The 144,179-nt window shown below is 37.5% G+C and overlaps 1 long non-coding RNA gene across 1 annotated transcript; it reads right to left on the bottom strand.

The window, feature by feature from the left end:
• Positions 1–34,334: 34,334 nt before the first annotated feature.
• LOC134809432 (uncharacterized) lies at positions 34,335–95,656 on the bottom strand. Its single transcript, XR_010155146.1, has 4 exons — positions 95,056–95,656; positions 65,434–65,561; positions 36,330–36,666; positions 34,335–35,727 (listed from the first exon to the last, which is right to left on the bottom strand). It is a non-coding gene; the product is annotated as an uncharacterized LOC134809432 (long non-coding RNA).
• Positions 95,657–144,179: the final 48,523 nt, after the last annotated feature.

Genomic DNA, 144,179 nt, shown 5'->3' with positions numbered 1-144,179 from the left:
AGCTTAAGGACAAATATTAATCTTTAAGGTGATATTTTTATTGTGGTAAAAGACACATAATATAAGATCTATCTTCTGAACAAATTTCTGGGTTTACAGTACAATATTGGTAACTAAAGCACATTGTTGTCTGGTACAGCGCTAGATTTTTTGTTTGTTTGTTTGTTTTTTGAGACGGACTCTCACTCTGTCACCCAGGCTGGAGTGCAGTGGCACAATATTGGCTCACTGCAACCTTCGCCTCCCAGGTTCAAGCAAGTCTCCTGTCTCGGCCTCCTGTCCCGGCCTGTAGCTGGGATTACAGGCACGTGCCACCACACCTGGCTAATTTTTGTATTTTTAGTAGAGACTGGGTTTCACCATATTGGTCAGGCTGGTCTTGAACTCCTGACTTCTGGTGATCCACCTGCCTTGGCCTCCCAAAGTGCTGGGATTATAGGCATGAGCCACTGTGCCCGGCCCTCTAGAACCTTTATATCTTGCATGCCTGAAATTCTATATTCGTTGAACACCTGTTTCTCTCCTCCCCCAGCAACCACCATTCTACTTCCTATTTCAACACTTCCAAACTCACTTTCCTTAATTTTTAATTAGCTTTCAATATTGATCATAGGGCTTGTATATTCCAAAGTACAACCTAAAGCTTTTTGAGTACTGTTTTAGCTTTTAATTGCAAGTGGTTCTCTGTATGAATCATTACTGTATTAATTATTTTTTTAAAAAGTGAAATGGCAGTGACAGAAAATATGACAAACATCCACATATTTTGTGAGAGATATCAGCTTTATCAAATCTTAATGTTTCTCCATATTTGGCTCAGATTCTAAAATTTATTTTTATAAAATAAATTTATTTATCTTTATGATTTATCTTTTATTTTATCTTAATAAAATAAAAGATCTAACTCTTGAAAACCTCAGTTCTCCTTGCTAATCCAATTCTCCTCTCTCCTTCCCTAGAGGTAAATACTATTCTGAATTTAATATTTATGAGTCACATGTGTGTTTCAAAGTTTTAACCAGGGCCAGGTGTATGAGCGTGTAACCCTGTTGCACTGAACCTGTGTTGATAATAGCCCCATGTTTATTTTAATGCTCAGCTGTCACTGTTTTGAAGTGTTAATAATTTTTGAACAAGGCAAGTGGTCTTTGTTTTGAGAGATTCAAAAACTCTTTTGATGGTGGGATACAACACATTGACATTTGGTAGATGAAAGGCAGAACTCTTTGTTTCTTACGGCTGCAAATGAGAGAAGGATGTCAAACAGGACCACACAGAGTTGCCTCCAGGGACAGGATAACAGCAAGCTGGGGCTGTATAAGGCAGCTTATCTAAGACAAGTAGGGTGGCGTAGCTAGGTCTCCTGGGGTCCTTGTGGATTGGCTAATTTGAATAATTTCCTCTGCTCTAGGGCTGTCTCTAGTTGTCTGTTGCTGGACCCCAGAGTGTTGGACCCCTATGTGGGACACACTTGGGGGGTATGCATGGTGGCCCTGGAGAGTGATAAGGGTAGTGGTTGGCGTGGGGGCTTAGCAAACTGCCAGTGAAGGGAAACTGAGATTTTCACCCATTACTTCAAAACTGGTTCAAGACAGTACTTGTCAAATAGTATATTAGAGCTCAGGCTTTCATTTTTTAATTAAGCCCTGCAAATTAGGTAGCCCATCCCAATTTTAACTATATATTTATCTATAAACATTGCATAGTACAGTTTTGCATGCTTTTAAACTTTGATGAACATTTAGGTTGTTTCAATTTTTGTGGAATTTTTTTCTATTATAAACAACGCTGCAATAAATTTTTTAAAGATGTCTTCTTGCCCACGTGTTTCTCTAGGGAATACAGCTATGAGGGTCATTGCTTGGCACAGAGTATGTACATATTTACAATCTGATGTCCTTGTAATCCCTACATTTATTTTAATCTTAGTTCTGAGGTTAAATATATTGAATGCACACTATCAGTGATTTTGCTATGTTTTCTCCAGTTCTCTCTCAGTTGGTTAGAATTTGTTGCCTAGACATTTCCTCCAAAGGGCTCATGAGAAAAATATTCCCTGATTTATATTTTCATCACTGTTTTTCTGTAGCCTCTATTCAGAAAGATAGCTTGGCTGGCTATAAAATTCTTGCTGACACGTTTCCCCTTGAGGATCTTGTAGGTACTGCTTTACTGTCTTTTGGCTTTGAAGGATGCTGTGGAAGAATCAGTTTGAGTCTGGTTCTTTTCCTTATAGGTGTCCTGATTGATTTGCCTGCCAAACCAGGTGATTTCTTTTTAATCCTTAAAGTTCAAAAATTTTACTACAATTTGTGTCAGTGCTGACTGTTCTAGGTCAGTTGTCACAGACACATGCTATGCCACTTCAACATGAAAATTCAACTTTTATTTCAAGAAAATGTACATGAATTATAATTTCAAAAATTTGTTCTGACCTACTGTTCTTTTAAGACAACAATTATATTTATGGTGGATCTCATTAGCCTGTTTTAAAAAAATCTTTCAATTTCTCCATCTTCATTTTCAAACTTTTCCTTATTTGTCTTGTTTTGATTGCTTTTCTAATATCTATAATCTATGGTAATCACAATTTTCTCCCACAATATTTATTCTCTCTGGTTTTCATTTAATTTTGTCTTTATTTATATAATGATTTTTTCTTTCAATTTTCTTCTGAGTTCTTGCAATACTTAATTAACCTCTTTTTCTCACCATTTCCTCTACTTACAATCTGTTATTTGAGATTCTGTGGCCTTAACTTGTTAAAGAGAAATAAATTTTTAAAAGTTCATGACAAAATACTTTTCTTGGTCTAGTTATTTGACCATTTTTTTTCTTGGTCTAGCTATTTGCAGGAGCTTCCTTGAGGGAGATTGTTTGTCCTGGTGTGTTTTGAGATATTTTGATCACAGAATATTTTACTCTTCTCCTTGAGTCTTCTTTGCCTTTGTCCGCCATGGAGCTTTTGTCTTTCTCTCTCTCCTCCCAGTCTTTCTCACATCTCTCAGCTCTTGCAAAGGATATAGGTTTTATTTCAGGGCAAACTCTTCCTCCAGAAAGGACTTTTTTGGGCATTTTTCTGGAATCTCCTGCCATTAGGTTGCTCTATTGACTGTTCTTGGGCTACTTCCTGATCCACTTCTAGATTTTTTTCTTTCATGTTTTGCCTGCATAGTCTTTGGATCACCTGTTCAAAGAGAATAGAAAGATAAGTTAGCATTTCCTCTGGAACGATCGGCAATGTTTATTTTTCATTGTTCTTTATTTTAAAGTTTCTTTCAATTTTCAACTTGTTATTGGTAGTGATATGTACATTTTTGGGGTTGTCAGACTTGGCAAAATTTCTATCAAGTAGTTTCTTTCATATTGGAAGTAAAATTTAAAATAATTTTTTAACAGATCACCTCCTGATTCCTTCCATGTCAATACTCGTCTTCCCTTCAGTACCTATGTACATCTGGTGCTGGATATCATAGGCCCTGTCATATTGTGATGCAGTGGTTGGCCCTGCAGTTTGATGTTCTGACACTGGCTGAGTCAGCATAGGGGCCACTAGAATTCTCCGAAGCCATTCTCCCACTGGAACATTAACTGTGCTATCTCTATATTGACTGTGAATCACATGAATAGATCCCACTTAATCCAAATCAAATACATCCCCAATTCAACTCTTCTTTGGATTCCAGAATTGCCTAGAGCCACTGCCATACCACCTACATTAGGAGAAATATAATGGGGAAAGTCAGAGTAGGAATATAGCATTAAAATATTTTATTTCGAAAATTTTAAAAACACCTGATTAGCTGAGCACATTGTGAGTACCCAGATGAGGGAAGGGAAGGGAATTTTCTTGTTGGTGTGGTTGATAGCATCAGGAGCAAATTTTGAAGCATAAACTGATGTACCCTACTGTGGGGGCTTGAGGGTGTTGGGTGCATGGGAGAGAGGAGTGGTGCTGAAGTTTCTTGGCATGTGAAGAACTCCCAGCCAGAGTATTTAATGCAAGGGACAGTTTTATCTCTACTTGGACTACTTCTTTCATTGGAAATTAAGTTAATAGTGGTGGTGGTGGTGGAGGTTTGAGACGTGATAGAAATGGGTAGTCATGGCTGTAAATGCAGTCAAACTGCACCTAGTCCAGTAGTCCTATGTTGTTGTTTGTTTTGTTTTGTTTTGTTTGAGACAGGGTCTCACTCTGTTGCCTGGATTGGAGTGCAGCATTGCGATCACAGCTCAATGCAGCCTCGACCTCCCAGGCTCAAATGATCCTCCCACCTCAGCCTCCTGAATAGCTGGGACTATAGGCACATTCCACCATGCTTGGCTAATTTTTGAAATTTTCTGTACAGATGGAGTCTTGCTATCTTGCCCAGACTGGTCTCGAATTCCAGGACTCAAGCAATCTTCCCACATCAGCCATGCAAAGTGTTGGAATTACAGGCATGAGCCACTGCGCCTGGCCAGTCCTGTGTCTTTTAATTCAACCAAATTTTAAGCAGGGCCTAGAGGGTAGATATCTCATCTCATATAATTTTATACTGGACATAGTTTCTTGCAGATATAGTAAGCACTGAATAATTATTTGTGGCTTTTACATTGGACTATATTTTTGAGATTTTATAAAGAGAATAAACATAGATAACTAATAAATCCACAAACATCCTCAAAAGTTTAACACATCAATTGCCTAATATCTTAATTCACCAGTGAGAAGCATTTATCACTTATTATTTAATATTTATTTGATATAATTCATTTTAATATGCAGCAATATGATATAAAATATTGAAGCAACTTCTTTTTCCCTTCCCAATATGTATAACATCTGATGAAAATCACAGGTTTTCTTATGGTTAAAAGCAACCTTGATTTACATATACTAATTTTGGGGGTTTATAACCAGCATGCAGAACAGCAGCACCCTTGGAAAAACTAATACCACCCAGGATAAAAGTAATCTGTGTATTAAAGAAACATCCAACATATATTTTTATCATGATATGATTTGATCTAGGAATATTCACCAGTCATTGCCACATGCTTTTCTGGTAGTTACTCAAGAATTCCCATGGACATTGAATATTTTGGTATAGATTTATGAAAAGAGCTCAAAGTACTGACATAAAAAAGGCATCATATAAGTCTTGGCCTTAAAAGTCAATCATGAAGTGTTTGTTTGACTATTACATGTCCAGTGTTGGGTAGAGGCTAAGAAAAGAGAGGTGTGTTCATGCTCTGAAGGAGTTTGTAGTCCAGCTCAGTGCTTGTTAAGTGGTGGTGAAATCAAGTTAGTGCGCTACTACCAGGTTAAAAATAGCAGAATAGAAAATATCAGAGTGCATTTAAGGTAACAGTCTGCAACATTTTATCTATCTATCTATCTATCTATCTATCTATCTATCTATGTATCTATCTATCTATCAATCATCTATTTATCTATCTAGTATTGTGTGTGTGTGTGTGTGTGCATGTATACATATATAAGTATATATATTTTGTAACTATGTAAAATATTTTTCTTGCTGAGCTTGCTGTCAAAGAGTTTCAAAACCATTGACTGCTACGTGGAAAAACAACACAAATACACCAGGAACAGTTAGTCACTCAGAGTCCTGTCTTAGTTTGCTAGGGCTACTGTAACAAAGTACCATAAACTGACTGGCCCAAACAACAGAAATTTATTGTCTCATGGTTCCAGAGGCCTGAAGTTCAAGATCCAGGTGTGGGCAGGGTTGACTCCTCCTGAGGGCTGTGAGGGAGAGTCTGTTCCATGCCTCTTGCCTAGCCTCTCTCTGGTGGTTTGGTGGCAATCTGTAGTGTCCCTTGGCTCGATCTCTGCCATCATCTTCACACAACATTCTCTCTGTGTATGTCTATCTCTGTATCCAAATTCCTCCTTTTTGTGTATGTCTGTCTCTGTATCCAAATTTCCCCTTTTTGTGTATGTCTGTCTCTGTATCCAAATTCCCCCTTTTAATCAATCATATTGATTTAGGGCCTACCTTAATTACCTCATTCTGACTTGATTACCTCTATGAAGATCCTATTTTCAAATAAGGTCACATTTTTGAGGCATCGGGTGTCAGGGTTTCAACATCTCTTTATTAAGGGGACACAACTTAACTTGTAACAATCATAATGGCCACCATATAAAAATATGTGCACACTAGTCTTTGTACTAAGTGCCTTACCAGTCTTTATAACCACTCTGAGAAGTAAATTTATTATGTTAATTTTACAGAATAATAAAAGTTCTGAGAGGTTCACTGTTACAATTTGGGTCTGTTTTACTTCAAAGCCTGTGTTCTTCCCACTCTGCTTGTTTATTCCTGGGAGGCGAGAGCTGGCAGGGATCTCAGAGGCCATCTGGTACAATCCCCTCTTTTCATATGTAGTGGGCCAAAGTATAAAAATAATACTGTTTCTAAAAATCTGGTGTGTTTTCTACATTTCAGTGAAGCCACGAAGTTAATCAGGGAAGCAATAGTAGTGTGTGTGTGTGTGTGTGAGTGTGAGTGTGAATCCAGGCTATCCTTTTATAAGCTTCAGATAAATGACAATTTAGTCTAATGAGCTAAGATGTATTTTTTTTCCAAAGGTAAATATGAAATATATATTTATTGTTACACTTTTATTATTGTACAAATCTTTTCACTGCCTGATTAGTAATCTCATGGTAGATTCTTTGCATGAAGTATAACTAGAATCAGAGGAATTTTGCCAGAGTATAAATGAAAAAGATTATTTGAATCATGAATACCTACTTCTCATTACCAGTAATGAAGGGAAATGAGTGAAGACTTGGGATCTGATAGCAAACCAATGTGATTGTTGGAAGGAGCTGGGTTTTAAAGTCACACTTAGCCTTGCTGTGTTTTACTAGTTTGAACTTGGGGAAAAATACTTAACTTCTTTGCATTTTTTTCTTTGACTTAAAAATGTGAGATTATCACAATATAATCTACTTCAGAGAGATGATGGTTAGATTAAATAAATTAGCATATATAAAAATGAGTAACATGGCACTCAGAACATGGTAGACTTTTACTTAATCTATGCATTCCCTTATCAGTTTGGTCTTGTTTTTGACTTGATTTTACAATATTTGGTTATTACCACTCATTCATTAATTCAACAAATGTTTTCTGAGCCCCTACTTTTGGATATCCCATGGGGACAGAGACAGGCAAGGTCTCTCTCTTTTTTTTTCTTGAGATGGAGTCTCCTATGTTACCCAGGCTGGTCTTGAATTCCCAGGCTCAAGTGATCCTCCCACCTCAGCCCCCTATCTGTTCTCTTATGACGTACATTCATAAAAATGTATGTATGTTCATGACAGACAATAAATAGCTGAATAAATAAACAATAAAAACCTATCAGATAGTGATGAGGGATTTGCAACACATTAAAACAAAGGCGACATGTGGCTGGGTGCAGTGGCTCACACCTGTAATCCCAGCACTTTGGGAGGCTGATGGGGGTGGATTGCTTGAGTCCAGGAGTTTGAGACTAGCCTGGGCAACATAGTGAAACCCTGTCAGTACAAAAAATACTAAAATTAACTGATTTGGTGGCATGCACCTGTAGTCTCAGCTACTCAGGAGGCTGAGGTGGGAGGATTGTTTGAGCCTGGGAGGTTGAGGCTGCAGTGGGTCATGATTGCACCACTGCACACCAGCCTGGGCAACAGAGTGAGACCCCAAAAAAGCGTCTCAAAAAAAGGTGGTGGGGGGAGAATGAGAAAAGTTTCTAGTATCTTTATTAGTTTGGGTGGTCAGGAAAGTCACTGTTGAGGATCTGAGTGTCAAGAAGAGCTGTGTGTGGACCAGGGGTATGAGCAATCTAGACTTGGGGAAGAGATCACACAGAGGCATGGAGGTAGAAATGATATGTTATGATTAGTGTGAAGAGCAGAGAACTGGGAGCTGAGCGACAGAAAAAAAGCCAACATGGGAGAGGCTGAAGGATCGTAGCAGAGAGTGATATGGAGGCTTGGACTAGGATGGTGGTGGTGAAGGTGGAAAGTAGCACACACATTCAGGATATATTTAAAGATTAAGTCAGGAAAAAGAAGAATAAAAGATAACTTCTAGTTTTTTTTTTTGTTTTTTTTGTTGTTGTTGTTGAGCAACCAGAAGAAAGCTGAGGTCATTTACAAACATGGGGAACTCCAAGGGAGAAGCAGATTTTTCAGTGGAAAAATCAAGCATCATTCAATATTTGAGATACTTATTTGACATCCAAGTAGAGCTTTAGATAGGAGACCCATATTTCATGGGAGAGGGCCTAGATGCAGATTTGGGAATTACCGACATAGAGATGGTTTAAAAAGTCATGGTGCTGGGTTAAGTGACTAGAGAAGTGGGTCCAGGGCAACCTCTTGTTTTCTATGGCCAGGTAGCCTTTTTTGATTCTCCACTTTCCTTCCCTTGCCCTGTTGTTACATTAGGACTCATAGCTAAAGAAGGCATTAACTTGCACAGAGGGCAAGTTCTGGGTGGTCCAGATGTCACCTATTTTCCTAAAACAATCTTCATTTCCTAAAAGAATTTCCATTATGCTTTGGATATATAAGAAATATTTATTGAGATATTCATTTAGTTAATCACTTTCTAGGTGAACACAACAGAATTTTTCACAGTAGAATTATCTTTCACAACAGAATAATAAAAATGAAATTTATCCTTTCATCTAGAGTTATGGTTAGTGCTCAGTTATCAATATTGATCTCACTGTAGAACCATATTTAATTGTCTGGGCACATATTTACCTTTGATTTGCATATGCCACTTCAAGGGATCCCAGCAGCAATGCTATATATGCCAATTTAAGACAAATTCGAGCCATAAAATCTAACCTGCTGTTACAATTTTTGTATTTATGATTTAGGCTCCATTTCACATGTTTTATGTCTAGTTTTATAGCAACACACTCATCACCAGCACCTCTGGGCAGAAGTACAAAGCAGCACTTACAAAAACAACAGATTGGCAAAAACCAGGCTCCACAGCTAACCCCTGTCACCCTTTCTCAGGCACAAGCTTGAGTCAATAAATGAATCTTCTTCTGTGAACCCTAAAGGCCTACATGCTTGGACTCTTAATGAACCAAGTCAAAAGGGAAATAAATGTTTGATTCAGGGACCCTGTAAGCCTGAACTTCTTTGTGTTCAAAGTTAGGATCCCTTAGAAACTTGTCCAATCTTAATCAATGTAAGTTGTATAAAAGGGAAATAAGACTTAACTTGCTATATAGTAGTAATAAAAATAATACTAAATGTAAGAATAACAGAGAATAAAATAGCACTTATCATGTATCAATGCTGTTCTGTTCTAAACACTTTACATATATTAATTCATTTAATCCCCATGATATTACTATGAAGTAGGTTATATTATTATCCCCACTTAATAGATGATGAAACTGAAGCACAGAGAAGTTCAGTGACTTGCAAGATTCTACAAGTTAGTTGTTGCAGGTTGGGTGCTCTGAGAAGTGGACTCTGGTTTGGACATTTGCATGTGGGAAGTATATGAGGGAGTGTTTCTAGGGTCAACACCGTGGGGGAAGAACAGGAAACAGGAATGGGCAGAGGGAGAAGTTGGGATGTGATGCAGTCTCAACAAAGGCTTCTGGAAGCTCCATGGAGAGTTCTGGGACAGGGATGGCCCTGCATTGTTTTTTCAGAATTGGGACACAAAGAATATAAAATATTATGGAAGTTATCCCTGAAGAGTCAGGCAGTTCTCTTCAGTAGAGGACAGTTCCTGGAGGGGGCTGACAGCTGACAGCAGTCTGCTGGCAACACTCCCAACAGCTGGGAGAATCAATCTTCTTTAGTTCTGAAGGGGTATCTTGGTGGCATGCCACAGAGTCTACTGTGTAAGTGGAGCTGGGATTCAAAGCTAGGATGTCTGGCTTCAGAGGAGTCAAAAGAAGACCTGAACAGCAAAGTGTTGGGAAGACAGGGGTGCAGCTGGGCTTCAGACATCTGGAACTAGGGACTTGCTGCTAGGTCCCTACCTCTGTGTCTCACTCCATACAGATTCATCTCTCACGGTGGGAAACATGAAATATCAGAACAACCAAAGACTCTTCTCAAGCTTTATATCATCTCAAGCCCAAGGGTCCTGGAGAAGAAATCCATTAGCTCAGCTTGCCAAGGCAGCCACTCCTGGGGCCAGTTGTTGAGGTCACTTTGTATTAAGATTGCAGCTCTGGATTTGATTATGCTGATGGTGGAGAGAGGCAGTTCCTAAAAGGGGGGTGCTGAGTAGTATTCTTAGAAAGTGCTAGAAGTCTTATATACATATGAAATAAATTATCCTACATCTGACCAGTTTGATATAGTCAGGATAAACATGATTAAGCATTGATCCCTAAGTTTAGCACCAGCTGAATTCCAGCCATCCCAGCTTCTCCATTTCTGTGTGATTTTTGATATCATCTTTGTGGATACTTGTGTATTTGGGAGATATCCCTGATGTGTTTCAAACTAAAGTCCTTTAGGTCCCATTTAGTGTTTTGGTTTTCTTGGCTGCTGAGGTAACTTATCCCAGTGAAATCTGAGCATGTATCTCACTGACGCTTTTAAGTATTTTGAAAACATTTTCTATTTCCCACTCTCTTCTGCTTCTTGTCCCATAAACTCTGTGCCAGGGGCTAAGGCAGGGCTGATGGAAAAGCCTGACCTTTAACATAAACTAGAAAGTTAATTGTATTGAGCTGCTTTTATAGTTTTTAGTTTGTTTATGTTTTATTTTCATCTCTAGTTCAGCTCCCTGCCCAATGACACAGTGCATTTCAGCCTTACGGAGTCCCCACCCATCCACCCTTCTGACCAGCCTCCCTCACAGTAAGGCATAGCTTTTCTGCAGACATCTGAGTAATAATTTGGTTCATCAGAAAGCTTTCCCTTTCACTGTTTAGTGTTATCTTGATTTTTACAATAAAAGAAACTGAGTTTTAAAAGAAGTATGCAAATTACCCCCATCATGCAACTAGTAAGCCATAGAGCAAAGATTTAATCCTAAATATGTGTGAGTCCAAAGACTTACTTTTTACTATAAAAGTAAAATATTCTCAAAAGTTTTGAAAAATACTTACAGTGTTTCTCAACATCTACATTCTTTAAATATCAGCACATTTAAACAAGATTGAGAAAATCACCTATTTGTTCTGTCAACGGAAGCAAAGATAGTTACCATTTTGATTTATGTTTTCTATCTCTGTGCCTGACATGGATTTTCATTTGTTTCATGGAGTTACATCCTGGTGTTTCCCGTTTTTCCAGGTGAGGGAGGAATTAGGTGAGAATTGTTATCCTGCACAGAGCTGTCTGGACAGACTGGCATCCTGATGCTTTGTGGAACCCCTGAACATCTTCTCATGTCCAAATTTGAATTCTGGAATTCTTGTGAGGGTTTTCTTAAGACAACTGCAGAAACCTGACACCCTGGAAGACATTCTCTAGGAGTTTATAGCAAATGTGTATCTCAAAGGTTCTTAAAGGTTTTGTGCGTCTGAATTACCTGTCAGGCTTTAAAAACATATAGGCTCCACTATCACCTAGAACCCACTGAATCAGACACCCCAGGGATCACACCAGGTCATCCATATTTTATAAAACTCTCTTGGTGGCTCAGAAAAGTAACTGTTGCCCTTTAGAATTATTGGTATATTTTAACAAGTTTCTTCACACAAGGGTTACTTGGCAAGCCATTGGCAATTTGAGGTTGGCTAATTGTGGCTGCAGGGCTGCCATTGGCAAGGCATGGGTGAGAAGTTTTCACCGATGCAGATACTGCTTCTCTCATCATCTTGCTCTTCCCTGATCTCTGTGGAGCTTTCATATTTTAAAAAGACTTCAGATGTTTCCTCCGATAAAAAGTCCCCTTCTGTGGAAGGAACTGTTCTGTAGAACTTAGACATCGAGAGAAACATCCAAAGACAAAATGTAAATAGCTGCTGTATTTTGAGAAACCAGCAATTATTTTTCTGGTCTTTCATAATGTATACGGGCATCAACAGCTTGATCCTGGTGCTATGGCAGAATTGATAGCAAGAAAAGGTAGCAAAAGAAAATATACCAGGTTATAGTACATAACTGAACTTCAGGTTGTGTCTCTGCATTTACTCTTAAAATGTGTTTTTAATCTTCTTAAGAGAACCTGATGCATAAAAATACTGCATTTGAAAACCACCGAGGCAGACATTTGTGCCTTCCGAGGTGTAGGAGGAGTCAGACATTGCAGAACGTTGCCACACATGTTAGAATTTGGGCTGAATTACAGAACACTGGGAAGACATTGAAGGGATTTAAGTAATGAAATGACAGGAAAGATCACTTTGGCTACTCTGGAGAAAATATGTTGGGGAAATAACTGAGCTGAAGGAGGAGGAGAGCTAGGAGATAATGCAGCGGCTTGGGCTAGCATAGAGGCAGTAGCGATGGCAACAAATGTACTGATTAGAGAAATGCTTTGTAAATAAGATCTCCAAGACTTATGATTTATTGGTTGTTGGGACTGAAGACAAGAGTTTAGGATGACGTGTGGGTTTGTGGATTGGATAGCTAAAATGTCATTCTCTAGTTTTGGAAACCCAGTAGAAGGAAGAGATTTGAGATGGGAGAAGATGACCATACAGTTTGGGACAAGTTGAGTTCGAGAAATCTGTGGGCTACGCAGGTGGAGAATGCAAGTAGGCAGTGGATACATGGTCTGACACACTGGAGAGAAGTTTAGGGTAAAGACAGAGATTTAGGAACTATCAGTCCTGGCAAGAGTGGATTTTGCCTGATGGAGATTATGCAGAAGGAGAAGAGAAAAGGGTCTATGGCAGAGACCTAACAATTAACATTTAAGTGAAGGCAGAAGAGAGCTTTCTAGGGCAATGTCATCAGAAATATTCAGAAAATCAAGGAACTCTTTCGTTGAGTGAAGAGAACAGAAATTTTAAGACTGAACGAATAGGTAATGGTGTCATTTGGGGAAAAGTTTCTGTTCCTGGGGGATGGAGTCAGGGAGGCAGAACTCAGACTGTGTTGTGGGTTGAGGAGTGACTGAGAAGAAGAGGAGGAGGAGGGATTGGAGGAGGAGAAGGAGGAGAAAGTGGAGGAGGAGCAGGAAGGTAATAAAAGGAGACTTGGATGGGCCTCTTTGGATCTGTTTATCTTTTTTTTTTTTTTTTTTTTTGAGACAGAGTTTTGCTCCTGTTGCCCAGGCTGGAGTACAGTGGTGTGATCTCAGCTCACTGCAACCTTTGCCTCCTAGGTTCAAGTGATTCTTCTGCCTCAGCCTCCCAAGTAGGTGGGATTACAGGCACCCACCACCATGCCCAGCTAATTTTTTGTATTTGGTAGAGACGGGGTGAAAAGTGTGGAAGAAATGATTTTCTCAGTTTTCTAATAACTCTAACACTCTGTGATTTGATGTTTTGAAGTCACATACTTTCAGGTATAAAATTACAAGCTTGTTTCAGGCTGGTATGCATATTTAATAGAAGACAAATTTTGTTTTCCCAATCCAAGATTCATAATCTTATGTAAATTGGGTACTGTGAATTTTTGCGGTAAGGCTAAAGGTTTGGCAATTGACATACTGAATTTTCCATGTTGTTTCCCTGCACGCATCATATTAAATTTCAGTGTAATTCTCTTATATGACTTCCATGAAATCACAAATTTTCATGAGTGGAAAAATCACGTCAGATATGCCTTGAGTCTTCTTTGACATTCCTGGATGTGAACCCAGACCAGAGCTATGAAATCATCTGCGAGCACAGCCCCAGTAGGAACCTATGGTTTGGAGCATTAAGCCATTCGAGTTAACGTCTTCGAAGTGTTTCTTCAAGCTTTCAGTCTGTGGTTGCTTAACTAGTGAGCTCAATGCTTTCCCCAAATGACATTTTTCCTCCTAACTTTAAATTATTAATTACTTTTTCTTCCTTCAGGTCTTCAGAAATTATCTCATTTAAAAAGGTATTTTGGTAGTATCCCATTTTATCTCTGTGCTTTTTTGTTTGCTAAATCCAAAGTAGAATACATATGAGAATGGAATGGACATCTCAAGGCCTTTCTGTGTGGTCTATACCCTCTGGTTTCCTAGTTATTCTGAGAACTGATTGATATAAATTTGGGATGCATGGGCAGTGATTTTGGGGGAAGAATTAAATGTTAAAGTGTTATTCTCTTTGTGACTGGCCTTGTCCAGTGAGAGTGGAGAGAGCCAGCATATACATACGAGGGATTTCCTGGTGATAGAATAAATCTTAATTAAACAGCTAGTAGAATATTATACAGATTGTTGGGTTATAAGACTTAGTCATTGACCTCCGGCAATTATCTTAATTGAAGAAATGTCTAAAGCTTGTTAATATTAAACTCTGATATGCCCACCTTCACAAAACTCCTATAGCTTTCAACATTCTTTCCCTGGAAAGATCTAAGAACAGAGAAATAAAGGATGAGTTTTGTGATCACCACTTAATACAAGAGGCTCCCTGAGGTCCTTTATTAATTGAAAGGAAGGAGCAAGGAGTCAATTGGCTGGTGAACCTGCATGGTATTTAACTCAGCTCTTGGAATATAGGGCTGAATGCATCAGAGACAGGCTTCATTCTGGGAATTTCCATTCATTAGGAGCTGCTACAATGTTTTAATAAAACTGGGCATTTGATCTACTCAGATAGAACTATTTTCTCTTTCAACATCTGCAAAAGCGGGGTTGAACACAAGTGGGAAAATGTCAGGCTCACTACATCTACCTGGGAAGACAACTTTCCAGTTTGGGAGACCTTCAATTTGGGCCCATTAGGAATCACAAAATGGGCCAATGGGATAGTGGATTCAGGGATTGGGTGTGCATATCAAATTGAAATGTAAATTGAATTTGTTGAAATCTGGAAATAGGCTCCGAATTATGACTTTCCTGGAAAAAAAAATCTGGAAGTTATGCTGATTTATGCTCCCCAAAATGTGTGATAAGCATTTACCTAGAGTTTTACATTATGTAAACTGTTTATAGGCAACTTCTGTGAGAAAAAAATTTGGGGGACATCTTAGGCCCACCTTGGAGTCATCTAGATCTGAGTTATATTCAGCTCTTCAGGCCAGGTTGGTGTGGGACTCGTCAGCATGATGCAGAGACATATATGGTGGTGAGGGGCTATACCAGGAGGGTGAAGAATGGGTAATAGAGTCATTTGGGGAAAAGAGTTTCTGTATGTTGATTTATGTCAACTCCGGTCCCTCTCACTTTAGTGGTGGCATCGAAAACATTGTCTTTGAAGCAATGTGTTATTGTGATTTCTAATAAACACTTCAGTTCTTAAAGGTCACTGTAACTATCTAATTACTCTGGGAGGCATAGCCACTCAACTTTTACTAATAAGCAACAGTTTGTATGGGATTAGGATGGGGCCAGAGGTGTAGTTTAAGACTGAGAAAAGAACCATAAAGTTTAGGGCGAGATAGATTGGTATGGGTGGGGAGGGTTGGTACAGGAGCTGGAATGAAGTCACCAAAAATTAAAATAAGGGCATCGAAATAGGAAATGCAGCCTTTTTTTTTTCTTATGATTTTCTGTGGTGCTGACCTTGACAAATTTATCCAAACGGTAAAAGACAGACTGTCCTAAGAGGGTGATTTAAAGACTCTGCCAGGTAAGAAGTTTGCTGAGTGGGGTTGCCAGAGTGAAGGCTGCTTTCTGTTATTTGCACCGAATTAGTAAATCACTTCATAGCTTTGTGAAAATCTGGTTAAGCAGATTTAGTGAATTCAAATGGAGAAAAAGTGTTTTATTTTGTCCTGGAGGGGAATTTAGGTTCTCTCTGCCTGACCATACCATGTGCTTGCCAATAGTTACTCCCGTAAACATTCTGTGGCTGTGGCCAAGAAGAAACATACATTATAAACTAGTAAAGCTTTAAAAAATGTTATAGCCCATTGATAGTGTATTCATAATAGCAAAGAACAGAACCCATGCATATCATTGCTAAAGATAAAAAATTCCTATTTAATGTATCAGTGGCAATTTAATGAAGAATAAACTGTAAATAATGACAACGAGGATTCCTTGAAAAATTAATTTTCAGGTTAATTGAGCAAAATTGAACCTCCAACTAGAAAGTTTTGTAGTGCTTTACAAGTGTGGCCACATGGAGGAGCTGTTGAAGGCTGGTTCACCTTCCATAAGCAAGTTCCTAGAGATAATTGCACTTGGTCTTGAAACTGACAGCAGATTTAAGTCAGTCATGGCTAAAGCTAACTGACATTATACATAAAAGACAGTGTAGAACATTTTACCTACAAATAGATACTACAACTCATTTGTAAGATTCTAAACCATTGCTTAATATTATTTTTTGAGGTCTACCTATTCTAGGCAGATATTGATGTTTACTCCTAATTTCAGGAGTTTCTTTTTTTCTTCTTTCCCTGACTCACTTCCTTATCTTTTTCTTTTTTTATCATTTATATATCTGAGTCCTGTGCTAGGAATTTAGTGTAAATAAATATTTAAGGTTAAGAATCTAATCTAAATACAAGAGACAAGTTATTTGTAAAAGGTCAACATTATTAGCAGAACAAAATGAAGTTTATATTTAGTTGCAGGCCAAAAAATTGGAGGGTAATTGACAGGCATTTGTTTGAGTAGACAGTTTTTTTTAACCTAGAATAAATGGTGAATTTAAAAATAAAACGCAATTTGTTTTGTAAATCTGTATACATGTTTACTTGCAGATTTTCTATAGTGGAAAAGAGAAACATCTTTGGCATCAGCCAGATCTGGGCTTAGATCCTGGCTCCGCTGCTTACTAGCTGTGTGACCTTGGTTTAAATTAATTAACCTGCTTGAGTGTCCAATTCCCATCTCCCAACACTGCTTACCCCATATGTGGTTGTGAGGATTAAGTGAGCTATCATATACAAGAAACTTTGAGTATACTAATGATGTATATAAGGAACTTCATGGGTATTTGAGATAAAAATGAGATTTCTTCTTCTTAAACTTATTCTAGGCAGATGGCATCTCATAAAGAAGGATTATGGAAATTTAGGCTTGAAATGAATTTTGGGAGGCAGCATAATGCTGAGGTTAAGAGCAGTAGCTTTGGAGCAGGACCAACCTAGGCTTGAATCCCAGCTTTGTCATTTGCTAGCAGTGTGTCCTTGTGTATCTAACACTCTCCCTGAACCTCAGTAGTGACACCTGGAATTGGGGCTTCAGCACTGCTTTTGCTGGAGAGTGGTGTGTGTGAGGGGAGGTGGGGAGTTTGAGTCTCAAGCTGCTTCCAATCTGTCCCACCTTGTTTGTTTTGGTTGTGCTGAGCAAACTCAGCGCATCAATGGACATTGTTGTCACTGGATGATCAACAAGGGACCTGCTAGCCACCGCAGATGGAAATTGCACACTGAGCTGTTCTTGGCACAAACAACTCTCAGGGCGCACTTCCATGGCAGTGCATTGCTAAGTTAGGCCAGGCTCCCTGTGCTTCATCAGTGCTAAAAAGGAAGTGTCTATATAGGCAGAGGCTGGCACTCTTTTAAAGAAGATTCCCCTCTTCTTTCCATGACCCTGTCTGGCCTCATGACTCTCCTCCATAATAGTTGCCCCTCCATGTCTCTTCCCTCTTGGTAGATGAGCTTGGGCAACCCTTGTCTACTTAAATCTAGATCTTTTTCTTTTATTTCAATCACTTGTTCAGGGCATAAACCCCAGGCTTTGCTTAGTCAAGTATTAACACTGGATTCTCAAATTGTTCTTTTCTCAGGAAGCCTGCTTTATAAAAATAAAATGCTTTGGTCTTTGGACTGCTATTTTTGCTATGGTTTTAAAATTTGATTTAGCAACTAGAGACCAAAGCACTATTGGTTTCATTTTGCACTCCTGTTGAGCAATCCTAATTCTCTGAAGGAAAAGTGACGCCTCTGAGGGCGATGAGAGATGGGATAGAAGATAATAGGGGCAATAAGGAAAACTTCACATTTTGTTTTGCTGTATCTATTTTAATTTAGAACGCACTTTATTTTGATGTGGTTAGTTTGGCAGAGAATCCTAAGTATAATCTTGACTTAGGTTTTGTGCTTCAAGAGTGTTTGAATAGGAGCTACTGATTCCTAACTTTCTATCTGCCTTGTGAAGACAGACATGTTTTATTACCTTGATCTAGTCCAGTTATTTTATTATCTGTTGTTGCAACCATGGAATGAATGAAGTTGTTATAGAATTAAGATTAGCACTTTTTTTTGGACAACATTATTGCAAAAATCATGCTTTAAGGGTCAGGTTACCACTTGACATTACCTTGCTTCTAACATTCTCAGTCCATTAGCAAAATTTCTAGGGAAGAACAATGATCAGATGGCAAATATAAAACGTGTTCATGCTGTGCCTTCTACGGCGATTAGTACTATATGGTATAGTGGAGTCTTTCAATGAAATGAGGTATTCTAAATGAATTAAAATGAAACATACCATAGTCTAGTCCAGGGGTTGGTGAACTGTGGCCCGTGGGCCAAATTTGGCCCATGGCGTAAGCTTTTAAGCCCAAGAGCAAAGAATTTTGTCTTTTTAGAAAACATTTTTAAAAGGTTGTGAACAAAGCAAAACAAAACAAAGGAGAATGTGACAGAGACCTCATGGCCTGCAAAAGCCTAAAATATCTAGTAACTTGTCTTTCACTGGAAAAGTTTACTGAACCATGGTATAGAAAAAAATAAAACAAAGCAAGAAAACCTAGCATCCTACCTATTTTTATAAATGAGCTGTTTAAACAATGACACATATTTCTGGCCACAAATCAAGTTACTAACATTGTTTTCTCATGTACAAATTGGAGATGATAATAACAATGAAATGTTATGCATTACAGTGTTTGTTGCACAGTAGATACTGAATAGAAAAACCCTCTTTATTTTCAACTTTGTATCTCTGAGATTTTGCAGAGTGCCTGGCCCCTTGTAAGTGTTAAAGAAAAAATTGTAAAATGATTTTCCTGGGATGTAAACAGAAAAATAGTATCAGTAAGAAAGGAAGTCTTAATTTACAACCATTATGTCAAAAAGCCTTGAAATATGAAAGCTTTTAACTATTTTCATCCTCAACCAATGGGAGGATGGGCATGTGTTTGGCACTTAGACTTCAAATGGCTTCCTTTCAGAGTAGAGGAAAAACGAACTATAGCTCAGCAGGCCTGTGGCTGTTCTTTAATGGAATGGACCTCTTAGGGATGTATTAGGGAGCAATACTTTTATTCACTTACTTTAAAATTTTTAAATTTATATTAAACTTTATGTTATGGAAAATTTTGAACATATATACAAGTAGAGAGAATAGTGTAATGAACCTAGCATAAACACTTATCAACAGACACCCAGTCTTGTTTCATCTATATCGCCTCCCATTCCTCATGATCTCATCATATAGATTTTTTTTTTTTTTTTTTTTTTGAGACAGACTCTCTCTCTGTCACCCAGGCTGGAGTGCAGTGGTGCAATCTGGGCTCACTGCAGCCTCCGCCTCCTGGGTTAAAGTGATTCTCTTGCCTCAGCCTCCAAAGTAGCTGGGAATACAGGTAGCCACCATCATGATGGGCTATTTTTTTGTATTTTTATTAGAGATGGGGTTTCACCATGTTTGCCAGGCTAGTCTCGAACTCCTGACCTCAGGTGATCTGCCCATCTCGGCCTCCCAAAGTGCTGGGATTACAGGTGTTAGCCACCACACCTGGCCAATATAGATTATTTTGAAGCAAATTCTAGAGAATATATTACTTTATCTGTGTTTTTTCCAGCATGTATGGCTAAATATTTCAGTGTATATTTTCAAAGACCTCTTCAAAAACACAGTCATAATACTATTAGCATGCTGAAGAAATTGACAAGTCCTTAATATCAACAAATGTTGAGTGAATTCAAATTTCTTTTTTTTTCTGTTAAAACCAGGATCTAAACATGATCTACACGAAGCTTCTAGTTGACGTGTACTTAATTTTTTTAAATCTAAGTTTATCTTTATTTTAGTTTTATCCCTTGAAATTTATGTACTGCTGAATTCAATTTGTTAATATTTTGGTGAGACACATTTGTGTCTATGCTCTTGAGGAATATTGGTCTGCAGTTTTCTTTATTGATAATATTTTTGACTGGTATTTATAGGGTAATAAACTCATAAACTGAGTTGGCAAGTGTTTTCCCTCATTCATTTTTCTGGAAGGGTTTGTGTAGAATTAATAACATTTGTTCCTTATATGTTTGGTAGGATTCTTAGTGAAATCACCTGGGCTTGGTGTCTTTGTTGCAAGGTTCTAAACTACAAATTCAGTTTTTCAATATATATTGGATTATTCATGTTATCTTTCATTTTTAGTAAGCTTTCATAGCTGGTTTCTTTCAAGGAATTTGTCTATGCTATGTAAGTCATCAAGTTTATTGGCATAAAATATTCCCTTATTATCCTTTTAATGCCTCTGGGATCTATAATGATGTCTTCTTTTTTTATTCCCCGTTTCAATAATAAGTGTTATCTCTTTTTATTCTTTGTCAGTCTTGCTTTGGTTTATCAGTTTTATTAGTCTTTTCAAAAGACGAGCTTTTAGAACTAAATAATTATATTTATTATTTTTCTGTTTTGAATTTTATTGATTTATGCTAATTATTTTTCTTCTGCTTGGTTTGGGTTCAATTTGCTGTTCTTTTTCTAGTAAGGTAAAAATTCATATAATTGATTTGAGACTGTTTTTCTTTTCTAATATAAACATTCAATGCCACAATTTACCATGAAGCATTGTTTTAGCTGTGATATGATTTGGCTGTGTCCCCGCCCAAATCTTCTCTTGAATTGTAGTTCCCATAATTCCCACATGTTGTGGGTGGGACCCGGTGGGAGATAATTGAATCATGAGGGTGGTTTCCCCCACCCTGCTCTTGTGGTAGTGAATAAGTCTCACAAGATCTGATGGTTTTATAAGGGGAAACCCCTTTTGCTTGGTTCTGATTCTCTCTTGTCTGCTGCCATGTAAGATATGCCTTTCAGGTTCTGCCATGATTATGAGGCCTCCCCAGTCATGTGGAACTATGAGTCCATTAAACTTCTTTTTCTTTATAAATTACCCAGTCTCAGGTATGTTTTTGTCAGCAGCATGAGAACCAACTAATACAAGCTGCATCCCACAAATTTTAATATGTAGTTATCATTTTCAGTCAAGTCCAGATATGTTTCCATTTTCTTGTGACTTCCTGTCTTATCCATGGGTTATTTAGAAGTGTGTTGTTCAATTTCCAAATACTTGAGGATGTCCTGGTATTTTTGTTATTGATTTCTATGTAAAATTCTTAGAGTCAGGCAATATATATTGCTTGATTTCAATTTTTTTTTTAATTTTAATGTTTGTTTTATGGCCTGGAATGCAGTCTCTCTTGGTAAATGTTCCATGTGCACTTGGAAAACAACGCGTATTCTGCTTCTGTTGGTTGAAGTCTTCCAAAAATGTTAATCAGGTCAAGTTGTTTAATGATGTTGGTAATGTCTTCTATATCCATACTGATTTTATTTATACTATCAATTACTGAAAGAGGGGTGTATTAATTAGTTCATTCTCACACTACTATAAAGAACTGCATGAGACTGGGTAATTTATAAAGGAAAAAGGTGTAATTGACTCACAGTTCCACAGGCTTAACAGGAGGGATGACTAGAAAGCCTCAGGAAACTTGCAATCATGGCAGAAGGCAAAAAGGAAGCAAGCACGTCTGACATGACAGCAGGCAAGAAGGAGCAAGTAAAGTGGGAAGAGCCCCGTATAAAACTGTCAGATCTTCTGAGAACTCACTCACTATCATGAGAACAGCATGGGGGAAACTGCCCCCATGATCCAGTCACCTCCTGCCAAGTCCCTTCCTTAACACCTGGGGATTACAATTCAAGATGAGATTTGGGTGGGGACGCAGAGCCAAATCATATTAAGGGATGTTAAATATTTTATTATAATTGTGGATTTGTCAATTTCTCCTTTTAGTTCTATTAGTTGTTGCTTCACTTTCTGAAGTTTTATTTTTAGACATATATGCATTTAAGATTGTTATGTCTTCCTGGTGAATTCTATCTGTCACTGATAACATTTCTTGCTCTGACATGTACTTTGTCTGATATTAATGTAGCCATTCTAATTTTCTGATTAGTATTGGCATGGCACATAATTTTTCATCATTTTACCTTTAACTGATTATCAGTAGGCTTCTTTTAGACAGCTTATCGTTGGATCTTGCCCTTGTATCCAACCTGAAAATCTTTGTCTTTATTTGAAGTATTTAGACTATTACATGTTATGTAATAATTGACATGGTTGAGTTTAAATCTACTGCTTCTCAGTTGTGTTTGATTTAGTCCATCTATCTTTCCCTACTTTTTTGGCCTGCTTTTGGGTTAATTGAATTTTTTTTTAGGATTCTATTGGTTAATTAATTATGCCTCCTTTTCTAATATTTTTAGTGATTTGAATAATATTATGCCACTTCATGTGTAGTTTAAGAACCTTACAAAAGTATATTTTCCATCTCTTCCTCACATCCTTTGTGCTACTTTGTTACTTATTTAAAGAAACTGGATCATTTGTCCTGAAAAAACTCCTGTAGAGTTTTCTACAATCTGGATTTTCTTATTGCATGCCTATGACGATGTTTAACATTTATCTTGTCTTCTGTATTTTTTATTAATAATAGAACTGGAGACTTGGTCAGATTCAGCTATAATTTTTATGACAGATACTTGTATCAGGAGGCATATAAAGTCCAACTATTCCATTTTATTATGTTAACAGCCAATAATTATTATTGCCTGTCCATTATTTCATTAAGGGTATTAAAATGGTGAAGTTCTAATTCTATCATTTTCCCCATTTATTAGCCAGAATATTTCTATAAAGACACACTTTCCTTCATTTATTTGATTACTCTGAAGTGCAGTTTATACAGAAAAGCAACTTAAATGTTTGATTCTTTTCCTTTATTTACTAGTTTTCAACATGAGGTTTTTTTCTTAGCTTTCTCCAAAGGTGAGCAATAGGTTTTTATTTTTTATATCTATGAATTCAGACATTTTTAAGCATCTTTGATATTTGATCCATTTCTCTATGTATGCTCAAATTGTTTCAGCTGACTTCAAAATTTTTCTGATGTAAACCCAGTGATTTTAAAGATTTCTCACTTTATAAGCTCTGACTTCATGTTATACATCATGTCACAGATTTGGAATCAGACATTTCTCCAAGAAACCTTGGTTGTTTTTGGTGACTATGGAACTTAGAGAAACAAGCTGGTTGCCAGGAGTTTGAAGTAGAGTACAAAAATAATTATTGCCAATATGATTATTAAAAACAGAGATATTAGCTGTGGATTTTTCATAGATGTCCTTTATTAGACTGGGGACATTCTCTTCCATCTCTAGTTTCTTGACTGTTTTTGTCATGCAGTGGTATTAGATTTTTGCCAAACACTTTTCCTTCGTCTATTGAGATCATCATATATTTTTTACCTTTATTCTATTAACATTGTGCATTACTTTGATTAATTTTTGCTTGTTAAACTGACCTTGCATTCCAGGGATAAATCCTACTTGGTCATGGTATATAGTCTTTTCTATATGTTGCTGGCTTCAGTTTGCTAGTATTTTGTTGAACTTTCTGTATTTATATTCATAAGAGATATTATTCTATTATTTTCCTTTTTGGTAATGTCTTTGTCTGCACTTGGTACTGGAGTAATTCTGGCTTCATAGAATGAGCTGAACTGTATTCCTTCTTATTCTGTATTTTGGAAGAGTTTGTGAATGATTGGAGTTAATTCTTCTTCAAATGTTTAATAGAATTTAGTGGTGAACCATCTGGGCCTGGGCTTTTCTCTGTGGGAAATGTTTTGATTACTAAGTCAATTTCTTTATGTGTTATGGGTCTATCTATATATTTTGTATTTTCTTGAGTCAAGAAAATACAAATAGTAGTTTGTGTCTTCTAGGAGAGCATCCAATTCAACTAAATTATCTAATTTGTTGGCACACAGTTGTTCATAGTATTCTTTTATAACCCTTTGATTTGTACATTATACATAGTGACACCCTGTATTAACTTCTGATTTTAGTATTTTGAATATTCTCTTTTTTATTTTGGCTAGTCTAGCTAAAAGTTTGCCAATTATGTTTGTCTTATCAAGGTTTCAATATTGGTTTTGTTATTTTTTTCTATTGTCTTTTTTTCTCCATTTCATTTATTTCTGCCCTAATCCTTCTTATTTCCTTTTCTTTCTTTATTTTGGATCTAGTGTGCTTCTATTTTTTCAGTTTCTTAAGGTAGAAGGTTAGGTTATTGCTTTGAGGTCTCTTCTTTTAAACATAGGCATTTACAGCTTTACATTTTGCTCTGAGCAGTGCATTAGCTGCATCCTGTAAATTTTGGTATGTTGTATTTTAGTTTTCACTAATCTAAAATTATTTTCTGATTTTCCTTTTATTTATTCTATTATTTCTAATTTTAATTTTATTTGAACCATAGTTTATTTAGGAGTGTATTGTTTAATTGACACATATTTATGTGTTTCTTGAATTTATTTCTGTTTCTCATTTCTACATTCATTGTATTTTGGTCAGAGAACTTTGTATATTAGTCTGCCAGGGCTGCCATAACAAAACACCATAGACTTGGTGGCTTAACCAGCAGAAGTTTATTTTCCTGCAGTTCTGGAGGTCTGAGTTCAAGGTGTTGGCAGGCTTGGATTCTTCTGAGGCTTCTCTCCTTGGCCTTGTTCTCCTTGTGTCCCTCTGTATGTGTCTGTGTCATAATTTCTTCTTCTCATATGGACATAAGTCATACTGGATTACGGCCCACCCTGGTGAACTCCTTTGAATGTAATTACCTCTTTCAAGACCCTGTGTCCAAATACAGTCTCATTCTGAGATACTAGGGATTGGGACTTCAACATATGAATCTAAGAGGGGACATAAACATCCAGTCAAAACAAGAGCGTACATGCATTTTATTTCTACCTTTTTCTGAGATAAAATAGCATACTGTACATACTTTTTCCATCTTTGTTTTTAAATTTAACAATATATCTTGTTAGTCACTCTAAAATACTACTTAGAAGCATTCATCATTCATGCTTCTAGCTGGAGTCATCCTTTGAAATCTGAATGACAATTATTATGCTATCAACAAATCCACTGCTTATTATTACTGGATCATTTGTGATGTTCACAAAATAGTTGTGTCTTTAGGCTGTGTTAGGATGTTTCCTCAGAAGCAGATCCTGATAGGGAGATTAGATTCATGTATAAGTGATTCATTAATGACATGTTCTCCAAAGAAATCACTAATGATATTGGGGAAGCAGGGCAGGGAAGGAGAGAAGGCCAAGCTAGAGCGTGCAGTCTCAGGTAATGTCCCAGTGAGGATACCTTCAGCATGATCCCACAGGGAGATTCTTGAGAACATGTCTCCAAATGGCCCCACTTGAGACAAGGCAGCTGGGCTTGCATAGTCATTGGTAAGTTTCTCCTCCCTTGGTCTCCCAAGGGACATATAAATTCCCAGGCATCTGAAGCCCTAGACTGTGGCCCCAGCAGGTACCAGTAGCATAAAAGCAGGGTCTGGAAAATTGCTACAGGTAGCAAATGCATACACAAAAGGGAATGAGGCTTAAGGTTGGAGGTGCTACATAAAGAGACAATAATAAGATATATAATTGGGGATGGTGTCTGAGTTGCCTGGAAGGAACACTGATATTGCCCAATACAGTGGCAAAATTAAGACCATAGGTCATGTTAATTAGCCTATGTGGCTTACTGAACAATAAATTTGTCCCCCACTTTATATGTTAGAACAACTGATTTAAATATAAATGGTGGTCTATGCGGCTGTGAGATAAAAATCTAGGAAATAGAAAAATCACAAACACCCAGAAAAAGAAGGGTTTTCTGTTCAACAAACCCATTTATTAGCCTTTCCCTAAATATGTGATTAGCACACTAAAAGACATTAAAATTAAGCCTTAGAAGAAAATCTGAAATCTAAATTTACTAGAATGAGAGGAAAAAGTTTTCAATTTCCATCTTGCCTCTCATTTTGTTTTTAATACGACCAGAATCGAATAGATGATTGGTGAGGGCGTGGAAAATTAGACTGGATTCTCCAATGACTGAACTTAAAGCTGTGGCTGGACTTCGATAAAGAAAAGCAGGGCTCATTAGAACATAGTATGGATTTCCAGGTCTAAAATAATACCATCTGAAAGTGAACAGAAGTAATAAATATCTATCTCAACTTTTTTTTGCATGAAGAAGGGAGTCAGTGGACTAGTTCTTTAGGAAATTCTACTGGAGATGTACTCCACGAAGACTATTTTCCATTCTACAGTGCCATCAACTGAATTATCAAAAAATGGCTGAATTAGAAAGAGAACACATAAAAACTCAGACAGAGAAGGTTTATAACCAGAAGATTCTTTAATACTTTAATGATGTATTTGAGCCAAAGTGGATACAACTGGATACTGGAAATTGAGCTTATGCTTGTTTTCCTTAAGGAATTCATTTAATGAAATATTGAGTAAAATCTTATTAAGATTAAGGACGGTATGGGAATGGCTTCATCTGGCATACTCAGAGGAGAGATTATATTGTTGCTTTGATTGACTTCAGGAAGAGCCAAGAAATCTCCATCTTAGGTTTGCTTAGGAAGGGAATGATTATGGAAGATTGATGGCCTTTTTCTGAGACTGAATAAAAAAGCTAATTGGGATGGAATGAAGACCCATGACAGGCATCAGAATTAGTTAAGCAATCAGTATTATAGATGCATTACAAGAGAAACTCTGAGAGTTCTATTCTGTCTTCTCTACTTAGTCAACTGTTTTCTCATTCAATTCTTTTAAAGCATCTTCTGCGGGATAGGGAGATAATAATAAGTTAGACAGTCTAGTTACCCACCAGACCCACTAGACAATTGCTTTCCTTATTTATGAAGAATTCAGTTTGAAGAACTTTAGTTATTTGATTTTGCTACCTTCAGTTGCTCTCAGAAGGTATTTGTATATATGTTATGCAGTGTTTGCTTTCAAAATTTATTTTTCCGTCCATCAATTCTACAAATATATATCAAATACAGGTCATACGTTTGTATGCCGTAGTTATAAGATAGAAATTACAACTTTTTTCATGGAGCTCCTAGCCTAGAAGGGTTTGTAGAGAGAAGGGTCTATGGGGTCTATAGGGAGATATAGGTCTATATCAGGCAATTATGATCCTGCGATATAAGTGCCATGAGAGGAAACTCAGAGTCCCGGAGTGTGAGTATATAGGAAATGCCCCTCTTAGACTTGGATGGGAGCAGGAGTCAGGCTATTTCTCTGACAGCAGATGACTTCTAAGCTGGAAATAGAGGATTGTGTTGTTATATATAGATGCAAGATAAATGATCGATCATTACCTCTTGCCTTAGATGAAACTACCCCTTGTATTAAGTCGGAGGGCAACATTTTATATTGTCCCTTCACTTCTATGTTAGTCCCTAATTGTATGCACGAGAGCCTAGAAGTTATTCTGGGTAAGCAGCTTGTACTGACGCAAGAATAAAGAACTATGCTCCCATGCACTCTCTTTCTCTTCTCCTGCCCCCACAAATCAGCTCATTTAATGACGTAGTTTTATCTTCACCAAGTAGACTATAGGCCATTCTTCCTTATTGGGTATGAGAGTGATAAAAATATCTGACATTACAGAAAATACCCAAATATTACTTTTTGTTTCCACTTCTCTCCTTACTGAAATCTTAGACCAGACTTTCCATAAAATATTTCCATAAAAATTTCCATAGGATGTCTGCTTGACAGTTCTTTTAGTCTACTTGTCTGTGATACCTCCTATAAACCTCCTCGTGGGTGCTCATAAATGTGTAAAAACTTCTGTGTTCAGATCTGCTAAACTGCACTGATGTATTCTTGTTTATGTGAACGAGTGGTCCCAGTTGAGATCACCACTTATTCAGGCCCAATTAAAGCCTTTGGAAGCAGGCATACCTTAACACAAGATACCAAGACAGCTTTGGTTTGAGGGAATCAGAAAAACAAGCATAAACAAACTATTGGGAAAGTCACAACCATGCAAAATTTTACATTTACAAAAATCAACCCATGTGGCCTGGGGTGTCAAGTGGTCACTCAAAAGTGGCTTATTAATCAGCTGTTCTCTGAACTGGCAGGCCTTCTGGCAAATGGGCAACTTCCAGTTGTACTGTACTTTTTGGTTTCTTTTATTTACTGCTGCGTTCCAATGCTTGGAACAGTAGCTGCTGTAGGAGATGCTCGGTAAATATTGGCTGTATGTGAATAAAAGTTCTATAGCTTTGCAAAGAAATTGGTTCTATATTGTTAGATGTTTCTAGTTTGTTTTGCCTGTAATAATTTATTTATACATTGTACAGATGAATTTATAATGTCTGTCTCCTTGAAATCCCCCTGAGGGTAAATGCTAAGTCTTTTAATATTTAATAACTCACCTCAGAGTTTGGCCCAAAGTATACCAGAATGGGAAAACATATCAAAGACATGTCTTATTGATGGTGAACGGCAACAAATTGCATTTTTTGTATTATGACACAATTCTCATACATGCTAACTTCTAATCCTTGCAACTGCTCTTGACAAAGGCAGAGCGAGTGGTGGTGTTTCTAATGTGAGAAAACTGAGGTAGAACAGAGCAAATTGGCTTGCCACAGGTCTTATGGCCTGCAGGTGGAAGAAGTAGGAGAAGGACACAGATCTTGTGGCTCCTTCTCTAGTTCTTGTTCTCAAAGAACTAGAATCTTTTACCTCAAAGGCAGCCTTTAACCAAGGATGGATAGGTGGGGTGGGAAAATACTTCAGTCTCCTTACGCTCTGTTGGAGCACCTCTGAAGTATGACCCACATGATCTCTGAATGTCCCTGTGGCGTTGACTCCAAGTTACCCTCTGTGGAGCTTTGCTTGATATCGTGCCCTTTACTACCTTCCCTTTCCCCTGGCACCTCCCATGCCCTTCCCCAAACTACCCCAACTTCATCCAATTTAGATAGTAGCTCTGGTATTTTTTAGTATCTTTATTATATTGCTTATTTACATATAGTAAATACATGTTTGTGGCAGACTAGAAAAAATACGTATTTTACATCTAATATTGTTTAGAACCATTGAGTATTATACACAAACGTACTCACTAATGAGTTCAGTAAGTGTTCAATAATTCAGTAATTGGTGTTTTAAATGTTTGCATTCTGTAGAAATCTTTGGTGGACTGTGTATAGGTGTTCAAGGGTTTTAGTGATATTTGGGGCAATATGTCAGGGATTTTGGATGGGTTGGGAATACATTCTTTTCCTATTTAAAATAATGAAACAGAGTCTTTCACTATCTGAAACTTGACTCAGAGTTCAACACAGTTTTAGAAATGGATTAGATGTTGCAAAAATATCCCTGGGTTGCAATGGGCCTGAACTAATTAATCCATGGTAATCTAAAATTCTGTTCTGACATTAGTAGCTACCATATAAAACCATATGATTAAGCATGTCTAGTTTTCTTTTTTTCAAACAGACTCAATCACTAAACAACATATTTGGTTGGGGGAAGAATATGGGATATAAATCCTTGAAATAATATGGAGGTTGTGGATGCTGAAAATGGTTTATCCTCCCTGTGAAGCTCCCTTTAAGGTTAGGGCAGTGAGGGTAATTGATACAAACAAAGAAATATAACAAGCCAGAGTGATCCCACAGGGAAATTTCTCACCAGTCCTCTCAAGTTCCACTTTAGTCAGAACGGGGTTATCCCCTCATGCCCACATCTTAACACAGAGTATTTGCTGCCTGGAGAGCTTATGAGCATCTGGTGCCCTTGGGCCAAGTTGATCCCCAGTGGTACATGGGGGATGATAGGAGAGAAGTGTCCATGCTGAAGGCCAGGCTGGCCTTGGAAGACCCTCCATACCTCTTTTGGTCCTCTGCAACAGAAGCTCCCCTTCTTCTTCCCACTTCAAGGATGTTCTATTGATATGGTTTGGTTCTGTGTCCCCACCCAAAACTCATCTCAAATTGTGATCCTCATGTATTGAGGAAGGGACTTGGTGAGAGGTGATCGGATCATGGGGATGGACTTCCCCCTTGCTGTTCTCATGATAGTGAGTGAGTCTCACGAGATCTGAGGGTTTTAAAGTGCGGCACTTCCCCGCTTGTTCTCTCTCTCTCCTGCCAGCTTGTGAAGAGGTTCTTGCTTCTCCTTCACCTTCTGCCATGATTGTAAGTTTCCTGAAGCCTCTCCAGCCATGTGGAGCTGTGAGTAAATTAAACCTCGTTTCTCTATAAATTACCCAGTCTCAGATAGTTCCTTATAGCAGTGTGAAAACGGACTTATACACCTGTACTGCTCATACTCTTGTCCTCATCTTGCTCCTTTTCTCCAGCCTAGCCTTTCATCTCACTGGAGGGAAAAGCTGGTCCTAAAGCCAAGCCTTCGTTTTGCTCTTAGATGGGTCATTTCTTTTGAATTTTTGTTTCAGGCTCTTTGTGTGCTCAGGGAGAGAACATGGGCCTAGGCCACTTCTTTTCAATTCTGGTTGCACATTAGAATCACCTAAGCATTTTTTGACATCTGTGTTCCATCAGTAGGCCAATTAAACCAGAAGATCAGTGTGTGGGACCCAGAAATGAGCACTTTTTAGAGGCAACTTTCCAGATGTTACTGCTGTGCTGCCAAGGTTGGAAATCATTGCCCTAGAGAGAGGGGTTGGGGGACGAAGGGAAAGAACATCGAGATTAATACTCAGAGACCTGGCCTTGTTATTAGAAATTATAATTGTGAATAGAAGTTATTCTATTACTGGTTTTGTGAGAAATATACAAGGTTCAAACAAGAGTTGCTACTATGAGGATTGTTAGGATCAGATTTTAAACAGAATCTGAAATGTCTTCACCTTGAAGCTTAGGTTTTGATTAGGGACAATTCTAAGATATTAATTCCATTAAAGTCAGAATTAATGAGCATGCAACATTTGCAGATGTGACTCTTATATTAGAGATACTTGGGACATAAGGGTCTGATTATTTTCCAGGGATCTTGATCTTCATACTTATTGGCTGGAACCTCCATGCAAAAGCTTGGAAGAATTTCTCCCTTTGGTAGCTGGGTACTTGTTGGACACTTGGAAGCTTTGACATTTCAGTATTCTCTCTCCACCTCCCACAATAGTCAAAAAACAGTTGCTGAAAAGCAAGAGTACAGAGTTCTGTAGCACCCTGTAGTGTGCATCATCCAGCAAGGTATTACCAGTGTCTGCAGGCCTAACTCAGTCTGGATTAACTGTTCTTCCCAAGGGAGGCACTGTTTCAGCCCAGTGGGTTGACTCCAACTTTTCTCCATCTTTTAGCCCTTCCCTTGATCCTGACGCCTACCAGTGGCTTGCTTTAGGATCTGTTGATATCTTGGTATACCCTAGTATTTCTAGATTCATTTTTTGTCCTATAACTGTCCTGCGGAGCTTAGAAATTCATTTCGATTTGGTGTATCAGCAAAGTTTTCAAAATAAAGGATTATTTTTCTTGATGTACTTCTACTTGATTGCAGTCCAGGATCTTTAGGCCAGATTCAGAGTGCTGAGCCCCAAGAGAGTTACTTGCAAGTTATTCATTAACTCATTAATTCATTGGTTCATTCAAACAGCTAGTCAATTGTCAAATGCTTATTTAACAATTATATTGTGTTTTGTGCTGGGGACAGGCTCTGCCCTCAATGAACTCATAGACTCAAATAAGGTAATTAACTTATCCCAGACCATGTATACTTTCAATTTTCCTAATATTGTTTCGATTTTTTTCCCCAGGAGAGTACTTATTGTAGAATTAATTGTAAGATACCCCAATTTTCTCTTGATGTTGGAATTTTAAGCATTTGCCTAATGAAGTAGAATGTTTGGTGGACCTTAGTGCTTTTGTGGTTCTGGAATTTATAACCCAGAGACGGATGGCTTTGTCATTGTATTTAGGTTTAAGGTACTAACGGAAGACATCAACTGGGAGCATCTCATATTTATTTATATTGCATGTCAATGCTGTAGCTTAGGGATAGACAATTTCCTTAAATGGATTTTTTTAAAAAAGCAGCAGGCCAGGTGCAGTGGCTCATGCCTATAATCCCAGCACTTTGGGAGGCCAAGGCAGGTGGATCACCTGAGGTCAGGAGTTCAAGACCAGCCTGGCCAAAATGGTGAAACCCTGTCTTTACAAAAATACAAAAATTAGCTGGATATGATGGTGGGTAACTGTCATCCCAGCTACCCAGGAGGCTGAGGCAGGAGAATCTCTTGAGCCTGGGAGATGGAGGCTGCAGTTAGCTGAGATCTCACACTACTGCACTCCAGCCTGGGCGACAGAGTGACTCCATCTCAAAAAAAAAAAAAAAAAAAAAAAAGCAGCAGGTGAATGAAATCATGTATTGCCCAGCATTCATTTTCTCAGTTTATGTTTCTATATATTTATTTGTACTAAACTTCTTTTGTTTTAAGCTACTTATAAAGATGAGAACTTAAAAAAATTAACAGTTTATCTAGAATAAAAATTTAAATTGCAGAGTAGAAGGGACCATTTTCTCATTGTCTCCACAGTTAGCATTAAGTCTCTCCTTTGATGGTTTAAAGGAAAATCATTGCTGGGTAAAAATATAACCATAGATGCATAAGGCATGTGTGTTAGGTGTACTTTCTGGAAAATAGAAAACTTCGTAGGTTACAAAGGGACCATGAAAAAGATCAAGTGACGTGGGACTTGAGAAGTCTATCAATGTGTCCCTTTTATTGGGCTCTAGGGCCAGAGCCAGAGCATATCCTTATTGGAAGTCAGAGGTCCCCACTGCAAGTCTGGGTTAAGTTTCAGCAAGAAACAAGGATGTAAGGGAGGCTGGCCATAGTCTGGAAGAGGAGGAAGGGGAAATGTCTTGTCTTTTTCTCTTTTTTAAACAAGGATGAGAATCAGTTGGCTAATTCTGGGGTTCTGAAAGGCTTTGATGGAAGGGAATGGTCTGCCTCGGGTCTGGTGAGACAGATATGGAGTAGGGCAGGAAGCTAGTTTTCAGAACTTAGTTGGGGTCTGGGCCTGTCAAACAGAAGAGGCAACACTGAGAGGCAACACTGAGGTGTCAACAAGACATGATACAGTGCTAGTCCACCTATGTTAACATGACTTAGTTATTTGTTCCAGGAGACCTTTGTCTAGGAACGATAAGATATTGCACCAATAAATAACCTGTTTGCTTCGGAAAATTCCTGATCAATTTATCAGAACCAGCTGTGTGGTTATGAGGGCAAACAGCTCACTTATCAAACAACAATTTAGTTATCAAGATTTGCTTCCAGACTCTCACCTCTGTATCCACCAGTCCTAAACTATTAGGTCACAGACTTTGCCCAATCCCAGTTTCACACCTTGAGGGACAGGCTTTAAACCCCTTTAGACAAGACTCCAATCCCTGTCAATACTCTACTTCCGTTAAGATGATGTTCTCCCTTACTGTAGTGAGCTGGAATAAACTTAGCTTTGTTTTATTAATGAACTGTCTCTTGACATTTTGCGGAGTTCAACAGAAGCCTTTGCCTATGCTTGCTGTGGAGCAGGACAGGAAAGCCAGGGTCCCCTGAGATAAGGCCGGAGGGCTGGTCTTAGCAGCAGTAGGTGGCAGAGGACAGCCATGTCGTGTGGATTGCTGATATATAGCAGGTCATTGGCAGTGGCAGAGGACAGCCATGTCGTGTGGATTGCTGATATATAGCAGGTCATTGGCAGTGGCAGAGGACAGCCATGTCGTGTGGATTGCTGATATATAGCAGGTCATTGGCAGTAGAGGCTGAATGACAAAGACAGTAGAAGAGGGGAGAATTAGAATGGAGGGTTTGTTTCTGAACGCACAGGTTGTGTCCTGGGACAGTCTCAGAAACAGCTGAAGATCATCTGGGGAAGATGGTGTGAGTGGTAGCCAGCTTCTAGCAATCAGGAAAGAACTTTGGTATAATAGTTTGAGTATACAAAAGAAAATGTGACCTCATTTTGTAGTCATAGAGGAACATATTGGTTATATAAAATCATTGGGTTATGATTGGAGCATTTTCTTTCCTATATAAATTGTGGCTTACATTTCTTTCATTTAATGGGTTCTGTATATATATTTTGGAAATGCAAAATGAAATCCTTTCAGCATGGGGTCATTCAGACAGCACTAGAAATCAAAGTACACATACAATATTTGAGAAAAAGAAGATCTGTAAATTACATGAAGACATTTTTATTTGCTTAGTAGAAAATTAAGCCAAATATGCATAAAATGACTCTACCCTGCTTGCAATAAGCAGATTTTTTAAACACAGAAGCAGTAATAGGCAATATGGCAATAAAAGTCCCAAAGTATCTCTTTCTGCATACTTACCAGTAAGTATTAAAAACCAGAATCCAAACAAAACTTGAAACATTCACAGTAAAACAGTGTTTTAAATCAAGCGAATCACAATTTTTACATCAGCATTTAAGATGATTGGATCGTTTGCTGCCAAACTCCATGCCCTGTTGTCTTTGAAGGTTGAAGCTCAAATTCACAGAAGCCTAGAAATTTAGTTGAAAGCTTCAAGTCACCTTATTCCCAAGGCATGACCTTTTATGATTGATCTTGGACATAGATTGGATAAAGGACAAATTTTTATGATTTGGTAGCAAGTGTTTAATTCAAGATGATAGATGGCTTTCTTATTGCTGTTTGCTCTCTGGGTTAGTTTTGGGCTTTAGCAAGTTGCTAGATAAATAAATCAAATGCTCTGGGTTTCCAATCATTTTTCGTAATAAATGAGTTAGGCACAAACCACATCAAAAGTAAGATGACTTATCTCACATCAGGACTCTATAAATTACTGAGTATATTCTCCTCCCAACAGGTACAGTCTCCTGTTTGTATTTAGCCTTCCTGAACGTCTTCCCCTGCACCCAAACCCCCACCCCGCAGCAACCAGGCCTCTGTTTTATAGCACAATCTCTTTTTTTGTTTTGTACTAAACAACAACAACCTACGAGCTTTATTATTTTTCTTCCCACCAACTCTTTTTGATTAATCTTATTTCTTTCACTACACTGTATTTTAAAAAAACAATCTGGCTAGAGGAAGAAAAGAGAAATATACTTGAAGACTTTTTTCTGATCTGTGTCTTTCATCTGAACAGTTTTAAAGTAGGCTGTAAAAGTTCTCAGCAGGCCTGGTAGGGGAAACACTTCTGCTTGGTTTTCCCTTTTCAGCTGTGGCAACCTTTCTGTTGTTTTTCTTTTTGACGATACTCGTGCATTTTATTCTTGGCCATAGAAGACCTTGGTTTAATTAAAACTCATTTTGTTTCCGAAGCCTATCCAAGGGCTCTTCTTGGAATCCTAGGAGATGAGGATATCTGGGGACAAGGAGTTCGCCAGTGAAACTTAGGGTTTTGCTGTCTTCTTAATCAGCAGCCCCATGGCCATCACATGTCATAGGACACTATATTTTGGTGGCATGTACACATGATCCTGCCATGGGTATTGCTTTTGAGGAATATTTAGGATAGAAGGTGTTCATTTTGGAATAAAAACAAAAAAAATACTCTCGAGGCACAATGAAGGGTGGTTCTGGCAGAAGATGGGATGCTCTTACTGAGTATCAGAAAAAACAAAGAAAATGAATGTGAGGACTTGTTGAATTAAAAGGGGAGCGAGCTGCACACTGAGCAAGTGGGCCTCGCAAGATGGATTGAAATCTGTGGGATAGTAAGCTTGTGGGCTGAGGTTTATGAAATAGGTTCTTTTCAGCATCAGATCCTCCAAAAAGCAGAACATGAGACAAGAACTAGTGGAGGTTGTTAATTTTGGGAAGTGACCCCAGGGAATTGGAGCATAGGGCTTGGAAAAGTGAAACAGAAGGAAGTAGAGCCATACTAAGGGCATGTGATTAAACTGGTTACTGCGGGGGGCAATCCGAATTCAACTGTATTAGGACCTTGCAGGAATCTGATAGACTGTGTCTCATGACTGTTCACTGAGAAGTGGAAGACAGACTCATTTGCCCACCTGCCTACCCAATGCCTGGTCTGCACTGGCTAACAGTTTTCCCAGGCCAGGTTTTCTTAAAATGTGGTCTTAGACCAGCAGCATGGGAATCACCCGGGAACCTTTTGAAAATGCAGATTTTTGGGTGTTACCCCAGGCCTGCAAATCAAAGCCCTAAGGAGGGGGTGGGGGCAGCACTCTGCTTTCACCTCCGGGTGACTCTGCTGCACCTCTTGGATCTCCACCTTAGTCCATCCGATCATCTGCAGAGCTTGTGAAGCCACAGATTGCTGATCCTGCCTTGGAGTTTCTGATTCAGTAGGGCTGACCTAGGGCTGGAGATGTGCATTTCTCGCAAGTTCTAAAGTGATGCTGAGGCTGTTAGTTCAGGGGTCACACTTTAAGAACCACTTCCTTATGAAAGTTAACTCCTGTGTTTTCAAGTTTATTTTGGCAGCCTCTGGCAAGCATCTCTCATAGCAAAGCCGTGCCAGAAGGAGTGTTGTCGAAGATTCCTTGCCCACAGTTGGTTGCTGCAGAAATGACCTCAGAAAAAAAGGTGGGACATGAAAATATGAGTCAGGGCAGAAAAGATGTCTGGCATTTTTTTAATTAAAAATAATTTGTGGTATATTGTATTAGGGAGGAAAATGGCATTTGTCCTAGTTATCTATAGATTCTGGGGAAATTTGCAGGAGTAACTTGTGTTTTAAACACGATACTGCTTGCTTCTTGGCCTGTTTGATTGTGTTCCAAACGGTCTTTCTGGTGCTGTGTGAAGATTTGTGCATCACCTCTGTAGCTAGAGTAAGTGCTTGTATAACTTGTTATAAAATGGCAGGGGCTACCATAATATTCATGAGGTCACTCCCCATTCCTGGCTAATACTATGGATTCTGAGAAGGTCCCTAAGGTGAATTAGTCCAGAGCAGTATTACAGGCCCTGGTGCAGTTGACCTCTAACTTTAATTAATGGTCTTAAAGTTCTGAGAGCTAGTTCTAGTACCCCTTCTACCTGCTGCAAGTGGCTTCCCAACTTTATTGTGCAAAATACTTCATCTGGAATACTTGTCAAAGAAGCAAATTTTCAATGTGCCCTCTTCCCTGCAATTTTCATTTCGTAGGTTTGTGTTGGTATCCAGAAATCTACATTTTTAAACAAGGTTCCTAGGAAATGTTGGTTCAGGTACTCTAAGAATCACCTTTTGAGAAACACTATCTTAGAGCTCCTGGCACTTCAATTTAGACTGAGTTTGGGGTATAACATTATACTTTCTGGTGTTTATATCAGAATCCGGAAGAAACCTTGATTTTTTTTCTTTCCTATTTTTTTCATAAAATAATTCAGAAAACCAAAACAAAAATGAACTTTTTATCATTAATATATTTATAAGCCAATAAGAAAAAGATTAACACTTCCTTAGAAAAATGGACAAAGGATATGAGCAAGTAATTTATATAAGCAAAGTAATTCATAGAAAGGTAAATTTAGAGCCCATAAAATATGAAATTTGTTTAACTTCTCTAGAAATAAAGAATAAAATAGCATTGAAATATTGAAATGCCTTTTTGTTTTTTTTGAGATGAAATCTCACTCTGTTGCCCAGGCTGGAGTGCAGTGGCACAATCTTGGCTCACTGCAACCTCTGCCTCCCGGGTACAAGCGATTTCCGGCTAATTTTTGTATTTTTAGTAGAGATGGGGTTTCACCATGTTGGCCAGGCTGGACTTGAACTCCTGACCTCAACTGATCCGCCTGCCTCAGCCTCCAAAAGTGTGTGAGCCACTGCGCTTGGCCATGGAATGCCATTTTTAATCTTTCAAGTTTACAAAGCTAAATATTTGACTACCTTCTTAGTGCAAGGTGGTAGGAAAAAGGAATTCTATGAGTGTGAATTAGTGCAACCTTTCTTGAGAGCAATTCAGCACTGTATATCAGAAACCATTAAAATGTACACCCCATTCAACTAAGAAATTCTGTTTATAGGAGTGTCATAAGGAAAACTTCAGAAATTCATAAACAGATTTATTTGCATAAACAAGATTGCAGTGTTATGCATAATAGTGACAAACTGAAAATATTCTAAAGGTCCAACATCAAGAGGAGCTGGTTAATTGAATAATGGGATATTCGTATATAGTTTACTTTAGGAAATGTTTATGATCTATTATTAAAAAAAAGGTTACAATATACTTGTGAAGTATTTTATATATATATATATATATATATATATATATTTTTTTTTTTTTTGAGATAGAGTTTTGCTCTAGTTGCCCAGGCTGGAGTGCAATGGCATGATCTCGGCTCACCACAACCTCTGCCTCCCAGGTTCAAGCAATTCTCCTGCCTCAGCCTCCCGAGTAGCTGGGATTACAGGCATGCGCCACCATGTCCGGCTAATTTTGTATTTTTAGTAGAGACAGGGTTTCTCCATGTTGGTCAGGCTGGTCTTGAATTGCTAACCTCAGGTGATCTGTCTGCCTCAGCCTCCCAAAGTGCTAGGATTACAGGAGTGAGCCACTGTGCCCAGCCGAAGTATTATCTTAATTATGAAAATATCCCAAATTATGATAGTATGTGTCTCTGGGTAGAGAGGATTATGGGTGATTTAAATTTCCTTCATTGAGCCTTTTTTTTTTTTTTAAGACAGAGTCTCCCTCTGTCACCTACGCTGGAGTGCAGTGGCACGATCTTGGCTCACTGCAAGCTCTGCCTCCCAGGTTCACGCCATTCTCCTGCCTCAGCCTCCTGAGTAGCTGGGACTACAGGTGCCCGCCACCACACCTGGCCAATTTTTTTGTGTTTTTAGTAGAGACGGGGTTTCACCGTGTTAGCCAGGATGGTCTCGATCTCCTGACCTCATGATCTGCCCGCCTTGGCCTCCCAAAGTGCTGGAATTACAGGCGTGAGGTACCGCACCCAGCCCTTCATTGAGCTTTTATGTCTATTTTGTTTTTCCAAAGTCTCTTTCTAATAACTAAAGGTGAATGTAAAGTGGAAAAGTGATGCTTTTTCAGTCACACACTGTTTTCAGTAACTTTTTTCTATCCAAATTGCTTTTTTTCTCGTCTGTAAGTGTTCTTTTTTGGTGACCTCAACCTTTTTCAGCCTTAGATACCATCTCTACAGAGGTCACTCCTCAGATCATATCTGCAATACAGACCCCTCCTCTGATCTCTAGACCCGTACATCTGACTAATCGGCTTGATTTTCTACTCAAACAATTAATAAAAGCCCCACAACTAATATGTTCCTGCCTGAGTTGGAACTTCCTCCTTCCCTAGACCTCCCCATATCAGTAGATGGCATACACCTTCTTCCAGTTGCTCAACCTACAATTTTAGAGGGCCTATGAGTCCTGTATTTACTTTACCTACTACGTTGGTTCTGCCAGCAAGTTATATTGCCTTCAGCTTTAAAATATATCTAGAATTTCACTATTTTCACCAAATGCACTGTTATCACCCTGGAGTCAAGCGCTGTCTTCCCCTGGCTGGGTCACTTCCCTAGCCTCCTTATTGGTCTCCCTGCTGCTTCCTTTGCCCTTCATGACTCTGCTTTCAGCACAGCCACCAACAGATCCTATATGTTCAAATATAAGACATATCTCTGCTGGAATCTGTGCCTAATTTTAGCTGGGGTAAAAGCCAAGGTCCTTATGATGGCTTGGAAGGCCTGACATGAAATGGCCACTGCCCCTCACCCCAGTTGACCTCACTAACTATTGCTCTCTCCCTGGTTCATCCCAACCGGGTCACGCTGGCCTCTTTCCTGGTTCTTGACCAGCCAGGCATATTGCTCCTCAGGGCCTTTGCACTCACCGTTCCCCCTGCCTTCAAAGTGTTTGCTCCAGGTCCCTGGCCAGCCAGCCTCCCCTGGACTTAGCAGGTCCTCTCCTGCTGTTCCCCTCACTGTTTTACCTTTCTCAAGCGCTTATTTGTATTTTAGTTATTTTCTTCTATTTCCTCTCCCTTACTCCAGGATGCAAATTCCATGAGAACATGGATTTTTTTAATCTGTTTTATTTTCTCTTATATCCCCAGGGCCTGCAAGAGTGTCTGGGTAATTTCTTCTTCTTATCTGACAACTAGGTAACAATAATAATAATAACAATTTTAAAAAACCCTAAAAACTCCAAATTCCTCTCTCCCTGCCAAAAAATCACATCTTCTTTTTGGACAAAAATATTATCTGTGTTACAAAATATATTAGTTTTTATTATTAAAACACACCATAATCACAAGTGACATACTATATATTTATCACATGTAGCTTGTGAAATTTTCCATGGGGTGGTGTGGTTGCTGACATACATCTATCCAAAGCAGAGAAGCAACTGCTCATTCATTTTGCTTTTCACTAAGAATATACTCCTTAAAGGTGAGGAGTCATGATTTGATTCCTTTGACCTTTAGGTTTTAACAAGGGGTATCAGAGATTATTGTGGTAGAACAGTTAATGTTTAGAAAAGTAAAATCTTATTGATTCAGAACAGGAAAAACATCAGTCATTAACTAGATTTGGAAGTATCACTTAATATGTTTTTGGGAATTCAAATTTCAGGGTTATTTAGGACACTGATTCTGAAATGGTTTATCTGCAAAGCAGGCTGGCCTCTGCATTTCTTGCTTCATTATGGAAACTTCTCTTTGATATCGTAAGGAAATGATGTGTGCACTTTGATCTCCCTTCCCACGGTTGTTCATCCGGGGCTCCTTGAAGTGAGCATCCATGCCTGCAGATCTGTGATACCTGACCCAAAGGCCAGCGGGGCTGAATATGTGACTGACAGATTTGAGCACAAAATACAGCTATTGTTTTCATCAGTGGGGACAAGTTTGGACATTCTCTTTTGTATTTGTCTCCCTTGGTTTAGTTTTTGTCTCATGTGAAAGCATGAAGCAGTTTAAGTATTTTGAGTTCTCAATCTGAAAAACACTGATTGCTCCATTCACTAAAGGGGTGTGATGGTTAGTTTTAAGTGTTAATTGCCAATATTGTTAATATTTGGTCAAACATTATTCTGGATGTTTCTGTGATGGTGTTTTGGGATGAGATTGCCATTTAAATCAGTAGACTGAATAAAGGAGATTGCCCTTCCATATTTGGGTAGGTCTCATCCAATCAGTTGAAGGCCCAAGTAGAACAAAAAGGCTGACCATCCCTCAAGTGAGGGAGAATTCTTCCTGCCTGATGGCCTTTGAACTGAAACATCAGCTTTTTTTCCTGCTGACCTTAGACTCCAACTGAAACGTAAGTTCTTATTGGGTCTCGAGCCTGCCACCTTCTGACTGGAACTACACCACTGGTTCTTCTGGGCCTGCAGCTTGCCAGCTCACCCCATGGATCTTGGGACTTGTCAGACTCCATAATCACATAAGCTGATTTCTTAAAATAAAACTGTTTTTAATATATACATCCTATTGGCTCTGTTTATCTGGAGAACCCTGATACAAAGGGCAATCAGAATTTCTAGTATGCTTTAGGGTAGAAGTAAAATATTTCCTCTTGGGTAAAGTATCAGTGATGATGGTAACACTTGGCCCACAGACCCTTCTCCTTGGCTATTTCAGCAGACATTGTCTGTGCCTCACCTATACCTCCTTGGTACCACCAGGAGGCTTCCTCTGGCTGTAGGAGTGTTCTCGGCCTATGTAGGCAGGCTAGATAGAGCGCCAGAGTATTAACACGCTCAGGTGTAGCCTTCAACCTGCAGCAAATAGGAGCCAATTGATAAATACCCTGGTTCCCCTCAGGTGGAACAACCCCGAGGCATGTTCTCTACTGTTTCCCAGAGATTCCCAGCGAGATTGAGCCCTACTTTCCTAAAGTTGTAACTTGCTCATCAAAATTTGGTGAATTTCTTTTTTTTTTCCTTTTCCCATCTTGTTTCCTGGCTTTCCTTCTGGTTCTTCTTGGGGTAGCCATTGAAAAAACTATTTGCATTCAAATTCTTGCCTCAGGCCTGTTTGCTTCTGAGGGAACCCAACTTAAGGTGGGCATTTCAGCTTTAAAAGAAGATGACAGAGATCTTTAAGAATAGTTACAAACCACAGGACCACATCCACCCTTAATTAATTAAATAGCAAAAAATCTTCACGAAATGTCTACCAGATGCCTCAATTAGAAAGTTAATAATACATAATTTTTAAATAAGTCGATTATTTGATTTTGTCACAAAGCAAAAAGCCTCAGGTGGAGGTCACAGAATAATTTTGTTTCATATGCATCTTTGTTTATTTCCTGTCTTTACTAAATAATGACTCGTGACTAATGCAGGTATTTCATCACGGGAAATGACTCTACCTGCACCTTCATCCAGGATCCATTAGGTTCAAAGTGTTTAAAGGTAAAGTGTTTTGAAAAAACCACAAAGGTATATAAGTAATGGACTGGTTCCAGTTTAATGGCTATAAAACCTTGTTTGTGAATTAAACATCAGATTCCTTTTAATTAAGGAAATTGCTTTTTGAACTTCTGCTTCCTCTCTTATAAATTTGAAATGAAAAAGCAAGTTATAACCACATATTTTAGTGTGTTTGTTAATTATGTGTTATTTGCAAGTCATTTTAGGATACAAATGACTTTGTTTTTGTTCAAAAGAGGCTTTAAATAGGCATAATAATGACAATAGTAATGATAGTAGTTAAAATTTTTTGAGGGTTTATTCTGTGCCAGGCACTGGGTCAGCTGTCTTATGTATATCATTATTAAACCTTATAACAGTTTGCAAGAACAATTTTCTTTTTAAAATCTCTACTTTACTGATGATGAAATGAAAAAATCAAAGACACTAAGTGATTTTTCTACTCACACAGCTAGTTTCAGAATAGGCATTAGAACTGAGGTCATTCTGATTTCAAAGCTTGTTTATTTCATAACAGAGTGAAGAAAAAGTTTGGTTTTAAACTTCCAGGTCCCTATAAGGTTCCTGTGTTTCCACTAGTATCAGCGCTATCCTTCTATACAGAAATTTATTTATTTATTTATTTATTGAGATGGCGTCTTGCTCTGTTGCCAGGCTAGAGTGCAGTGGCGCAATCTTGGCTCACGGCAACCTCTGCCTTTGGAGTTCAAGCGATTCTCCTGCCTCAGTTTCCTGAGTAGCTGGGACTATAGGCACGTGCCACCATGCCCAGCTGATTTTTTGTATTTTCAGTAGAGACAGGGTTTCACCGTGCTGGCCAGGGTGGTCTCAATCTCCTGACCTTGTGATCTGCCTGCCTTGGCCTCGCAAAGTGCTGGGATTACAGGTATGAACCACTGCACTCAGCCAGAAAGAAATTTATTTTAAAATTTATGTTATGCTGTTGATATTTTTCACATACCATCCCATAAAGAATTACTGTTATTGTGAGTCCTCACAACTCCTGATTGTTCATTATAGCCTGTTCTCTCTGGAGCATAAAAATCACCATGCTAATTGACTTGTGGTGAAGTTTAATTGACAAATAGGTGACTTTTAAAAATTGTTCTGGGCCGTTTGCCAGGTGCACGTAAGTCTGTGATAGTGCCTCAGTGACTTGATACTGAGTTATGCTTCCTGCAGGTAGCTCTTTATTTACTATTGTAAGGAGATGCTCTTAAATAGTTTTGTCTTGTCAATTCTGTTTTCAGAATTCTCTCATGGTTTGTTCCTCATTGTCTTTTGAAGAAAATCTAAACCCATTAATAGGGTGTTCAGAGACTGATAACCTCACCAAAAACCAGTTTCCTTTCCTTCCTAGACACACAGCTGGATACATTTCCCTGCCTTCTTTAAAATTTGCAGTGACCATGTGACTGAGTTCCAGCCAATGGAAGAAAAGCACAAGTGATGTGTGTCATTTTGGAGTGAGGCTTTTAAGAAGGGACTGAGGCCCCTTCACACTATTTTTCTTTTTGTCTGCCAGATATGGAAGACAATGAGGCCTTAAGGCAGGAGTTGCCAAGCTTTTTCTGAAAAGAATCAGATGGTAAATATTTGCAGTGAATATTACAGAATTGTCTCTGTCAATACAAACCTTTTTAAATTTTATTCATTTTTTTTACAACCTTTAAAAAAATAAAAGTCATTCTTAGCTCACTGAGGTACAAAACCAGGCCATACTTATTTGCTCACCCCTGCCCTTAAGGATGTGGAACCAGAAGAGGAAGGAGCCTAGGTCCTTGAATCACCATGTGGAGGAGAGGCACCTGCCAAACTTAGGAAATTTTGCTGGAGACAGTTACATGAATAAAAAACAAATATTTATTTTTTTTGAGCCATTATGCACATTGGGACTTGTAATCACACCTTATTCTACCATGACTAAGCTTTTTAGGATTAGGTTTAAGGCTATACTTCCACACTAATTTCCCCACTTTTTCTTTTAATGCTTCCTACATATTGGTCAAACTGGAATAGTGTCTATTTCTTCAGCAATACTCTAACTTCTCATTTTCATGAATGTATTTATGTGATTTCCTTCTGGGCATAAAGTTACTTTAGCCTGTTCCTGTTCTTTGCAATCCTTCTCTTTGAGGACCTATAACAAATTTTACCTTCTTAAAAGGACTTCCATGATATTTTCCCCTTGACCTGGCAGAAATATTTATTTCTTTTTTGGGGTTTCATATTTCCTTTTAACTAATGTATATTATATTAGGGTTTTCTGCCAAATTTTGAAGTTGTCTGTGTACATGCCTTTGTCTTGCCTACCACAGTTTCAGCTTCAAGGGGTCATCTTGGATAACACACCACATAAAATCTGGCGCTTACATTTGCATGTCATGTAGGAGATACCAGTCTAAAGGCAAAAATTGTGTACAGTCAAAATACTCTTAATAATCCCTTAACTAGGCAATAAAGTACATGGCTGAGTTTAGGGGCCATGTGCATGAAAAATAATTTTATTTAAAAGACCAGATAATACTCAGGGCAAAAATATATTAACATATTGAGGAAAATGAGACCAGTTGCTCCCTCTGTGGCACATATGCTCACTGAGTGTAATGGTGGGTGGGGTAGTTGGCAGTCTTTGTAAAGGAATTTTTTTCCTGGCTGAACATGTACATTTGAATTCACCAGATTTGGATACACACAGTGGCATGCCTTCCATAAATTTGTGAGTTAATTGAATGGTTTAACCATATATTTTCTTCTTATAATAAGCATTTTGGGAAGATGTCATTTCTTTTGCCAACTTCACTTAAGGAAGAGAAAAGAGGCTGCTTGGTCTGACCTTGAACTCCTAAGTGATAGCAATGTGCTACCAGGAAACTCCTGGATAAGCTTCAAGGGAGAACTTCTCCTGGGCTCTCTGCCGATATCTGCCAGGGAAAACACTGATAAACAGAAAGGGAAAGAAAAAGCTAAATTCAAGCCAAATGTTTCTGTGCTCCTCTTAAGATACAATGGAGATAACATTGAAATACAAAATGCTGTCTATGTGTTCCTTTTGAAAAGAGCCTTCCTTTTAAGGTCAGTTAATACTGTTCATGCAGATTTCCATAGCAGTTGTGCCAGATGCTGTGAGAGCTGAAAGGGAGCTACCTTGGGGATCAGCAGTTTTGAGCCCCTCATTTTATTTTTTTCATGTGCAAGTTGTAGATGGGAAAGTTTGAGCTTCACTAAATTGATGAGCTCATTAGGCACAGAGGCTGGCATATAGGAAGAGCTGAGGATACCTAAGAGCTGGCTTCTGGCCCTCAGGCCATGCTTTTCAAACTAGGTGCAATTATTTTCTTAATTTTAAGTTCTTAATTCCTAGGAGCTACACTGTTCAATAGAACTTTCTGAGATGGTGAAAATGTTCTATGTATGTGTTGTTCATTATGATAGCCAATAATCACAAGAGCTATGGAGCATTTGAAATGTGGCTTGTGCAAATGGAGATGTCCATTGGATTTTGAGGACTTAATATAAAAAATGTAAGATATCTCATTAGTAATATTTTTGTATGATTATATGTTGAAAGAATGTTTTGGCTATGTTGGATTATATATAGCATATTAAGATTTCTTCTTTTTTTAATGTGGCCTCTAGGAAACTTAAAATAGCTCATGTGAGTTATATCTCTATTGGACAGCACTGCTGGAGACAATGTTGCCATTGATTGTAACAGAGTGAAATATTTTTACTTTTCCTTCTCTTCTAAATTCCTCAGAACCTAATGCCAACAGCGGAACAATCCAGAATACTTTTGAATCTCAAAACAAATAATAAGACTTTGGGAAATGTGGGCTTATATTTGTCCTCACTTAAGGTATATTGATATGTGTGATACTACATCTTTGTCCTTTAGTATCCGGTCATGACTGATCTCCAAAGAGGTTAAATAATGTTCACAGAGCCATTCAACATGATTTGTCCACACCTGAGGTTATGTATTTTCTTAACTTTTACCATGTATCTTTGTTACTGCTTCTGAAATATGCATGTGTTACTTCTCCAACTGATATTTGTACTTGCATTTAATTTAGGAAATATTAATAGAACAATTTTTTTCTTTAACTTGCATTAAAGTACATATTTTATGTTAGGAAACCACTTAGATGTGTTGACAGATGTGTTTGTGAGTACAAACATCAAAATATTCCTCTTCTGTGATACAAGTATTTCTTAGGTATGGATTCTTTGAGGCTATTGACTTTCTGGCTCCTTAAAAGTCTCAGGTATTTAGCCTGGGACATTTGCCTTTTGAAGTGAAAAAAATAAACCTAAAATTCACAAAAAGAAGTTACTGTAAATGTATAGGTTTTAGGAAGTGGAAAACAGATACAGTTTAGGATAATCTGAGTTTAACAAGAGATCTAGTGAAAGATATTTTGGATCAAGTTACCCTGAACATTTTCTTCATTTCCCACATCCCATTGAGGGTTGGATGGAAAGTCATTCTAATGAACAAGGAACAGAGTGCATCTCCAGTTTTCTCGTCAGTTTTCTCCAAGATATTTAGGTAGATTATAATTTTTTGTTTTTTGAAGAATCTCTTTCCTGCCAACCTCCCCAGCAGAAGCAGTCTCCCAGGATCACAAGAGATTGTCTGAATGTTGCACATAAAAATTCAAATTCTTGGATCATTTTGCGGATGTAGAAAGTGTTCCAGGAAGAGCCTAATTGGCTGTTTTACTCATTATTCCTGGAGAGGAATAGCAGAACTAAGGCTGCCTTGAGAGCTGGTTGTGTGTAGATAGTGAGTTGAGAGAGCTTATGATACTCGTAGTTGATATTTGTAAGGCATCTTTTTTATTATTATTATTATACTTTAAGTTCTAGGGTACATGTGCACGACGTGCAGGTTTGTTACATATGTATACATGTGCCATGCTGGTGTGCTGCAACCATTAACTTGTCATTTACATTAGGTATATCTCCTAATGCTATCCCTCCCGTCTCCTCCCACCCCACGAAAGGCACCAGTGTGTAATGTTCCCCTTCCTGTGTCCAAGTGTTCTCATTGTTCAATTCCCACCTAGGAGTGAGAACATACGGTGTTTGGTTTTTTGTCCTTGCGATAGTTTGCTCAGAATGGTGGTTTCCAGCTTCATCCACGTCCCTACAGAGGACATGAACTCATCCTTTTTTATGGCTGCATAGTATTCCATGGTGTATATGTGCCACATTTTCTTAATCCAGTCTATCACTGATGGACATTTGGGTTGAATCCCTGAATAGACCAATAACAGGCTCTGAAATTGAGGCAATAATTAATAGACTAACAACAAAAAAAGTCCAGGACCAGACGGATTCACAGCTGAATTCTACCAGAGGTACAAGGAGGAGCTAGTACCATTCCTTCTGAAACTATTCCAATCAATAGAAAAAGAGGGAATTCCCCCCTAACTCATTTTCTGTGGTCAGCATCATCCTGATACCAAAGCCTGGCAGAGACACAACAAGAAAATAGAATTTTAGACCAATATCCCTGATGAACATTGATGCAAAAATCCTCAATAAAATACTGGCAAACTGAATCCAGCAGCACATCAAAAAGCTTATCCCCCATGATCAAGTGGGCTTCATCCCGGGGATGCAAGGCTGGTTCAACATATGCAAATCAATAAATGTAATCCAGCATATAAACAGAACCAAAGGCAAAAACCACATGATTATCTCAATAGATGCAGAAAAGGCCTTTGACAAAATTCAACAGCCCTTCATGCTAAAAACTCTCAATAAATTAGGTATTGATGGGACAAATCTCAAAATCATAAGAGCTATTTATGACAAACCCACAGCCAACATCATACTGAATGGGCAAAAACGGGAAGCATTCCCTTTGAAAACTGGCACAAGACAGGGATGCCCTCTCTCACCACTCCTATTCAACATAGTGTTGGAAGTTCTGGCCAGGGCAATCAGGCAGGAGAAAGAAATAAAGAGTACTCAATTAGGAAAAGAGGACATCAAATTGTCCCTGTTTGCAGATGACATGATTGTATATCTAGAAAACCCCATTGTCTCAGCCCAAAATCTCCTTAAGCTGATAAGCAACTTCAGCAGTCTCAGGATACAAAATCAATGTGCAAAAATCACAAGCATTCTTATACACCAATAACAGACAAACAGAGGGCCAAATCATGAGTGAACTCCCATTCACAATTGCTTCAAAGAGAATAAAATACCTAGGAATCCAACTTACAAGGGATGTGAAGGACCGCTTCAAGGAGAACTACAAACCACTGTTCAACGAAATAAAAGAGGACACAAACAAATGGAAGAACATTCCATGCTCATGGGTAGGAAGAATCAATATCGTGAAAATGGCCATACTGCCCAAGGTAATTTATAGATTCAGTGCCATCCCCATCAAGCTACCAATGACTTTCTTCACAGAATTGGAAAAAGCTACTTTACAGTTCATGTGGAACCAAAAAAGAGCCTGCATTGCCAAGACAATCCTGGGCCAAAAGAACAAAACTGGAGGCATCATGCTACCTGACTTCAAACTATACTACAAGGCTACAGTAACCAAAACAGCATGGTACTGGTACCAAAACAGAGATATAGACCAATGGAACAGAACAGAGACCTCAGAAATCATGCTGCATATCTACAACTATCTGATCTTTGACAAACCCGAGAAAAACAAGCAATGGGGAAAGGATTCCCTATTTAATAAATGGTGCTGGGAAAACTGACTAGCTATTTGTAGAAAGCCGAAACTGGATCCCTTCCTTACACCTTACACAAAACTTAATTCAAGATGGATTAAAGATGTAAATGTTAGACCTAAAACCATAAAAACCCTAGAAGAAAACCTAGGCAGTACCATTCAGGACATAGGCATGGGCAAGGACTTCATGTCTAAAACACCAAAAGCAATGGCAACAAAAGCCAAAATTGACAAATGGGATCTAATTAAACTAAAGAGGTTCTGCACAGCAAAATAAATTACCATCAGAGTGAATGGACAACCTACAGAATGTAAGGCATCTTACTTAAACCTTTCATGATATTTTTTTCTTTTCACAATTAGCAAAAGATGATGGAGTTATTAGTACTGGGCTCGAGGAAAGTAAATTCATATGATGTCATAAAATTAGGGTCTGGCGTGTAGTAAACAGTAGTAGATGCTAGTTTTAGTCTTCCCTTCTCTTCCCACTTGTTGGGGATAGGCAGTGTTTAGTCCGTTTCTTGTGACACAAAATCTGTGTCTCATCTTTCACCCCAGAATGTGGTTCTTAATATTTTAAAGCTATTTTTGCCTTAACATGCTGCAATGCTCTTGCAAGCTTCAAGAATCCCTGTTGGGGAAATGAAAGTGTAGCTTAGCACTGGTAAGTTATAATGAAACAAGGGTAGTCTTAAATAGCAAAATGTCAATATTTTCTTGCTAGAAAAGTATGCCTATTTAGGATTACTCTGACCTATGAATGTGGTATAATTATACAAGATCAAGAGATTCTTTTGGCCACAGCCTGTTCAGAGTGGTATACTGGATGGTCCCACTAATGGGGTGATATTGTTTGGCTCTGTGTCCCCATCTAAATCTCATCTTGAATTGTACTCCCATAGTTCCCATGTGTTATGGGAGGGACACAGTGGGAGATAATTGAATCATGGGGATGGTTTCTCCCATACTGTTCTCGTGGAGGTGAATAAGTCTTAGGAGATCTGATGGTTTGATAAGGGGAAACCCATTTCGCTTGCCTCTCATTCTCTATCTCGCCTGCTGCCATCTATGTAAGATGTGCCTTTTGCCTTCCACCATGATTGTGAGGCCTCCTCAGCCATGTGGAACCATAAGTCCAATTAAATCTCTCTCTTTTGTGAATTGCCCAATCTTGGGTATGCCTTTATTAGCAGTGTGAAAATGAACTAATACAGTAAATTGGTACCAGTAGAGTGGGGTGCTGCTGAAAAGGTACCCGAAAATGTGGAAGTGACTTTGGAACTGGGTAACAGGCAGAGGTCGAAACAGTTTGAAGGGTTCAGAAGAAGACAAAAAAATGTGGGCAAGTTTGGAAGCTCCCAGAGATTTGTTTAATGGTGTATTAGGGTTCTCTAGAAGTAATGGAATAGTTATTTATATATATAAAGGGGAGTTTATTAAGTTTTAACTCACATGACCACAAGGTCCCACAACTGTCCATCTGCAGGCTGAGGAGCAAGAAGAACCAGTCCGAGTTCCAAAACTGAAGAACCTGGAGTCCGATGTTCAAGGGCAGAAAGCATCCAGGATGGGAGAAAGACGTAGGCTGGGAGGCTAAGCCAGTCTCTCTTTTCACATTTTTCTGACTACTTATATTCTAGCTGCACTGGCAGCTGATTAGATTGTGCCCACCCAGATTAAAGGTAGGTGTGTCTTTCCCAGCTGCACTGACTCAAATATTAATCTCCTTTAGCAACACCCTCACGGCACACCCAGGATCAACACTTTGTATCCTTTAATCCAACCAAGTTGACACTCAGTATTAACCATCACAAATGGCTTTGACCAAAAGCCTGATAGCGATATGGACAATAAGATCCAGGCTGAAGTGGTCTCAGATGAAGATGAGGAACTTGTTGGGAACTGGAGCATAGGTGTTTTAGCAAAGAGACAGATGGCATTTTGCCCCTGCTCTAGTGATTTGTGGAAGTTTGAATTTGAGAGAGATGATTTAGGGTATCTAGCAGAAGAAATTTCTAAGCAGCAAAGCATCCAAGAAGTGACTTGGGTGCTATTAAAGGCATTCAGTTTCATAAGGGAAGCAAAGCATAAAAGTTTGAAAAATTTGAGCCTGACAACGTGATAGAAAAAGAAAAACCCATTTTCTGAGGAGAAATTCAAGCTGGCTGCAAAAATTTGCATAAGTAAGGAGGAGTCAAATGTTAATCCCCAAACAATGGGGTAAAATGTCTCCAGGCCACGTCAGAGGTCTTCACAGTAGCCCCTCTTCTCACAGGCCTGGAGGCCTAAGAGAAAATAGTTTCATGGGCTGAGCCCAGGGTCCCTGTGCTGTGTGCAGTCTAGGAATTTGGTACCCTGCATCCCAGCCACTCCAGCCATGACTAAAAGGGGCCAAGGTATAGCTTGGGTTGTTGCTTCAGAGGGTGGAAGCCTCAAGCCTTGGCAGCTTCCATGTGGTATTGAGCTTGTGGGTGCACAGAAGTCAAGAATTGAGGTTTGCAAACCTCTATCTAGATTTCAGAAGATGTATGGAAACACCTGGATGCTGAGGCAAAAGTTTGCTGCAGGGGTGGGGCCCTCATGGAGAATCTCTGCTAGGGCAGTGCAGAAAGGAAATGAGGGTTGGGAACCCCACACAGAGTCCCTGCTGGGGTACCACCTAGTGGAGCTGTGAGAAGAGGGCTACTGTCCTCCAGGCCCCAGAATGGTAGCTCCACCGACAGCTTGCACTGTGCGCCTGGAAAAGCCACAGACACTCAACACCAGCCCATGAAAGCAGCCACGAGGGGAGCTATACCCTGCAAAGCCACAGGGGTGGAGCTGCCCACAACCGTGGAAACCCACCTCTTGCATCAGTGTGACCTGGATGTGAGACATGGAGTCGAAGGAGATCATTTTGGATCTTTAAGATTTGACTGCCCTGCTGGATTTAGAACTTGCATGGGGCCGGGAGCCCCTTTGTTTTGGCCAATTTCTCCCATATGGAGTGGGTGTATTTGTATTTACCCAATGCCTGTACTCCCTCTATATCTAGGAACTAACTAATTCGCTTTTGATTTTACAGGCTCATAGGTGGAACGGACTTATGTTGTCTCAGATGAGACTTTAAACTGTGGACTTTTGAGTTAATGCTGAAATGAGTTAAGACTTTGGGGGACTATTGGGAAGGCATGATTGGTTTTGAAATGTGAGAACATGAGATTTGGCAGGGACCAGGGGTGGAATTATACAGTTTGGCTCTGTGTCCCCACCTAAATCTCATCTTGAATTGTACTCCCATAATTCCTATGTGTTGTGGGAGGGAGGCAGTGGGAGATAATTGAATCATGGGGCGGTTTCTCCTATACTGTTTACATGGTAGTGAATAAGTCTTATGAGATCTGATGGTTTGGTAAGGGGAAATCTGTTTGGCTTGCCTCTCATTCTCTCACTTGCCTGCTGCGATGTAAGACGTGCCTTTTGTCTTCCGCTTCTGAAATGGGTTTAGATGAGGTCTAAGAAGGTACACATGTATATACCCCTCATGTGATTCAGACAAACTATGGGCATTTCACAAAATTGTGACAGGTGCCATTAAAAATAGAAAGTGCTCTTACTGCACTTTGTAGACATTAGAGCAATGCCTTTCCTTTCTACTTTATTTGAATTGCACAATACATTATTTTTTGATTACTTATAGAATTTTTGTTGCTAAAAGAGCTAAATGCTCTTAAAATTTTAGGGACACATCTAAATTTTTTCCCATTAAGAAGATAGGTGTAGAAGAGGGCTTATTTTTCCCTCAGGGTTGCTTCCTTTTGATGTGAAATCTTCAATGTTAGTCGTCTTTGATCCTGCCCCCTTAATGTTGAGCTGGTCATGGAGTTTCTTAACTTTTCCTTGGGCTAATGTGAGTGTCATTCAATCATGACTGTGTGATATGCACATTTCATCAAGAGGAACAGGCCGCTGGTTAATTAGGTGTCCCTTTCTACCTGCTGTGAAATCCAGAGACCAGGTTTCTTGCTTCTTTGAAGTGTTCTGTCTCCCCATTTTGGTGAAGGGGAGATAAATGAAGGCTAAATATTGCTTGCTTACACACAGGTTTACTCTGAAGTACTTTTTCATGAAATGGCTGTGTTTCCACAACTGTGTATCACAGTGGAGCAGCTTCATATTTTAAATGTTTTAAGTATTTTCAGTTTTCTTCTATTTCTCAATCAAGAATGATTATTTGTCAAGTACAAGAGTGAAGCTGCCCAGGTCCCAAATCATTTTAGAAAGAACAACAGGAAATCATATTTCTTTTTTTCAATTTAATTTAATTTAGTTTAATTTTATTACTGTTATACTTTAAGTTTTAGGGTACATGTGCACAATGTGCAGGTTAGTTACATATGTATACATGTGCCATGCTGGTGCGCTGCACCCACTAACTCATCATCTAGCATTAGGTATATCTCACAATGCTATCCCTCCCCCCTACCCCTACCCCACAACAGTCCCCAGAGTGTGATGTTCCCCTTCTTGTGTCCATGTGTTCTCATTGTTCAATTCCCACCTATGAGTGAGAATATGCGGTGTTTGGTTTTTTTGTTCTTGCGATAGTTTCCTGAGAATGATGATTTCCAATTTCATCCATGTCCCTACAAAGGACTTGAACTCATCATTTTTTATGGCTGCATAGTATTCCATGGTGTATATGTGCCACAGTTTCTTAATCCAATCTATCATTGTTGGACATTTGGGTTGGTTCCAAGTCTTTGCTATTGTGAATAATGCCGCAATAAACATACGTGTGCATGTGTCTTTATGGCAGCATGATTTATAGTCCTTTGGGTATATACCCAGTAATGGGATGGCTGGGTCAAATGGTATTTCTAGTTCTAGATCCCTGAGGAATTGCCACACTGACTTCCATGATGGTTGAACTAGTTTACAGTCCCACCAACAGTGTAAAAGTGTTCCTATTTCTCCACATCCTCTCCAGCACCTGTTGTTTCCTGACTTTTTAATGATCGCCATTCTAACTGGTGTGAGATGGTATCTCATTGTGGTTTTGATTTGCATTTCTCTGATGGCCAGTGATGGTGAGCATTTTTTCATGTGTTTTTTGGCTGCATAAATGTCTTCTTTTGAGAAGTGTCTGTTCATGTCCTTCACCCAGTTTTTGATGGCGTTGTTTGTTTTTTTCTTGTAAATTTGTTGGAGGTCATTGTAGATTCTGGATATGACTTTCTTCACAGAATTAGAAAAAAACTACTTTAAAGTATAGAACAGGAACCAAAAAAGAGCCCGCATCGCCAAGTCAATCCTAAGCCAAAAGAACAAAGCTGGAGGCATCACACTACCTGACTTCAAACTATACTACAAGGCTACAGTAACCAAAACAGCATGGTACTGGTACCAAAACAGAGATATAGATCAATGGAACAGAACAGAGACCTCAGAAATCATGCCGCATATCTACAACTATCTGATCTTTGACAAACCTGAGAAAAGCAATGGGGAAAGGATTCCTTATTTAATAAATGGTGCTGGGAAAACTGGCTAGCCATATGTAGAAAGCTGAAACTGGATCCCTTCCTTACACCTTATACAAAAATCAATTCAAGATGGATTAAAGACTTAAACGTTAGACCTAAAACCATAAAAACCCTAGAAGAAAACCTAGGCATTACCATTCAGGACATAGGCATGGGCAAGGACTTCATGTCTAAAACACCAAAAGCAATGGCAACAAAAGCCAAAATTGACGAATGGGATCTAATTAAACTAAAGAGCTTCTGCACAGCAAAAGAAACTACCATCAGAGTGAACAGGCAACCTACAAAATTGGAGAAAATTTTCGCAACCTACTCATCTGACAAAGGAAATCATATTTCTCAAGTGCTGGACATGCAGAGAAAGGCAACTTTACCTGGGAGAAGAGAGTGGGAGAAAGGCAAATGGAGTATCTACTTGGAGCGAAAAAAAAAACTACTCTGTAACTAAGGAACTCTCCAAATTGAGCTACAGCTTCAAGCGAGATGAAACAAAACAAAGAGTTGTACTGTGGCTCTTTCAACATTTGGTTCAGAAATGTCCAAATATTTTCTTTTTTAAAAATTATTTATTTATTTATTTTTTACATGATTGTGTTGAAATAATCTACATTTAATTATAGAGTTTTGTTACTGCAAAGTGGATTTGGAGGTATTTTTTGTCTGGAATGGTTAAAAAACTTGTTGTGGCTAAGAAGCATGCCTTTGTAAGTAGATAACATTTAAAAATTTAGAAACTTTACCCCCATTTTTTTCCACTGGTAAGTTAATGCTGTGATATCTTAGATTTAGTTGAAGGAGGAATACAGTATGAAAGCCTAACAGAATTAACTTGACTTTGAAAGTCCGCTTTCTAAGGTGAAAATGAAATCCCTTGGGACTTGGTTTGCTCGCCAAGTCAGCTAGTATAAAGCAGTTGGTGACTACACATCTTAGCTTGATAATGCACTTAGAGAGATCAATAAACCTGACTGACAAATACAACTCTTTCCTACCCTGTGCCTCCCTTGGCCAAATAAATAAGTAAAATAAAAATTGGTCTTTTGGCAACCTAGATGCAAACAATTCTTTAAGTTGTTTTATTAATTTATTTTAAATGTAGGATGCTGACGTAAGGTGACAGTATAATTCTCCTCTAGGATTTTTTTCATATTTGTAAGAAATGCATGAGACTTTCCCTTGAGGATGTTAGTACAATATTTAATAATGAGATGGAGCATGGATATTTTCTCTTTCACTATTTTTCTCCTTCTGAAAATTTGGAGACCTTTTTTTCTTCTCAAAATAAGGCTCTTTCCTTACCCACTGTAGTCTTGCTGATCCCATTTGATGGTCAGAATAGTGATGATCATTATATAAAATAGTAGCAGCTAAGTTTTTTTAAGTGCTTACTATGGGCCAACCCTGTGCTAAATGATTTACATAGATTATCTGTTTAAACCAGATGGTAATTCTACTAGATAGGTACTGTCATTATCCACATGGTACAGTGGAAGAATCCCATCTAGGTTCACATAAGTTAAATAAGGTGACCAATATTGTACAGGACAAAGTGGACTCAAATTGGACTTGAATCCATGCAGGTAGACTCTAGAGGCAGTGGTTTTACCTACTGCAGTATCCCATAGCTTTGAATTAGTACAGTAGATAATCGTAATGGTTTTTGCTCCATTGCATTTGAGCACAATAACTAGTATGAGGCTGAGTGGGCTTTTGCCAGCTCTAGGACCAGCATTAATGAGCGGATAATGGTGATTGGTAATGAGTACAAAGCCAGGCTTAGCAATGCTGGCTTCTGCTTACTTCGCAATTACAGTGCTTGTTTGAAAATTACAGGCGAAAGTGCTTGGAAACAACTGCTCTGTGATGCAGGCAAAATTCCCCCCCCATCTTGTTTATAGCATTAATTAGCTTAGGAGGCCCTTTGTGGCTATAGAACAGGAGATAAAATTCAGCCTGATCTCATCCCCAAGTGAGTCAGTTAAATCTCAATTATAACACTGCCTGACTTTTAAGAGTATTTGAGGTAAAACTTTGAAGAGAAAATCACTGTGGCTATTCAGAGGCACATAGTAATTTTCTATTTGTGTTCTGTTTTCATCACCATCATCATCATCATCACCCCATCATAATCATCAGCATCTTTATCCTCACCATCATTATGTCTACATAATGTTCTATGAGAAAGTTGACTTCATAAGTGCAACAGAGGCATAATGCATGGCACATAGTAGCTATTCAATAAATACTTATTGAATAAGTGTGGAGTAAATGAAGGAGGTTGTTGAGCACCTCTTGTGTGATAAGCAGTGTACTAAGTGCTATGCATTGAGGATGACATTTAATCATTATCATCATCCTGTGAGTATGTCCTGCTGTTATTCCCATCTTACAAATGAGGAAACTGAGGTACAGAGAAATTAAGCAACTTGCTCAAGTTGACTCAGCGAGTGAGTGGGAGAATTTGGACTTACTCTCAGTCCTGTTTGAATCTAGAGCCCATGATGCTGTTCTATCCAGTATTGTCACTACCCCAATCATTTTTCCTTCTCTTATAATTCTTCTAGAAATGGAAGCTTTTAGTTGAGTTGGTATCATGAGGAAAAGTGGGGGCCCAGCAGTACTAGTACTAGAGTTGGATGAAATCAGTGCTACCTCTGTGTTTTAAAAGCCTTTAAAATTTCTACTCAGAGAGTGATCTGCCTTGATAAATACTTGGTTATAGCTTGAAGTCTTCCTCTTGGGCGTAATTCCATTGCTGTTTCTTAGAAAATTTCCTGCTAATGGAAGTCAGCAATGGTGACCTCTTCTGAGAAGATTTCTACATGCAGAAAATCTTCAGAATAGGAAGTCTCTGAGATATAGACAGTAAACTATGTCTCCAAAGTAATGTAGATTAAAAACGCTGCCATACTGCTTGAGGACACTATAAACAAATCCCACTGCAATTCTTTCAGGTAGGCTCTTCATTATAGAACATTCACATGCATCTGTATTTAATCTTCACCTTTAAACTCTCTGGGCTCATGTATCTCTAAGATCTGATTCTGGAAGAGCAGCCAAGCTGCTTTCTCTTACCTAACTGAAAAGAATTGGTAGGTAATAAGAAAGTGCTTTTATTCAATTATCATGGTTGCTAATCCAGTTAGCTATGTAACTCACTTTCTCAGCACACTGCTACAATTTATATCCTTTGCATTTAGGTTTTACAGGGATGTTCTTAGTTACCTAAACTTTTTATGGTGTGGAAATTGTACAAGAGTCTCTGAAATTGTAAGACAAACTGAAAGCATATGGTTTGAGCATCACATATTTTCCTGAGGTGCGTGCACAAGCTCTCTCTTCCGGTGTGTTTATTTCCTGGATTCCCACACATATATAATTCTAAGGGCAGAAATTTTCTGACTCATTTAAAGTATATTTCTTTAGATTAACATAAAAAGAAAATGCTCTATTGTGAAGGAGAGAAAATGACATCCTGAATTTGAGGTAGGAGCCTGTGGTTATCTTCAATCAATGGTACATAAAGGAAGAACAAAATGTTTTCTTTTGATCTTCAGTTGTAGTTAATATTTCCAGTAGAAAATGTCTAATATTTAATCATCCATCTGGAATCTCATAGCTGACTCTGAATTTTGTAATTTTCCAGATGCTATGTCTCATTGGTAGTGTCACTTTCCTTCACCAAAATAGTGGAAATTATAAATAAATATTTTCTGTGGTTAAGTTGTGGTTTAATATCTATCTCCTAACCTTTGCTAGATTTGGAAGTTCCAGGTGGAAGAGCTCCTCTGTTGCTCACCACTGTGCTCCCAAGTGGATGGCCTTGGGTCTGGCATTTAGTAGATGCCTGAGGTTTGATTCCCTAAAAGCAGAGCCTGAAGTGTGGATTCTTGTGCACATGAGTTTTGAGTGCTCCTTGGAGTGAAGGAAGGAGTGAAACAAGGCCTCTGCTCAAGATCACTTCAGCCTGATGCCATGGTGAGCTCATAACACCATAGTTAGTTTCATCTTAAGGTAAAGGAGATGCTCTTCTGTGTCCTCATATTTTCCTTTGGTCTTGGGCTTCTGTCATTCCACCAGGAAAGAGATTTGCATGACCTTGATGGCAAGGCAGCGCCTCTTTTGCTGAAGGCAATTCTTTAATACTTTGACAGTGGCTCTGGCGACAAAAGTACAACTCTGCCAGACATCGCTACTTCATCTTTCTACTTTACTACTGGCTATCTGCTGGTTGTTCATGACTTCTGTGGCTGTGTTTTTAAGTAGATGCTTCTTTGCTTCTGTTCTTATTTATTCTACACTATTGACCAACTTTCCTCCTCTTAACTGCACTGTGTCTCCTTAATTTGTGACTTTTGCTTTATTGCTTCTTGCTACTGCCTTTGTAATTTTCCTAGCAACACATATTTCATTTCTTCAAGAGAGATAAAGACTATTTGGTTTGACCAGTTGCCACCCAAGGGAGTGGTCACCGTTTATTCATTTCATTCATTTACTCATTCACCAATTTAACATAGGCTTATTGTGTACCTACAGTGAATAAGGCACCATGCTAAGTGTTAGGACTACATTGGTAAACAAAACCACATGTGCTCCTTGCCTGTATAGAGTGTAGAGTTTAGGGTGCAGGATTCTAATGCCTGGACCTATAACTTGAAGATGGATGTGGGCCTGGCTCACAAATTTCAACATCTCAGGCCCCAGCAGATGGCTTGCATGGTCTTTCTAGAATGCTCTGTTCTGAGATATTCTGTCTTGATTTTGATATTTGCCTCATCCTTGTCCTCTTCCCTCTGGTGTGTGTGATTCCAAGCATCTTGCTCACTTCTGCCATATCCTCATTCCAGGAAGGGTAGAGGCTGTGGGTCTGCAACTGCTTCACTTTTGATGCGGAGGTTATGTCACAAAGTCCGGTAAATCTCTTTGAAGAGTTGAAAACAAGACTATCAATAACTATTGTAAACACACTTTTAGTCAGTACAGGGATATAACTAGTTTGTGTAGTTCAGGGGCTCAGTAATAGAGTTTTTCATATATCATAGAGTTGAAATCAACAAGGACTTACTATTAAAAGATCATTATATACTGACAGTGTGAGGTATGAATTATGTTAGTAATTGATTCTAGAACAGTTGCGTGGTTGTTTATATGTGTGTTTTTTTAAATAGTGGGGGATGCCTCTCTATTGATGTAACCTTTGGCCATCTTATCACCAGCACAAATACACACACACACACACACACACAGACACACACACACAGAAGGAGAGAGAGAGGGGAATCAACTCTCACACCTAGAGACTGACTTTTCAGCCCAGTAAATGGATAGCTTGGTTCTCAGATACCTTATACTAAATATCTTCAGTTATTTGGGCTTTAAGTTGTATGTCTTTCCACTTTCTTCTCTGGATACTAACATTCCATATCTTTCTCTGTGATCCTTTTGATAGGGTGGTGGTAGTGCATAGAAGAATGTATTCCAAATTTTTAATCAGAGAAATATTAGTATTCCAAATTTTTAATTAGAGAAATATTAGCATTCTCATTAGTATGAGAGGGCATTACATCACATGCTTAAGGAGATTCTTCATTAATAGTGTGTTGCTCTACAACCATCTGATCTTCGACAAACCTGACAAAAACAAGCAATAGGGAAGGGATTCCCTATTTAATAAATGGTGCTGGGAAAACTGGCTAGGCATATGCAGAAAATTGAAACTGGACCCCTTTCTTATGCCTTATACAAAAATTAACTCAAAATGAATTCAATACTTAAATGTAAAACCCAAAACTATAAAAACCCTGGAAAAAAATCTAGGTAATACCATTCAGGACATAGACATGGGCAAAGATTTCATGACAAAAATGCCAAAAGCAATTGCAACAAAAACAAAAATTGACAAATGGGATGTAATTAAACTAAAGAGCCTCTGCACAGCAAAAGAAACTATCATCAGAATGAAAAGACAACCTACAGAATAGGAGAATATTTTTGCAATCTATCCATTTGACAAAGGTTTAATATCCAGGGTCCACAGGAACTTAAACAAATGTACAAGAAAAAAACAACCCCATTAAAAAGTGGGCAAAGGACATGAATAGACTCTTCTCAAACTGCATGCTCATGCAGTTTCTCAAAAGAAGATATTTATGTGGTCAACAACCAATAAAAATGCTCAACATCACTAATCATTAGAGAAATGCAAATCAGAACAACAACGAGATATCATCTCTTGCCAGTCAGAATGGCAATGATTAAAAAGTCATGGAACAACAGATGCTGGCAAGGTTGCAGAGAAAAAGGAAGACTTTTACCCTGTTAATGGGTGTGTAAATTAGTTCAACCATTGTGGAAGACAGTATGGCAATTCCTCAAAGATCTAGAAGCAGAAATACCATTTGACGCATCCATCCCATTATGGGGTATATATCCAAAGGAATATAAATCATTCTATTATAAAGATACATGCACACATATGTTCACTGCAGCACTATTCACAATAGTAAAGACATGGAATCAACCCAAATGCTCATCGATGATAGACTGGATAAAGAAAATGTGCTACATGCACATGATGGAATACTATGCAGCCATAAAAAGGAGCAATATTGACATGGATGGAGCTGGAAGCTGTTATCCTCAGCAAAGTAATGCAGGAGCAGAAAACCAAACACTGCATATTCTACATAAGTTGGAACTAATGCCAATAATGGCATTATTTTGCATAAAATATAGGAAACTTTTTATCTGTGTTTTTTGGAGTTTCGGGCAGTCTTCAGTTTAGGCTTTAATACTACTAACTTACTGTCATATTTCACAGTGAATTGTAAAAGCTGGAAAATTTGATTTAGATTGTCCATATTAGGTCTAAATGACTACATGGTTGTAGAATAACCTTTAATAACTCTGTATAAAACTCACTGTCACTTTATTAGTTTTTGTATAATGAAAACAAAAAAGACTGGAACGTCATCTTGATGATGCTACAAAAGAGATATTCAATCTTAGACAATTATTTTGGTTTTTTTAAGCCTCAGTTTCCCATACATGAACGTGTTTGTATAGAGCAGTGGTTTTCAAACTCTATTAAGAATAACAATCATTTAGGGAGGTTGTTAGCTTGCAGTTTCTGGGGATTCTCATCTACCATGTTTGATTACATACCTTCCTACTAGCGTCTGTGCCCATATAGGTTGTCCCCTCTCTTGAGAGTAAGAATAAATGGCTAGGCCAGAACCATTCCTCCGCTTGTCTACTATATTCATGTATTTTATTCCCTATTTCCTATTGAAGGGAAGGAATCCAGAAATTATCCCTTAACTCTCATATATCATCATATTTTCCCTTCTAACAGACTCATACACGCAGCACACAGATATGGTTTAATTTTATCTTAAAACTCAACCTCTAGATGTCACTTCTCCCTCTACTTAACAAACCATTTCTTTCCTTTCTTTTACTACAGGACACATTAGTCCCAGATATTTCACCTTAAGTCATTTTCATTCTGTTTTCTACCATGAGGAGAATTATATTAGGAGTAATCCCATGTTTTTCAGTCCAATAATGGTGAGAATAGTTAACATTTACTGAGCACTTATTCTAGTCCAGATGTTTTCCAAGTGCTCTACCTCTGTTGATTCCTTCAGTGTTCACAGCACTCCTAGGAAGTTGGTCATTTCCTTTGGCCTTTGACTCTTTAAGTCCTCAGGTTAACAGTTTACTCTTCAAGACCAACTTTAAAATCATTTTGTGAAGTTTCAAAATAAAATCCCATTGGAGTTTAGATTGAGATCGTGTTAAACTGATAAACTTACTTTGGGGACAATGGCATCTCGTGATATGATATGTTCTACCACTCAAGAACATCTATCAACCTGTATCTTCTCCCTCTCTTTTTCTTAAAAAAATAGGCTATATTTTTTGGGGCAGTTTTAGGGTCATAGCAAATTGAGCTGAAGGTTTAGAGAGTTCTCATATACCTGTATCAATTGCTGGATCATATGATACAAATATGTTTAGTTTTGGAAGAAGCTGCCAAACTGTCTTTCAAACTGGCTGCACTCTTGCATTCCCACCAGCAATAGATAAGAGTTCCTGTTGCTCCACATCCTTGTCAGCATTTAGCATTGTTAGAGTTTTGAATTTTGACCATTCTGAGAGGCCTGTAGTGGTGTATCATCATTGTTTTAATTTGAAATTTCTTATTGGTATATAATGTTAAACATTTTAAAATGTGATTATTAACATTCTCTTTTTAAACTTACTTTAAATATGGTTATACAGTTCTCTCCATGTGGGTTCTGCACATTTCATTGTAGATTTGGTGGCTGATTTTTTTCCCAAAGAAGATTGCAATATATTCACCATACCTTGAAACTCTTGCCTTGCCTCCATCAAGAGGTAAAGTCAAATTCTCCTCTCCTTCAATCTGGGTGGGTTTGCAACTCACTCGCAACAAAAGAAAGCAATGGAAGTGATTCTTCATGACTTCAGAGGCTAGGCTTTGTATGACATAAAATACTTTCCCTTTCCGTTCAAGGCTAGGCCATGAGGCAGATTTCACTTTTGCAAAGGTGGAAGACTCTCTCTTAAGGCCTTCAGTTGCCATGTAAGAAGCCTGATTGCAAATTGCCTTGAGGCTGCCATTTTCTGAGGAAGCCCTGCTGCTCCTGTGCCCTGCTGCTTCAATTTCAGCCACTATCTGACCTCAACTTCAAGGGAAGCCCTAAGCCAAAGTCTTTGAGCTGAGGCCTTTCTGAGTGCCTGGCCCTAAGACATTATGAGAGACAACCAAATGATCATTGTTTTTGTAAACCACTAAATCTGGGGGTGATTTACTACAAAACAATAGATAACTTGAGCAAATTTATTCCTAAATTTTAACCTTTTCTATTGCTATTGTAATACTTTTTAAAAAATTGTCTCTGTAATCATTTTCAACTTTTGTGACTTTGTCTCATGCAACTTGCACATTTGTATATCATATAGTGTAATGCTACCTCTAAACTGATTTTCATTTGCCAAATTTAAGTTTTCATCTCTCAGCTAATGAACCCACAACTTAGGCTATTTTAAATGCTAACCTGCCTCCTTAACAGCTGGTAGTTGAATTTTGCCGTCTGGATATTTTTGGGTCTATGTTTGTGGAAATACTTGACTACCTGTTGCATTTTTTCTTAACAATTTTAAAAAGTGACTGGGAAAAGTGGAAAATGAAAATGCTGATACTATGATAAGAAGCACAGGTCTTCTAAAATTAGTTACAATTGAGGCAAAAATGAAAATATTCAGACTTGCCAAAAAGCTCAAACCAGCCTCAACTGAGTACTCATTGTACATATGCAACGGTGTTTAATTGTGATGGAAATGAACAAAAAGGGACATATATTAAATTTTGGAAAGATAGCACTAAATAATATATCTAAACAGTGAGTTGCAAATGGGGATTCTATAATCATCTTATGACTTTGGACTTAGTAAAGCTATTATTCTCTTCAGCTCTATTACTAGATTAAGTTTTAGTGAAGATATTACCAAGTAAATATGCTTCTAAATTCCTTTGGAGAGAAGACACTTATCTAAGATAATGATACAATAATGAGAAAAATCGATGTATAAAAAGGACTGATAGGTTGGGTGTGGTGGCTCACACCTGTAATCCCCGCACTTTGGGAGGCCAAGGTGGGCGGATCATGAGGTCAGGAGTTTGAGACCAGCCTGACCAATATGGTGAAACCCCATCTCTACTAAAAATACAAAATACAAAAATTATCCAGGTGTGGTGGCACAGGCCTGTAATCCCAGCTACTAAGGAGGCTGAGGCAGGAGGATCGCTTGAACCCAGGAGATGGAGGTTGCAGTGAGCCAAGATTGTGCCACTACACTCCAGCCTAGGTGACAGAGTGAGACTCCATCTCAAAAAAAAAAAAAAAAAAGGACTGATAAATTTTGACCATAAGGTATCATACAGGTACCATGACTTCTCTTTTAATTCCTGCTGTGAAAGAAGGAATTTAGGAGCCAGAGGAAAAGAACATGTTAGCTTTTAGGAGTTAATGTGAAAATACACGTAAGTGCTTCATTTTATTAGCCTTACTTCCTATCTCATTTACTAAAGAAATACCTTTCTTTAATATGTTCATAAAACTTTTTATGTTATATTCCATATTCTGTCTTGTCTTTATTGTGTATATTCATTGTTTGGCTTTGGTAGTGTCTTTCAGAAACACATTATGCATAAAAGTTGTGGAGATATCTGTGAAGGGAAGGTATTGATTTTGCGTATTAATTCGGTAAACAATTTCCATTAAGACACAACTTACTATTTAATGATTTTTCAACAGATTACTTTGGGGTTTCCAGATAGACTGTCACATCATCTGTAAATAATTACAATTTTATTTCTTCCATTTCAATATTTATATTCTTATTTTCAATTACTTATTTAACTGTGTTGGCTAATACTTATAAAATAATGTTTACTGCCAGTGATGATAATAAGCATACTTCTTTTGCCCCTGATTTCAATTTTAGTTTTTCACATTACTTCTTAATTTGAAAGTTGTATTTTATAAAACCTTATTAAGGAAGTGACCTTGTATTAAACAATTGAGGAAATTGAGAAATGAAAGCTGAGTTTCGAAGTAAAATAATTGGAGATACATGTTTTACTAATTATTTCTTTGTTTCAGGTTTTCATACTTGCCATTTAGAAATCCTTAGATGTGTCACAAAGATTAGGTAGCTGTTCCCACTTCATTTGACTGGTGAAGGCTTCTGGGTAGGATCACACTGTGGTAGAAGGCCATCAGCAGTTATCCATACTTAGAATGGCTGTAGAGATAAAGAAAGAAGTATTTAGGGAGGTCAGAATAGAAAAGGAAGGTGAGTTGCTGTTTGTCCTTTCATTTTAGCCAGTGCCAAAGAGTTGATTGATAATTTAGACCCATGCCTATCCTGAAATAGACAAATTATGAATTCTTTTAAAATATCTCTGAAAATTTGTTAGAAGCGATTACTGTTACACACCTTGATAAAAAGCAATAAATGAAATTATGCTACTCATTTTCTATTTCTCTCTCCCTCTCTCTTTTTTTTTTTTTTTTGTGAGATGGAGTCTCGCTGTGTTGCCAGGCTGGAGTGCAGTGGCGTGATCTCAGCTCGCTGCAACCTCCGACTCCCTGGTTCAAGTGATTCTTCTGCCTCAGCCTTCTGAGTAGCTGGGATTACAGGCAAGCACCACCATGCCCAGCTAATTTTTGTATTTTTAGTAGAGACAGGGTTTCACCATGTTGGCCAGGATGATCTTGATCTCCTGACCCCGTGATCTGCCTGCCTTGGCCTCCCAAAGTGCTGGGATTACAGGTGTGAGCCACCGCGCCCGGCCTCTTATTTTCTCTTTAAGACATGTCTGGGCCAGGTGTGGTGGCTCATGCCTGTAATCCCAGCACTTTGGGAAGCTGAGGCATACATGAGGTCAGGAGTTTCAGACCAGCCTGGGCAACATGGTGAGACCCCATCTCTACTAAAAATACAAAAATTAGCCTGGCATGGTGGCACATGCCTGTAATCCCAGCTACTTGGGTGACTGAGGCATAAGAATTGTTTCATCCCAGGAGGTGGAGGCTGCAGTGAGCCAAGATTGTCACTGCACTCTAGCCTGGGTGACAGAGTGAGACTCTGTCTCATAAAAAAAAGAAAAAAAGACATGTCTGTGGAGGCACAGTCCTAATGGCTGGGAAACAAGAGTAAACATGATTGGGATAGGACTATTAGAGTAGGTAGCTAGGAAGACATGGGTAGGGCAGGAGAGTGCCCCCCAACCAAGAAATGTCAGGCAACCATCAAGTGATGGTCAGGAAGTTGTTAAACTGCCTCTCTGAAATAATAATTGATCACAACTGATGCCAGGGAGAGGCAGTCTCCCAATGAATAGAAAACACTGGAAGCTGGTGATCCCCAGCTTCCTGATAAGATCTCAGGAATTGGGCTAGTGGGCTCAAGGATGCACACTGAGAGGGAAAATGGTGGAGTTTAACTGGTATATGACCTTCCTCTAGGAACACTAGACTGGTAAGGAGAAAATGCCCCAAATTATTATGTGAACAACTTCAGTAAACATACTGTACAACTTCAGTAAACACACTTGGGCCCTTCTCAAGTGCTGGCAGGCCATGAAGCATGTGGGCAGTCTGCCTCAAGGGAAGAATCAGTAGTGAAGAGACGCAAAACCCCAGAAGCATACCAATGTATAAAACCCCAAGTCAAAGATCAAACAGTGCACTTGAATCTCTCAAGTCACCTGGTTGACCCTCTTTCAAGTGCACTTTACTTCCTTTTCTTCCTGCTCTAAAGCTTTTTAATAAACTTTCACCCCTGCTCTAAAACTTGCCTTGATTTCTCACTCTGCCTTATGCCCCTCAGATGAATTTTTTCCTCTGAGGAAGCCAGAATCGATTTGCTGCAGAGCCTTATGGATTTGCAGCTGCTGAAAGGACAGTTTATCTAAGCTCTTGGTAATGATGTGGTAGGAGGTCTGAGATCCAAAGATTGTGTAATATTGAACTAAGTACGTGACATAAACTTTTAGTAATAATTTAGCACCTTTTGATTATGAGGTTAAAATTGTAGAGACTAATAAAGAAGCATTATTGAATAGACTAAATGTTTAACAACATAAATTCCAGGGAGGCTATGGGCTATGTTTTTCCTGGAACTGCTTCTAATGAGGATATGTTTGAAAATCTGAGGATAAGTATGCAAATAGATGTGTTTGCATTGTCAAGTATGCATAATGCTAATACCAGGGTGTTATCTTTATCTGTAAAATTAATTGTTTGCAAATGCTAAGCCTATTAACTAAGGCTTATTTACCTCAAATAATAGTAATTTAAAAAAATGATGCAAGATTGGCAAACAAACGAAATATATAAAGGGCTATTTCTTCCTTGAATGAAAATGAGTGGCTTTATCAGGTGGAAAGTTAAACATTTTTTTAAGAAAATAATTTTATATATTTTTGAAAGCAAATTTTTACAAGCAAAACAGATATTAGAATGAAGGTCTTGGCAACTGATTTAAAAACTAAAGGAAGGAAACAATAGAAAGGTCTTCCCTGAAAACTAGTTTTAAAATATAATTTTACATAGGTTTTTTTAAATCTTGAAAGTTGTGGAGAGTGAAATATATAATATAACAACATGAAGCAAAAGTCAATAATTGACTTTGAAATGCACCAGTTTCTCTGAAAAAAAAAAAAACCCAAGAGATTCCAGTCAACCTGAGTCAGCAGTAAGGAAGTCGCCTCTGTTTTAATCCTACAAGGAAGTAATGTTGAAATGACTGATCTGTTTTTTTTCTCTGTTTCTGCTTTCTTCAGCTCTTTTCTTCTTATACAGCCAACCTCCTCTGCTCAGCTCAGTGGAATACTCATTCGGTTTTACAGAATGAGGTGTTGCTCCCTTCTAGAATCACAAATAAAATCCAACTAGATCTTTAAGCTAAATTTCTTGTAATTTTGTCATTTGACATACGTATAACAAATGAAAAAGCATGGTGCTTGTTGTCAACGGACTTGGATTTAAGTTCTGAATCTGCCACTAATAAGCTTTCTGACTGTGGGAAGTTTAATTCACCTGTTTCACCATAAAGTGAAGATCACATTAGTAGTACTTACCTTATCAGAGTTTATATAATTTATGGAAAATGCTTAGCAGAGTGCACAGTACATAGCGGAGTTTTTATTAAAATACAGTGATGCCTACAGCAATGAATGAAAGCCATGCCCTACTTTAAGTGAGGGTCTTGAGGAACTTACAGTTCTCTGAAGGAGGTAAGGCAGATACAGAAGCTATCACTGAACCTATTCACTATCCCTGTGCAGTAAAGGCAAACACCAGCATGAAGGTATGCAGTAAGAGAAAGAAAAGCATTTATTGCAGGGTGCCAAGCCAGGAGAGCAGGCAGCTAATGCTGAAGACCTGAACACCATGATAAGCTTACAAGCAAGGGTTTTTAAAGGGAAGGGTGAGGGGATTGCTAAAGTGAGTTAAGGGCTGGGGAATTTCTGGGACTTCCTTATCCAGTTTTTGGTTCTAGTCTGTCGAGGTCTACATGAAAGTAGTCAGTGTTTTGCATCTGGTGGGGGTCCTTGTTTTTCTGATAAATAACTCAAAGACATATGTCAAGTTACTAACTTCAGTTTCTATAGAAAACTGTATCTTGTGACTCTTATGTTAGTTGAGTCACTATTGTTTAAACTATTGTTATCTTCTTCTTTAGCAAGTTGTATATTTACTTCTTTAATTACTGGTTGCGGGGCTAGCTAGGTACCTGGAATTTCCTTTGAAAGGACGAATTTTTTTTTCCTTATTTCCGTGCAGTAGTGAGAGGAGGGAAGGGAGGAACCCAGTAGGCTCCAAAAAGGGGTCCCTGTTCCATTTCAAAACAACTATAACTTTTTTCTAATATTTAATAGATTTTAGTGACATTCACAAGTATCGAGCCTCCAAGACTTTGGTCTCCATGTGCCAATAATTTGCACAAGTGGAAAAGGCTAGGTGTACTTTCATGATGCTATATATTTACAATGATTTGTATGACAAAATCTTTGACTATGTCCATTGGTACATTGAAAATACTGGGGTCTGGAAGCGAGTACTTCCAAATCTTACTTGCATAAAATGATACTCTGTACAAATGCACATATGAGTGTGACATTCAACAATGAGTGTGGGGGTTTAGTGAAAGGTGAAATTAAGAAGGAAAGAAAAGTGGGAGACAGTGTAGGGTGGTGGAGAAAAATCACTGAGCCCAAAGCCTGAAGACCATGGATAAGCCAAGGAAATTTACTGCCATCTTTTCTTTAGTGTCTGTATTCTGAGTTCTAGACAACTGACTTATAAATATAGTTAGAAGACAAAACTTATTTGCATATTGGAGAAGGTTGGTGCTAGAATTGTGATAGATTTTTAAGAGTAACCCAACTACTCCAGAAAAATTTCAGGTTTCTGACTAGAATTTTAGAAGTGCTGCCAGTGCTTTTCCATTTTTGAGGAGAATAAAAAGAAGGAAGAACACAGCGTCTATAGTCACAAAGAAAGCTCTTCTGAGTAAACTGCCTATTAAGATAATTTTAGCTCACAAAGGCATATAAAACAGATCACAGGCCCAGCATTTCCTCACCAAAAAAAAAAAAAAAAAAAAAACATTTTCCACAATTCCTCTTTAGCACATCAGACTTGTTCTTTGGTGCGTTCTGAAATATGAGCAAATGTTGCTGTACTCCAGCCATGCTAAATTTATTGTAGTTTCTCAACCATGCCATGCTGTTTCTGATTTCCCTGCCCTACTACATGAATTCTCTCTGCTTAGAGAACACTTTCCTATTATATCCACTCCTGCAATTTGTCCATTGTCCTTTGCTCAGTCTTCAAGGTGCACTTTAAAGATTATCTCCCCTAATTCTCAGAAGCGACTTAGGAAGCCAACACATATTTTGTTTCGATTCATCTTTGTATCCAGTATTTACTGAGTGCTTCCTGTATATAAGGCCCTATACTAGGAATTGTAGAGGAATAATAAAATTACAAAGCAAACACCTTCACCTGCTGCCTCTTTTTTTGCTTCAGGTATAAAATGGACTATAACATGAGAACAAATAACTACTACATTGTGCTAAAATCTACAGCAGGAAGACAGATAACAGTGCAGAAGACAGAAAATAGTGAGAAAGAAAAAGAAAGATGAAAATACACTAAAAAATCATAGCCCTTCTTTTTCAGGTATGTCTTCGTCCTTCTTCTAGGCTACCAGAGTATTTGAGCACATTAGTATGATTTTTTAAAGAACATAAACAATAACTTCCATTTATTTAGTACCTCTATATATAAGACGATTTACATGTATTATCTTTTAAAATCATCATAAAAAACTCATTGAGGTAAGTACCTCCCTATTATTCCCTCATATTACAGAATGAGGAAACTGAGATTTAGTTAAGTAATACCAAATATTACGTGGTAAGTAAATGTTAGAGCCAGAATTTGAAACCAAGTCTGTCTACCATTAAAACCCACATGATTTTCCTATTACAGGAAATTGACCTTTATGAGCAGAGTATATTGCAGCTTTCCCTGAAGACATTATTATTATTATTATTATTATATTATACTTTAAGTTCTGGGGTACATGTGCAGAACGTGCAGGTTTGTTACATAAGTATACATGTGCCATGGTGGTTTGTTGCACCCATCAACCTGTCATCTACATTAGGTATTTCTCCTAATGCTATCCCTCCCCTAGCTCCCCACCTCCTGACAGGTCCTGGTATGTGATGTTTCCCTCCCTGTGTCCATGTGTACTCATGGTTCAACTCCCACTTATAAGTGAGGACATGCAGTGTTTGGTTTTCTGTTCCTGTGTTAGTTTGCTGAGAATGATGGTTTCCAGCTGCAACCACGTCTCTGCTAAGGACATGAACTCATCCTTTTTTATGGCTGCATAGTATTCCATGGTATATATATGCCACATTTTCTTTATCCAGTCTGTCATTGATAGGTATTTGTGTTGGTTTGAAGTCTTTGCTATTGTGAACAGTGCTGCAGTAAACATATGTGTGCATGTGTCTTTACAGTAGAATGATTTATAATCCTTTGGGTATATACTCAGTAATGGGATTGCTGGGTCAAATGGTATTTCTGGTTCTAGATCCTTGAGTAATCACCACACTGTTTTCCACAATGGTTGAACTAATTTACACTCCCACCAACAGTGTAACAGCTTTCCTATTTCTCCACATCCTCTCCAGCATCTGTTGTTTCCTGACTTTGTAATGATTGCCATTCTAACTGGTGTGAGATGATATCTCATTGTGGTTTTGTTTTTCATTTCTCTAAAGACCAGTGATGATGAGCTTTTTTTCATATGTTTGTTGGGAGCAAAAATGTCTTCTTTTGAGAAGTGTCTGTTCATATCCTTTGCCCACTTTTTGATGGGGTTGTTTTTTTTTCTTATAAATTTGTTTGAATTTATTGTAGATTCTGGATATCAGCCCTTTGTCAGATGGATAGATTGCAGAAATTTTCTCCCATTCTGTAGGCTGCCTGTTCATGCTGATGATAGTTTCTTTTGCTGTGAAGGAGCTCTTTAGTTTAATTAGATCCCATTTGTCTATTTTGGCTTTTGTTGCCATTGCTTTGGTCTTTTAGCCATGAAGTGTTTGCCCATGCCTATGTCCTAAATGGAATTGTCTAGGTTTTCTTCTAGGGTTTTTATGGTTTTAGGTCTTTCATTTAAGTCTTTAATCCATCTTGAGTTAATTTTTGTATAAGGTGTAAGGAGGGGGTCCAGTTTTAGTTTTCTGCACATGGCTAGCCAGTTTTCCCATCACCATTTATTAAATAGGGAATCTTTTCCCCATTGCTTGTTTTCATCATGTTTGTCAAAGATCAGATGGCTGTAGATGTGTGGTGTTATTTCTGAGACACCTGTTCTGTTCCATTGGTCTATATATCTGTTTTGGTACCAGTGCCATGCTGTTTTGGTTTTGTTCTTAGGATTGTCTTGGCTATGTGGGCTCTTTGTTGGTTCCATATGAAATTTAAAGTAGTTTTTTCTAATTCTGTGAAGAAAGTCATTGGTAGCTTGGTGGGGATAGCACTGAATCTATAAATTACTTTGGGCTGTATGGCCATTTTCACAATATTGATTGTTCCTATCCATGATCATGGAATGTTTTTCCATTTCTCTATGTCCTGTCTTATTTCCTTGAGAAGTGGTTTGTAGTTCTCCTTGAAGAGGTCCTTCACATCCCTCGTGAGTTGTATTCCTATGTATTTAATTCTCTTTGTAGCAATTGTGAATGGGAGTTCACTCATGCTTTGGCTCTCTGTTTGCCTATTATTGGTGTATAAGAATGCTTGTGACTTTTGCACATTGATTTTGTATCCTGAGACTTTGCTGAAGTTGCTTATCAGCTTAAGGAGATTTTGGGCTGAAATGATGGGGTTTTCTAAGTATATAATCATGGCATCTGGTAACAAAGACAATTTGACTTCCTCTCTTCCTATTTGAATACCCTTTATTTCTTTCTCTTGCCTGATTGCCCTGGCCAGAACTTCCAATACTATGTTGAGTAGGAGTGGTGAGAGAGGGCATCCTTGTCTTGCACCAGTTTTCAAAGGGAGTGCTCCAGTTTTTGCCCATTTGGTATGATATTGGCTGTGTGTTTGTCATAAATAGCTCTTATTATTTTGAGATATGTTCCATCAATGCCTAGTTTATTGGGAGTTTTTAGGATGAAGGGCTGTTAAAGTTTGTTGAAGGACTTTTCTGCATCTATTGAGATAATCATGAGTTTTTGCCATTGGTTCTGTTCATGTGATTGATTATGTTTATTGAACCAGCCTTGCATCCCAGGGATGAAGCCAACTTGATCGTTGTGGATAAACTTTTTGATGTGCTGCTGAATTCGGTTTGCCAGTATTTTATTGAGGATTTTTGCATTGATATTCATCAGGGACATTAGCCTGAAATTTTATTTTTTTGTTGTGTCTCTGCAAGGTTTTGGTATCAGGATGATGCTGGCCTCATAAAATGAGTTAGGGACGATTCCCTCTTTTTCTATTGTTTGGAATAATTTCAGAAGGAATGGTCCCAGCTCCTCTTTGTACCTCTGGTAGAATTCGGCTGTGAATCCATTTAGTCCTGGACTTTTTTTGGTTGGTAGACTATTAATTACTGCCTCAATTTCAGAACTTGTTATTGGTCTAATCAGGGATTTGACTTCTTCCTGGTTTAGACTTGGGAGGGTGTATGTGTCCAGGATTTTATCAATTTCTTCTAGATTTTCTAGTTTATTTGCATAGAGATGTTTATAGTATTCCCTGATGTTAGTTTGTATTTATTTCTGTGGGAGCAGTGGTGATATCCCCTTTATCATTTTTCATTGTGCCTATTTGATTCTTCTCTCTTTTCTTCTTTATGAGTCTGGCTAGCGGTCTATATATTTTGTTGATGTTTTCAAAAAACCAGCTCCTGGATTCATTGATTTTTTTGAAGGGTTTTTTCATATCTCCATCTCCTTCAGTTCTCCTCTGATCTCAGTTATTTCTTGTCTTCTGCTAGCTTTTGAATTTGTTTGCTCTTGCTTCTCTACTTCTTTAAATTGTGATGTTAGGGTGTCAATTTTAGATCTTTCTTCCTTTCTCTTGTGGGCATTTAGTGCTATAAATTTCCCTCTAAACACTGATTTAGCTGTGTTCCAGAGATTCTGATATGTTGTGTCTTTGTTCTCATTGGTTTTTAAGAACATCTTTATTTCTGCCTTCGTTTTGTTATTTACCCAGTAATCATTCAGCAGCAGGTTGTTCAGCTTCCATGTAGTTGTGAGGTTTTGAGTAAGTTTCTAAATCCCAAGTTAATTTGATTGCACTGTGGTCTGAGAGACTGTTATTATTTTTGTTCTTTTGCATTTGCTGAGGAGTGTTTTACTTCCAATTATGTGGCCAATTTTAGAATAAGTGTGATGTGGTGCTGAGAAGAATGTATATTCTGTTGATTTGGGGTAGAGAGTTCTGTAGATGTCTATTAGGTCTGCTTGGTCCAGAGCTGAGTTGAAGTCCTCAATATCCTTGTTAATTTTCTGTCTCATTGATGTGTCTAATATTGACAGTGGGGTGTTAAAGTCTCCCACTATTATTGTGTGGGAGTCTAAGTCTCTTTGTAGGTCTCTGAGAACTTGAGTTACAATTCTGGGTGCTCTTGTATTGGGTGCATTTATATTTAGGATAGTTAGCTCTTCTTGTTGCATTGATCCTTTTACCATTATGTAATGGCCTTCTTTGTCTCTTTTGATCTTTGTTGGTTTAAAGTCTGTTTTGTCAGATACTAGGATTGCAACCCCTGATTTTTTTTTTTTTTTGCTTTCCATTTGCTTTGTATATATTCCTCCATCCCTTTATTTTTAGCTGATTTGTGTCTTTGCGCGTGAGATGGGTCTCCTGAATATAGCACACTGATGGGTCTTGACTCTTTATCCAATTTGCTAGTCTGTGTCTTTCAATTGGTCCATTTATCCTGTTTGCATTTAAGGTTACTATTGTTATGGGCGAATTTGATGCAGTCATTATGATGCCAGCTGGTTATTTTGCCCATTAGTTGATGCAGTTTCTTCATAGTGTCGATGGTCTTTACAATTTGGTGTGTTTTTGCAGTGGCTGGTATTGGATGTTCCTTTCCATGTTACAGTGCTTCCTTCAGGAGCTCTTGTAAGGCAGGCCCGGTGGTGAGAAAGTCTCTCAGTATTTGCTTTTATGTAAAGGATTTTATTTCTCCTTCACTTATGAAGCTTAGTTTGGCTGGATATGAAATTCTGGATTTAAAATTCTTTTCTTTAAGAATGTTGACTATTGGCCCCCACTCTCTTCTGGCTTGTAGGGTTTCTGCAGAGAGATCTGCTGTTAGTCTGATAGGCTTCCCTTTGTGGGTAACCCGACCTTTTTCTCTGGCTGCGCTTAACATTTTTTCCTTCATTTCAACCTTGGTGTATCTGACGATTATGTGTCTTGGGGTTGCTCTTCTGAAGGAGTATCTTTGTGGTGTTCTCTGTATTTCCTGAATTTGAATGTTGACCTGTCTTGCTAGATTGGGGAAGTTCTCCTAGATAATATCCTGAAGAGTGTTTTCCAACTTGCTTCCATTCTCCCCGTCACTTTCAGGTACACCAATCAGAATTAGCTTTGGTCTTTTTACATAGTCCCATATTTCTTGGAGGCTTTGTTCGTTTCTTTTCATTCTTTTTTCTGTAATTTTTTCTCCATGCTTTATTTCATTAAGTTGATCTTCGATCTCTGACATCCTTTCTTCCCTTGATCAATTCACCTATTGATACTTGTGTATGCTTCACGAAGTTCTCGTGCTGTGTTTTTCAGCTCTATCAGGTCACTTATATTGTTCTCTAAACTGGTTATTCTAGTTAGCAATTACTCTAACCTTTTGTCAAGGTTCTTAGCTTCCTTGCATTGGGTTAGAACATGCTTCGTTAGCTTGGAGGAGTTTGTTATTACCCACCTTCTGAAGCCTACTTCTCTCAATTCATCAAACTCATTCTCCACCTAGTTTTGTTCCCTTGCTAGTAAGGGTGTGATCCTTTGGAGGAGATGAGGCATTCTGGTTTTGGGAATTTTCAGCCTTTTTGTGCCAGTTTCTCCCTATCTTCATGGATTTATCTACCTTTGTTCTTTGATGTTGGTGACCTTCAAATGGGGTTTCTGAGTGGATGTCCTTTTTGTTGATGTTGATGTTATTCCTTTCTGTTTGTTATTTTTCCTTCTAACAGTCAGGCCCTTCTGCTGCAAGTTTGCAGGAGTTTGCTGGAGTTTGCTGTGGAGGTCCACTCTAGACGCTGTTTGCCTGGGTATCACCAGCGGAGGCTGCAGAACAGCAAAGATTGCTGCCTGTTCCTTCCTCTGGAAGCTTTGTCCCAGAGGGGCACATTATTTTGTGATGGAATATGAAATATTTCTTTGCTTGAAATATGGAGCAAACAAATTGACTAAGTCTAGTTCGATGAGTTTCATTTTCCTAATAGTCAGGCACATTTTCTAATTATGCATTGTATTTGCCAGATTTTAAGACTAGACATGATTTCACACAAATGGCAAGGCTGTACTTTATTACAAGCTCAAGTTCTGGGGTATATCTTTATGTAGTTTGCTGAAACCAAGTGGCATGCTTAAATAATTTTATTCCCCCTGATTCTTTTATAAGTAAAGGTTTCTAATACAATGTGTCTGCTTAAATTAAGATGTTGGCACTAGAATAGAGTCAATTCCATTGAGACAGTATCCCTTTAAGCAAATATCTATAGGGTATTGCCAGCACAAAAATCCATTTTACAGTATTTTCTAAACCTTAAAAGACATCCTTTTGATTATAAGCATTATTTGAATCAGAAAGCTGATTTGAGATGGTCATATCTTTCCATTAGGCAAATGATCATTTTTCTTATTCAGCTTCAAGGAAAAAAAAATCAATCAGGGAATATATTGGAAAATTCTGCTTAAATGTTTTCAAGAGCCAGGGGTTGGAGAGACTTTAAGTATCATTCTCATGATAATTAGAATACAGGGTTCCCTGAATTTTTTTATAGGAATGTAATCTTAGTATTTCTTTCTTTTCTTTTCATTTTTTTTTTTTTGTTTGTTTGAGGTGTTATAATAAATGGGAGTGCATTGTCGATTTTGAATGACAGTGGGTATAAATGGTCCATAATTCCTAATCTTTTATTATGGCTACCACTGCCCATTTTTCCATAGCTGTGACCCTGGGTTTTCCTGTTAACCTAGGAGAAGGCAGAGCCATTTGACCCGAAGTTTCTCTGCATATTTTCTTAGTATGTGGTGGGCAATGTGCTCTGGGCCAAAGCAATTTCCTATCTCTACCTGACTGACGCATTTAATGAAACCCCAGAACTGCCACCAATTTCCATTCTACTCTGTCCTCACATTACTCTATGGGACAGACGAAGTCTTTTTCTGATGCTGTTTAATCCAGGCGCCATTACTAAATTCAGCACCACATTGCATATATTGAATATCCTAACCTGTTAGATTTTTACAAACCACTTCAGGGAAATGGGTATTGTTCACTTTCTCTGTTATTTCTTGGCCCACTGGGTTATATGACTAATCCCAAGTAAAGGTGTTCCCAGAGCCTAACAGTGCTGTTCTAACCCAATTAGTCAGGAAAACAAAACAATAGTAGCAACAAAGAAAAAAAAATGTGTGATTGAGCTCTCATGTATGTTTCCTTCATTTATTTCTTTAGCTGATTTTTAATGACAGCGTGATGTGTTTCAGGAACTGTTTTAGGTACTCAGGATACATCCATGATAGAAATTCCTTCCTCATGAGCTTCCATTCTAATGGGGGGGGGGGTGGTGATTTGAGAGCAAACAAATCATAAGTGACATAATTTACAAAATAGAGGAATCAAGATAAGAGAGTGTTAGGGAAGTTGCAATGAAAAACGTTTATGTTTCTTAAGGACGACATCTCACTATGTTGACCCGGTTGGACTGAGTCCTGGGCTCAAGCAGTCCTCCCACCTCGGCCTCCCAAGTAGCTGGGAACAAGTGCATACGATTGTGCCTGGCTAAAGTTGTAATTGTAAACAGATGGTAAGGGTAGGTATCACCAGGAAGGTAAGGACTGAACAGCGATTCCAAGTAGATGGAGAAGGATGCCTCGTGAACATTTGAGGCAAGAGCAGCAGGTAAAGCCAGCTCCCAGCAACTGAATCAGGAACATGCCTTGCGTGTTTGAAGAACAGCATGCAGATGAGGGTGTCTGTAGCAAGGTGAGCAAAGGGGGACAAGTAGGAGGTGAGTGATGAGAGATACAGAAAATAAGAGCAAGTGGGGCCTTGTCATCATGGTCAGGGCTGCATTCGGCCTTTATCCTAAGTGAAATAGTATTCACCGCAGGGTTCTGGCAGAAGAGTAACGAGATCTGGTGCACATTTTAAAATAAATGCTCTTGTTACTGATTGAAGCAGTGACTTGAAACAGGAACACTATTTGCCAGCTATTGTGGTAATCCAGGTGAGAGATAATGGAAGGTCTCAGGAGGTGGCTGCCCATGGAAGTGGTTGGATTCTGGGTTCATTTTGGGAGTAGAGGAAGCAGGAATTACTGATAGGTTGAATGGGAATTGTGAGAGGACAATTAGAGAATGACTTAACCTTTTTGAGTTTCAGTAGTAATAACACCCTTCTTTATTTCACAATCTTATTGTGACAAATAAGTATACATATATAACTTTTGGGAAAACCAAACTTATAATTTTATTGTGGAAGTAGTATCTTTGGATTTCTAAGTCACATTTTAACATTTAAAAGTGGACACAGCATAGAAAATTTTCAGCTAACCAGAACACTCACAGTGGCAATAGATTTTACATTTGACTTTAACTTTGGAATAGAAAATAAACTGGGGCCAGAGATTTAGTTTTTAGAAAGTAGGCTCCAGAAGAAGAGTTGGGATTGTTTTTATGCCTAAGAAATAAAGTGATGATAACTGACATTCACAGTGGTGACTACAAATGTATGTTCACTCAAAAGAGCTATAGATAATAAACCAGAACCTGAATGGGGTTTGTTTTCAAACTTAAGACCATCAGACATTTAATAAATCTGAACAGTCCCTGACCCAGACATTCCAGTTGTTGAGGTCTTGCATGCAGATTTTACTCAAAGAAATTGATTCGTTACTAGGAGTCCACAAAAGACAGTGAAATGTGATCACAAGTCTTTTCTTACTATCCTAGTGGTTGCAAATATTTTTAGGTAATTCATCTTGGGAATTTTCTTAAAGAAGGAAACAATAAAAATTTGGCATTTAGTTATTTTATTATTAACAATCTTTTTTTTTTTTTTACATGTTTAGTGGAACAATTCTGACTTTCTCAAGGATTCACTTTAACATACTGTCCAAGGACTATTGACAATGATAGATACTTTGGTGGCCATATAATGCTGTCTCTTGTTGGCATTAAATTTTATTTTACACATAAAACAAATTCACAGGTGACATAAGCTGCATAGTTATGCTCCAAAAATGACTGTTGATTTTGTAAATTCTTAATATGTTTTTTCAATGTAGGCAAAAAAATTCTCAATGCAGCAAATGGTATGAGGTTCAATAATCTACACAGAGCAAGTCAACAGGTAACAAGGTAACTATGAAGTTTTGGCTTCTCTTGGTGTTATGATGTTTCATGGTACATATGGCACCTTAGAGACGCCACTGATGGGCGCTTTATCTTATGTACAAAAGGAACTATTAAGACCTCACCTGCCTCAAAGCAGGAGCCTAGTTTTTCCCAGTGAACCCTCTAATTCTATGTTGAGGATTTTCTTCGGAGTTGACGGCTATGATCAATACTTTCTTTTTCTACGACACAGCGCAATAAATTGATGACTCTGGCCGTGATAAATAGAAGTGTCCCATCTGCTGTTAGGTACCATTTTTATTTTACATTCTATCATCAACAAAACGCTGTAACAGCAGTGACAACTACAAGAACAACTCTTGAATTTTTTTTTGTTTCCATTTCTACTCAATAATGCATTTTAATCTGTATCCTTTACTTGGTTATTCTTAGGCTCATCAAAGTTTAAGCACAAACATTTTATCAACTCTGGTTTGGGTTTCTAATTCACAGATGCTACATCCTTGCTTAGTTTCTGTTTTAAAGATTAATATCACTTAATACTCCTCCTTCCTTGTCTAACAAATAACTTAATACATTCTTCCTAAATCTATGTAAATTATTCATGAGAATAATCACACACTGTAATTCAGAGAGAAGTCTTCAGTCATTTTAACTCTCCTTAACAAGCTATTTTTCTGAGTTTTTTAATTTTGAGGAAATATAATATGTTTTATTATAGTAAGATAGTTATAACAACTATTGTAATAGTTTTATAATAACTATCAGTCCAAAAGTTTTTTTTCGGTGAGAATTGTGGGCATGGTTTCAAAGCTCCCAATATCTTGGTATGCTTATCATGTGAGTATAATTTTCAGTTATTCTTTGAAAAGTGATTTTAAAGTAGCTCATTTGAATAATTTGAAGACACAAGTTCAATACAACAATTGAAAGATAAATAAGGAAAATGGATTTTTCTATTAATAATTCTAAGGCAAAATGACAATGTGTCTTCAGAGGCTGCATAGTTTATTGGGAGAAACACTGGACAAGAAGGCCTGAAGTGTTCAGCCCCCCGTTGGTTGTCTTCATGACTCAGCCAAGTCACTTAACTGCTATGGACTTCATTATCACCAAAAGTTCTTCTGGCTTGACTATTTTGTGAGTCTATTCTTTTATTCACTGTGTGTTGTGTGCTACAGCTCACCATTTCATTTTACTTCAAGCTTTACTTAACGTTTTTTCACTCTGAGCCCTTCTTTAAATTATACTTCCCACTGGCTTTTACTATAATGACTGCTCTAGTTGTCTATTTTATAATTATTATTTTGACTAAATAATTATATCATTAACCAAGTTTAGCTGCACTATTTCTCTTCATTTTCAAGGATACCAATTAGGGGATGCAATCCTGCATTCATGATAACCCCTAGCATTCTTTATAAAATAAATCTTTCCTATTGGATCCAACACAAGCTCACAGCCCTAGTGATTATTGTGTAGTTCAGTATGGAGTTTCCCTGGGCCAAATCGTTCCACACTATTTCTGTGTGTCATGGAAGCACATGCTAGTGATTTTCCTATTACGGTCTGTCTCCTGTGAGCTAGACCCACTCCTAGAACATCACACACAGCTCAATAAGTTGCTGGAGAAACTGCCCTCTGAGGAGATCCTAAAACTTTCAGTTAAGTACTTGGGATGATAACTTGAACTAATTACCTATCTGGTTCTAAATGATTATGAGGCCACATCCTTTCTGCCTCACTTACTCCTTTGCATCAGCTGCCGTAATAAGTAGTCCTATCTGTTAACTCTCTCCATCCAGACCTCTAGACTCTTACCCCGCCCTGCTTCATTCATTGCCTAGTCAAGTGTCCCTCAACCATTTTGCGTTATTACCTTGTTAAGCAGCCTCTTTAGACATTGTTCTCCCCACCCCTTGTCCCTTATGAAATTTTAATACCTACAGATATGCTCTATATTGGTTAGTGTATTGCATGTATGTTTATAGTATATATGTGCTTTAGGAATAAAAAGAATAGATTTTTTTTTCACCTCCAGGAACCAATTTTTGTCTCCTTGAGGGCAATATCACCCCAATTGAGAATGTATCACCCAGTCTGATTATATTTTTTACCTCTCCACCAGCTTCCCATACCTTTCCCCTGTATGAATATTTTGTTCTTCTAAATTTATTCTATTGCTCCTGGACAATTTTGTTCTTTCCACTTTTGGTTATTAAAAGCAAGGCTTCTATGTACATTTGTATACATGCATCCTGGCACAGAGGTAGCAGTAAGTGGAATTGTATGGCCTTAGGGTATCTGTATCCTCATTTTTTCTAGATAGTACCAAGCTGTTTTCCAAAGTGCTTGCATCAATTTATGCTCTCATCAGCAGTCTATGAGTTCTCTTGTTTTACATCCTTACCACCACTTGGGTTGTCCCATTTTTAAAATATTTTGTGAGTAGTGATATTTCATTGTTCTTAAACTGATATTTTCTTAATTACGAATTAGGTGAAGCACTTTTTAAATATGTTTATTGGTTATTTGTATCTATACTCTCTTTTGGTGAAACGCCTATTCAAGTGTTTTGCACACTTTAAAATTTAGTTGTCTATAATTTTTGTGTATTTTAAGTGCAAGTTCTTTAGCTATATGTGTTAGAAATATTCTCGCTGTTTATTGACTTTTTATTTTCTTCATGGTGTCTTTGCGTGGCTGTTTTAATGTAAGTAAATTTATATTTTCCTTTATCATTAGTACTCTTTAAGTCTTATTTAATAAATCATTCCCTATCCGAAAGACTGGAAGATGTTTTCCTGTAATGTCTTCTAAAAGTGTTTTCATTCAGTTTTTCACATTTTTTGAAAAGGTGATTCTTTTCCAAACAATCTGCAGAACCATCCCTACCATATTATAAGGGTCCAAATAAACATTGGTCTGTTTCTTAGTGTGCTATTGTGTTCCATGGGTCTATTGACTACCACGGTACAGTATGCATTGAATTAATTGCTGTAGCTTTTTATGATAGGCCCTTATATTTTGAAGAACAAGTTCTTCCATCTCATTTGACTTGTTCAAAACTGTGTTCGCTGTTCCTGGCCCTTTCTACTTCCACATAAATTTTAGAGAGAGCATTTTTCACAAAAACATGTTGGAATTTGATAAGGATTCTCTTGAATTGTAAATCAATTTGGAGAGAATCGAAATCTTCATAGAAGTGCATCTTCCAAACCATGAGCATGACATGTTTTGCTTTTATTGTGTTTTTCTTTAACGTCTCTCAGTAAAGTTTTATGGTTTTCTTTGAAAAGGTCTTACATATCTATGTTAGATATATTCTCTGGTACTTAATCTCTTTTGTTATTATAAATGGTGATATAATTTGGATCTGTGTCCCTGCCCAAATCACATTTCGAAATGCAATTCCTCAATGCTGGAGGAGACACGTGGTGGGAGGCGATTGGATCATGGAGACAATTTCTAATGGTTTGGCACCATCCCCCTAGTGCTGCTCTTGTGATAAAGTTCCCACAAGATCTGGTTGTTTGAAAGTGTGTAAGTGTGTGGCACCTCCCTCTTGCTCCCTTCCTCCTGTTCCCACCATGTGAGACTTCTCACTCTGCCTTTTCCTTCTGCCATAATTGTAAGTTTCCTGAAGCCTCCTCAGAAGCTGAGCAGATGCCAGAATTATGCTTTCTTTATAGCCTACAGAACCATCAGCTGATTGATTAAACCTGTTTTATTTATAAATTACCCAGTCTCAGGCATTTGTTTATAGCAGTGTGAGAATGGACCAATACAGAAAATTGGTACTGAGGAGTGGGACATTGCTATAAAGATACCTGAAAATGTGGAAGCAACTCTGGAACTGGGTAATGGGCTGAGGTTGGAACCGTTTGGAGGGCTCAGAAGAAGATAGAAAGATGAGGGAAAGTTTAGAATTTATTAGAGACTTGTTAAATTGTTGTGATAAAAATGCTGATAGTGATATAGACAATGAAGTCCAAGCTAAAGAGGTATCAGATGGAGATGAGGAACTTATTGGGAACTGGAGCAAACATCACTTTTGTTATGCTTTAGCAAAGAGACTGGCTGCATTGTGCCCCTGTTCCAGGGATGTGTGGAACTTTGAACTTTGAGAGTGATGATTTAGAGTATCTGACAGAGGAAATTTCTAAGCAAAAAAATGACCTGAAACTGGAACTTATATTTCAAAGGGAAGCAGAGTATAAATGTTTGGAAAATTTGTGCCCTGTCATGTGGTAGAAAAGAAAAACTTATTTTCTGAAGAAGAATTCAAGCAGGCTGAAGAAATTTGCATAAGTAAAAAGAAGCCAAATTTTAATAGCCCAAACAGAGGGGAGACCTCAAAGGCATTTCAGAGACCTTCACAGCAGCCACTCCCATCACAGGCCCAGAGGCCTAGGAGGGAAGAATGGTTTTATGGTCCAGGCCTTGGGCCCCACTGCCCTGTGCAGCCTTAGGACATGGCTTCCTGCATCCCAGCTGCTCCAACTCTAGCTGTGACTAAAAGGGCTCCAGGTACAGCTCAGGCTGTTGCTTCCGAGTGTGCAAGCTGTAAGCCTTGGTGGTTTCCATGTGGTATTAATAAGCCCCCAGGTGCACAGAGTGCAAGAGTTTAGTCTTGGGAGCCTCTGCCAAGATTTCAGAGGATGTATGGAAAAACCTGGATCTCCAGGCAGAAGCCTGCTGCAGGGGTTGGAGCCCTCATCGATAACCTCTACTAGGGCAATACAGAGGGGAAATGTGGAAATGGAGCCCCAAATGGGGCTCTGCCTAGTGGAACTGTGAGAAGAGGGCCACTGTCCTACAGATCCCAGAATGGTAGATCCCCTGACAGCTTGTACTGTGTGCCTGAAAAGCCACAGGCACTCAATGCCAGCCCTTGAGAGCAACTATGGGTGCTGAGCCCTGCAAAGTCACAGGGGTGGAGTTTCCCAAGGCCTTGGGAGCTTACTTCTTACACCAGTGTGCCCTGGATGTGAGACATGTAGTCAAAGGAGATTATTTTGGAGCTTTAAGATTGAATGACTGCACTGCTGGGTATTGGACTTGCATGGATCCTGTAGCCCCTTTCTTTTGGCCAATTTATCCCTTTTGGAATGAGAGTATTTACCCAATGCCTATACCACCATTGTATCTTGGAAGTAACTAAATTTTTTTTTATTTTACACACTCATATATGGAAGGAACTTGCCTTGTCTCAGATGTGACTTGAAACTGTGGACTTTTGAGTTCATGCTGGAGAAGTTAAGACTCTGGGGGACTGTTGGGAAGATATGATTATATTTTGAAATGTGAGAAGGACATGAGATTTGGAAGGGGCTGGGGTGGAATGATATGGTTGGGATCTGTCTCCACTGAAATCTCATGTCAAAATGCTGGAAGTGGGGCCTGGTGGGAGGTGACTAGATCATGGAGGCAGTTGCTAATGGTTTAGCACCATCCCCCTAGTGCTGTTCTCATGATAGAGTTCTACAGGATCTAATTGTTTAAAAGTGTGTAGCACTTTTGCCTTCTCCTTTTCCTCCTGCTCCTACCATGTGTGATGCCTCACTCCCCCTTTGTTTTCTGCCATGATAGTAAGTTTTCTTGAGGCCTCCCCAGAAGCCAAGCAGATGCTAGAATTATGCTTTCTGTATAGCTTGTGGAACTGTGAGCCAATTAACTTTAAACTTCTTTTCTTTATAAATTACCCAGTATCAGGTATTTCTTTATAGCAGTGTGAGAACAGACTAATACAAATGGTATGTTAAAACATTTTAAAAATTGCTTCCCTTTTTTTTTCTTTTTTGAGATGAAGGCTTACTCTGTCACCCAGGATGGAGTGCATTGGCATGATCTCAGCTCACTGCAACCTCCACCTCCCGGGTTCAAGTGATTCTCATGCCTCAGCTTCCTGAACAGCAGGGATTACAGGCACCTGCCACCATACCTGGCTAATTTTTGTATTTTTAGTACAGACAGGGTTTCTCCATTTTGGCCATGTTCAAACTCCTGACCTCAGGTGATCCACCTGTCTTGGCCTCCCCAGGTGCTGGATTACAGGCAGGAGCCACCGTGCCTGGCCAAAAATTTGCTTCTAATTGTTGATGACATATAAGAATACAATTGATTTTTGTTTATAGATTTGTATTCACCCACCTTGCAATTTTCTCTTATTAATTTTATTGTTTTATCTCCAGATTTTTCTAGATGTTCCAAAGACATGACTATATAATACGCAAATAACATTTATGCTTCTTCCTTTATTATTTTTATATTAAAATTTTTTATTGCCTAAATTTGCTGACTAGGATCTCCAGAACAATGCTGAATGTCATTCCTAGTCTCGTGAGAAATCATTTAAGGGTTTCACAATTTCATATGATAATTGATGTATACTTTTTGAAGTTACTTTTTTCCAAAATAAGGAGTTGATCTAGGTTTGTGTTTTATTGTTGCTATCATTACTTTCTTCTACCACTGGCTATTTGGTTTCCTGCTAACCCCGGCTCTCTGAGATGTTCAAGAAAAGTTATGGTTTTGTAGTTTATTCAGGTTTTTCTCATTGGCCGGGTGGGAGCAAGACTCTTGTTTTAAAATAAGTTTATTAAGGCATATTTTACATATCATATAATTTATCCTTTTCAAATGTATAATTCAATGATTTAAAAAAATTTACCAAGTTGTGCACTCATCACGTTAAATCCATTTTAGAACATTTTCATCATTCCAATATGATTCCTCATGCACATTTACGTTAATCCCCATCCCTCACCCTCTCACTGCCCCATCCCAGTAACCACTACTCTATTTTCTACTTTTATAGTTTGGAAACTGTTCCTGCCAGTTTTCTACATCCTTGGCAGCCTTGGAACCTCTCGGTTGGTTTAGGATGTTTGTTTACCTATTTACAGATAAGTTGAAGTTTTTAGTCACACTGTTGACATGTCTTTACTTGCTATGTCTGTGGTTTATTATGTTGTTTCAGTATTCTAAATATTTATAACTGTTTTTATCTGTGTGATTTATTATTTTCTCAGAATTTTGTTAAAAATTTCTATTAATTTCAAAGAGAGCTATCTAAATTTCTCATTATGATTATTGTTTTGCCAATTTCTTCTTGTTCTATCAATTTTGTCGTTATTTTGAAGCTGTTTTTAGAATGCATATGAGTCTTATTAAATATCCCTAATGAGTTTTTTTTAATGATTAGGCAAGGACTTTCTTTTATCATAATGATATTTTTGTCTTTATGTGTATTATGTTTATATTAATATTCCATCCTTCTAATTTCAAGTTTTCTGTGTCTTTGTATTTTAGATGCATCAATTGCAAACAGCATATAATTCAATATTTGTTTTTAATTCAATAAGAGAATGTTTATTTTTAATAGGGGGGATCAATTCATTTTAATTCATTGTGATTACATATTTCCGGCACCTAGCTTATGTTTTCTGTTGGGAATGTCTTTGCTTTGCTTTTTTATCCATACTTTTCTGCCTTTTATTGGATGAAGTTATTTATTTTTTTCTGGAATAATTATAGATTCACAAGAAGTTGCAAAAAATAGTACAGAGTGGTCCCATGTACCCTTTATTCCATTTTCCCCAGTGTTTATATCTTAGGTAATTATAGAATATCATCAAGACCAGGAAACTGACATTGCTACAATGTATATGTATTAGTCTGTGCCATTTTATCACATTCAGATTTGTATAATCCACCAGAATCAAAATACAGAACTACTCCATCACCAAAAAGTTCTCCCGTGTGCTTCCCGCCCAATTAAAATCACACTCACCTGTCTCCCTGAATATCTCTAACCCCTAGCAACACAAATCTGCTGTCCATCTCTAAAATTTTGCCATTTTGATAATGTTATATGAATGAAATCATTCATATAACATTATATTATGAACATCATTCATATAACTTCATGCAACATTGAGACTGGCTTTTCTCTCACCAGCGTAGTGCCTTGAGATTCATACAGCTTGTTACCTGCAGAAATAGCTTGTTCCTTCTATTGCTGGGTGATATTCTGTGAGATGGATATACCACAACTTGTTTATCAAGCAGGGGGTGGAAGTTCAAGTTCTTCACTAGGTGACCAATGATACCACCCTGGCTGGCAGGGGAAGGGTACCTTGTTACTGCTGCAGACACCAGGGAGATGGGGGTGCTGAGGGATGGTCTCCCCACTCAGCCTCATCTAATGCTACCCCTGTGGAAATAGGGAGGAGAGCCTTATTAATGGGAGAGGGAGGCTGAAGTCCAGGCTTTCCACGTGGCCAGAACTGACTCTGTGTGTGTGTGTGTATACTCATTCACACTTCCAAGATTAGGATGAAAGTACTGGCTCCTGACTTGCTCTTCTGTACTGGCTCCTGACTTGTTCTTCTGTGATACCACCCTGGGTATGGGAGGAGCTGCTTCATTACAGCTGGGTGAGGGTGGAAGTCTAAGCTCCCACCTGGGACTTTGCTGAAAGAGTGATGTGGGGCCACATTTTTTCCCCCAATAGTGTTTAATTATACTAGGGCGGTTATCCTATGCAAGTTTTCTGTTTTGCTAGGCTTCTCTCTTCCTAGTCCTTTGACTAGGAAGAACAGGCTGTTCTCAAACTTTTTTGTCTGCCCATTGGTTTCTATTGACATTCTGGTTGTAGGCTTCTGATTGTTTGAGCTTTATTTAGTCCCCTATCTCCTCTACTGATTTGGAAAGAGTTTATTTTCCTTCTTGTATTTTGGTAGTTACCCTCAAATACATGACTAATTCTAAACTATAGCAATATCTCTATATCCTACCAGAGATCTTAGAATGCTTCTACTTTAATAACCAGATTCAGTGTCTTGCATGTTATCACTGTCATGTATTTTGGCTCTATCTCATTTGTAAGTTCTTGCAAATTTTAATTTTTGTTACAAGCTTCTTTCAAACTCAGTGCTTATTTTAACTTCCCAATATGTTTGCCAGTTTCTTTGTTAAGCATCGTTTCTTGCTTCCCATTCCTCTTTCCTGATTCAATTATATTCTTGCTGAAATACATGCTTAATAGCTTTTTATTGAGAGTAAATGGTGACAGTCTTTTTGTTTTTCTTTTATTCTGACAAATGGTTTAGTCTGACTAAGGTTTTCTCTGATTAAGAAGACCTTATTGTTTCCCTCTGCTTGACTAAACATCAGACAGGCTTTTTCTTGACTCTAGGCCCCTGACCTCTGTTAAAAAAATTTTTTTGTAAGAGACCATTGATTTGGACTAAGCTCCTGCATGAGGCCCCATAAACAAGACCAGTATAAAGTTCAGTCAAAGTAGCTGGGCTTCAGGTAATTGCAGAAGGCTCTGTAAGCAATTAACCAATTAAACTGTGACCACTTAAGTGGCCTCTGTGCTTCACTTCTGTTTTCTATAACTGCTGCCTGATCATGTCGTTGACTAGAGTTCTTAGAACCTGTTCTGGTTCTGAGGGCTATCTGATTTGCAAATCATTTTTTCCCCCTTAAAACTCAGTTAAATTTAAACTGTCTAAGGTTTTTCCTTTTAACAGATTGGCATAGTTGGTAGGATCCAGAGGAGAACTCCAATAACCCATAGAGAGCATGGGGTGAGCAAACAAAAGTACCCACAAGGGTCCACTGTGTCTATTGATCTCTCTTGGCAACTGAAGATTGTGGGTGAGTTCTTGCTCAGGTTTCAACTTTCACTAATTTGTATTCTGAACTCTCTGGGCTTACTTGAGCAATTAGATCTGAACTAGGATCAGCAGTGGCAACAGAAACAGGATGGCGTCCTCCAGGAAGACCCTGGGTGTCCGACTGAATCAGACAGAAACTGGACGGGGTCCGGAACTGGATTAGAGTTAAGGTAGGATTTTTAAAGTAGTGGGCTTGGTAATGGGTTTATTTCAATTCAAGGAGCTTAGTACTCATTTATCTAGAACTCTAGCCAATTTCATGTATAAGAAATATGAACCCAGGGGCTGGGCACGATGGCTTACATCTGTAATCTCAGCACTTTGGGAGGCTGAGGCTAGAGGATCACTTGAGCCCAGGAGGTCAAGGCTGCAGCGAGCAATGTTTATTTCACTGCACTCCAGCCTGAGTGACAGAGGTGAGATCCTGTCTCAAAAAAAAAAAAAAAAAAAGGACTCAGTACATGTGCATTTTTACAAGAATGGGTTAACCTTACTAGAGATAACTTAGATTTAAAGTGGCCATAATGAGGAAGTTTTAAGTTGGATAAAATTATTTGCAGGGCACATTAGAAAAAGGAGGATCAAAATCCCCACAAAAACATGGAATACATTTTTAAATTGATATGCAGAGGTATCTAATAGATTAAATGAATCAAAATTTGCCTCTAAATGATTCTTTACAGAAGGCAAATGAAAAGCTTAAGCAACAAATAGAGGACATGATGAAATAGGAGTGTACTCTGACTGAATTAATCCTGACTGCTCCTTCTCCTTATCATTATCCCAATACCCTGATTCCTCTAATATTTTTGCTCAATTACCTTATTTTTTTTTTCATCTTGAGCATAATTAAAAAGGCGAAGTTCAACAAATGCCTTATAAAGTCAGACCGTTTGAACAACCAGGCTCACCTGCCATAACCACTTTACTCCATGGTCTAAAGCTGAGCTTAGAGCCATCATAAGAGACTGCTAATCCAGAAGTAAATCCTCAAAAGTTTACAAAGGAATTTAACATTCTCATAGGAATTTACCATCAGGACACCCTGATGATTGCCAATTTATTCACATGATATTTGGACTTGATGAAGCTTGTAGAGGGATAGCAGCAGTAGAATGGAAAGAACTTGAGCAGGATATTAAAGACTTCTTCTTCCTCGTGAGAAGGAATGAAATGAGCTGGGAGCATCACTAAAAACCATTTAAATTCAATCCTTAAGGTTTTTACACAGAAAACTGATTGGACCAACACATATTCTTGCAAGCAGAAGAAAGATGAGCTGGTTTCACATTACAGAGATCATTTAGAAACAACATTTGTAAAATATTCTGTGTTTAAAATACAACAAGGGAGTATTTCCTTGAGAGACTGAAATGGCATTAACTGCTTTATTTATAAACAAACTTTGTCCTAAATGTAGCAGTCTGATTAAGAAACATAAACTGGCTGGGAGCAGGGGCTCATGCCTGTAATCCTAGCACTTTGGGAGGCTGAAGAGGGTGGATCACTTGAGGTCAGGAGTTCAAGACCAGCCGGGTCAACATGGTGAAAACACGTCTCTACTAAAAATACAAAAATTAGGTGGGTGTGGCTGCGGGCACCTGTAATCCCAGCTACTTGGGAGGCTGATACAGGAGAAACGCTTGAACCCTTGAACCCTTGAGGTGGAGGTTGTGGTGAGCCGTAATTGTAAAATTGCACCACTGCATTACTGCCTGGGCAATAGAGTGAGACTATCTCAAAACAACAACAACAACAACAAAAAACAAAAAACCAAAACAAACAACAACAACAAAAGCATAAAGTGGATAGGAAGTTATAAATATAGCTGAATTGGTAGCTTTAGCTGAACACCTTGAGAGGACTTTAAAATAAGAAAAATTGCCAAAAGCTAACAAACTTATTTCCCTCCAATTACAACTATTGCAGGGATTAGACCAAAGGGACTTTTTCATCCTTATTTCCTTATTTTATCCTACAACCAAAAGACCTAGACTAAAAAAGTCTTTATCCCAATATGTCTGCCTTTATGGCAAACAAACAAGACATAGGAACAGAGATTTTTTATTTTTTTATGCCAGTCTACCAATAAGCCTCCTCCTTTTAGACCAAATTGAACTGCTTCCCCACTCAGAAGGCAATATGGTGGCAATTCTAAAATGCCAGCTGGAAGAGAAGTAAAAGCTGCTGTTCATGGAGTGGGAAGATGTGTCTGTCCCCAAGAGCAAACTGAGGGAACTTAGAAGGAGATGTCGTGAAAAATGTCAAGACAGCAGTCTGGGAGGCCAAGGTGAAAAAGCAGCTGATGGCCCAGAAGTGACCATGTGGGCCAACTACTGGGAGCACATGAAGGAGGTGCAGCAGATTTAGGGCAAGATCTGGACTCTTCAGGGGCAGCTGCAGAACTCCATCCTGAGGGATACCTCGAACCCAGCCATGAGCCATGTGGGGGGCAAGCAGAATGTGGAGCTGGCCAAGCTCTGGCAGGAGCTCAGCAAGGAACTGACGAAGTCAGAGGCTACATGACAGGAGGAGTACATGTGGAAGGCCAACAGAGGAGGAGTCCTAGAAGTCACAGGTCATAGTGAAACATCTCAAAGATATTGTAGAGAAGCTAAAAGGGGAACATGAAAATTCTGATCAGGTGAGGGAATGCACCTAGCATCTGGAGGCAAAGCTGGAGAAGCACACGGAAGCTGCAGCACTGAGGGCCAGAACTACACCAAAGAGGTGGCAGGGTTGAGGCAACTTTAGATAGAATCTCAATCTCAGCCAGATGCATCCAAGGGTGAAGCCCGTAACTGTAAAGGGAATGCTAAATCAGCTAGTGCTGAATGGATAGGATGTGCAATTAGAATGATACCTATATGATTGATCCAAGTCAATGTTTATGATGAGCTATGTAATAAACAACGCAAAGCCCCTGATTTGGAGAAAAAAAATTGGTATCTGAAAGAAAGTAAATTCAGTGTTAAGCATGGACTCACGCAGTGCCTGGATGGCCACCTGGTCCTCCCTGAGTCCATGAAGCTTCCCTTGTTAAGAGCTTTGAACTCTACAACTCATGTAACAGGCAAAATGATCCAAATTATAAAAAAAAATTGGTGGGGTGACAAAATTGCTAAGTTTGTGCCCAATATTTGGTTTGCCAAACCCATAAGCCTTGGAAGACAATCAAATCTCCAGGTGGCACCTTTCTGCTACCTGAAGGACCATTTCAACATTAACAGTGGGATTTCATTCAATTACCACATTAAACAGGATACGAATACAATAGTGCTTCCTTATCTACAGTCTTGCTTTCTATGGTTTCAGTTACCTACAGTCAATGGCGGTCCAAGAATAGGTGAGTGCATACAGTACAATATTTTGAGAGACCACATTCACATAGCTTTCACTGCAGTATATTGTTGTAATTGTTCTATTTCACTATTATCTCTTACGGTACCTAATCTATAAGTTAAACTTTGTCATAGGTATATATAGGAAAAAACATAGTACATGTAGGGTTTAATACTACCCATGGTTTCAGACATCCTTTGTGGGTCTTGAAACATCCTCCACAGACAATGGGGCGGGGCTACTATATGTTATTGTACTGGTCTATGTTTCTGGTTGAATAGCTTTTCTGTACAGGAAAGCTAATGCTATAATGGTAGCCAAGAAGCTATCAAGAATGTGTTTATTGAGTAACAGATATTTATAAAATTTTGTGGTCATTTTTATGTAAATTAAAATACTAAGACATTAACTGCTGAGTATACATGTATAATATGTATTTTGGCATCTTGTTTTTAATACAGCATAGAGAAACTAAATATGGGTCTGTAAATAAACGTGGAAATTGTGTTATGAGGAAACACGTTTCTAAAAGTTATAAAATGGTGCTCACCTACCAAATGCTGATAGGAAACATTTCAAAATTGTTTACTTCCTAGGTTTTCACTGGAAGTTGAGGTTTCTGAGAGTTAGAAATTCTAATCAATATATGGCAATTGAGAATGGTGATGATAAGGGAAACAACTCCTTATGTGAGGAGGCTGGGATGTAATTTTGGTAAATGAAGTTTACATAAAGGATGTGTTCTTGTTAGGGGAAAAGGAGAGTAGTTTTTGTCCTGGAGTGCAGTTCCAGAGTGAGAGGAAGGGAATGTGTAGGACAAGTAGCTGAGAGGATAAGAAGGTTTTAGAGATGAGAGCTTGACCAAAAGAAGAGAATTGTTAAACAAAATTTGTAGGAGGCTATTGATTTGGCCTAAGCTCCTGCACGAGGCCCCACAGACAAAACCAATATGAGGTTCAATCACAGTTGTTGACCTTTAGGTAATTGGGGGAGGTTCTGTAACCAATCAACCAATTAAACTGTAACCGTGTAAGTTGTCTCTATACTTCACTTACATTTTCTATAAATGCTGCCTGGTCTCATTGTTGACCAGAGTTCGCAGAACTTGTTCTGGTTCTGAGGGCTGCCTGACTGACAAATCATTTTTTTGTTGTTCCTCAGACTTGATTAAATTTAAACCTAAGATTTTTTCTTTTCCTTTTCTTAGAACATTCTTGAGAAAAGTTGTAATTGAAAATTCTTTTTCCGCCCTTTGAGATGTAAATCTTCTCCCAGGCTCTTGCCAGTTTCATAACTCAGGAATGTCTTTCTAAAGGACTTGGGAGCCATCCCTCTGAAATGTACTCATCAAATATACTCCGTCTCCCAGTTTCTGTGGAGAGGGTAGGAGCCTAACTTCTACAAGCAATAATTAGAAAATACATATGGTCTAGTAAAATTGACCAGTTTCCCTACTGACATCCTGCAGTTTTCTTCCACTAGCTCATCCCAGTGCTTAGAAAGTTTGCCTGCTTTTTGTTTCAGCAGAGTTGAGTTCATTCTCTTGCAATAGTCTTGTGTGAAGGCTTTGCTTATTTAACTCTATCTGGTGTAATTTCTTTATAAATTTTATATTTGACACATAATTGTGCATATTTATGAGGTGTAATATGATATTTCCAGTCAGGTATACAATGCGTAATGATCAAATTAGAGTAATTAGCATATCTATCACTTCGAACTTTTTTTTGTGTGTTGATCATTCAAAACCTTCTCTTCTAGCTATTTGAGAATATACAACAAATTATTAACTATAGTCATCCTACAATGTTACAGAACACTAGAACTTATTCTTCCTAGCTGGCTGTAGTATGACAAATCTCCATGTGTTTATTTCAACTGTTTTGAATGACAGGTTAACTTAGAAAACTATTTTTCCCTCTGTACATTAAAGATACAGAAACTAGCACATGCTAATGATTTTTAATTTGTTTTAGAAGCAAATGCCCTTAAGGACACACATCTTAAAAGTTTTTTATTGTAAAATATGTATATAATAAAATGTACCATTTTAGCCACTTTAAAGTATACAGTTCTTTGTCATTAAGTATATTTACATTGTTGTGCAACTAACACCATCATACATCTCCAGAACTTTTTCACTGGTCCCAACTGAAACTCTGTACCTATTAAACACTAACTCCCAATCTCTGTCCTCTAATGCCTTGGTAATCACTGTTCTATCTTCCATCTTTATGAATTTGCCTACTCTAGGTACTTCATAAGGGGAATGATACAATATTTGCCCTTTTGTATCTGACTTATTTCACTTAGCATCATGTCTTCAAGGTTCATCCAAGTTGTAGCATGTTTCAGAATTCCTTTGTAAGGCAGACTAATATTCCATTGTATGTATATACCACATTTTGCTTACCCATTCATCCACTGATGGGTAATTGGGTTGATTTCACTTTTTGGCCATTATGAATGAGGCTGCTATGAACATAATATACAAATACCTTTTTGAGACTCTGCTTTCAACAGAAGTGAAATTGCAGCATATATTCATATAATGTTGCCACTCACCTACTTTACAGGTCTGATTTTCCTTTCAGACTGTGCTTCCAGCCACTCTCTTCTTGTCCTTGAAATGTTCACATCTTCTATACCTGGAAAATGCCCTCACACCTCTCACTCCAATCTCTACTCCCAATGGCTAATTACTAATCAATTCTCAAGTTTTAATGGAAACATCATCTCTTCAGTGATAACTCCTTTGCTGACCTCCTAATTCTCCTAGTTGCAAGTTTTTGTAGCAGACTTTATGGCCCTCTTTTTTGACATTCATCATATTTGTTATCACTCCTTTAATGGTTATTTCCCTCAGCTTATTCTAAATTATCTAAGGTCAGGGAATTGGTTTACCATTGTCTTTGCCAAAGCCTACACTACGATTCCCTTTCAGTGCATATGCAATGACTTTGTGATGTATTAACTTGGCTAGGTTGAACTATATTTCCCAGATTTCCCTTTCTAGCATATTTCTGGTTAAGGAGAGCTGTAAGGGAGATTCTATCTCCAGAGCTGGACTGTGGAAGGGAGATTGCAGCCATTTTGCAGCAAGTACATGTTGTTGCTGCTGATCTACTGACTCGCTTCCTTGGTGTGAAGCAGCAACTGAGCCAGTGCATGTGTTTTGTCTCTATGAAGAAGGTTCTAGCTTTTTCAATATTGTCTTGTAACCATGGTCACAGGCCTTGTAACCAAGGTCAGAAAATTCTGCTTCTCTGATTGAACCCTTGCTGAGACAGAGCAGATTGTTCTTTTCCTTTGTGGCTAATATAAATAGGACATTTACTTGTTAACTTTTGTGTCAGCTGCTTCTTCCAGTAGAAGCATAACATAGCAGTTAAAAGCAAAAATCAGGAAAAATGCGGCTTCTGTTTTGATCCTGCCTCTGACACTTACTAGCTTTGATTCAGGTCCCTCATCTGTAGAATGGGAACATTTAGAATATCTACCTAATAAAGTTGTTATAAGGATTAAAGTATTACTTTTATAGATCAGTACCTGGCATATATAAGTAGTATGTGAATTTGATAAAAATTTAATTTTAACAATGTACTGTACCACTTTCAGGAGAGCAGGGATCTTTTCCCTCTTGTTCAGCACTTGGATCCCAGCACCTTGAAGAATGCCTAGAACATTGTAGGTGCTCAAGGCTTGACTCACATTGAATACCTTCCTGTATAATCCCAATCTCAAGGGCTAACAATTTTTAACATGTGTGCTTCTTTCTTTGTTTCTCAATCTTTTGCCCATGTAATATGTCAAATATACCACACCCCTCTCAGTAATACTGGGGCCTCTAGAACATGATTCTCACTCTGAGATGACGGGCTGATTCAGAATCCTGGAATCCTGGAGTAGCGGAAGATAAATTAAAAATCTCTACAGGTGATTCTATGTATCCTTTTATATGATCCCACCTTCCTCAAGAATGTTTTCTTTGTGCCATGGTCAATGGTATTAGACTTTCCACAAAGAGGTGAGCATTGTGAAATGATACCCCACTTAATAAATACAAGTGCATTCTCTTCTTTAATATTCACTGGCATGCCCTAACCAGTTAAAGTTTATAAGCTAAAAACACAGATGCTTTTTGTTTATTTTTGTAATGGAAAGTGATTTATTAATAATTCTCATTCTAAATCTCTCATTGCATCTTTTTTTCTGAAGTTTATTTTTCAGCTTTTCAAGTTTGTCTCAAGTTTGTTTTCTAACTGTGGAACACTGCAAGATGTTGAATGTATAAATTTGTCAAAATTAACATGACTCAGTCAACTCTGTCCTTTTGGTAGCCTACATTCATCTAAAGTTTCTTTTATTAGTAATTAAATATCCCAAATCAATTAGTTTCTGAAACAGTTTTCTATTCTCATAATTGAGTTTAAAATGACAGTCTTTAACAATATCCACTATTGAGAATATGCTTTCAATTTCAGTACTCTATTGTAGGAAAATGCCATCTAAATAAATAAAGTAACTAGTCCACACATTAACATTTAAAAAATTGCTAACAATTTTAACACCCATGCAATATATAACTCAGATTTTTATTTGTAACTTAGTACTATCTATTAAAACATTTTTTAAAGAGTAAAAATAAAGCTCCTCTCTGGAAATTACTGCTTCTGTTCTTAGCAGTTCCTTATAGGAAAGAAAATTATTAGGTATTCCGTCATTAAGTCATTTCTCTGTTCCTGGAGTTTTGAGTGAAATAATTCTAACCAACATTGAATTTAATGAGAAATGTTGTCATTTATGGTGTTTACTTACATTCAATTCTTGATAATCTACATGAAGCAAATCTGCTTCATGCACTCACAATGGCAAACTATATCCTGAGACCTTCACTGTTTATTGTGGTTTCTGGCCATTTTGTTTGCCCTAGCTAATATGTGCTTAGGGAAGGAAATTTTACCGGATATTTGCATAAAGCAAGACAAATAGAAAAATAAACCTGTTTAAATAAAGCAATTATAAATTATTTTTGAATAACATATTTATTTGGATTATCGATGGCCTTTCTTCCCTCTATTAACCCAGCTAATTAAGTGCCCTTGCTTAAAGGCCTCATTGGAGCTTATATTTATCTTGTGCAGTTTCTCAGTTCTATTCATTAGAAACTGAAGGAGACACATTTATCTTGGTTTTATCTTCAAGTGGAAGGTTTCTTATTTGCTGGATAATTTAGGGGAAGCGAAAGAATACGAGAATCCAGGCCAAAAGAGTATGATTCTTGTGACTTTAAAATATATGTATCATGTTTCTTCTTATAAAAAATTCTAATTAGTTTTCATTGTTTCCAAGGAACAAAAAAGACCTAACTAGTGACTTCTCAAAAATGCCATGAATTTCTCAGTCTTGAACCTACGAGTATTAGATATCTTTTGTTGAATTTATGAGTATTAGATACCTCCCTTATGGCCAAAGTTGCCTTTTGCATCCCAGCGTGTTAGGTTAGGTTCCCTAGAAACAGATCCTGGGATGACATTTGTGTGCAATTGATTCATTACAGAAGTGTTCAAGATAACCTAGAAAAGGATGGGGGCCTGGGACAGAGGAAGAAGCTAAAGAAGAGTGAGGTCTCAGGCAAAATTCCATGGAGGTTAGCTTCACCTAGATCCTTTGGTGGAATGCTGGGTATAGGATACACCTCGGAGTTGTTAAAAACCAAGGCAAGGGAGCTCGGCACTCATACATGTTAGTCATTGACTAATGGCTGATCCATGTAAACATAAAATTCCAAGCACTTCCAACTCTCTGTGTCTGGAGGCAAAGTGGCTCTAGTGATCTGAGGGCAGTCTTCCTCCTCCAAAGGCCCTTCCTGTTGAAAGCATCCCAAAGCTGGGGGTGAGCGTGCATGAAAATGATATAATAGAGATCCTAGGAGATACAGGGGGAGCGCTGATCTTGTTTACTCCAGGACAGCACAACTTGGGCTTGAAGCATGACTCCTGACACACTCTCTCACCACTCTTGCTTATCTCAGAGAAGTCTTTTCGTGGGGGAATAGGAAAGGAACCGAAAATTTTTTCTGAAACAATTATATTATTTTCTTGGGCATGGCTCTCCGTGGTCCTGATTTCCATCTGCTAAACAAGGTGGGCCTGTGTAGGAGTCTATTTTCCTTGATGCCAGGTACGAGGTACATCACTTCTGACCCCAACAGTATTTATGAACTTCTGCTACATAGAATAAGCTCTCATTCCTTCCCTATCAAAATTCTGAACTCTGCAGAGGTTCTTGCAGGAACAGATACATATTCCCTGAACAGGAACCTCCCAGATTCAGCCATGTTCCTATTCAAATTTCCCTCAGGAGCTAGGGGCTGGTAGAGGCTTTTGGCTTAAAGGAACTGAACAATGATTACAGTTGAGACTGGTTGATATGACTGGTTTTCTACCTTACATCAGAAACCTATCCTCAGATTCCAGACACACTTCTGTAATCTGAGCTCCCAGGTACCTGGAGGCTTTCTTCATCCTCCCCCAGTTTGAAAAGAGAGCAGGGTTACTGTCAGTTGATATAAATTGGTTCAGGATTGTGATTAGCTTCATTTTTAATTGTGTGACATCTGAATTGTGCTCAGAGCTCATGTTGGGCCGATTTTTATATATTGTGATTATCATCATCTCTGGTCCAGGGTGACTTTTGTTCCCTTTTGAGATTGAGTGCTTTTCTGGATTACCAGGAAGATACATTATAATATGTCAGAATATTGTGGCCCTACTGAAAATAAAAATAGCACAATGGTGGGACTTTCCACTTCATGCCCTGACAGGAATTTTATAAGGATGCAACCCCTTTGCAGGACCAAGTCAGTATGATGAGACAGCCACAGGGGCTGGGAATTGAGTATTCTTACTAGGGTTACAGGCCATATCTCAGAAACCAGACAGAGGCTTTTCCCTCTCACAATCTTTCCCATTTTGGAACTCACTTTAAGCAAAAAATTAACAATTGTTGTGTTTTATTTATCACCCTTTTTGCATTATAACAGCTAGAATTGTCCTAATAAATAAGCAATGATTATATTCCTTTACTTTTGATGAGTCTAAAGGAAATTGACTCATGTCACCATCTGTTTAAGCATCCATAAGTATGCCATCAAAGTTATGGAGAATTATCTATCCAGAATGCGCAGATGATAGGCAGTACGTTTTTTATTGGCTTTCTGTTCTTTTTTCTCTTAGCTAGTAGAAATACATTCAGCATCCCAGTGGTATGTTACAGCCAAAATTCAGAAGTTTCTCTGCAGGGGTTGGTATAGTATGCTGTAGTTTTTAGAATTTTATGTTTCCACAAGAAGCTTAATGCCCCTTATCTGCCTGCTGCCCCAGTATAATGTTTTCTTATATTACCATCTAGGCCTTATGTCTAAAAAAGAAGACATAATCTCATGTGGCCTGATTACTGAAGTATAAGATGACATCTCATCAGGCCACATGAGGTTATGTCTTCTTTTTTAGCAGAGGGTCAGTCCCTTTAGACTTCAGCATCTCATGTTGGGGGTTAGTTGAATGTAGAGCCCTTTTTGAGAATAATACATATAGAATTAATGTTCTGTGGATATTGGAAGGTTCTAGTTCAAACTATTACAGTTCACTGATGTATTTCTTTAAAGAAATGATATATAACAGTCTATGTTTATACCAGTGGATGTGAAGACCACTAGATTTCTACTAAGGTCATTGCCAAAATGCCAAAAAAGTAGTTTTTACTCCAGAGTAGATGGCTGCACCAGAATTTTAAGTTCTTCCGGATGAAGCCTGTACTTGGCAGACTATGCAGAAGACCATGCAGTTTCAAATACTGCCATATCCTTAATGCTTTGTGTTGCTAATCTATTCTTTCACAGATAAGTCTCTATCGTTCATGCCACATGGGTTGAAAATTAATACAGCTACCATGGCCAGTAGTGAATAGAAAAGGGATTAGAGACTAAGCCAAAGATGGATCGTGTGGTCAGGGCAAGTACTTCAGCAATGAGTTGGTTTAAACTCTGTCCCATAACAGTCTTCCGTGTTGTCATCTATAGGCAAATGGGCCCAGCTGAAGGCTTCCACTGGGATGGATAAAGACGAGCTTATAAAAAGTAGTTACCTCATGGTAAAATCCAGCAGACTATATGATCTATTGATTCAGTTCCACATGAAACCTCTGAACCTCCCAGCCTAGAACCCAGAATGACAGGAGAAAGAGACAATATCCTCTACTAAACCATGCCCTTGAATATATTTATGACCTGCTGAGAGTCATATGATCTTTCTCTCAAAAGAGCTTCATTAAAACAAACACACACAATACAACCTATGTTCCCTCATAACCTACCAATCAAAGAATGAAACTGAGCCACAGTAATGGAGGAAAACGGTATTCTAACAAGATTTAAGCACCTCCACATGTTGTTTCCTTGTCCCACACTCAGAACTGTTTCCCAAACATATGTGCTTATGACTAATTCTGTTGGTTACAATGAGGCATCGATTTTTCAATCATGTTTGGGTTTCCTGGGAAACATAATTTTTAGTAAGCACTCAGATGCGTGCAAGCCACTCAAAAGTGGGGTAAAGCTACAGTTGAAACTTGACAGCGCCATCTTCTGATGGTGCTCAACTGTCAGTGCCATATCCTCTTATCTTCCTTTACTGGTCCAGGAGGAACCTATCTGACTTGCCCTTAAATCTGCTCTAGCTGTTTCCTTTTGCAGAGAAATCTCCAAGTGAGAGAGACTGCCTCATTTTCCAGTAGTGCTGAACTCTGTCATGCAGACTTTAAACCTGTGCTGATTCTTGTCCCCAATGTCTCAAATAAAATTTGTAAAAGGGCATTTTTGGTATTTCCTCAAAACTCTTGTTGTAAGACTCAAGTGTTAAAGCAGAGGCTGGAGTAGGAGATCTTCCAAGTGACTGGCATTTTGTCCTTTGTCTTTATTCATATATTTCCATGCACTGTAACACCAAAGGGTTTCTTTCGTATCATATGTGTATTAGTCTGTTCTCACACTGCTATGAATAAATACCTAAGATGGCGTAATTTATAAAAGAATTAGGTTTAATTGACTCACAGTTCTGCATTGCTGGGAAGGCCTCAGGAAACTTACAATCATGGTGAAAGGCAAAGGAGAAGCAGGCACCTTCTTCACAGGGCGAGAGGTCAGAGTGAATGCAGGACAGGGGAAATGCCAGGCACTTATAAAATCATCAGATTTGGTGAGACTCACTCACCATCCGAGAACAGCATGAGGTAAACCACTCCCACGATCCAATTACCTCCACCTGTTCCTGCCCTTTACACATGGGGACTGCGGGGATTACAATTCAAGATGAGATGTTAGGTGGGGACACAGCCAAACCATAGCAATACCTGTGAATCTGGATTCTTTATATTCCCTGAAGATGTATTCTTTCCTAGAATAGCAAATAGTCACCTACTGAACCTTCCTTACTGCTACTCATAGATGCCAAGCAAGATGAAATCTTTTACAAGATGGAATCTTTTGTGAGCTTACTTCCAAGTTGGTACTCCTATTGGTCAGGATTCTTAGTTCCAGAGAACAGAATCCATTCTGGTGAGTGTGACCAGAAATGTTAAGAGTTATCCAGTAGCCAGTAGTCTATTTCTCCAGCTCTCCAAAATTATTAGGTGAGCTTCCAGGAACCGCTTCCGGAGCAACACCACTGAGACAGGGAATTGCTACCTCTCTCCTACCTAGAAACACAATGTGTTTTCCATGAACTGGAAAGTATCCTACTGTTACTGTCAATGGCAGAATATTTGGATCTTTCTGCTGATTTCAAAATGTTTTGTACCATCAGAATGTATGTCTTGCCATTAGCTTGTTCCCTCTCACAGCTCACTTCTGAATCTTGGTCTCACATGAGTTCCTTGATTTCACATGGGTTGGCCACACGTCTGTACCATAACTGCGAGGAGTCTTGGGAAATGTAATGTTTTGGACACCAAAATAAAGAAGGCAGGGTTTGCAATGTGGGAACTATCACAGTTTGTAGTGGAAGTTCAGATGATACTGGGTGACCACAGATAAAAGATGTCCACTACAGATTACAAGTAATATATTTTTTGGGAGTTTGAGTAATAATTATATTAGCACAAGTAAAAATAGTAATAGCAGTTAGCATTTATTAACCACTTGTTATGTGCTAGGCACTGTGATAAGTGCTTTACATATAGTCTGCTGGATTTTACCAAGAGGTATAGTGACTTACCTGCTTTTTTATAAGCTCACCTTTTTTATAACCTCACCGGTATTATCTGCTTTTATACTCACAACAACACTGAAAGTTGATGTTTTAAAATTTATTTTGAAAGTAGAGAACAAAAGCTTAGGAAGATTAAGACACTTGTCAAAGCCAAACAAATAGGACCTGGTGAAAACAGGTTTCAAAGCCAGGTCTGTTCAAATTCGATTCTTATGCTGTGCTGCCTCCTTAACTCATAACTTTCTTTTAAGGCAATATTTTTATATACAAAAGTATTGCCTGGATAGTTTTTTAAAAAACAACCAGAACTCTAATAAAACACAATGTATTCGACCAAGTCATTTGGCTTATTAAGACTGTGCTGAAGGGCATCTCCTAATAGTTTTTTATGCTATCTCTACATTTGTCTCAAAGTTTTAAATGAAAAAATTTTGCCTTTTTCTTAATTATCATTTAACTTTCTATTCAGAAGAATTTGGAAAGTTTTCCTTTTCAGACTCACATAGCTTTTCCTCTGACGTGTCTTCCATCATCTCTGGACTCTGGACACTTTCTGTTAAATTCCATGAAAAGGCTTAAATTCTCCTGCTGTTATTTTCTGAACATTTTTAAACGGGGGTATAGCACATTTTAATTCATTTTACCCTGCCTTATTGCTTTCCTATACACATTTTATATTGCTTGAAAAAGACATTATTTTGTCATTGTCACCTTCAGCCTATATGCAACCTTGGTAGCCATTTCATTAATCTTTTCCTAAATTAATTTTTTCCAAGCATATCCAAAGGTTAAAAGAAGATTTTTACAACCACCAAAAAATTTCCCCAAAACTTCAATCATTGGAAACATAGCTTTATGAAACTTGATATTTTTCTTCTATTAAAATCATAGAAACAGTATTGGTGCTAAGAAAATCAATCATTTATTTTAACTCCATATCTAACATTTGGGAGGAATTTTCGCAAAAATTATATTCCTTTGCAATTTTTAACTACAAATTAACCCCCATCTAAACAAGTAGGGGAAACGTACAAAATACTTTCAAGCTTTTAGAGACAATGACCTTTTGGTAAAGGCAAACTTCAGTCAATCTCAGTATCAATTCTAGTGAAGATTTTGTTAACCAAAGCAGAACACACACATAGACACACAAACATGCACACACATTCCTTTCCCTATAACTGCTAGCTGCTTGCAATTCCCTGGAGCATATATTGTATCATTAGAGAATTAGAGATAAAGGGTAAGGGAGAGTGAACAAGCATGGATGACTGCTGGATCTAGCTTGGTTGGCTGGATTGGATAGTCGTACTGAAAGTGGAGATAGATAATTTAAGGAAGAATCAGTCTTATTAGATGGGAAAGATCATGAGCTCAGTTATATTTATGTTAATTTGAGATGCTTGTGAGACATTCAGCTCGAGCTATTCCCTGGTGTGAAGCTCAGAGAGTCATCATGGGGAAACGCAGATTTTCTCGTTTCTACCATAGAGGGAGCGTATCAGTTATCCATAGCTATTATAATGCTGTGTAACAACCAAACTTCAGTGGCATACAATAATGAACATTTATTGAATTTGTATCTGTGAGACTTGTCTGGGCTGGCCTCATTCTCTGTCTGGGATACTCTGTCTGAGAGCCCATTTAGAATGCTTTTGGCTGAGACAACTAGGAAGTCTTTCCACGTGCTCTCCTTTTACTAGTAGCTGCTCTGCTTATTCTCAGGGCAATGGGTGAGGGGCTAGAACTTCCCAGGCCATTCATATGAATGCTTTTAAGCTTCTACACTCATTATATTGGCTAACATTCCATTGGGTAAAGCAGGTCGCACAGCTAGGTGCAGAGTCAGAGTGGTAGCATTTTACAAGGTTACATGACAAACGGTGTGAACATAGCGTGTGAACTACTAATGCAATCAATCTACTGTAAGATGATTGTTAGAAACGAGCTCATGGAATTATCTAAGGAGACTATATATAATTAGTATGAAAGTGACTGAGGATAGAACTCTAAAGGAAACTAAATATAAAGGAATATAATAAACAGTGAATGGTTAGGCTCAAAAAAGATAAATGTTATCTAGAATCTAAAGATAATAGATAAATTTAATTAGACAATGCTAAATAAGGTCAAGTGCCTAAGAAAAGTCCAACAAGATTGGATTAATACATATGCATTATATTAGGAAGTATGAGGTAATCAGTGACCTTTTTGAGTTCACTTGAGTAGCTGAGTATAGAAAACGAAGCCAGATTTCAGTGAGTTGAAGAAATGGACAACAGGAGCGTGGAGAGATAGAGGCAGCAACTGAAAACTACCTGTCTTTAAACATATTTTTAGAAGATGGAAAGGAGGCAGACTAGAGACACATTCAGGAAAAATGGAAGTTTATTATTTGTTTAATTATGGGAGAAATGAGCTTAATATACATTCATGGAAAAGGAGCTAATAGAGAGAAGATTAAAATATAGGAGAAGTAGGAAATGAATTGTTAGTGGGAAATATTGAATAGGCTTGAAGGAGATATGTCATGGGTACAGGCGGGGAGATAATAATAAATGAGGCAGAACATGCCTTCTGGAGGAAAGAAAGCAAGAATTGAAAAAATATGGATACAATTTGTGTGTGGAAAAAATATGGAACAATTTTTATTCCCATTATAAATTTTTGAGGGTTACAGTTCAGTGTTCAGCCAGTTATTATTTGCATTTTATTCTTGAAGGGTTTTATTGAAATATAATTTACACACTACAAGTAAATAATTTTTAGTGAGTTCATAGAGTTGTACAAACATTACCAGAATACAGCTTTAAAATATTTTCATCACCCCAACACCGTCTCTTATGTCCATCTACAGTCAATTCTTATTCTTACCCCTGGCCCCAAGTGACCACTAATTTGCTTTAGATTTAGCTTTCTCTGGATGTAACACATGTAGTCTTTTGTGACCAGATTCTTTCACTACGCATAACATTTTTGAAGTTATTTGTGTTATAGCATGTAGGAGTACTTTGTTCAGTTTTATTGCTGAATAGTACACCATTGTATGGATGTATCACATTGTATGTAGACATTTTCCTGTTCTTGGGATATTAAGAACATTTCCAATTTTAGGCTGTTCCAAATAATATCTCTATAAACATTTCAATACAAACCTTTATGTAGACATATATTTCCATTTTTCATGGGTTGATACTTTGGCAGAATTTTGAATAATACAGTACATTTAGGTTTAACTTATTGTTTTAAATTTTTTCTTATTTTTAATTTTTATGAGTGTACAATAGTTGTACATATTTATAGGATACATGTGATATTTTGACATAAGCATATAATGTGTAATGATCACATCAGGATAATTGGGATGTCCATCACCTCAAACATAGATCATTTCTTTGTGTTGGGAACACTGTAAATCCACTCCTCTAGCTATTTTGAATTATACCATAAACGATTGTTAATGATAATTGCCCTATTTTGCTACTGACCAGTAGATCTTATTCCTACTATCTGCATTTTTGTACCCATTAACCAAACCTTCTTTATTTTCCTTCGTAATACCCTTCCTAGCCTCTGGTAGCCATTGTTCTATTTGCTAACTCCATTAGATAAATTTTTTTAGCTCTCAAGTATTAGTGAGAACATGTGACATTGTCTTTCTGTGTCTGGCTTATTTCACTTAACATGCTGCTGGGTATACATCCAAAAGAAAGGACTTCAGTATATTGAAGAGATATCTGCATTCTCATGTTTATTGTAGTATTATCCACAATAGCCAGATATGAAATCAACCTAAGTGTCCATAAACAAATGAATGGATAAAGTAAATATGGTAAATATACACAATGAAATATTATTCAGCCATAAAATAAATGAAATCCTGTCATTTGCAATGACATGGATGGAACTGGAGAACATTATGTTAAGGTTTAACTTTCTGTGAAAATTCCAAAGGGACTGAAGAGTTTTTTATTCCCATTAGAAAATTTTAGGGTTACAGTTCAGTTTATTTATAGCCTTCCTAAGACTATTATTGTTTGTCTTTTAGTTATAGCCCTTCTTGTGGGTATGAAGTGTTAGTTTCTTATGATTTTAATTTGCATTTTCCTAGTGACTAATAAGGTTTAACATATTTTATGTGTTTGCAAGACATATATCATTTTGGAGAAATGCATATTCAAATAAAACACACCATATTAGCAGAATAAAGGGCAAAAGCCCTTTGTTTTCCAATTGTTAGGTTTTAAGAGTAACATGTATAGTTGGATAACAATCCTTTATCAGACATGTCTTTTGCATGTATGTTCTCCCAGTCTGTTTCTTGTGTTTTTATTTTTTTGACGATGTCTTTTATAGAGCAGAAATTTTTAATTTTAATGAAGTCCAGTTATCACTTCTTTTTTTCATGAATAATACTATTGGTGTTTTATCTAAAAAGTCATCATAAAACACAAGGTCTAGATTTTCACCTATGTTATCCTCTAGGGGTTTTACAGTTTTGTTTTTTACATTTAGATCTATGATCCATTTTGAGTTAATTTTGCAAAGAATATAAGACCTTGAGTCTAGATTCATTTATCCCACATGTGAATATCCAGTTTTTCTAGCACCACTTATTGAATCTTGCATGTAAATGTCCAGTTGTTCTAGCACCATTTATTGAAAAGGTTTTCTTTTCTCCATTGTATTGCCTTTGCTCTTTTCTCAAAGATCACTTGATGATTATATTTATGTGAGTCTATTTCTGGGCTGTCTATTCTGTTTCACTGATGTATTTGTTTATGCTTCTGCCAATATCACACCGACTTGATTACTGTAGCTTTATAGTAAGTCTTAAAGTTACATTTTTTTCCATCCCCTGACTTTATTACTTTTCTTTAATATTGTATTGTCTATTCTTGGTTCTTTGCTTTAGAATTAGAATTAGAATCTGTTGGATATCCACAAAATAACTTTCTGGGATTTTGATTGGAATTGCATTCAATTTATAGATTAAATTGGGAAGAATTGACATTTTAAACAATATTGAATTTTCCTATTAGTGAAATGAAGTATCTATCTAGTTACACAGGTCTTTGTATTAGTCCATTCTCATGCTGCTAATAAAGACGTATCCAAGACTGGGTAATTTATAAAGAAAAGAGTTTTAATTGACTCACAGTTCAACATGGCTGGGGAGGCCTCAGGAATTAATCATGGTGGAAGAGTAAGAAAACATGTCCTTCTTCACATGGTGGCAGGAAGGAGAAGTACTGAGTGAAGGGGAAACTTTTGATAAAATGATCAGATCTCATGAGAACTCACTATCTTGAGAACAACATGGAGAAAACCACCCCCATAATTCAATTCTTGAGAACAGCATGAGAAATCCACCCCCATGATTCAATTATCTCCACTTGGTCCCACCCTTGACACATGGGTATTATTACAATTCAAGGTGAGATTTGGGTGGGGACATAGAGCCAAAACATATCAGTCTTCTTTGACTTATTTCATCAGAGTTTTGTTACTTTTTTCACGTAGATTGTGCAGGTATTTTGTTAAATTTATACTTAAATATTTTGTTTGTGGTGCTAATGTAAATGGTATTTTGTCTTTAATTTTAAATTCAATTGTCAATTGTGGGTCTGTATGAGGAAATAATTGACTTTTGTATATTAACCTTATATCCTGCATCCATGCTGTAATCATGTATTAGTTCCAGGAGTATTTTGTTAATTTTTTTTTCAGAATTCGCACGTAGATGGTCATGTCATCTGTGAAGAGAGTTTTATTTCTTCCCTTTCTGTATACTTTTTATCTTATTTCTTGTCTTATTGCATCATCTAGGACTTCCTGTACAATGTTGAAAATCAGTTGTGAGAAGGGGCACCCGTGCCTTTCTCCTGATCATAGGAGGAAAGCATGTAATTTTCTTGCCATTAAATATGAAGTTAGCTGTAGGTTTTTTGTAGATATTCTTTATCAAATGGAGGAAATTTCCCCATTCCCAGTTTACTGAGAATTTTTTAAAATCATAAATGGTTGTTAGATTTGGTTAAATGCTTTTTCTGCATCTATTGATATAATTTTTAATCTAACTGGTTTATATGGTAGACATTAGTCAGTTTTCAAATGCTGAACCAACTTTTTATATCTAGAATAAATCCCACTTGGTTGTGTTGTGTAATTCTTTTATCAATTGCTAAATTCAATTTGCTAATATTTTGTGGAGAATTTTTACATCTGAGACATATTATTCTGTAGTATTCCTTTCTTATAATGTCTTTATCTGGTTTTGGCATTAGGGTAATGCTGGCCTCATAATATTAGTTAGGAAGCATTCATTCTTCTTATATGTTTTGGGAGAGATCATGGAGAGTTGGTATCATTTCTTCATTAAATGTTTGGTAGAATTCACAATAAAACCATTTGGGCCTGATACCATCTTTTTTGGAAGATTACTATTGATTCAATTTCTTTAATGAATATAGGCCTCTTCAAATTACCGATTTTTATGAGTTTCAGTAGATTATGACTTTCAGAGAATTGGTCTAAGTTATCACATTTATGGGCATCTAGTTCTAATATTCTTATATTATCCTTTTAATATCCCTGATATCAGTGTTGATGGTCTGTCTTTCATTTCTGATATTAGAAATTCTTGTGTTTTGTCTTTATTTCCTGGTTCTCCTGATGAAAGGTATCAATTTTATTGATCTTTTTAACGAATGAGTTTTAGTTTCAATGATTTTCTCTATTGTCTTCCCATTTTTAAAATTTTAATTATTTATTTTTTGGTTTCTTAAAACCTTATTATTTTGAAATAACTTTAAGTGTACCAAGAAATTACAGGAGCAACACAACAAATTCCTATGTATCCTTTATACAGATTTGCCAGATTTACCTTTTTACTACATTTGCCTCATTGTTGGCTCTGTATACATATATCCACATACACCTATAAGTTATATATCTATTATATGTACATTACATTTATTTCCCCCCTAAGCTATTTGAGGTTTACGGACACACTCTATTAGCCCTTAATATTTCTGTCTGCAGTTCGTAACAAGATCAGTCTCCCACCTAATGAGTATGACAATGAGTATTAGGAAATTAACACCGATACATTACCAATTAATTAATAGACCCCTTCATTTGTTTTGCCAATTATTCCAATATTGTCTTTTATGGGGAAAGGAGTCAACCCAGGAGCATATGTTGCATTGGTTCTTACGTTTTGTTTTTCTTTCTTTTTTTTTTTGTTTCCTTTGATCTGAAAGTGCTTCTGTCTTTCCTTATCTTTCATGGCTTTACATTTTTGAAGAGTACAGGACAGTTATTTGTAAAATGCTCTTTATTTTGGGATTGTCTGATGTTTCCTCATCATTAAATTCAGATTATGCATACTAAAATGCCATGTTTTCTCAGTGTATTATTATATATTTAAATAAATTTATTTAAGAATCAGACAGTACATTTACATGTTTGCTACAGGGTTATATTGCATATTGGTGGGCATTGGGCTTTTAGTGTACCCAGTACTCAAGTAGTGAACACTGTACCTAATAGGTAATTTTTAGACTCTTATTGTCCTCTAAGCCTCCCTGCTTTTGGAGTCTCCAGTTCTGTTCCCATCATTATGTCCATCAGTACCCATTGTTTAGCTCCCACTTATAAATGAGAACATGCAGTATTTGGTTTCCTGCTTCTGAGTTAGTTCTATTAGGATAATGGCCTCCAGCTCCATTGACATTGCTGTAAAGGATGTGAGTGAATTCTTTTATTATTGCTGCGTTTGCCTTCCCATTTTTTAAAATTTATTCTGTGCTGCTTTTTAAATTATTTCTTCTGTTTGCTCTAGGTTTACATTGCTTCTTTTTCTATAGTTTCCTAAGGTGGCAGCTTGGACTATTGATTTTTATATCTTTGTTCTTTTCTAATATATTCATTCAATGCTATAATTTCCATCTAAGTACTGCTTTTGCTGCAACCCACAAATTTTCATAAGCTGTAATTTCATTTTCATGTAGTTCAAGTATTTTTAAATTTCCGTTGAGACTTTTTCTTTGACCTATGTGTTTAAAAGTGGTTGTTTAGTTCTAAATATTTTGGCATTTTCCAACTATATTTCTATTGATTTCTAGTTTAACTCCATTTAGTTTGAGAGCATATTTTGTGTAATTTCTCTTTTTTAAAAAATTTCAAGGTGTGTTTTATTACCTGGAACATGGTCTATCTCAATGAATGTTTTATGTGAACTTGGAAGAAATGTGTATTTTGCTGTTATTGTGTGAAGTGTTCTATAAACATCAATTAAATCAAGTTGATTGATGGTGCTCTTTGGTTCAACTACATTTTTACTGATTTTCTGCCTGGTGGTTTTGTCAATTACTGATTGAGATGTGTTGAAGTCTGAATTATAATGACAGACTGATCTCTTTTTCCTTCCAGTTCTATCTGATTTCGCCTCATGTATTTTGATGGTGTATTCTTAGGCATATACACATTAAAGATCATCATGTCTTCTTGGAGAATTGACCCTGATATCATTATGTAACTCTCATATTTACCACTGACAATTTTCTTTGTTTTGAAGTCTGCTTTCTATGAAGCAATAAAAAGTTTTGTTTGATCAGTGTTACTAAGGTTTATTTTCCTTTATCTCTTTAATTTTAATCTATATGTCTTTATATTTGAAGTCTTTCTTGGAAACAGTATAAAATTGTTTATTTAAAAGAATCTATTCTGTCAGTCTCTGTCTTTTAATTTTTGTATTTAGATCACTCACATCTGAAGTAATTATTGATATAGTTGGATTATTAGCTACCATATTTGTAACTTTTCTATTTGTTGCATTCGTTCTGTTTATCGTTCCTTCTTTTTGTGTTTTCTCTGGTTTCAATTGAGCATTTTATGTAATTTCGTCTTCTCTCCTCTCTTAGCATACCAATTATAATTCTCTTTATACATTTTTAGTAGTTTCCCTAGAGTTCAAAATATAAATTTACAACTAAACCAAGTCAATTTTAAAATAACTGTGTACCACTTCATGGGCAGTGTTGGTATCTTATAACAAAGTATGCCCAATTCCTCCCTCTTATTCCTTACGAAATTGCTGTCATTTATTTCAGTAATCCATAAGGTATAATCACCCAATTAATCATTGCTATTATTATGTTATCTGTTAGGACAATTAGAGTAAGGAAAATAAAATATTTAATTTATTTATTCCTTCTCTAATGCTCTTCTTTATACATATCCGAGTTTCTGATTTGTGTAATTTTTCTTCTTTCTGAAAAATTTAGTTTTACCATATCTTGTAATGCAGATTTGTGGAGACAAATTCTCTGTTTTTGTTTATCTCAAAAAGCTTTTGTTTCTCCTCCACTGAGAAGGAGAATGGCTGAGTTTACCCAGTTTGCTCTGTGGCCTTGGTGATTTTTTTTCTTTCACCACTTTAAATATTTTACTCCACTCTCTCTTTGCTGGCATGATTTCAGAAGAGATATCCATTGTAATTCCTATCTCTTTTTCTCTATTAGTAAGATATTTTTTTTTTCCTTTGGCTTCTTTCAAGATTTGCTCATTGTCTTTTGTTATTTTTAGTTTGAATATGATATGCCTAGGTATAGGTTTTTTTTTTTTTTTTTTCAACTTTCTGAGTGTTCTCTGAACTTCCTGAATCTGTTTTGGTGTCTGACTTTCATCTTGGAAAATTCTCCGCCATTATTGCTTCAAATACTTCTTCTCTTTTCTTTCTCCTTCTGTTATTTCTACTACACATAAGGTCCACCTTTTCAAATTTTCCCACAGTTCTTGGCTATTCTGTTTCTTTCTTTTCTATTTTATGTTAGCATTTCACTTTAGGAAGTTTCTAGTGACATATCTTTAAACTCACTAATTCTTTCATCAGCCATATTCAATCTACTGATAAGCCTATCAAAGACATTCTTCCTTTTTCTTGTACTGTGTTTATTTCTAGCATTTACTTTTGAATCTTTCTTTGTCTCTACTTACATTATCTATGTGTTCTTGCTTTTTGTCCACTTTTTCCATTAGAGCCTTTCACATATTAATTATAGTTATATTAATTCTTGGCCTGATAATTTAAAAAAAATCCCTGCCATATCTTGAGTTATTTTCTGATGCTGGCTTTATGTCTCCAGAGTACTTATGTCCTGTCTTTTAGTATGGTTTATAATTTTTTTGTTGAAATTCAGACATGATGTATCATATATTGGGAATTGAAATCATAGGCCTTTAGTGTGAAGTTTTATGTTTATATGGCTAGAAGTTAGTCTGTGTTTATTGTTTGCTATTGCTATAGGTGTCAAAGGTTTCAGTGTACTCTGATGTCCTTGTTACTGTCTTCTCTGTTGTCTTTGAGTCTCTCTAGAAACTTCCTCTTAAAGTCTGTGTCTTGAAGTTCTCGCATTTATTATCTACTATTATTGTACAACAAACCTGTTGATGTGGTGGTAAGATATTGGAATGGTAAGATCCTGGAAAGAAGAAGCTTTCTATAATCCTATGATTAGATCTCCATTAAAAAAAAATGGGCCAAAGTTCCTGGACTGTGACATTTAGAATAGTTTTTTAGCATTTTTAAAAAATCCCTGTATGTGAAACAGGAAGGATAGAAGGGGCTGAGGTTGGCTTACCGCTCTTCCCTAGGTCAGATAAGGTTCTAGTAGAGTATAGACAATACCCAACTGATATGGTTTGGCTGTGTCCTCACCCAAATCTCATCTTTAATTCCCATGTGTTGTGGGAGGGACCCGGTGGGAGGTGATTGAATCATGGGGGCAGGTCTTTCCTGTCCTGTTTTCATGATACTGAATGAGTCTCACAAGATCTGATGGTTTTAAAAAGAGGAGTTCCCCTGCACAAGTTCTCTCTATTTGCCTGCTGCCATCCATGTAAGACATGAGTTGATCCTCCTTGTTTTCTGCCATGATTGTGAGGCTTCCCTAGCCATGTGGAACTGTAAGTCCAGTTAAACCTCTTTCTTTTGTAAATTTCCATTCTCAGGTATGTCTTTATCAGTAGTGGGAAAATAGACTAATACAGTAAGTTGATACCAGTAGAATGGGGTGCTGCTGAAAAGATACCCAAAAATGTGGAAGCGACTTTGGAACTGGGTAACAGGTAGAGGTTGGAACAGTTTGGAGGACTCAGAAGAAGACACGAAAATGTGGCAAAGTTTGGAACTCCTTGTAGACTTGTTGAATGACTTTGACCAAAATGTTGGTAATGATATGGATGATGAAATCCAGGGTGAGGTGGTCTCAGACGGAAATAAGGAACTTATTGGGAACAGGAGCAAAGGTGACTCTTGTTATGTTTTGGCAAGTAGACTGGTGGCATTTTGCCCCTGCCCTAGAGATTTGTGGAACTTTGAACTTGAGAGAGATGATTTAAGGTATCTGGCAGAAAGCAGATACCATTCAAAGTAGCAAATCATTCCAGATGTGACTTGGGTGCTGTTAAAGGCATTCAGTTTTATAAGGGGAGCAGAGCATAAAAGTTTGGAAAATTTGCAGCCTGACAATGTAATAGAAAAGAAAAACCCATTTTCTGAGGTGAAATTCAAGCCAGCTGCAGAAATTTGCATAAGTAATGAGGAGCTGAATGTTAATCCCCAAGACAATGGGAAAAATGTCTCCAGGGCTTGTCAGAGATCTTCATGGCAGCCGCTCCCATCACAGGCCTGGAGGCCTAGGAGGAAAACATGGTTTTATGGACCAGGCCCCTGCTGTGTGCAGTCTAGGGACTTGGTGTCCTGCATCCCAGCCACTCCAGCTGTGACTAAATGGGGCCAAGGTACAGCTTGGGCCATGGCCTCAGAGGGTGCAAGCCTCAAGCCTTAGCAGCTTTCATGTGGTATTGAGCCTGCAGGTACACAGAAGTCAGCAACTGGGGTTTGGGAGCCTCTGCCTAAATTTCAGAGGATGTATGGAAATGCCTGGATGTCAAGGCAAAAGTTTGCTGCAGGGGTGGGGCACTCATGGAGAACCTCTCCTAGGGCAATGCAGAAGGGAAATGTGGGGTTGGAGCCCCTACACAAGTCCCTCCTTGGGACACTGCCTAGTGGAGCTGTGAGAAGAGGGCCACTGTCCTCTGGACCCCAGAATGGTAGATCCACCAACAGCTTGCACTGGGTTTCTGGAAAAGCCACAGACACTCAATGCCAGCCTGTGAAAGCAGCCAGGAGGGAGGCTGTAAAGCCACAGGGGTGGAGCTGCCCAAGATCATGGGAACCCACCTCTTGCATCAGTGTGACCTGGATGTGAGACATGGAGTCAAAGGAAACCATTTGGAGCATTAAAATTTGATTGCTTGCTGGATTTTGAACTTGCATGGGGCCTATAGCCCTTTTGTTTTAGCCAATTTCTCCCATTTGGAATGACTGTACTTACTCAATGCCTGTGCCGCCTCTGTATCTAGGAAGTAACTAAGTTGCTCTTGATTTTACAGGCTCATAGGCAGAAGGGACTTGCCTTGTCTTAGATGAGACTTTGGGTTGTGAACTTTTGAGTTAATGCTGAAATGAGTTAAGACTTTGGGGGACTGTTGGGAAGGCATGATTGGTTTTGAAATGTGAGGACATGAGATTCGGCAGGGGCCAGTGGTGGAATGATATGGTTTGGCTGTGTCCCCACCCAAATCTTATCTTGACTTCCCAGATGTTGTTGGAGGGACCCTATAGGTGGTGATGGAATCATGGGTTGGTCTTTCCTGTCCTGTTCTTGTGATAGTGAATGAGTCCCACAAGATCTGATGGTTTTAAAAAGGGAGCTTCCCTGCACAAGCTCTCTTTGCCTGCTGCCATCTGTGTAAGATGTGAGTTGATCTTTCTTGCCTTCCACCATAATTGTGAGGCTTCCCCAGCCACATGGAACTGTAAGTCCATTAAACTATTTTTCCTGTATAAATTACCCAGTGTCAGGTATCTCTTTATCAACAGCGTGAAAACAGACTAATATACCAACTTATGATGGTTTGACTTACAATTTTTTTTTTACTTTATGATGGTGTGAAATCAATATGCATTCAGTAGAAACTACATTAAGTACCCATACAACCATTCTATGTTTCACTTTCAGTACTGTATTCAATAAGTTACATGAGATATTAAAAACTTTATTATAAAATAGTCTTTGTCTTAGATAATTTTGCCCAACTGTAGGCTAATGTGAGTGTTCTGAGAATGTTTAAGGTAAGCTAGGCTAAGCTATCAAGCTTTGTAGGTTAGGCATATTATGATATTTTCAATTTATGATAGGTCTATTGGGATATAACCTCATTATAACTTCAGGAACATCTGTAGTTTTTGCTTCAGGGGAGGCCTTTGTTTCAGAAAACAGAACACTCTTGGTATATTTCAAAATGGGTATCTTTCTTTCTCCCCCTTCCGTAGTATTTGGACATTTGTCTCTAATTTTCCCAGTGAGAACCTGGTGGGCCTCCCCCAGGAATTTTATCTCTCATGCTAGTCAACATTCAGGATGCAGCCATTTGTCAATTACATATTTTAATGTTCCTTCCAGTTTCTGGCCTCTCTGGCTTCTGCTGGTGGTAAGCTGTGATTCTCAGTGAACTCCTCTTTCTCCAGGTTTTGGAGCAGCAGTCTGTCCCGTGACCTCAATTCTCTGATAAATCTAAGACTAGTTGTTGACTTTTAGTTTTTCTGCTGTCTTCTTGTTATGATGATGGAAGTGATGATTTCCAAGCTCTTCACACAGGGTAGAAATTGAAGATGCCAGTTTTTATGCTTTTTAACTCCAGAATTTTCTCTTTTTTTTTTTCACAATCTTTATCTCTTTATTGATATTCTCTACTCAGTGAGTTACTGTTGTCACACTTTCCATTAACTTATAAATATAATTTTCTTTAATTCTTTGAACTGATTTATAATAGCTGTTTAACATCTTTGTCTGCTAAGTCCAACATCTAGGTCCTCTAGTAGACAGTTTCTCTTGACTGCTTTTTTCTTGTGTATGGATTGTACTTTTGTGTTTCTTTGCAGTCTCATAAGTTTTTGTTAAAAACTGAGCATTTTAGATACTATAATAGAGAAAACCTCAATTTATTTTTTCCCAGGTATTGTTTGTGTTTGCTTGTTTATTGGTTAATGCCTTGTTTAGATGAATTCTGTGGAGTCTGTCTTCCTCTACAGTGTGTAACCTCTGATGTTTCTTCTCAGGTGTTTTCTTCTTTATTATTACTTTTATTTTTATGCCTGACTCCATAAGGGTTGCTCTCGTGTCAGAATTGCTTAGTCTTTCAATAATCAGTCAGATTACTCACCTTGAACAGCTAAGGTTTCTGCTCTCGTTCATGAATCTGTGTGTGAGCTGGGGAACACTTTTACATTTCAGACGGTTTAATAAGTGTTCCTGGCTTTTCCTTTCTGCTTGCAAAAGGCCTCACCTTCATCTAGGGACAAGCAGATAGTTGTCTTCTCTTCTCTCCTGAGAGTGTGTGCAGCTTTGCACATGTGTACCTCATTCCAGACAATCAGGGTTAGGTGGAAGCTTATCAGGGCCTGCTCTGGCTGACTCATTTCATGGACCTTCCCGTTAAATTTTTGCCTAGTCTGATTGTTGCTTGCCCCAACTGAAATCATGCCTTAGGCTAACTAACATTGGCCCTTATCATCACCTAAATTGCTGCTACTTTTGACCATGCCCCTGAGTGTGGGGATTTTTCTGTGCCCTGCTAAATACCAAGTCAGCACTTACCCTTCCTGTCGAAGAAGCTGCTTGTTTCTGTGACTTGCCTCTTTCTAGTACATAGCTGAGCATAAATGGAAAGGTGGGGAATGGGGATGGAGGACAGGAATAATACAACCCCAGGCTAAAATGTTACAAGAAGCTTTTATCTGTGGTTCAGTAGTTTTTCTTGCATAGATACAACTCAATTCATTTTATGCCTTTGTTCTATTTCTATGTCCTGAAATCTTTGTATTGACAAATTCATCTAGTTTTATCATTGCTTTTTGGGCAGAGGATTTGCTGAGCTCCTCATTCCACTATTCCAATTCCTTACCAGATCATGTGTTATTGCTCTAATTTCCTTAAAGCATATTCTTTGCCTAGACTGGGTAGGGAACTTGAGAGACTGAGTCTGTAATGGTGATTGAGAGGAATGGGAAAGAAAGCTGACCAAGAATATGTAAAAGAACTGGTTGATGCTACTTATGTCCCAGCTGATGTTAGAGAATGGGAATTTATCAAGGTGCCATTTGACACTGTATCGGGATTATCTAGTACACCATTATCTAGACCAAAGTTGGTGTCCAACACTCGAATTTTACATTGTGCTAAAGTTGAACTTCATATGACCAATTTCTCAGAAGGTATTGGGGTAAGAGAAAACTAACAGTGCTGGAGACAGTGTGGTTCAGATAATTAGCCATGGGGTCAAGACTTACATGAAAGGAAGAGAAGCTATGACAGAACTGACAGCTTAGAAGAACATGAAGGAGTCAAAGGACTGGAAGTATTGGTAAGTTTGAGGAAAAAAGGTATTTTACTTGAAGTTATGAGTAAGTAGGAAATTTTTAGGAATTTGTGGTCAGAAGTCGAGTTGGGGTAGCTGTAGACCAGAAGCCTTAGAAGAGCCAGTTATTTGGTACTAACCTCTCCTTCTAGTATCTTCAGATGTGGGATAGTGAGGAGCATCTAGCTTCATGGACTGAAGGGAAAGTTGTTAGTCAAATATCTATATGATTGGATAAGAATAATAAATAGAGAATGGAGTCAAATACTAATATTTAATTAGGTGAGCTTTATTTCCAGTTTTCCCCTCACAAATTGGTACAAACAAAAACAAGCAAACAAAAAGTTTTCTCTCAAGCCTCATGGAGTTAACAGTCTAGTCTTTCTCTTTGAGCTATCAGGCAGGGTAGCATGGCCTAGTCCTCTCCTTGGCATCTAATTCATGTCTTTGGTCCCAGTGGCTCTTATTGCAATAGGTACCCTTTTATGACAAATCATGAGAATAAGATTTGGATGATGTTGAAATGATTTATCTTGTTAGCAATTTTGACCAGATAGTCATTTATATACATATGTGTGTGTGTGTATATATATATGTATGTACACATACATATACAATGGCTTCAAAAGCACAACTTGAGGGGGAGTATTTTGCTCCTCAAAAGTTTTTTTAAGCTGGGTCACTTGGGATCCAAATAAGTAATTGATACAGTCCATCAGATCCAACTGTTTATCATCAAGCCATTTTCCCCCACTCTTGTTTTTACCATTTAACAAGCTGCTGTGGCATGAACAAGTATAACTGTGGAACTAATAGGTCTTCTGTAACAACATATCCTTGGTGTTTAATTTATTTCCTTTTTTATTACTGATACTTCTAGTTAAGGGTCTTTCTAAGGATGCATGTGAAGCAAAGCTGAGAACTAATATGTGATTTTTTTCCTTTGCAAAATTATACTTGATTTGTCATTAATGAACTTAATCAATGACATCATAATGAATTCAGGCTTTATGGACTGTGATTCTTTGAGCTTTCACGAGAAAATTTACAAAAATCAAATACTACATGTTCTCACTTATAAGTGGGAGCTAAACAATGGGTGCATTAGATATAAAAATGAAAATTATAGACACTGGGTGAGGGTTAAAAAAATTACCTCTTGGGTATAATATTCATTATTTAGGTGGTAGGTATACTAGAAGCCCAAACCTCACCATTATAAAACATATATATGTAGCAAACCTGTACACATACCCTTTGAATCTAAAATAACATATTTTTAAAAAGAAAGCATAAAATTAAAAAGAATATGTTTTGTTGGATTACTTTCTATAGAAACTAACTTACTAATGAATCATTAAGCACCTCACTTCAATTCTAGTTTCATCAAAGTTTCTTTATTTTTTAGCTGGAAAAATTTCTAGAGGAATAAATGCCTCTTGAAAAGACACTCTGTCCATCATGGCTCCTGATGATGTGGGCTGATGCCTAATCAGAACTAACTGATCATATAGGGCTAGTCTTTTCTTTTTTTTAAAGAAAACAACAACTGATAGAATAGCTTAATTTAAAAAGTACATTTTCTAAAATATGCATTTAAAAATAATTAACTTACCTGTCTAACATGCATATGCATACATACGCACATAGGTACACACCAAGATAAAGCGTAGACTTTTAAAAAAAATAATTAAAACTCTTTTTTATGTTAAAGCATATGCTTTCAACACTGCACTGAAAATGGAGATTTGAATGTGTATATACATTAAATGTCTATGTGTACACTTAGTTTGCAAGCTTAGAATTACATGAACCATCTCCTGCTACTCCAAAGTAGGTTTTCTTATCTTCCTTACTGAAGAAACATCATTTCTTAGTTCATCACCATATGGAATTCTGGTGCCATACTTTTATCCTCATAATCCCCCAATTTAAGGGTAACCTTTCTTCCTATTGTTAGAAATTCAAATGCCAAAATAAAAGCACTTCAAACTTTTATGTTTGTCATAAATAGGTAACTCTGTTTCCTAAGCTCCGTGGCCCATCAGCCCCTTGGACCATTCTCAGTGATCCTCTCCCGGTGTCTCCTGAGCAATGGGTCCACTGAGTGCTTTAGAAGTGCTGGCCCTAGGACTGGGAAAGGCAGCATCAACATCTAACTGTTGTTGCTATCTCCCCTCATTGCTCCCCAGAGTTTTTTCAATTAATGCCTCAACTTTTTATTCAGATCTTTACGTTGCAGTGTATCCATCCTTGAATGGTTTACAAATTCCCCGTGTAATTTTCATTATGTTTCTTTCTAGCAATGAAATTCCTATCTCTCCTTATAGAGGAAACTTCTCTATTTCTCATTTTCACCTTGAGAAATGTTACTGACTTCCTATGTGTTTTTGCTGTTTGAGGAGAGCTTACTTTCATAGTTTTTATACTTTCTTTGCCTGATTGAATGCATTTTAAAATTCTATTTTGTTCTATAAGAGTAATTGAGGGCAGAAACATGATGCAGTGATGCAGAGAATGAAGATAATGTATCTTACTGTATCTGGGCAATGAACAATTTAAATATTCATAAATAAATTATTTTATTCAGACGATTTGTCTTTCAGGGTGTCCACAGTGACTTCAGTAGATAAATATTCTCTTAAAGATGGTGTGTCTTTGTACATTTTTTAGAGCTTCCAGGTGGGACATGAGAATTTATTCTTATCATTAACAAGGAAAGACCTCTTCAATATAGTGCTAAGAATATTGGGATTCGATTTGAGAGAATTGCATGCCACCTGGTTCAAATTACAAGTAGAAAACAAACATTTAGCCTAATATTTTCCTTCAATCAAGACCTTTTGTATTAGATTTGATTAATGATTTTTAATTTTAAAATCATTTCTTGCATGAAACTATTGCCCTTAAAACTGGTAGATATGTGGCACCTTTAAAATATTGCTTCATATTTCTTTGGAAGTATTTCCATTAAAGTTTGAGGTTAATGTTTATGTCCCTTCTCCTTGAGTCTGGGAAAATTTGTGACCACTTCAACCAATACAGTATCACTGAGGCTGGACCATAAAAGGGGACCGTGCAAATTCCGCCCTGTTATCTGGAACACTTGCTTGTGAGGCTGAGCATACTAGGGTAAAAAGACTGACTCTCTTGACACCATTAGACTGTATGAGAGTCCAAGCCACATGGAGAGGCCATGTATAGGGATTGTAGCTGATAGACTCAGTCAAACCTTTTCAACGCAGACTCTGGGATTCCTTCCACATCCATTTGAGTCACCCCCAACTGTATGAGTCTTTTCATCTGAGGCCCCAAGCATCATAACACAGAGAAAAGCCATCCCTGATATGTGCTGTCTTAATTCCTGATTCTCACAGAAGCTGTGAGCATAATAAAATGGGTGTTTTCTTTAAAAAAATCTCATTTAGTTTTTGAGTTGTTAAATAACAATTGATGACCAGAACAAGTTTATAAACATAATATTGAAGTTTCTTAGGCTGAAGTGGAGTAACCATGGAATTTTGAAAATTGCCACCCTGAAGACTGCTTGTGATCTGTGACACCATGAAAAGAATAGAGCCAATAGTATTGGCCATTTGTGAATTAACTATAACCTTTGTAACTTGGAGACATATTCCAAATATTACACAAGATTGATTGTTAATACTAAAAATTCCCTAGAATATAGTTCTAAAAAACCTTTGATGAGAAAACTCAACATTTGAAATTCTTCCTGTCATCTGAGGTTATGTTGGACAAAATTCTGCATGGATGATTTGGATGCCATGGAGGATCCTTCTTGCTCCAATGGAGCTTTTCAGTTTGTTATTGACTCTGTGTTCCACATCAGTAGGAGTCTTCTGTGAAATGTCTTTACGAATTCATTCACATCCAGAAAAATGATGGTCTTTACTTATAACTTCTGCTTAAACTATAATATTTGGAAGGATTCAGTGACATTTTCTTTTTTTCTTTCCTTTTTTTTTTTTTTTTGAGATGGAGTCTCACTCTTTTGCCCAGGCTGGAGTGCAGTTGCATGATCTTGGCTCACTGCAACCTCCGCCTCCCGGGTTCAAGCGATTCTCCTGCATCAGCCTCCCGAGTAGCTGGGATTACAGGCGCACGCCACCATACCCAGCTAAGTTATTGTATTTTTAGTAGAGATGGGGTTTCACTGTGTTAGGCAGGATGGTCTTGATCTCCTGACCTTGTGATCTGCCTGCCTCGGCCTCCCAAAGTGCTAGGTAGTGACATTTTCATAGCAAAATGACATGAGGACAATAAAATATAGAAGCAGAAAGAGTTTAAATGCATTCCATTTCAATTTATGACATTAGCATGTCACACCGGAGGAGGGTAAGCCAATTAATTAAAATAGAGAAGAGGAAAACTGGAGAGTATCTGAAGCAAAGGGAAATTGGGACCCCCAAACTTTCCATTTGCTTTCCTTTCTCACTTTGTGTAATCCAAAGTCTCCCTTATTGATTTTTGTGATAGAAAATGTCACTGTTTAAAGTCCAAAAAGGAACCAACAATAGGCCTTTTTGCTCTACTTATGCTTCATTTACCTAACAGAACAAGGCATATTTTGAAAATGGAGAACAGGGAACAAGGAGTAGTAGTGCTGGTGATCTGACAGATGAAAATAGATTGGACCAAATATTTACTCTGCTACAGAAACTTCAGTTTTGTTAAGATAATCTCTTTAATTTTGTGTTTTAGGTTTCTGATAATATTTCAACTTAGTGTTTCCTCAAATTTTAGGAGTAATTTTGGGATCATGGAAAATGTAGATTCTGATCCATTAGGTTGGGGACTTATATTCCGTGGTGCCTTAGATCATGCATCTCTAATAAACCTACAATGATGCCCAGGACCACACTTAGAGTACAAGGGTCTTAACGACTAGTAGGTGGACCTGGCAGACAGGTGGGGAATCCTCGCCTTAACCCAGCCTTTTGTAAAAACAATACAGTTCCTTTATTTTTATTTTACTTTTATTTTCAAATAATTTTTATTATTTTCATTTGTTTTATAATTTCAACTTTTATTTTAGATTCAGGATGTATGTGTGTAGGTTTATTACCTGGGTATATTGCATGATGCTGAGGTTTAGGGTACAATTGAACCCATTATCCAGGTACTTAGCATAGTACCCAATAGTTAGTTTTACAACCTTTTCTCTCTCCCTCCCTCCCCCCTCAGTTCCCAGTGTCTATTTTTGCCATCTTTATGTCCATAAGTATCCATTGTTTAGTTCCCACTTATAATTGAGAACAAGTGGTATTTGGTTTTCTGTTCCTGCATTAATTCACTTAATGATCTCCAGCTTCATCCATGTTGCTGCAAAGGACATGATATTGTTCTTTTTTTGGTGGTTGCATAGTATTCTATAGTGTATGTGTACCACATTTTCTTTATTCAATCCACCATTGATGGGCACCTAGGTTGATTCCATGTCTTTGCCATTGTGAATAGTGCTACAAGGAATGTATGACTGCCTGTGTCTTTTTAGTAGAATAATTTATATTCTTTTGTGTATGTACCCAGTAGTGGGATTGCTGGGTCTAGTCGTAGTTCTGTTTTAAGTTCTTTGAGAAATATTGAAACTGTTTTCCACAGTGGCTGAACTAATTTATATTTCCACCAACAGTGTATAATTGTTTCCTTTTCTCCACGGCCTCACCAGCATCTGTTGTTTTTTGACCTTTTAATAATAGCCATTCTGACTGGTGTGAGATGGTATCTCATTGTGGTTTTGATTTGCAGTTCTCTGACGATTAGTGATGATAAGCATTTTTTCATATGTTTGTTGGCACATATATGCCTTCTTTTGAGAAGTGGCTGTTCATATCTTTTGCCCGCTTTTTAATGGGCTTATTTGTTTTTTGCTTCTTTAATTAAGTTCCTTACAGATATTGGTTATTAGATCTCTGTCAGACTCATAGTTTGCGAATATTTTCTCCCATTCTGTAGGTTTTCTGTTTACTCTATTGATATTTTCCTTTGCTGTGCAGAAGCTCTTTAATTAAATTTCACTTTTCAGTTTTTGTGTTTGTTGCAATTGCTGTTGAGGACTTAGTTATGAATTCTTTCCCAACGCCATCCTCCAGAATGATGTTTCCTAGGTTTTCTTCTAGTCTTCTTATAGTTTAAGGTCTTACATTTAAATCTTTAATCCATTCCAAGTTAATTTTTGTATCTGGTGAAAAGTATCCCTATCAAACTACCAATATTACTTTTCACAGAATTAGAAAAGAATTCTAAAATTTATATGGAGCCAAATAAGAGCCCAAATTGCCAAAGCAATCCTAAACAAAGGAACAAAACTGGAAGCATCACATTACCCAACTTCAGGCTGTACTATAAGGCTATAGTAACAAAAACAGCATGGTACTGGTACAAAAACAGACATATAGACCAATGGAACAGAACAGAGAAAACAGAAATAAAGCCACACACTTACAGCGAACTGTTCTTTGACAGAGTTGACAAAAATAATTGGGAAAATACTCCCTATTCAATAAATGGAGCAATACAATTTTAGTATAAATACAATATTTGTAATAGCATATGAAGTAATAAAATCAGCGAGTACCCAAGCTTAGGCATCACCATCCTTAAATGCTTCTTCAACTTTTTCATAATGCATCTACATAGGAAAACAAAATTTCTCCTGCAAATATGGGTGTTGGTATATCTCACATGGATACCAATCATTTTATTTTGTACAAAAATTAAAGGTAGTAGCTCTATGCAGGCATAATCTGAAAGCTTTCATGTGACCTTTCTTCGGCTACATACCGTAGAATCAAGGTGTATTCTTTCCAGGAAATTAAAACATTAGTTATGTTTCTTAATAATTAATTATATTTAGATGTGAAGCTATTGATTTTCAATTTCAATGCACACATAGTTTTTGAATTTTATTCTCAAAGAAAATTAGAGGTGGCAGGTATAATCCTTGGATTGATTATCAAAGAAATACCCAATCAAATATTCCACTATAGTAAAATTATTAGCATACATAAAGGTTTATATGTCATAGAAATAGGATACTAAACCAATGTATTTTTTTCTTCCTCAAGAAAGATGAGTTGTAGTTTGACAATTTTATTGATGAAATATGAATGAGTAGCATTTGAAAAAACAGTTATATTTCACAGAGGTTTATTTTTTCTGAAATACAATAAATAAAGGGAAATAAAATAAGATTTTGGTGATCTGGTTTTCAGAAAGGTTAGAATGCATGATAGCAAAATAGCGTTTTTTGTTTCTTGTTTTTCATGAATCTACACATACGTGCACTGTAACATGCATGTAATCTTTCTAACAGGAGGTGGGAAGAGAACGTTGAAAAAAATCAAATGTCTGAAATGTCTGGGGTGTTGAGCAACAAATGAGTCCCACAGCTAACCTGCTTTCTGAAATAATCTCATGTAGTTAAGCGAGTCTCTAATTAGTAGTTACAGATGTTTTTGATGTCTTTGAACTCTCTTTCAGAGACACAGTTACAGCCCATTAATAGCGTACCTGTCGATGGAAATATTTTAGGTAGTTATCTGTGTAGTGTGACAAATTGGGGAAAGGGATAAACTGGTTTAAGAACTGATGCTGCCTTGCATCTCCAGCTGTGACTCGAACGCTAATCTCAGACTTTATTACGGAAAAGAGAATGAAAGTAATAGGGTTCACAATAGGCTACCACATAGGACACTGATGGCCACAGAATCGTCACTGATGGGTGTCTGCCCTGACATTGCCAAAGCAGCAGGCAGCAGGGGGATTAATGAGATAATGTATATAAGGAGCTTTGGATCTCTTTGGGGGAAGTGTCTGTGCAAATCCAAAGCTTTATATTATTGTTATGACTTTTCCTCTAACCTATGATTTTTCCACATTATGTAGGCTTGTCAATTACCCACCTGTGCCCTGTTCATACCACCATGATTTTATTTCTCATTTTTAAAGTTTATGCTTTTAATTGAGAGACATTGATGTTTCAAGATTCATGCTGGCAGATTAATACCCAGCAAAAGAGACCTGCTGTCAATGGGCATTGTGAATTATGTATTTAAAATTACCTTTGATGTCAAGGATGGCAAATTATGCACTTCACTAAAACCATTTTGTGCTTCTTTGCAAGCTATGTGATTGAAAACTGCAGATGTTTGATACCATCTTTTACTGTGTTTGTTTGGTAAGTGAAATCTTAAATCAATTATAGTTCTTTGAAATTCATCTTCTGATGCCATTTAGAAAACATTAAGAGAAAATTTTTAAAAAATAAGACTTAGTATCTCTGAAGTTTAGCTTCTAGAAAAGTCAGGCTTTCAAGTCAGATTCTGTTTTTGAATAATCCTTTAGGATGCAGAGCTTTCTAACATTATAGCATGAGTAGGTTACAGAATCAAGAAGTGGGAGGCATTAATCGGGAGCATTTTCCTCCCTCAGGCATACATTTCAGGGAGAAGGCATACATAGAAGATGAATCAATGTGTACTTTCTCAGTGGAACACATAATATTGTTCTTTCTGGGGTCTTTAATTACTTCCAGAAGGAAAACCTGTCAGTATTGAGTTTCTTCTTTGAATGGTTCATCAGGTAATGGTCTGAAGAATTTTCTAGTAGTAATTTCTTTAAACTAAGAAATTACTTTAACTAAGAAAATAAAATATAGATTATTCACACTTTTAGTTACAGATGTAGCAGTCATAACTCCCACAATTTTCTGCCCTCGTGGAAAAGTGATAGAGATAGAGAAGGAACAAAGAGCAAGTATCTGGAATTGTGAGATACGGATTCAAGAAACATTTACAAAATGTGAAGTGTCCTGAATTCTATTCTTCCACATACATTTCCCTTTTGAATACTCTTGATATCTCTGAGGGAGGGTTGTTCTGTCACATCAATGAGAAAACAAAAGCTAAAATAAGTAACTTATATCCACACACTAGTAAATGTTGGAGTTTTGATTCAAATTCTCAGATCTTCTGACTTAGAAATCTGGGGTCTTTTACATTATAACATGCCATTAGGAAAAGTAATATTTAACTTTGTGTTGTGGCTATCTATTGCTGCTTAACCACCTCCAAACTTAGGGGTTTAAAACAACAGAAACGTTTGTTTGGCTCGCAAATCTGAAATTTGAGCAGAGTTAGCTTGATGGGAAGAGCTTGTCTCTGTTACACTCAGTATCAGTTGGGCTGCAACAGTCGGAAGCCTCCTTCACTCACATGTCTGGCGGTGATGCTGGCCACGGCCTGGCATCTCAGTTGGGTCTGTCACCTGCAACACCTACACATGACCTCTCTAAGGCTATGACTTCCAAGAGTCAGTGGGACACACACACACGTGCACATGCACACACACAGAAAAGGCAGGGGATCCAGCTGGAAGTTATGTCACTGCTTCCTTTAAACTACCCTTGAAAGTTATACAGAGTTTACTTGTATAACATTGTTCTTATTGGAACAAAGTCATCATGATTGGATCATATTCAAGGGGAAAGGAATTAGACTCGACCTTTTGATGGGTGGAATATGAAAGGATTTGCAGATTGTAGATGTATAAAACCATCACAGATTGCCTAACAACAGCAAATTTTCATAAGTTTGGTGAGCAAATATAAGTGGTAGAAAATAGGTATCCTGCCCCAGCAGATCTGTATTGCCTCTCATGCTCATAGGCAGCAGGGCTAAAAAATCAAAGGATAATGTGACTCTGTTAGCCCCTGAATCCTCATGGTGACCTCCCCAAAATAGCTACGAGGTCCGTGGGTGGAAATGCTGGCCATTCTGTAGATGCAGCCTAAGGTATAATTTTCCATATTTAGATACATGGTAGGTAGGTCTTCATTTGTACTCGCATCTTGGGCTCCACAAATGTTAGGTGTGGTCCTGTTTATGAAACAAATGCCCATTTGAAAAGATGCAGATGGGTCCACTTCTGAGGTCATGTTCTAGTCACGAAAGTTATGTTTTATCATCAACTCAGTTGTAAGGATGAACTAAAGATTTGAGTACTGCTGCATAGTCTTTAGAATTTGTTATAAATAATTGGTATGTTAAACTCTCTTTTGCTCTCAATACAAGTAATTCTTAATCACTACTTTTAAATATGTATTCCCAAGATAAACAACCCTTCTAGGTATTTCTATACTCTGATGCTTTGGATTCTATCTACAGTGAATATTTTAAAGCCTGAGGTGGGAGAAACACCAGACAAGAAAATTCATTGCAGAAAAGTGCCTCAAAAAGGCACAATATTTAATGTCTAGACATTATGTACATTATCATAATACAAATTCTAACAGGTATATTTTCTAAGGCCTTGTTAGAGATCTACAATATTGCTTCTGACTGATTATGTAGAAGTAGTTTCCATATCACAATTTCATGTAATGACTCTCAATGAAATGCCAAGTCTGTGATAACAAAACAGAACAAAATGGAAATGCTTTTTCAGGAAATGCTTTAAGAGGCATGATTTCCAGAGAGTCTGGATGAATAGCTTCAGTCAGATATTTCTCTGAAGTCTTGTGTGTTATCTTAAAGTTCTGAATATTTACATTCTATCCAATAATATAACTGTGGTTGATATAGATGCATATTGATATGTATGTATGTATGCTGATATATAAATGCACACGTCAGTGACAATTCTAAATATATAATAATAATAAAGAAATAATACAATAAAGTATTGGCTCAGGAGCTAGATGTTCAGAGGTAAATCCTTCCTTTACCATCTACTACTATGACCATGGAAATGTTACAAAAGCACTCTTTGCTCCAGTTTTCTTATCTTTGAAATAGAATAATTATACCTACCTCACAGGAGTTTAATAAAAGCATTAAATGAATTAATAAATTAATACATGTGAAATCCTTGAATCCTGACTACACAAATACTATGTGTTCAATAAATTGAATAAAATATTACATGCTCAATTCTATAGCTCAATAAATATTAGGTATTGTTCTAGTTATGTACTGCTTTGTAACAAGGCACTCTGAAATCCTGTGACTTAGAACAGGAGCAACCATTTTATTCTCTCTCATGCTTTTTGTGGGTCAGGAGTTTGGGAAGGGCTTGACTGGATGATTCTGGTTTGAGGAGCTGTAGCTGGAACAATGAGGGGCTGGAGTAGCTGGGAGCTGACTGGACATTTCTCTTCATGATGTTTCTGGGCTTTTCATTTGTTCTCATGTGTGGGCTGTTTTGGACTTCTTCACAGCATTGCTGCTTTGGGGCCAATATCTTGCATATGTAGAGGCTCAGGGTTCAAATCGTGATTGTCCAGCCACCAGGCAGAACCTAGCCTCAGAAGTCGTGCAGCATCTCTTCCACTGTACCCTATTTCTTGGACCAGCCACAAAAGTCCAGCCAGTTTCAAGAAGAGGGAATGTAGATCTCATGTTTTAATGGATGGAGTTGCATCATAAGGGGATTATGTGAGGTAAGCGGTATTATTTAGACCATCTTAGGAGATACACTCTGCTACAGTTTTTATTTATTATCAATTGCTTCTTGATACTGTCATATACACCAAAGGGATATGTACCAATAATTGAAGAAACATAATGCTAAGTATATTGCTCTCATGAAATGAAAATTGCCTGTCTCAACCAGGCCATTGCCTGATACGAAAGAGCATTCAACTCTGTGGAATTCTCTCACAAATGCAGATATTCTATATTGTTGGTTGAAAGAAGATACATATGCTGTTGATACCAGATACAAAGATATCCTACTTCATATTTTGTTAATGAAATGAAAAAGTCTAATTTCATCCATTGTCTAAATAGAGAATCCATTTCTTCTTAAGATTGTGCACTGGGAACACCTTAGGGCATTGTATTTATCTCTAGGTATTCAAAGAAGACCATGTTCATTTTCTTCTAGAATTAAAAGCCAAAAATTATCCATCTTTAAAGATGTCTGGCATTCAAGAAACCTGGCTGTTTTGATCCAAGAAATTCCTCTATAGGGCTATTAGCTTTTTCAAAGTTGACTGACTCAAGAATCTGAGAACAAAGAGATCTCTAAGGAGAAAAGTTTTTATACATGTTCGTGTCTGTCTCATTCTCCACTTCCCAAGCTTGGGACTATGTTACAATTTTGAGACAGCAAAGGATTATTAGTGCCCTCACAATCTTTGTTTGCAATAAGTTGATAATGTGAACATTAAAGCTTTATCTCTCCATCACCATTTTTTCTTAATTGAAGACTATTGTGAAATAGTCAAAACATAAACCTGAAAAACAAGTATTCATGCAGTGAAAATGCCTCAGAATCAAAGAGGTAAGAAACTGCTCTGTGGGAAAGATTGTCTGCATTTCCAAAACTCTAGTTATACAGTATACTTAAAGAAGGGAAGTAGTTGGTGGCATACTCTTGGTTCTAGCAGAGATAAGCTTCTAAATGTAGACTTGGCAAAAAGAAAGCACAGGTGTGAAAAAGTAATGTCCCTTGATATAGTCTCTTATGGAATATTTGTTCCTTCGAAAATAAATTCTGTGAGTTGCAAAAGAACATGTACAGTCTGATTCAAATATTCAAATACGGAAAGCGACATACATACACAAACACATAGACATTTCATAGACAAAAACCTGGATGAGTAACTAAAACACACCAAAAACTAAAATGTCCTCAGCAATTGCCTCTAGGAAGGGGAGTGACTTGGAGCTGTGAAAGAAGCATGAAAGGGAAATTTTCAGTTTTCACCCACTTCTATGTGAGTTGACCTTTATTTTAGCAAAAATATACTATTTGTATTTTTTGTGTAGAAATTGGGGCATATTGGTTACCAGGTAAATATGCTTATTTGGCATTTATTTTATAGGAGAACATATTAATATTTTGGAATTTCAAAGCTGAAAACACAATAGAGGAAATATCACTTCTCAGAGTATCTCTTACTGTAAATTGTTTACTTCTTTATTAAAAACCACAATGTATCTGTTACCTCTTATTGTGTGACAATCATTCCTCCATACCCCTCTCCCTGGCAAAACCTGTAACAACTTAGTCATTTAAAATAACAGTTCATTATTTATTGTGATTCTGTGGTTGATTAGATAGTTCTCCACATGCTTTCAGTTGGTATCACTCACGTGGCTGGGCTGGAAAGAAGGCTGTCTCGGTAAGGCCTGAGTACTTGCAGCTGGCAGTTGGCTGTGGTACCTTGAGTCTTTTCCATGTGGCCTCTTCCTCCACATGGCATCTCATCCTCCAGGGCCCCTTCAAGTGGTCCCTGTCTTCAGGAGAGACTGCGTTTCCTTACAGCATGAACACTGGATTTCATGAAACTAAAATTAAAAGCTGTTGGGCTTTTAAAGGTTATACTTGAAGTGGCATAAGGACAATTCTACTGTTTTATATTGGTCAAAACAAGTCACAAGATCTTACAGGATCAAGGAGAGGGGGAAATAAACAACTTCTTGAAAGGAGGAGTGGCATGTTTAAACAAACTTTTGGTGGCCATGTTTGGAACTGTTACCTGGTGTAATGTCTATGTGACAGAATTGAATTTCCACCCTATCCTAACTCTGTTTAACTTTAAGGAACAAGATACCTGTGATAAAAAGCTCCCTTTGTAACCAGACCAGCTGAGACTGGTTAGAACCAAGATAGCCAACCTAATGACCTCAGAAACACCTCAAGCTTCATTATAATCTCATTTTCACACTAAATGACACTCCCACCAGCACCAAGAGGTTGACAATCGCCATCACAATGACCAGAAGAAGCTGTAAAAGGACAAAGAGAAAGGCAGCACTCTGGTTCTAAGAAGTTTACTATTCTACCACTCCCACCCTGCTTTTAATATCCAACCCCTTCATTAGAGAAACCCTATATTTTAACTTCCTCACTGGTTGAGAAGCTGATTTGTGAGCCCTGCTCCTGCTTCTCAGTTCCATGGCCATCGAATCAAGCCTGTACTGCTGGACACTCACTTTTAGTTTTGTGTGTTGGCTTCATGACATCAAAGAGGGGGAAGACCCCATCTTCTGGGAGACTGGCTTTGTTGTTAACAGAACCATCTGCCATACCCTTATCATCACTGCCTTGCAGGAGCAGCCTTTACTATGAACCTGTTGAGAATACTTGTGCTATAAAACTATATATTAAGGTAATGCCAGCTGCTGCAACAAGCTCAGAACTGAATCTCAGAGGATTAATGCAATATGCTTGTTTCTTGTTTACACGACAGTCCAGGTGTTCCAGGTCAGGCAGCTCTTGTTCAGTTGGCAATTCAGTGACCCATCCTCCCATGGTATGGTCACTCTTTCATCTTCATCATATGGTTTTCACATATCCTGTGCTTGTTGGCAGTGATCATAGAAGGATAAGGAGCATCACACAGGGAGGTTTTTAAGAGCCAGGTTGTGGAAATGGTGCCCTTAATTTCTACTCACATTTCTCTGGCTGAAACTCAGTCACATGGTCATGCCTAGCTGCAAAGGAGGCTGGAAAATGTCTAGTGGTTGTGTAGCCCAAAGCAGAAAGGGGTTTGGTAATTAGTCACATGTCTTTCCCCCATTTCCAAAATAGGAAAGAATGAGAAATAACTTTCTGTATCAGTTATATAGGCCTCTGCACTGGTTTATTCAAAGCCACCTGAGAAACTTGCTCTTTTAATTGAATTTAAAATAAATTGAAGGTACTTTTTTTTGAGTTTCATAGGGGCAAGATGTCTGTGTATTAGGGATTGGGATATTATGAGAATGGTATTAAACTTGATTGAAAGCCCATAAAGAGAAATCTGAACTTACCAAACATAAATTAAGGATAATTAGAGGAAAAAAGTTTATCTTGCTTCCTTTATATATTTATCCAGTTACTTTAAAGTATGATTGTTTATAAAAATGGATCTGCCCAAATTTTCTTTGGTGTAAAGTATAGGTGTAGGTAACAGTTGTCTGAGTAGCAGGTGCCAAAACAGGATTATATGTGAAGAGATATTTATTGAGGAGGGAGCCAGAAGAGACTAGAAGAACTTTCAGACCATGATGCAGGTCTCATCTCTCTGAAACAGAGAGGGCAGGGATGAAGGGAGGATGGGAGAAAGAGTGGAAGGAAGGTCTTAGACTGCAGCATAGTTTTAGGACAGTTTCAGCAAGGCTAACAGGGTCTTCCCATCAGTGAACTCTTGGATCTTGCAGTGATGGTCTTAGTCATTGGCTGGGAATAGCCCATGGGAAGCATGCCTGATCACAAACAGTGAATGGTTTCAGAATGCAGCAGCTAGGGCTGTTTGGCAATTATGTTCCTAACAGTAGGAGATCTAAGAGGTGCATTTTTATGGTTGCCATAGTATGCCTTTGTTCCTATGGCATAATTAGAAATTACAGAGTGGTATAAAAATAACTAGCAGTTATTACAAAAGACATTTATGTTCATTTACTCCTTATTTATCCTACTGACTGTATCAGAGCAGTGGTTTGAAAAATCCTAGATGGATGTGGTCAAATTCATTTTCGTTTTTGGCCTAAAACTTGCTTCTATACTACCAGTGTCATATGAGAATGTCTGATGTTTGCCTCACTTCAAAAGTGATAAGAGAAAAACACTATAAATTGGCATCTCAGGAGGAGTCAGCTGTCCCTTTCTATTCTCCTCTTAACTGCTTTCAACTCCATTATCCTGCTAACTACGAAAAGCATCATTTCTCAGACTAGGCTTCAATATCTCCGTTTGCCTCTATTATACTTTTGTTGTTTGTGTGTTTTATCACAACAGGATTCTGGAAATAACAAACATTCTCAAATATAGAAAGTAGCTTCTTAGCAGAAATAATTAGTAGGACATCAAAGATTAAACTAGCTTTCTGTGATAAGTTTTTTTCAATAGCACATGAGAAAATGCTTTGTGGCATTGGATTAGTATGTTGTCTTCTTTTGAATTGTTTTGGAAAGGAGAGGCTATTGAGACGGGGAGAATTCAGAATGCTGTGCTTGAATTACAATCTTATTCATTTTTATTCTAATTCATGAAAAACAAAAGAGTTTGAAATTAAAGAGAAGTGTAGGAAAACTTTTTGGTATGTCTACTTTAAAATGGATACTGCTGTTTTTCCTTTAAGCTGCTGAATGGTTAGAAGTAATGATCATAATTTAATCAGCTTAACAGACACTTCCCTCTCCAGTAATTTAGACCTTAAGGAAATATGTAATTGATTATAGGGTAGGCTTAGGGGAAAGTTGCACTGTGGACTCAACTGGTTACCCCTGTATCACTGAGCTGCCTTTCCAAATTTAATGTACTGGTTCTGTCACCCCATAATCTTTTACCTGAAAGAAAAGCACAGCACATATAGTAATTTTAGAGAATTTGAGGTAGATCAGCTTGCCTGCTATTATTACTCATTTTCCCAGTCATCTTTATGCTCATCATAGAACTGATAAATGGATTTAGTAGGAACATACTTATTGGCAGTAGGGGGAAAATAGCCCACTTAAAGTTTCAAATGTTGTAAAAGCTATCACTGTACGTGAAGACTAAAGTGGTTTGGTGTAGTCTGGGAAGAAATGGGAAACGAATCATGTTTTTCAATAAAAGATGCAAAATTCTAGGAGGTGAATGGGAAGGAAAAATAATGTAAAATGCAATAGTGCTAAAAGATATTCATTTGATCATTCATTCATTCATCAGTTACTTTTCCAGGTGTTGGGCAGACAGCAGAGAACATATAGAAGGATTAAAGTGTTAGGAAGGAAAAAGTCTTATTTCTTACAGTCAGACATTTGGGCTCATTCTAATACACACTTTAAATAACTAAATTCCTGAAAAATCAAAATGATGACAACAGTAAGAAGTATAATAATTATAACCATCATTTGGAAGATTCTATGCTAAACTTTTTATGTGGATGATATAATTTTTGCAATGACTTTATCCAGTACATACCTTTGTCACTCTAATTTTAATAGTTGAAGAGATTGAGCCGAACTCCAAGGGCATTTCCAGTTCCATTTGCACTCAGAACAGTATAGCTATTACTGTTCTTTATTATGAATTAGGAAGAATGTGCTTTTTGTTTACTTTTACTCAAATTTATTTGGAAAGCTAATCAAGGGTTATCAGTACTCTGATTAGTCAGACTCTGGGTGTCCAGACCCCTCCTAGTGGAGACTGCCTTTATTCATATCTTTTAGGATTCCATAGCAATAAATGCTCTTGTATGGGGTTTGTGGGAGCCTGGGTTTCTTCTGAATGGAATTCAGTAAATGTGGGGAGTCCTGGGTATACTCCACAGTTTTCATTTTGTCTGGGTCTGCACCATGTTCTGTGGTGTGTAGAACTGTAAGCTCTGAGGCTCTTTTGTGAGTCTTTTTCTGGTTTTTCATTAAGATGTTACTTATAAAGAGAGGAAAGAAACATGGAATGATGTGAGAGCAAGGGTTATGTGCAGTGGGAGCATGGCTGGTACTTCCAAAGTAAAATATGTAAACATTTGAACTGTTAGAAAAGACTACCAAGTGGCATTGAGCAAATTGCACATGGTATTTGGTTCTCTTTAGCTATAAAAACCCAGTCCACTAATACTGTGCTCAATCTTTGAGAATCCTTGGGGTACATGTTCACAGGACAAACACAGAAATCCATTTCACTTACATGATGAGAGTCCATTATGTGCTGTGCTGCCTAAGGCAGGGTGACAGGGATGAAGGTTACTAAGTAGCAACAGTTAGCTTTTTAGTGATACTTACTTTAAAAGCAAAATGGCAATAGCAACTGCCACCTCTGAATGAATATATTAAAGAGAAAACTAAATGGAAATTTGTGGAACAAAATATACAGTCATCGAATGCTTAATGATGAGGGTATGTTCTAAGAAATTAGTTGTCAGGTGATCTTGAAATTGTGTGAACATCATAGAATATACTTACACAAATGTAGGTGGTACAATCTACTACACACCTGGGCTCTATGGTATGGTCAATTGCTCCTAAGCTACAAACTCATACAGCATGTTGCTGTACTGAATACTGTATGCAAGTGTAACACAATGATAAGTGTTTGCATACCTAAACACAGAAAAGATACAGTAAAGATATGGGATAAGAGATAAAAATTAGTATACCTGTTGGACATTTACCATGAATGGAGCTTGAGGGCCCAGAAGTTGCTCTGGGTGAGTCAGTGAGTGAGTAGTGGGTGCATGAGAAGGCCTAGGACATTATTGTTCACTACTATAGATGTTATAAACAATGTACACTTAGGTTGTACTAAATTTATAAATAAATGTTGTCATTAATAACCTTAGCTTACTGTAACTTTTTACTTTTAAAAAAACTTTTGGGCTCTTTTATAATAATACTTAGCTTAAAACACAAACATTATACAATGATACAAAATTTTTTTCTTTAAATCTTTATTTTATAAAGATTTAAGATTTAATCATTATTTTATAAAGGAAATATATATAATATTTTCCATTTTTATTTTCTCTTTTTACTTAACATTTTTTTTTAAACGAAGACACAAACACATACATTAGCCTAGGCCAAAACAGGGTCAGGATCATCAAATATCACTGTCTTTCACCTCCACATCTTGTCCTGCTGGAAGGTCTTCAGGGACAATAACACACATGGAGCTGTTATCTTCTGTGATAACAATGTCTTCTTCTGGAATTCCTTCTGAAGGAGCTGCCTGAGGCTGTTTTACAGTTAACTTAAAAAAAAAAGTAGAGAAATATACTCTGAAATAATGATCAAAGTATAGTAAATACAAAAACCAGTAACATAGTTATTTATCATTATCAAGTATATGCTGTACATAATCATATTGGATAGACTTTTATATGACTGGCAGCACAACAGGTTTGTTTACGCCAGCATCATTACAACCACGTGAGTAATATACTGCGCTGTGAATGTTATGACAGCTACAAAATCACTAGGCAATAGAAACTTTTCAGCTTCATTATAATCTTATGCAGTTGATTGTTGACTGAAATGTCATTATGTAGAGTATGACTATATGTCTTGGCATTTTAATTCAGTTATGATATATGGGGATTTAAAGTTTAAAAAGGAAAAATAATATGTATGTAGTAGGTGTGCATATGTGAGTTGTATGCTTATTGTGAAACAATATCCACTGAACCTAACAAAGATTTTGTTTGGTGCGGGAATTAGAATTCAATATTGCTGTTAGAGCGGTGACAAAAGCAATTTTTTTACATGTACATATCCATCAATTGTAATTTTTTAAAAAAATGAACATATATTTATGTATTACATATGTAAGAAAAGAAAAAAATGTATACTAAGGTGCTTTACAAGTAAGATAATACCCAAGATATATCTACTTTTTGTACAGATAAATTGTTTGCAAATTGTGTATACTGACATCATCCCTAGTGGTGGTTTTCTCACCCCTGGGCAGTTTTATCTGATGTGGTAATTGTCAAGGGTCTTCAATATCACGGTTGGAAGTGTGGGATAAAGAAAACAGCTGGGTTCTAAATGGTGAAAAGTAACATGAAATTTGCTAAAACTTTTCCAAATTTTTCTAAATAGACTAGCAATAAAATGACATTTTGAAAAATATTTCCATTTCAAATCAATTGAGGATAATGTTAATCTACACACAATAAGCAAGTTACATTTTTATTATAAAAATTGTTGCTTATTATATGATTTAATATATTATCCCATATTCATCTGAAATAAAATACATCCAAGATAAGAGTTGGTAACTTCAGCCATCTAATTAGTTTGACTACCTGTTTGGCCATAGAGTGGTTGGTTATTAGAGTATATTTGAACAGCTCATTTATTTGAGTACATAAATAGATATTCTCATTCCTTTTCAGCCAAGAGTGCCTGATGATGGGGAATGGTGTTACAGATTCTGTGCCAGGTGTTCATTGTTTGAAAATCTATATTCACGGAAAATTTCATGCTCTACAGTTGGCATATTCAATTGGAGGATTACCTTATAGCTAGTGGGTATTGATTTGTCTGGGTGGGTAGTATTAAAGATTTACTTTCTACCTTCAATTACTAAAACATTGATAAATGTTTTTATAATTCTAATGTTTGAAGAGTGTAGAATGTTTTGGCATTTCTAAGAAAGTTATATGTGCCTCATGTTTGTTTAAAATTCTTACAGAGCAGTTTATGAAGGAGTGTGGGAAAGGAATCAATGCCTCATACTCGATATAATTTTTCTTCTCCTGAAATTGTTTAATGACTGGAAGAGTCCCAAACACTTTGAATTTGAGCTCAGGACTTTTCTTGACACAATTATCCATAAACATTGCGCAAACACAATAATTTTTTGACTGATTGATAAAACATTCTTTGAGCTTCTACTATAAGCAAGGCACTTTGTACTCTATGAGGCATCCAACGAACTAAGAGATGTGGTTCCTTCATAGCTATTCTCTTGAGAACTGTTAATTGGGGGAAACTTTAAATAGATGAAGTTTAAAAAATAATAAATTTATAGCTAAAATTTAATAAAGTTGGGAACATAAAATTTTATTAATACTATTCTAGTTTGATGTTTTTCTTTATTAACCAGATTCTTTTCTTGCTGATTCTAATTTGATTAGGGGAGAAAACTTTTGAGCAAACTAATTAGGTTTGTGAGATTAAAAATGCCTAGAATTTCCACCTTAAATCTTTTGGCAACAGTGGGTGAGACAGACCAAATGATGTATACTTTCAGGTATTTGCACATACACTGTAATGGAACTTGCAGTGACAAGTTAATAGATTACTATTCTCTAACTGTGTACTTTATTCTTTTAAAAATATAATTTTCCAAGGTTTATTATATATATAATATATATTTAAATATATATACATATATATGTAAAATACATAAATGAGAATTTTAGCTGTATGCTCTAACTAAGGAGGTAAGGATTGAGCTGGTAATGGAAAGAGATGAACCTCAAGTATGAGATTTTGTTTAGTTTGATGCCTCTTTTTCACTCTCTTTCTGATCAGATTCTCGGGGACATCAAAGATAGTCTGAGAAAACATGGATTATCAAGAATTGGCCACTGTACTTGATGTGAACAGAGAACAAATGACAAAAATTTTTTTTTTAATTTTTGTAAGCTATTGGGGTACAGGTGGTATTAGTCACAAGAGTGAGTTCTTTAGTGGTGATTTGTGAGATTTTGGTGCACCCATCAACCTAGCAGTATACACTGCACCATATTTATAGTCTTTTTTCCCTCTACTCATCTCATTTATCCCCCCAAGTCTCCACAGTCCATTCTGTCATTCTTATGCCTTTGCGTCCTCACAGCTTAGTTCCCACATATCAGTGAGAACATATGATGTTTGGTTTTCCATTCCTGAGTTACTTCACTTAGAATAATAGTCTCCAATCTCATCCAGGTCACTGCAAATGCTGTTAACTCATTCCTTTTTATGGCTGAGTAGTATTCCATCACATATGTATACCACAGTTTCTTCATCCACTCATGGATTGATGGGCATTTAGGTTGGTTCCAAGATTTTGTAATTGTCAATTGTGCTGCTGTAAACATCCATGTGCAAGTATCTTTTTCATATAATGACTTCTTTTCCTCTGGGTAGATACCCAGTAGTGGGATTGCTGGATCAAATGGTAGTTCTACTTTTAGTTCTTTAAGGAATCTCCACACTGTTTTCCACAGTGGCTGTACTAGTTTACATTCCCACCAGCAGTGTAGAAGTGTTCCCTGATAACTGCATCCATGCCAACATCTACTGTTTTTTATTTTTTTATTACGGCCATTCTTGCAGGAGTAAGGTGGTATCACATTGTGGTTTTGATTTGCATTTCCCTGATCATTAGTGATGTTGAGCATTTTTTCATATGTTTGTTGGCCATTTGTATATCTTCTTTTGAGAATTGTGTATTTATGTCCTTAGCCCACTTTTTGATGAGATTTTTTTTCTTACTGATTTGAATTTGTTGTAGATTCTAGATATTAGTCCTTTGTCAGGTGTATAGATTATGAAGGCTTTCCCCCACTCTGTGGGTTGTCTGTTTACTCTGCTGACTGTTCCTTTTGCCGTGTAAAAGCTGTTTAATTTAATTAAGTCCCAATTATTTATCTTTGTTTTTATTGCATTTGCTTTTGGGTTCTTGGTCATGAAATCCTTGCGTAAGCCAACATCTAGAAGGGTTTTTCCAACATTATAATTTAGAATTTTTATAGTTTCAGGTCTTAGATTTAAGTCCTTAATTCATCTTGAGTTGATTTTTGTATAAGGTGAGAGATGAGGATCCAGTTTCATTCTCCTACATGTGACTTGCCAATGATCCCAGCACCATTTGTTGAAAAGGGTGTCCTTTCCCCACTTTATGTTTTTGTTTGCTTTGTTGAAGATGAGTTGGTTGTAAGTATTTGGGTTTATTCCTGGGTTCTCTATTCTGTTCCATTGGTCTATGTGCCTATTTTTATACCAGTACCACGCTGTTTTGGTGACTATGGCCCTATAGTATAGTTTGAAGTCAGGTAATGTAATGCCTCCAGATTTGTTCTTTTTGCTTAGTCTTAGGCTATGCAGTCCCTTTTCTGGTTCCATAAGAATTTTAGAATTGTTTTTTCTAATTCTGTGAAGATTGAGGGTGGTATTTTGATGGGGATTGCATCGAATTTGTAGATTGCTTTTGCCAGTATGATCATATTCACAATGTTGATTCTACCCATCCATAAGCATGGGATGTGTTTCCATTTCTTTATGTCGTCTATGATTTCTTTCAACAGTGTTTTGTAGTTTTCCCTGTAGAGGTCTTCAACTCCTTGATTAGGTATATTCCTAATTATTTTATTTTTCTTGCAGCTATTGTAAAAGGGGTTGAGTTCTTGATCTGATTCTCCATTTGGTTGCTGTTGGTGTATAGAAGAGCTACTGATTTGTGTACATTAATCTTATATCCAGAAACTTTGCTGAATTCTTTTATCATTTCTAGGAGATTTCTGGAGGAGACTTTAGGGTTTTCAAGGTAAATGATCATGTCATCAGCCAACAGTGACAGTTTTACTTCCTCTTTACTGATTTGGATGCTTTTTATTTCTTTCTCTTTCCTGACTGCTCCGGCGAGGACTTCCAGTACTATGTTGAAGAAGAGTGGTGAGAATGGGCATCCTTGTCTTGTTCCAGTTCTCAGAGGGAATGCTTTCAACTTTTCCCCATTCAGTATTAGGTTGGCTGTGCGTTTGTTATAGATGGCTTTTCTTACATTGAGGTATGTCCCTTGCATGCCAATTTTGCTGAGAGTTTTAATCATAAAAGGATGCTGGGTTTTGTTGAATGATTTTTTTTCTGCATCTATTGAGATGATTATGTGATTTTTGTTTTTAATGCTGTTTATGTGATGTATCACATTTATTGACTTGTGTATGTTTAACCATCCCTACATCCTTGATATAAAACCACTTGATCATGGTAGATTATCTTTTTTCTTTTTGAGACAGAATCTTTCTCTGTCACCCGGACTGGAGTGCAGTGGTGAGATCTCAGCTCATTGCAACCTCCACCACCCTGGTTCAAACAATTCTCCTGCCTCAGCCTCCAGAGCAGCTGGGACTACAGGCACATGCCACCATGCACAGCTTTTTTTGTGTGTGTATTTTTAGTAGAGATGGGTTTTCTCCATGTTGGCCAGGCTAGTCTCAAACTCCTGACCTCAAGTGATCTATCCACGTTGGTTCCCCAAAGTGCTGGAATTACAGGTGTGAGCCACTGCGCCTGGCTGGATTATCTTTTTGATATGTTGTTGGAGTTGCTTAGCTAGTATTTTGTTAAGGATTTTAGCATCTATATTTATTAAGATGACAAATGTTAAAGGTCTCTAAAGGGGTAATTGAGAAGAAAGAGCTATAAAGACAGGAAGCTGAATGTATAGAGGTTAAAATTATGGATTCTGGAGCTATGTGTATCTTGGTTCAAATCTTGGTTCCACCATTTCCAAACATGACCTTGGTATAAACTTACTGAATCTCTTTTCACTTACTTTTATTATTCACAATTTATAGATACCTATAATAAGAGTAACCATCTTATTACAAGGATTAGATGAAACAATTCAGGTATTATATAGCACATAGTAATCACTAAAATGTAACATGTTATTACTATTCATTATTATGTACATAAGAGTGGCATGAGAACAGAGGAAGCCTGGGAAAAGTAGGAAGAAGAATTGTAAATTAAATGAGAGGTAGCATTATACGTGTAGGAGCCATTTTCAAAATTGTGGTCAGGTTAAAAAGTTATTGACTCCCTACTGTTCTATAGGAATTGTTTTGTAAGCAATACTTGGATCGTTGGCCCCATGAGGCTTTAGGTTATTACTGGATTTCACTGCCTGTCTCCTTCTCTTTTTCACTAAAGTGCTTCTGAAGCATAAATGGTTTCTCTGCCCCTGTGACCTGGATATAGATCTTTGTCCATTTCATTGGTAATGGGGATCAGGATCCCTAGAGAAGCAGAGATCTTGACACAAGGAAGACTTAGGGGAATATCTGGGGACTATTTGGTGCAGCTTTAAATATAGATCTTTGGAAAAAAATCCCAAAAGAGGGCTATAGGATAAATCTAAAGAGAAGAAAAAAAGAAACCGGACCCGTAGAGAAACTAACTGATAAGGGAAAATGCTGTGGCCCTAGAAAAGGACAAGATGAAAGAGAAGGAAATAAAATACTGGAGCTCAGACAATGGAAGTTGACTATGTGTTATATTTTGACCTGAGAGAATATTTTTCTTTAGAGTGTCTCAAGGTCAGTCCCTTATGTTTTTAATTTTAATAACCCTTTTATTTAGAATGGCTTTAGATTTACAAAAATATTACAGAGATAAAACAGAAGATTCCCATATACTCCTCAACCAGTTTCCCCTATTGTTAATATTTTACATTGCTATGCCACCTTTGTCACAACTAGGAAACCAACGTTGGTACAGTACTAAGAACCAATATCCACATTGGCTTTTGATATCACTAGTTTTTTCCTAATGTCCTTACTCTGTTACAAAATCCCATACATGATATCACATTACATTTAGTTGTGTCTCTTTAGGCTTCTCTAATCTGTGACAGTTTCTCAGAGTTTCTTATTTTTGATGACCTTCACTGTTTTGAGGAGTACTGGTCATGTGTTTCATTGAATGTCCCTCTATTGGTATTTGTCTGATGTTTTGGTTGTGCTTAGGATAGGGATAGAGGTTTTGGTAAGGAAAATCACAAGGTGAAATGCCATTTTTTATCATATCATACCAAGGGTACATGCTGTCACCATGACTTCTCACTGATGATGTTAGCCTTGATGATCTTGCTGAGGTATCACGTGTTAGGTTTCTTTGCTGTAAAGTTTTCTTCCCCCTTTCCAAATTGTGATTTTTGGAAGCAAGTCACTAAATTCAGTCCCCAGTCAAGGGTTGGGGAGTTATACTCCACCCTTTTGAGGATAGAGCATCTACACAAATTATTTAGGATTCTTTGTCACAAGAGATTTTTCTCTGCTTTCTCATTTTTAATGTACTCAATCACTTATTTCAATTAGCACACATTTATAGTTAATTATTTTACACTTTGGGTTATAATCCAATAGTGTGTTATTTGCTTTTTTTGCTCAAATTATTCTAGCTTTGACCACTGAGAGTTCTTTCAGTTGGCTCTTCTGTCCTTTTGATATGCCTTGATATTTTTGTTTGCCTTTTGAGCACTCCTTACTTTCTAGCAGTACAAGATGTTCCAGGCTCATCCCCTGGGTTTCATGTCCCAGCCCTAGAATCAGTCATTTTTCCAAGGATCCCCAATTCTTTTTATTTGAGCATTTGTTAGAGTATTAAAAAGCAAAGTCTGAGTTCTGGTTGTGCTCATGCTCATTGTTACTGTAATATCATTGCTTCTAGGTTCAGCAGCCAGAGCTAGGAAATAATATACGTGAATACTAATTCA

The sequence above is a fragment of the Pan troglodytes genome, chromosome 2, assembly GCF_028858775.2.
Source record: "Pan troglodytes isolate AG18354 chromosome 2, NHGRI_mPanTro3-v2.0_pri, whole genome shotgun sequence".
In the NCBI taxonomy this organism is placed as follows: Eukaryota; Metazoa; Chordata; class Mammalia; order Primates; family Hominidae; genus Pan; species Pan troglodytes.
Note: the sequence above shows the minus strand (reverse complement) of the source record. Positions and strands in the feature narration are given on the sequence as shown.